The sequence below is a fragment of the Momordica charantia genome (genome assembly GCF_013281855.1).
Source record: "Momordica charantia cultivar OHB3-1 chromosome 9 unlocalized genomic scaffold, Mcharantia_2.0 BLBB01000009.1, whole genome shotgun sequence".
Taxonomy (NCBI): domain Eukaryota; kingdom Viridiplantae; phylum Streptophyta; class Magnoliopsida; order Cucurbitales; family Cucurbitaceae; genus Momordica; species Momordica charantia.
The window spans coordinates 25286644-25424724 of NW_028275167.1; the positions used below are offsets into that span (position 1 = coordinate 25286644).

General features: G+C 32.5%; 17 protein-coding genes, 1 non-coding gene and 1 pseudogene across 28 annotated transcripts; 10 read left to right on the plus strand and 9 right to left on the minus strand.

Annotated features, from left to right (window-relative positions):
• The first annotated feature begins 6259 nt into the window (after positions 1-6259).
• On the plus strand, positions 6260-7660 carry LOC111023750 (aquaporin PIP1-2). Its single transcript, XM_022301230.2, has 3 exons — positions 6260-6975; positions 7083-7223; positions 7311-7660. Exons 1-3 carry the CDS (start codon positions 6328-6330, stop codon positions 7401-7403), a joined length of 882 nt encoding a protein of 293 aa, XP_022156922.1. The 5' UTR covers positions 6260-6327; the 3' UTR covers positions 7404-7660.
• A 3547-nt stretch (positions 7661-11207) lies between these two features.
• Positions 11208-12514, plus strand: LOC148209252 (putative aquaporin PIP1-4). The gene is made up of 3 exons (XM_088117027.1): positions 11208-11957; positions 12040-12180; positions 12263-12514. The coding sequence occupies exons 1-3, from the start codon at positions 11313-11315 to the stop codon at positions 12353-12355; spliced, it is 879 nt and encodes a 292-aa protein (XP_087973153.1). The 5' UTR covers positions 11208-11312; the 3' UTR covers positions 12356-12514.
• A 4177-nt stretch (positions 12515-16691) lies between these two features.
• Positions 16692-22827, plus strand: PXN (Mitochondrial substrate carrier family protein). Its single transcript, XM_022301216.2, has 11 exons — positions 16692-17043; positions 17133-17210; positions 17298-17372; positions 18655-18785; positions 19254-19308; positions 19903-20013; positions 20868-20936; positions 21007-21111; positions 21257-21325; positions 21537-21591; positions 22319-22827. Exons 1-11 carry the CDS (start codon positions 16963-16965, stop codon positions 22510-22512), a joined length of 1023 nt encoding a protein of 340 aa, XP_022156908.1. The 5' UTR covers positions 16692-16962; the 3' UTR covers positions 22513-22827.
• Positions 22828-24532: 1705 nt separating this feature from the next.
• LOC111023759 (Microsomal signal peptidase 25 kDa subunit (SPC25)) lies at positions 24533-27177 on the plus strand. The gene is made up of 5 exons (XM_022301242.2): positions 24533-24724; positions 24826-24977; positions 25224-25305; positions 26605-26747; positions 26837-27177. The coding sequence occupies exons 1-5, from the start codon at positions 24644-24646 to the stop codon at positions 26931-26933; spliced, it is 555 nt and encodes a 184-aa protein (XP_022156934.1). The 5' UTR covers positions 24533-24643; the 3' UTR covers positions 26934-27177.
• A 24294-nt stretch (positions 27178-51471) lies between these two features.
• On the plus strand, positions 51472-55588 carry COI1 (RNI-like superfamily protein). Its single transcript, XM_022301226.2, has 3 exons — positions 51472-52540; positions 53322-53793; positions 54508-55588. The coding sequence occupies exons 1-3, from the start codon at positions 52059-52061 to the stop codon at positions 55324-55326; spliced, it is 1773 nt and encodes a 590-aa protein (XP_022156918.1). The 5' UTR covers positions 51472-52058; the 3' UTR covers positions 55327-55588.
• A 7523-nt stretch (positions 55589-63111) lies between these two features.
• Positions 63112-64966, minus strand: LOC111023720 (transcription factor DIVARICATA). Its single transcript, XM_022301192.2, has 2 exons — positions 63974-64966; positions 63112-63797 (listed from the first exon to the last, which is right to left on the minus strand). Exons 1-2 carry the CDS (start codon positions 64366-64368, stop codon positions 63323-63325), a joined length of 870 nt encoding a protein of 289 aa, XP_022156884.1. The 5' UTR covers positions 64369-64966; the 3' UTR covers positions 63112-63322.
• Positions 64967-67558: 2592 nt separating this feature from the next.
• On the plus strand, positions 67559-67631 carry TRNAR-CCU (transfer RNA arginine (anticodon CCU)). Its single transcript has one exon. It is a non-coding gene; the product is annotated as a tRNA-Arg (tRNA).
• A 1055-nt stretch (positions 67632-68686) lies between these two features.
• LOC111023758 (lachrymatory-factor synthase) lies at positions 68687-69723 on the minus strand. 2 transcript variants are annotated; one of them, XM_022301241.2, is made up of 2 exons: positions 69407-69723; positions 68687-69277 (listed from the first exon to the last, which is right to left on the minus strand). In XM_022301241.2, exons 1-2 carry the CDS (start codon positions 69458-69460, stop codon positions 68774-68776), a joined length of 558 nt encoding a protein of 185 aa, XP_022156933.1. In that variant the 5' UTR covers positions 69461-69723; the 3' UTR covers positions 68687-68773. The 2 variants fall into 2 exon arrangements, with proteins under 2 accessions (XP_022156933.1, XP_022156932.1); XM_022301240.2 differs by having other exon boundaries at positions 68687-69289.
• A 154-nt stretch (positions 69724-69877) lies between these two features.
• SBPASE (sedoheptulose-bisphosphatase) lies at positions 69878-72202 on the minus strand. Its single transcript, XM_022301239.2, has 8 exons — positions 71954-72202; positions 71732-71854; positions 71471-71656; positions 71117-71198; positions 70816-71037; positions 70605-70705; positions 70415-70486; positions 69878-70298 (listed from the first exon to the last, which is right to left on the minus strand). Exons 1-8 carry the CDS (start codon positions 72050-72052, stop codon positions 70017-70019), a joined length of 1167 nt encoding a protein of 388 aa, XP_022156931.1. The 5' UTR covers positions 72053-72202; the 3' UTR covers positions 69878-70016.
• A 1285-nt stretch (positions 72203-73487) lies between these two features.
• Positions 73488-77968, plus strand: LOC111023738 (uncharacterized). 2 transcript variants are annotated; one of them, XM_022301214.2, is made up of 10 exons: positions 73488-73829; positions 73956-74090; positions 74280-74495; positions 74607-74789; positions 74959-75180; positions 75355-75471; positions 75549-75692; positions 76103-76204; positions 77203-77271; positions 77484-77968. In XM_022301214.2, the coding sequence occupies exons 1-10, from the start codon at positions 73653-73655 to the stop codon at positions 77715-77717; spliced, it is 1599 nt and encodes a 532-aa protein (XP_022156906.1). In that variant the 5' UTR covers positions 73488-73652; the 3' UTR covers positions 77718-77968. The 2 variants fall into 2 exon arrangements, with proteins under 2 accessions (XP_022156906.1, XP_022156905.1); XM_022301213.2 differs by having other exon boundaries at positions 73489-73829; positions 73953-74090.
• A 1311-nt stretch (positions 77969-79279) lies between these two features.
• Positions 79280-82509, plus strand: LOC111023752 (HAD superfamily, subfamily IIIB acid phosphatase). Of its 2 annotated transcripts, none has more exons than XM_088118103.1 (4): positions 79280-79683; positions 80517-80964; positions 81212-81388; positions 81719-82509. In XM_088118103.1, exons 1-4 carry the CDS (start codon positions 79605-79607, stop codon positions 81927-81929), a joined length of 915 nt encoding a protein of 304 aa, XP_087974229.1. In that variant the 5' UTR covers positions 79280-79604; the 3' UTR covers positions 81930-82509. The 2 variants fall into 2 exon arrangements, with proteins under 2 accessions (XP_087974229.1, XP_087974230.1); XM_088118104.1 differs by having other exon boundaries at positions 81706-81859.
• Positions 82510-82745: 236 nt separating this feature from the next.
• On the minus strand, positions 82746-84218 carry LOC111023749 (Glycosyl hydrolase superfamily protein). The gene has a single exon (XM_022301228.2). It carries the CDS (start codon positions 84216-84218, stop codon positions 83067-83069), a length of 1152 nt encoding a protein of 383 aa, XP_022156920.1. The 3' UTR covers positions 82746-83066.
• Positions 84219-85690: 1472 nt separating this feature from the next.
• On the minus strand, positions 85691-90640 carry LOC111023733 (ARM repeat superfamily protein). Of its 2 annotated transcripts, XM_022301208.2 has the most exons (8): positions 90244-90639; positions 89636-90167; positions 89456-89542; positions 89122-89312; positions 88115-88310; positions 86949-87013; positions 86103-86204; positions 85691-86011 (listed from the first exon to the last, which is right to left on the minus strand). In XM_022301208.2, exons 1-8 carry the CDS (start codon positions 90282-90284, stop codon positions 85906-85908), a joined length of 1320 nt encoding a protein of 439 aa, XP_022156900.1. In that variant the 5' UTR covers positions 90285-90639; the 3' UTR covers positions 85691-85905. The 2 variants fall into 2 exon arrangements, 1 of the variants encoding a protein (XP_022156900.1); XR_002603189.2 differs by lacking the exon at positions 85691-86011 and having other exon boundaries at positions 86815-87013; positions 90244-90640.
• Positions 90641-91439: 799 nt separating this feature from the next.
• LOC111023731 (LIM domain-containing protein WLIM2b) lies at positions 91440-94610 on the plus strand. 3 transcript variants are annotated; one of them, XM_022301205.2, is made up of 7 exons: positions 91440-91612; positions 91800-91843; positions 92047-92283; positions 92859-92958; positions 93055-93089; positions 93175-93264; positions 94100-94610. In XM_022301205.2, exons 3-7 carry the CDS (start codon positions 92149-92151, stop codon positions 94325-94327), a joined length of 588 nt encoding a protein of 195 aa, XP_022156897.1. In that variant the 5' UTR covers positions 91440-91612; positions 91800-91843; positions 92047-92148; the 3' UTR covers positions 94328-94610. The 3 variants fall into 3 exon arrangements, with proteins under 3 accessions (XP_022156897.1, XP_022156896.1, XP_022156898.1); XM_022301204.2 differs by having other exon boundaries at positions 91440-91843; XM_022301206.2 differs by lacking the exon at positions 91800-91843.
• A 143-nt stretch (positions 94611-94753) lies between these two features.
• Positions 94754-97035, plus strand: LOC111023729 (DNA sliding clamp PCNA). Its single transcript, XM_022301202.2, has 4 exons — positions 94754-95615; positions 95760-95912; positions 96008-96105; positions 96261-97035. The coding sequence occupies exons 1-4, from the start codon at positions 95297-95299 to the stop codon at positions 96756-96758; spliced, it is 1068 nt and encodes a 355-aa protein (XP_022156894.1). The 5' UTR covers positions 94754-95296; the 3' UTR covers positions 96759-97035.
• Positions 97036-97114: 79 nt separating this feature from the next.
• Positions 97115-100119, minus strand: LOC111023730 (putative sugar phosphate/phosphate translocator At3g11320). The gene is made up of 4 exons (XM_022301203.2): positions 99544-100119; positions 98517-98620; positions 98186-98414; positions 97115-97602 (listed from the first exon to the last, which is right to left on the minus strand). The coding sequence occupies exons 1-4, from the start codon at positions 99982-99984 to the stop codon at positions 97456-97458; spliced, it is 921 nt and encodes a 306-aa protein (XP_022156895.1). The 5' UTR covers positions 99985-100119; the 3' UTR covers positions 97115-97455.
• A 4409-nt stretch (positions 100120-104528) lies between these two features.
• Positions 104529-106800, minus strand: LOC111023732 (large ribosomal subunit protein eL33w). 2 transcript variants are annotated; one of them, XM_088117872.1, is made up of 5 exons: positions 106647-106798; positions 106515-106550; positions 106125-106353; positions 106000-106042; positions 104529-104736 (listed from the first exon to the last, which is right to left on the minus strand). In XM_088117872.1, exons 1-4 carry the CDS (start codon positions 106676-106678, stop codon positions 106001-106003), a joined length of 339 nt encoding a protein of 112 aa, XP_087973998.1. In that variant the 5' UTR covers positions 106679-106798; the 3' UTR covers positions 104529-104736; position 106000. The 2 variants fall into 2 exon arrangements, with proteins under 2 accessions (XP_087973998.1, XP_087973999.1); XM_088117873.1 differs by lacking the exon at positions 104529-104736 and adding an exon at positions 104772-105592 and having other exon boundaries at positions 106647-106800.
• A 1511-nt stretch (positions 106801-108311) lies between these two features.
• Positions 108312-112792, minus strand: LOC111010193 (proline transporter 1-like). 3 transcript variants are annotated; one of them, XM_088117941.1, is made up of 8 exons: positions 112499-112792; positions 112167-112372; positions 111565-111789; positions 111388-111482; positions 110334-110523; positions 109635-109759; positions 109124-109339; positions 108312-109036 (listed from the first exon to the last, which is right to left on the minus strand). In XM_088117941.1, the coding sequence occupies exons 2-8, from the start codon at positions 112234-112236 to the stop codon at positions 108659-108661; spliced, it is 1299 nt and encodes a 432-aa protein (XP_087974067.1). In that variant the 5' UTR covers positions 112237-112372; positions 112499-112792; the 3' UTR covers positions 108312-108658. The 3 variants fall into 3 exon arrangements, with proteins under 3 accessions (XP_087974067.1, XP_087974065.1, XP_087974066.1); XM_088117939.1 differs by having other exon boundaries at positions 112167-112379; XM_088117940.1 differs by lacking the exon at positions 112499-112792 and having other exon boundaries at positions 112167-112482.
• A 17281-nt stretch (positions 112793-130073) lies between these two features.
• LOC111010028 (7-deoxyloganetic acid glucosyltransferase-like) lies at positions 130074-133418 on the minus strand (annotated as a pseudogene). The gene is made up of 3 exons (XR_015786995.1): positions 132804-133418; positions 132497-132535; positions 130074-131364 (listed from the first exon to the last, which is right to left on the minus strand). The product of XR_015786995.1 is annotated as a 7-deoxyloganetic acid glucosyltransferase-like (transcript).
• Between the last annotated feature and the right edge of the window lie 4663 nt (positions 133419-138081).

The window sequence follows — 138081 nt, forward strand, 5'->3', positions numbered from 1 at the left end:
TCTTCTCTATTCATTCTCTATCCATTGAAGAAAAAATTAAAGTATAAACCACAATTAGAAAGATATTGGTGTACAACTTTAACTAGAGCATCAGCTGTCATATTCAAAGATCTTCTGACATGTCAAGTATGAAATCGTATAAAAAAAAATTTGAAATTTCATGAATATTAAGAATTTAGTTGCTTTCGTGGATAAAGAAAATTCTCGCTTCTCCATCAAAAACTTCACTTAGAAAATCCTAATTCAAGAATCAAATTCAATTGATTAATCTATTAAATATTTTTAATTTATGTGTGGTTGAAATTTAAACCTATGACAATAAATACTTACCTTATAATATGTTCTAAGTTTTTACTCTCTCCATATATATATGATTCGATAATATTAGCATTGTGAAAATATATCTAAGGAACTATTTTTTTCTAGTATGTTAAGATTCAAATTTACCTTATACTAAAAATAATTCGTTGTTCGTTAAGATATCTCTAGCTCTTCTAAAAGGAAAGAGCATAAGCTCGAATCATCACCTTTATATCCTCATGTAATATTTTTAAAAGAATAATAATCTATAATTTTCTTTTAGTACAACATGTAGGGGTTGGGGATTGAACTCACAACTTCTTGATTGGAAATATATGTCAATTACCGCTAAATTATGTTCGCTTGGGTAGAATAATAATCTATAATTATAAATTAGTTGACTCAATACATTTATAAAAAGGGTGACATAATAAGAGTTTGAATATCCTTACAAAAATATGCTAAAAAAACCCGAACATCAATCCATGATTAATTTGGTTATTTAATCAAACTATTCACCAATCAATGAAAAATTGAAAAACTAAAAAAAATTGAGTTAATTTAAAAAAAATACATTTATAACAAAAATGGTGTTTTTTTACTACGTGTTAAATTCTATGTTAGTTTCAAAATTTTTATGTTTGATCATCTAACTTTCAAACATCATAGTTTATTGTAGTCTCAAAATTTTTAATTGAAAAATAATTTTAGTCTTTGTTGTTAACCTTTTTGTAAATTGTTTGACAAACATCTAATATAGTCATGCGTATGTGTTTGATTTTGAAAGAAATTCAAGTTTTTATTGAATGATTAATGAAAAATTAAGGACGTTGGTTAAAATGTTTTTCTTTTAGTGAAAAGTAAAAAAAAAAAAGACTAAAACAAAAAAAAATGAAAATTTAAGCAAAATATTTAACCATGAATGGTTGATTGATCTAAATGGATTACTCCAACACCAAATATTGTAGGATTAGACAGTTATCTAAATTAACTCGGACGCTGAGGAACGAAAATTATATTTGTAATAATTATTATTTAGACGATCTACATTAACAATTACTTCTTTTAAAAGAAAAACTATATTTATAAATGTTTTATTTAAAAAGAAGCCCCCAATCAAATTTCCCTTTGTTGTATTCGTTGTAATGTATACAAAAATTAGTAATTAAATTCATAGGTAGACAAATAAGTAAAACAATTAGAAACCAAAATAATTATTATTTTGGCATCTTCTCGAGCCACCCAAAATATTATAATAAAGATTTTTTAGAGAAAGGCCAAACAAAAAAGTAACAAAGTTGGCACAAATAGCAGTTGGGACTCAATTTAAAAGGCTAAAAGTGTTAGGTGCAACTTGCAATCTATAAATATTCTAGTGTTTTCTATATAGTATGGAAGATTATTCATTTTTCCCTAGTCATTTTCATTAATTTCATTTTGTGGAATTCTAAACTTAAGTTAATGAAGCAAAGTACTTAAAACCATATTATAAAATTGCTAAACTCAACTATAAAACAATATGATTGTATCCGTAAATCAGGTGAAATTGTTCACATTCAAGCAACAAAATGCTTCATCTCAATAAAAAGCACCGTATAAAACTACAAGAATCAATACTCTAAATAATAATTTCATCTACTTGCAATAATACCCGTATCTCGCACGTACAGACTTTATTTTAACTTTAAATTTTGGATTTACATCGAGTATAAAGGTACCAACTTGAAGTTACTCCAAGTATTAGTTTTTTTATATAGAAATAATTTAATTCCAAATGTGTGGTTAAATTACACCGTTTATGAATTTTCATGAAAATATTGATTTAGTCTCTAAATTTAGCTACGTAACAATTTAGTCGGGATGATTACAAATTCATGTGAAAAAATTTAGTTTTTATGATTTAAATTTTGGTGAATTACTAAGATTATTATTTTTTATTTTTTTGAAAAAATGTAAATTACTAAGATAAAATGTGTTTTTCAACCCACGAATTTGTATGAAAGATAACAATTTGAAAGAAAATATTTTAAAAGACCTTTGAATGCAATAAATAATTTATTTACAGAAAATTGTGGGGAAAAAAAAAAAGATGAGTGGGGCCCAGTGGTCCCACCATCATGTGAATGCCAGGTCAGGTTTTAATCAAATACATGGCCTGAAACCAAGAGGCGGTTGCAACGTAAAAAAGTATAATTGTCGCATAGCTGAATTTCGAATCTTTTATCTTCAGAAGTATTATTTTAATTTTCCTTACTTGATAATGATTTTGCAACGGGATTCACTAATTGTTTAGTTATACATTAATTAAACTTATCCAATCATTCACAAATGGATAAGAATGACTTCTTTTTTAAAATACATGATTAGAATTCACGGGTTGGTTTAATTTCGTAACGTTTCTATTTTTTTTGTTATTGTTTTTTAATTTATTAACACTTCTAATCAATTAATAATGTTTGTGTTTCTTGCTTCTTATTTTTTAAAGAAGTATTTTTAAAATTGTACAGAAATTTTGGAAACAAAGAAAATAAGTTTTTTATTTTGTTTCTATTTCCAATTTGTTCCAAAACATAAATAATAACATTGTTTTGTCATTTTTCAACTGGGGCATTCTATTTTTATTTATTAAAAATGATATACATAAACAAGAAACACAAACGCTACTAAATAGGTCCTTACCAATCCTTATATTTTTTGTTTCTTGTTTCTCGTTTTTCTCTTTTAATCTATAAAAAATAATATGTATGCATTAGATATCTATTTCTTGTTATTTATTTTTATTGAAAAGAAAAGAAACATATTTAATAACTATTTCTTGTTTTTTCGTTCTCATAAATAAATTTTGAATTTAAAAAAATGAAAAAATTTATGTTATATTTATCTTTTAATATTTATTATATATTTTATAAGCGAGGAATAATAAAATAATATTTTATTTATATTTAAGAAAAAGAATTAGAGACAAGGAAGGAATAAGTTTGATTTTGTTGTTTCTACGTCATTTTAAAACATTCATTAAAAGTAAGAAAGAAAGACAATTAAGAAACTATTTCTTTAAAATTGGAAATGAAAAGTAATAAACCAACATTTCCAAATGGGTCTTACATTCTCCGAACCAACAAAAAATATTATCATTTATTTCATAAAATAAACAATTAATTTTAAGTATATATCGATATATATTTCTTTTCTAAGAAAAATTATAAAAGTTTTTTAGTGAGTCCATTATTGATAAACGTTGATGTGGAAAATTGAGGGGCACAGTTGTCTGTAATAATTTAAAAATAATTCGAATGGTGCATAAGACATGCGTATATTCCGACAGGTGGATGTACCGCTGCCAGCTCATCACACTAAATTTAATTACCAAATTAGGGATTTTTTTTCCTTCCCAAAGTTGATTGCAATCATAAGCTCTGGCATTTAATAACTTTTTAAAGTTTTAAGCTTGTTTTATTTCCGTAGTTTTAAATATATCAGTTAAATTAAAACTTTAGATCTAGAACGAATTTTCAATTGCGTATGAATTATTATTCTGAAAAAAAAAATTGCCTAGGAATTATTAAACAATTTTCAATAGTTTATTTGGTCTACTGAACTTGCTTGGATTTGTCACATTAATGCTGGGAAGTTTGCTCATCGTCGTGTGTGGCGATTGGCATGAACTTCGACTATTTCTTTTATTTGGAGGGAGCATAATGCTAGAGTTCTGTCCTCTTGCGTGCTTTGAAAGTCGAGGTTTATTATCGTTACTACATGGCCGGGAAGTTGATGTTTGAGTTCTGATCTATGTTTATCTCAGCCTGAGATTTGTTTTCATGATTTACTATCTGTCCTCTTGTCTTCTGTTTGTCCTTGGGGTGTTTGTGCCTTGATTTCAGGCTATGAGATCCTCTGTTTTTTTGTTTAATATATTTGCCTTTGCAAAAAAAATTATTAAAACTCACAAGACATAAATAGAATAAAATAATATTTTATTAGACACAAAATTAAAAGGTCACAAATACCGACATTTTATATATTTTTAAAAAATAACAAAATTAAACCAAAATAAAAAATTTAAAGATTTATTGCCTACATTAAAATTTAAGATATCATATAAATTTAGAGATTAAATAGGTAATTTAAACTAGTTTTTTCACCTAAATTTAACTATAATTATATTTCGAGGTTTAATTTGATTTTTAAGAGTAAAAGTTGGAAAAATACTATCAAGTAATTTCTATAAATAACCTCTACACGCGACTAAGTCTTTTCTTACGAGGGTGGAAATTCGAATTTTGACGATTTTTTATTTTTTATTTTTTGTCGAAGATAAGTGTCTTAATCTGTTCGGGTTTGACTACTCGATCGAATAATATATTAATTCAATAATATTTTTTGGTAATAGAAACTTTTGAGGTAAAAGCTGACGGTGGTTGTTAGTAGACATGAAAATCACACGTGGGATTTGTTTTGCCTCCCCACCAGTAACGGTTGGTCGCCGGAAGCCGCATTATTTGGACTAAAGAGACTGCAGTTTTACTCCGTAAAATCTTTGTGGTCACACTCCTGCCACGTGGATCCAATCACACACCCCCGCCCAAACCGACCTGGCCCACCATTTAACCCATACATTTATAAAATGCCAAAACAAATTGGTCGGCTCTAGAATACAAAATAACAATCGTAATAACTAATTAATTATTTATTTTGTTTTAGTACAACTAGATAGGATTTGAACCCGTCATCTTTTGGTTACACCGTTATAAATTATATTTTTATGCTTTTAACTTTCAAGAATATTGAATTTTAATATTTGAATTTTTAAAATATTTATTTCAGTTTCTTTTAACTTGAAAAACAAAAATCATTTTGATATTTATTATATTATTATTATTTTTTATCTTATACCAACTTACTCTTTCAATACTTACCTTCATTGTATGTGATATACATATATGCTCATATTCACAAAAATATGTTTATAAACATACATGAAGCTACATTATTATTCATTACAAAAGTTGTTATTTTCCCTAAACATTTTTTTGAAAGTTTAAGTATTAAATTTAGAATAATAATCATCTAAAGATAGGTAATTAGCATGAGCCATCGTGCCGACCACCACTAAAAATTTGAAAATTATTTATTAATATTTATTCTCTCTCCTCCTTCCGAGGTTCTTCTCTCTTATTTGTTGTAAAAAACACAGTAATAGTAAGTATGCAAATTTACATATCACAAGACTAGCTCACGAGAGTATGAAAAAATTTTCATACTACCTCGGTTTATTGTTTGTCAAGTCAACAACACTTTTAAGAAGAGTGTGGGTAGATGAAAATTGTTTATACAATATTTTGGCATTTGACTTTTGACTTGGATTCATTTTGATCTATTTACTTCCCAAACATTCATTTTGATTTGTCTATCAAACTTTTATTTTATTTTAGGTCGCATACTATCAAAACGTCCATTCTATCATTGTACTTTTAGAACGCTAGTTCCCAATTTGCAAAATTCTAACAAACACAAATTTTATACCCAACAAAAACTCTTTAATAAAAATACATAGACAACATTTCAAGAAGTTTTATTATTAGTGAAATGTAATGGTAAAATTACGATGAGAAAAAATGAGATAAAATTGAAAACAAACAGACCAAAATAGATGTTTTTTTTTCATACAACAAATGAAGATAAAGATATATTCGAACTCATTAACTCTTGAGATAAGTACTAATTACAGTGTTGATCAGCTTGCTTAGGTTGGCAAGAAAGAGTCCTTTTGAAACTGCAATAACCAAATTTCAAGGTATTAAAATAAAATAATTGCTAAATCTAAAAGTGATTTAAAAGAAATATATATATATAAGAAAGAGCTGGCGTGGGCCCACCATCATCCTTCCAATTTCCATTCTCGTAATATTTTTCACTACCTTCCTCAAAAGCTCTCATTACTAAGCGCTATATATAACCCTTAAAACGACGCTGTGCACCACCAGTCCACCATTAATCTCCGAAGAAGAAGAAGAAATCAATAACATAATGGAGGGAAAGGAAGAAGACGTAAGACTCGGGGCCAACAAGTTCACGGAGCGGCAGCCCATCGGCACGGCGGCCCAGAGCCAAGACGACGGCGCCAAGGACTACAAGGAGCCACCGCCGGCGCCACTCTTCGAGGCCGGGGAGCTCACCTCCTGGTCCTTCTACCGGGCCGGCATCGCCGAGTTCATCGCCACCTTCCTCTTCCTCTACGTCACCGTTTTGACCGTCATGGGCGTCGTCCGCTCCAAAGAGGCCAAGGGCAACACCTGCTCCACCGTCGGCATCCAGGGCATCGCCTGGGCCTTCGGCGGCATGATCTTCGCCCTAGTCTACTGCACCGCCGGCATCTCCGGCGGCCACATCAACCCCGCCGTCACCTTCGGCCTCTTCCTCGCCAGGAAGCTCTCCCTGACCAGGGCCGTCTTTTACATGGTCATGCAGTGCCTCGGCGCCATCGCCGGCGCCGGCGTCGTCAAGGGCTTCCAACCCAAGCCCTACGAGAGGCTCAACGGCGGAGCTAACTTCGTCGCCCCCGGCTACACTAAAGGCGACGGCCTCGGCGCCGAGATCGTCGGCACCTTCATCCTCGTTTACACCGTCTTCTCCGCTACCGATGCCAAACGAAGCGCCAGAGACTCCCACGTTCCGGTCAGTAAAAAAAGATTTGAGTAGTAATTTATTTATATTTTTAGCCTTAGACACTGAGTGGTAATTCATGGGTTAAAAAGGCTAAAAAAACTCACTAAATTTGGCAGATTTTGGCTCCCCTGCCAATTGGGTTCGCCGTGTTCTTGGTTCACTTGGCGACGATTCCGATCACCGGCACCGGCATCAACCCGGCCCGGAGCTTGGGCGCCGCCATCGTCTTCAACAAGGACTTCGCCTGGGATGACCACGTCAGTTTCTCCTTTCTTAAATCTTAATTAATTAATTTATTTATTTCGGAGAGCCCAATTTAATTATTAAATTAAATAAAATTGCAGTGGATTTTCTGGGTTGGACCATTTATCGGAGCAGCACTGGCAGCTCTGTACCACCAAGTGGTGATCAGAGCCATTCCCTTCAAGTCCAAGTGATCATCAACATCTCTTTCTTCTACACAATTTAAAAAAAAAAAAAAAAAGGCTTTTGGTGATGTTTTATTTTGTTCAAATCAAATTTCCAACACCTTTTAATTGTTGCTCTACGCTTTTGCATCTTTGTATGAATTGTGAAATGAACCCGTAAATTAAATCCATCAAGAAAGGCTTTTGTTCATGATTTATGTATTCGTAATAAGATGGTTTGGTGTTGTGTAAATTCTTCCCTTAATAAGATGTTTTTCTTTTTATTATTCCACATGTGTTCCGTTTGGTAACAATTTTATTTGTTTGTGATCTTCTAATGTTTTAAAATTAAGTGGGTAAATAATATATTTCTTTGTTTTATTATTTACATTTTAAAGCTAAATTTAAAAAGATTCAATTTTTTTTAGTTTGGCTAATACTCCAAAGTAAAAATAAAACATAATTTTCAAAATATAAAACTCAGAAAGCGGAAGGCAACCAAAAAATTAAGAAAATGGAAAATGGCAGGAGATAGGTCTCTTAGTCGTTGTATCCTCTTAATTATTATTATTCTAGAGCACACCTATCCAGAAGAATTTTATAATTGTCAAACTTAGAAGTAGTTCAACTGACTGTGGTATATATATCCGATAAAAAAGTCGTTATTGCACCTCAGATTAGATGTTAAAAAAATAAGAAGACCAATGGTTTAATTGTTTAAGTACTCTTGTTCACTAAATATGTACTCCAAATTATATACGGTTTTGTTAAGAATACAATTATATACGGTTACAAAGTTCAAATTTGTATATTTTATGTTTTAATCATAATAAATAAATGAATATTTATTGTAGGGAATTTGATTAAACATGATTTTTATAATTGAGTTTACCCAGCCTGTAAGTAAATTCGCAGAAATTCATTGTTTTCTTAATTATTGATTATTCTCAAAACTCTGTTAAAAAAAATGTATTCTCAAAACTACCCTAATTATTCTGTTTAGAAAAACCCTAATAGGCCAAAAAAATTCCGTTTTTAAACGAAGGCTGCCCAATCAGATGATGCCATGTCATGTGATTGTCCTGTCAGCTTTACAAATCCATGGCCAAGAATCAGCTGGCGGCTACAACCTAACCAATGGTTGCCATTTTATAAATTCCAAATACATAATAAATGTTTTGTGATTATTTTAAATAACTTATTAGCCGAAAAAAAAAAAAAAAGAGACAACCTCATCATCTTGATTATTATATTAAATGCGTTGCGTTTGGCTGATAATGATAACATAAGTTATTATCAGCTCACCCCTATCTTATTTATATATAATAGTAAAAGAAAATATAAGATAGTCCTAATCTTTGAGGTAATTTTAAATTATTAATCTTTTAAAATTATCAATTTATTTTTTATTTATTAAAATTTCTTAATTAAGTCATTGCATGAAAAGACGAGATTTATTAACAACAAACTAATAATGCATATTAAATTATTGTTTTAAATTTTTAATTGCAAATTTTTAGACATGTAGAGATCTTATTTGGACATCCCACTTGAAAATTTTTAATACATTTAAAAATAAAATTTTGGAATTTTTAAAAAATTAAAGACTTGGGAATTACTTCAAATATTAGAAACTTATATTATATTTAACTCACATTTTAAATTTTAGCCTAATATCCCATTTACTCCCACTAATATGAAATTTAGTATTTTTCATTGCTAAATGATTAAAGCTGAGGTAGTTTAGTTATTATAATTTTCTAAAACGATGAAAAGTGTATTTAATTGTAAAATCAACTTAAATATAGTTTAAGATAAAGACGTAATTAACAACCATTTTTAAAATTTCAATATTTGTCTCAATTGGAATACTGAAGAAGGTCTTGATTGTAATTTAATGGAGGTCATTTCACTAATTTAAAAATATTTATTGTATTGAATTATGAATTTATTTTCAGTGGATCAAAAATATTGATAGGACTCGTAATTGTATACCTATCAATGTATTAATGGTAACCTAAATAAATCAATAGGAATGCAGTCAATACTCATATAGAAAAGTCATTTCTCCAAAAAACAGAAATGAAAAAAAAAAAACACATGGAAAAATCAATAAGGGCTCGTTAGCTTTTATTTTTCTCTCTAAAATAAGACATTTGAATTTGTTGTAAAAACATACGTTATAAACTCCGATTAAAAAATCTTGAATTCGAAATTCCACGAAATCTATTGATAATTTGAATTGACACCATTATACTTATTTAATTGGACCTTAGTTTGAGTGCAACCCGTTAACCTTGATTTAACATTTTTTAGTTTCAAGAAGACTTGAACAAAAATACTCTTAAAAATTTGAACCAAAGTTCATGTATTTTTTGCTTTCCTCATCTAGTATAGTTTTTAAGATTATAATTGAAGTTTTGACTTTTTTTTAATGGTAATAATGACTTAAATTATGCAACAACCTTTTACCTTTTAAGTTTTACAAATCAACATTAACTATATTAAACAATACAAGATTATTATTAGAAAAAGTTGCCACCATAATATTCAAAAAGTGTTTTTTCTTTAATTTAACACACTCGGGATGAAATATACGACTTAACCCGTTGAACTTTGATTCATATTCAAATCTGTCCATTACTTTTTTATCAATCCATTTGTTTATTTAAATTAATGGCAAGTTATGCTTTAATTTTATTTATTATTTAATAATGATATTATATCAAAGTATAATGAACTAAAATAGATATACATTATAAAGTGATAATTTTTAGTATGGTAATTTTAGAGCTTGAAGAGTAATTTTGGTTTCCTACCTTTAACGAAACAATTTTAAATTGGTTTTCGACTAAGAAACAATTTTAATTTACATATAAGATTTATTGATATATCAAAAATTGAATGAAACAAAAATAACTCTACTGTTAATTTAGATGATAAATAAATAAATGAAAACTCGTCTCCCTATAATACACAATCATCACGTATATCTAATTTCCAAAAGTCCTCTAAGAAAATGGGCAAAGAAACAAACTATATAGTACACATGAAATCAAAATTCCGCTCATTTTTCCTTCCATGTGCATGACCAAACACGAGCTAAACATGATGATTTTTTACGTAACCACCGCTGCATATCAATTTCCACAATTACCCTTAGAAAACACCCAAATTACGATCGAAACCTTATCATAATCTTCGAGACATCACATCATCGATCTGGTCCAAATGGACGGTGGGCGGCGGAGGCCGCACTATACCCCATTGTCCACTCTACTTCAGCCCTTGTGGCTCATCTTTCGCCACGTGGATCAATCATTATCCGCCAAACCGACCGGGGCTACTCTGTCATTATGCTCATCCCTCCAGAAAACCCCAGAAAAATGATTGGTCGGTTGTGAAAATAAACAATTAAATTTTAAAAATAAATTATACTCCTCGCCTGTTAGAATCAATTTTGTCCAACACGGTGAAAAAAAAACAGCTCATTATTTTTAAAATTTTTATTATTTTTTAGTTTTAATTGTTAAACATGTAACAAGGGTTAGAATCAAATTGATCTTGATTGACGAGGAAGTAAGTATTTCTTTGTAAATTTTTAAAAAATATTTAGGTACTGGCCAGTGATAATGTATTTTCTTCAATTTTAATTGAATATTTGATAGTTAATAGAGATAAATGTGAAAGTAATTTTATTTTTTAAATAAAATTTTCAACAGTAAGAAAATGGAGATAGTGACTTTATTAATTTTTTTAAAATAATTAAATTCACTGGGTTGTGGGTCCCATTATATTCTCACTAAATTCACTATATAACACAACTCTTCTCGTCACTCTTCTCAGCCAAAAAAAAGGAAAAAAAAAAGAGAAGAGAAACCACCACCATTCTCCGCCGTCTGTCGTTCGCCGCCGTGAGAAACAGAGGAGTTTACCGAAATGGAAGGGAAGGAGGAGGATGTGAGACTAGGAGCGAACAAGTTCAACGAGAGGCAGCCGATTGGGACGGCGGCGCAGAGCCAAGACGATGCGAAGGACTACAAGGAGCCACCGCCGGCGCCGCTGTTCGAGGCGGAGGAGCTGACTTCGTGGTCGTTTTACAGAGCTGGAATCGCCGAGTTCATCGCCACTTTCCTCTTCCTTTACATCACCGTTTTGACCGTCATGGGCGTCGCCCGCACCAACGAGGCCAAAGGCAACAGCTGCGGCACCGTCGGAATCCAGGGCATCGCCTGGGCCTTCGGCGGCATGATCTTCGCCCTCGTCTACTGCACCGCCGGCATCTCCGGCGGCCACATTAACCCCGCCGTCACCTTCGGCCTCTTCCTCGCCAGGAAGCTGTCCTTGACAAGGGCCATCTTTTACATCGTGATGCAGTGTCTCGGCGCCATCTGCGGCGCCGGCGTCGTCAAGGGCTTCCAACCCAAGCCCTATGAGAGGCTCAACGGCGGAGCTAACATGGTCGCCGCCGGCTACACTAAAGGCGACGGCCTCGGCGCCGAGATTGTCGGCACCTTCATCCTCGTTTACACCGTCTTCTCCGCCACCGACGCCAAACGTAGCGCCAGAGACTCCCACGTTCCGGTTAGTAAAAAAGCCTAAAAAGATTTGAATAGTAATTTATTTATATTTTTTAAAGCCTAAAATGATTCACTAAATTTGGCAGATTTTGGCTCCCCTACCAATTGGGTTCGCCGTGTTCTTGGTTCACCTGGCCACAATTCCGATCACCGGCACCGGCATCAACCCGGCCCGGAGCTTGGGCGCCGCCATCATCTTCAACAAGGACAAAGGCTGGGACGACCACGTCAGTTTCTTAACCTTAACCCCATTTTTCAATCTCAGCCGTTGGATTTCTCTGACAAACTTTATCTCTTTGATTATTGCAGTGGATTTTCTGGGTCGGACCCTTCATCGGCGCCGCGCTGGCCGCTCTGTACCACCAAGTCGTGATCAGAGCCATCCCCTTCAAGTCCAAGTGAGCGAATAAATCTCAGCCGTCCGATGCTGGATATCAAAAATTCCCAATCTTCAAATCCGGCCGTTTATGCTTTTTCACTGTTGTAATTTTAATCAAACTGTATCATTATTATTACCATCTCTCTCTTTTTGATTTTAATTTTAATTTCTAGTTTTGTTTTTGTCTTTGTGCGTGAAGCGATGTTGTTATCTGTAATTATATGTGTGGCTGTGAAGCTATGTGTGGTCAAATTTAAAAAAAGAAAAAAAGAAAAAGGGAAAAAGGAAAAAATAATAATAATGAAACCCACTGGCCACTCTTCTCCCACCTGCTCTGTGCGACTTGTCGTTTTTTAATGTCGTTGAATTATTGTAGGGTTTTGAAATTTTTTGAAATATTAGGTGTCTGTGTCTGTGTCTGTGTCTGTCTGTGTGTCCCCACATTTCAATTTCTGCAATGTTCTGTTCTTATCCCATCTGTTCATGGATATTAATTTATAGGACTCTTCTAGTTGCGTTTTGATCGGATAATTCTATAATATGCATACAATTTGTTAATACGGGAAGTGTATTCAAGATGAGATTGGTGGAAAAATAGAATTTATTTGGGTGTAAACAAAAGTGGGTGGAACTAATTAATTAGATAGTGATGGATGAGAATATATATATATATATAATATTCGTTTACCAAGAAATTAATATAATATATTAATTACAAAATTATTAGATTTAAATTACAAAAACTCTTTCAACTTAGTCTAATTCAACGGGTTATATTAAGATTTTTATACCTAAAGAATGGTCATAATTAAGGGATAATTTAAGGCTTAACATAATTAATTGTAAGTATTAATTTTACTATTTGTCCAAGTTAAGGGTTCGGTTCGTGGACGTTAACTCGCTTGGAGTTGAAGAATAAAAAGTGAATACATATTCTTTTCTTTTTTTTTTTTTGAAAAAAGTAAATATATATCCTTAAAATTGAAATATTAGAATATTTCACCCCACAAAGAAAAAAGTAGGTCCCTATCGTGATCATGAATATGCAAAAAAATTAAACGTTACTATACATGTTTTTTTTTTTCCCTGAGAATATTCGTTACGTAAAAGTCAATTTTAGAGCCTAATTGTCAATCCCACTACTCTCCATCTCTATCTGTGGAGTGGTGGGAGGATATTGTTGAATAATAGTGACAGAAGTTATAAATATAAGATAAAAGCCCTAAAATAATTAGTTAAAACTTTGGTCTTTATTACCAATAACTCATTACCAACCTCATTATATTATTTATTTAGCCTAATTACACTTCAATAATTCACCCTCCATTTTCCCCACTTCATTAAAGGTTCATTTTATTTTTTTATACAATTTAAATTAACATATGATGATATATTTGAATTCAAATGGCGCAAAAGGAGTTACAAAAGATAAGTTTTATAGATCAAAACTAACACGTGAAAATTAACTTGTGATTTCTATACTTCCTGCCTCTATTAACTTGAAACTATAAAAGAAGAAACACAAAAGAAATAACTAAGAGAAATGCAAAAGACTTTCATCTAAAAATTGGCATTTGGAGGTAAATTGGGGTAGTAGTATCTTGACTCCAAAATCTGCCTAGGTCCTGCTGAATGACCTGTTGGTCAGGGTAAGTTGGTCTGGAGTGAGCCTCTTCGTGATACCTGCAAAAACAGGCAGGACATTTCAACACTCAAGTTAGTTAAGAATCCGAATTTAGATAGAACAACTTCAGACAGATTCTCATACCTGATTTGATGGAGTGAGAGTGTATTTATAATAGTCAAGGGGGTAGCTACCTACTGGCTGTTATATCAAGATATTGGTTTGTTCGGTCGAGTGACCTCCCCGTGTCCATCGATCCATAGCAACTTTCGGGCTATCATTATCTTTGGATATGATGCCTGAGGGATATTTGGCCGCCTCCAAGTATTTGGAGCCGACCTGCCAGGTCGGCCTAGTGATTTCTTAAGAACAGGTCGATCTCCGACAGTTAGCCCCCAAAATAGTATATAGAAATACAGTCTACGAGTTATATATGAGAGTATTTGTTTGGCTAAAACCCTTAATATTTGATTACGTTTTTAGTTCAGTTCCTATTGTTTTAAAAAAATTAATTTAGAATGCTATTGTTTCAACATTTTTTCAAATATACCATTTACTTGGATGAATGTTAAAATTTGATAATAATAGATTTATGACATGATATTTAAATTTAGGAGATGAATAGAGCCTTGTAAGAGATGCAAGTTTTTTATTCCTCTAATATTCTCCAACGAAAATGGTGTAATTAAAAATTTAAATATAAAAGACAAAATTAAAGTTTTTTAAATAACAGAGTAAATTGAAAAAAAAATACTGAAATCGTTTGATCCTACAATCTTGCCATTCAATAATTATGGACTAAGCCCTCTACTAAGTTCACGATGTTGATGGACTGGGCTTAGGTGCAGGAGGCTGGCCCAATGTATTTTCATGGGCCGTACCCGATATCTTTCTGCCCACGACATTAACTCTAAAATAATTTATTCCAATTTTAGTTACATTTAAAAATTAAACAAATTTGGACAGTATGTTTCAATTATGATTAAAATTAAGTGTGTTAGTTACTACCAATATGGTAAATCTTGATACGTCAATTACAGTTGAGCTAGCTAAGTTTGCTTTTGACGAAATGAAACTATTTAAATTCATTTACGTACCTTCTCTCATAAGATAATTTTATAAATGGTAGTTTTAGAATACAAAGGTTGTACTCCAAATATGTATAGTTTCTTTCTTTCTTTTTCTTTTTTCTTTTGGTTTCTTGACAATTGACTAGCCCTTCCTATTTTAAAGGTATTTTTGTTTTTCATTTCTGAGGAAAAATTACAAAGGAAAAAAAGAAAAAGAATTTTTGTCATCTAAAAAATGAATTTATAATGGAAATATAAATTTTCGATTAAAAAATCATGTCGAATCTCCACTCCCACATATTATTCTACCAAAAAGTAGTAGACAAAATTAAACTAAATTTATGAGTTAATTGTCATTAATATTTAAATTTATTTATTTTTTCAAGTAAAATAAATTTGAAGAGGAGAGTTTTGAATCTTCAACTTGATTTCATCCATACTCAAGTTGGCTTAAATTCATTTATCAATCTTGAGTTAATTTCATAAATGTTTTTTTTATACAATAAATGGTGGTGTTAAGTACAATGTTCTCCTTCCAAATCCGTATAGTATTTTGAATGTATTTTTGTTTTGCATTTATAAGAAAATCTTAAATTAGAAGGGAAAAAAATCATTGATAGGGTATATAATTAATCATCATCCATTTTTTAACAATATTTTATTCTCAATTTTAAAGAAAAAATTGATGATAAGACGTGCATTTGATCATCCATTAAGTTAAAAGGAACATAATGTAAAAGAGAAACATAATCTTAAAAATATTTAGCAATAAAAATTATATTGAAAAAAAAATACAGAAGATTTGCAAAAATATGGAAGAAACTATTGGCTGCCATCGTAAGTAATTGCATTATAGAGATTTAAACCTACAAACTTTAGATTAAAAATTGACTATTTACCCACTCTACCCAACTAATTATGGTAGGTTTTTTTAAGTAACTAATTATGTTAGTTAAAGATGTGTATACAGTGTGTTAAAGAGATGATCAGGTTAGGTGGTGTGGTCATGCAATATCAGTCAGTCGTCTCTATAAGAGGTGATAGAAACGATCATGTTAGACGACGACCATACAAAGTAGGTCGTCTCTAATTCTGATTTTTTAAAAAAATTTATTTTAATCCGCCGTGACGCTATCAAAGCACCACATTTGGAAGTCATCTTCGAGATGACTTGGTGATAGAATTTCTTTTTCATTTTAACATTATTCCACGAACAAATTTGGTGATTGTATTATTTTGAAAATAATTTTCAAAATTACCAATATTAAAAGGAAAAAAAATCCCATCTATAAGCGCCAAGAACTGGCACACGTCCCAAGAAGTTAAGCATGTGGAGACATATACTCGATCACTCGATCGGTTTCGACGCTGACTTCATATTTACTGATATACCCTCAAGACTAAAGGGTAAAATGGTCAAATTTTCACCAATTCGCAATTCCTTCCTTCCACGTCTTGCTTAATATCTATTTTATTTTACTTTTTGAAAAAAAATCAAATTATCTAAATTAATATACGATAGTCAAATGGATAATTATTCGAACCTTTTTTTTTTCCTTTTTCCTTTTATTTGAATGTTCGAAAATAGACACACAATTAAATTAAGAGCCCAAAGGTTTTAATCTTTAATTAAGACCCATTAACATTCAACCATTACCATTTCTTAAAAAATTTTCGCTTTAATTTCTCTGGAAAATGATACGTAATTTCCCATCTTCAGGTTCAAGAATTAGCAAAACGCCATCGAAATGTCAATTTCATTTGGCTAGAACCGAAGTCGTAGACGCTATTTCTCTGCTCTCCGCGAATGAATTAGATCTCTTGTTTCGCTTCGATTTCCCCAGAAATTAACACCCATTTCGCTCCAATTTCTTTCTTCCGAATCACGATATACCCTTTTTCCCCCCTTTCTGTTACTGGGTTTTAGCGGGAAAGTATGTCGGACGCCTTGATCAATGGATTGTCCGGAGCTGGAGGAGGGATCATTGCTCAGCTCATCACATACCCTCTTCAAACTGTAAATCTTTCGACTTTCCACTTTATGGCGCTGTAATTTGTTTTCTTCTTCCCTTGTTCATGCCAGAGGCCTTTGGTTTGTTCTTGCAGGTGAATACCCGTCAGCAAACCGAGCGCGATGTGAAGAAGGAGAAGAGGAAACTTGGAACATTTCAACAGATGTGCCAGGTGCTCTCAATTTCCTTCAATGTTTGTATGGTTAACGAGGGATACTGTTCTTGTTGGTAACCAGCTCTTTGGTTGATTCGTGAACAGGTTGTAAAACATGAAGGATGGGAGCGGCTCTACGGTGGCTTGGCGCCGTCTCTGGTGGGTACGGCTGCTTCTCAGGTGAGACCTCATTTCAGCCCATCTGACTCTTTCGAATTTCAGTGTCAAATTTGTCTTGGTTACAAAGTTACTGCGAGAGTGGGGCTTTTTGGTTTCTGATTTTTGTTAGAATTGGAAAATGCGATTCACTTTCTGTTGTGTGTGAAGCGGATCAGCAGAACATTTAGAATTTGATTGTTGATGCAGTTGAGGAGAATTTGCGTTTTCCTTAGTTACATGGAAGCATAGTGAAAAATTGTCTTGTCACTTTATAGAGGATTCCAACAATTACTAGTCTGTGTTCTCTTCCTTATGCACTCTTTTAGTTGGACAAATGCAGGAAGGTATTATGACATAGACTCGTGAGAGTCTCATGAAAGAGGAAATTCTTCCAATTCTATTGCCAAACTTTCGAATATGGCCCTAACATGTTATTACTTGATATCCTTAATTAGGTAGCATCAATTATTAATGTTGTGGAGGTTGCTCAAGTTATTGAGTTCTATTAATACGTTGTTGAAAACAAAAGGTTAATATTTTCACCAAAGTGAACTAAATATTTTGATTAGATTTTTTCCAGCAGCACGTCAGTGAATCATAAGCGTCCATACTGCATACTGTCATGTTGAATTCCCTGTTTTCAGTTCTATACTATATAATTTCTTTCAAAATAAAGTTAACTTTGAACTTATTGTTGGAATATTGGCAGTAACTTATCCTGTCTTTTACCAGTGTTATGATTTATGAAAATGATTTATATATGAAGATTTGATATTTACTACTTTCTTATTCTCTGTGCTTTAGTTGCTCTATACCTGTACTCAAAAAAAAAAAAAAAAACCTCTATCACTAGATATGTGTAGAAAAATGGAGCTGTTTGGTGCTAGACAGGGATTTATTAAATGTAAAAAAATGTTTTTGAGCTCATGGATTAGAATTAGAGAAAGGGCACGTACATTATATATATAAAAGGCAACAACTGGTGTTCTACACATCTAATTCGTTCATTTTCAGTGATGATTACATTGAAATGGAAGAATGTCAACTTTTTTCTTGAGCTGCTTACTGATTTTAGCAAGGATAAAGTACATTTATATAAGTGTAGCTGTTTTAATGCCTCCACTTTTTATTTTTTATTTTAAAGAAAAAAAAACCATTTCCCTTTGAAAGTATATAGTTACAAATACCCATTTGGCTACAAGAAAGAGATTTCTATTTGAACATTTGCACAAGTTTGTTTTCTTTATTTAGATTTGTCATCTGTGGTATCTTACATTTGCACAAACTTTTGTTGTCGGTGTAGGGTGTCTACTATTATTTCTACCAAATATTCAGGACCAAGGCTGAAGCTGCTTCTCTTGCACGAATGAAGGCAGGGGTTGGGGATGGATCAGTTGGGATGCTTTCCTCTCTTCTGGTGGCTGCCATATCTGGGTTTGTTTATAAAGTCGTTAAGATTTGAGTTTTTTTTTATTATTTTCATTTTGATAAAAAAAAACCTTCATTTTCGAACAAAAGAGAAGGGATACAAGAAAGGGAATGAAAAAGAAACACTCAGCTAGAAATAAGGGAGCTAACAGAAAATTACTCTAACTGGTAGAAAAAAGCAAGTTATAATTACAAAAAAGGGGGGGAAAGGGCACAACATAGAGGCCCAACAGTTTATTGCCGAAACTGGTGTCTTCCCAAGAGTTGCTTGATTAAAAAAAATCATATGGCTCCTTTCCAACCAAAGTTTCTACAGGTTTGCCTTCCTTGGCACTGACAAATAACTTATCTTCTTTTCATCTAAGGGTTTGCCATTAAATTAAGTCACTTATTACAACTACTACCTAACCATCTGTACTATGCAATTCTTTGTTCTTCCCCTATAATTTGTCTAAAAAAATTTTCATTCTTTAGGTGTGTTAATGTGCTGTTGACAAATCCTATATGGGTTGTAGTTACACGAATGCAGGTAATAATATATTATGACACGTATATTGTTTTATTTGCACTTCCATTTTGAGAGAACTCATTGAATTCTAATTGTATCCGAGTACAAGGAAATCAATTTGGGATGTCACCCTCAAGGGTTCAGCATAGTATCAAACCCCTTTTCCATTATATTGTTTTATTAATGAGATAGCCTTGCCTTTTTTTTTATTACCAAATTTTGGTTTTTGCTTCTTCTACTTGATGTAATTCCCACTTTTGGCTTGGATTTTTTGACCTTTGATTCATCTTAAAGAAAGTCTGTTTTGGGGGGTTCGAGAGGATTTCAACCATTAAAAGAATTGTGTTAATCTTCATATAAAAAAAAAAGAATCGTGTTAATCTCTCTCTCTCTCTCTTCTGAAACTTTTATCGGTTTACATCCAAAATTCTAAATACAGTTGCCAAACACCTTAGATATTGGCTCCATTTTCTCTCTGTCATTGCACTTATTGATGTTAACTTCCCTAAGGAGCATTATGAAGTAAACTCCAATAAGAAGCAGTTTCGGAATTGTAAAAGATGGCACGGGATTTGAAAATTTTTAAATGACATGATTTGTGATATCATTTTTCAGACGCATAAAAAAATCTCAAAGCCGTCTCTGCCTGCTGGAGCACCATTGACTCCTGTAGATGGAATAATTCAAACAGCAGTTGATCCTCCATCCTACAGAACCACTCATGCTGTAAGTAACAAATATCCATGTACTAGTTTCCATGGCAGCTGTAAACTCTTTATTGCATGATCTGCTGCCTATAAATTGTGAGCTAGGGTGAGAACGAAGGCAGACGTGTTTTTTCTGGACTTAACTGCTTGAGCAATATTCTGCTACCACGAGTTCCTTAGTTATAACGATATCTCTGTAATTAGTTTATCTTTTCTCCGGTTCTGTCTGCCAGAATCAAATTTGGATCTGTAGATCGCCAATCCATCATCTGACTCTATGATTCATTTGGGATAATCAGCATTTTTCTTTTTCTTGGGGTTAATTTCTTATCCATTTGTTGAAAATAGGACATTTGAGGATTTCAAGTTCATGAGAAGCCCCCCTCCCCCTCTTTTGTTATGAAATCTTTGTTTAATATTTCATTTGATTTTCCTTGAATTGAATATTTTCTAGATTTAATGAATTTTTTTTGCTGACATATGAATGGTTCCCTTTTCTTTGAGTAGCTGAAAATTATGACTGCTAACAGTTGTCCCCCCTGAAGTTAACCGATATCTCAATATATTGACAAGACATACAGATGCTCTTAAGAGTGCAAACCCAAAAGCAGTACTCATTTTTTCTTTATTTGGTCTGAGTTGGGAAAGAATGTGACATAAATGTACCGATATTGAGAGATTTAGTCAGCAAGTGATATCACATAAACATTTTTTCTCTTCACTTTTTATATCTTCCAGCTCTATCTTGTTTGTTAAAGTAAGTTTTTTCTCCCATTTAAGTTGTCTCTTCTCCTTCTTGTCGTGGCAAACAGACTCCACTAAAGACATTTGACTGAGTTTATTCGATTTTGAAAAACGTGATTCAATCTTCAGATTCAAGAACTTTACGATGAAGCTGGAATCAGGGGTTTCTGGAAAGGAGTAATCCCAACATTGATCATGGTACTTGGGAAATAAACTTTGTGTTTATACATGAGGAAAACACTACTAAATGATCCTTTCTTGATCACAGGTTAGCAATCCTTCTATACAGTACATGCTGTATGAAACAATGTTGAGTAAATTGAAGAAACGACGTGCCTTACGCAAGGATGGCAATGGAGTTACTGCATTAGAGGTAACCTTTACCCTGACCTCTATAACTCTTGACATTACCACATTTTGATCATGTCCGGGATTGATTTGTCCACTCATAAGTTATAATTTGTTTTTCCAGTGTTTCATGGCAAGCTAACACTTTTGAGATTTGACTACTTGTGTAGATATTTTTTCTCGGTGCCTTTGCAAAACTTGGAGCTACTGTAGTAACCTATCCTCTTTTAGTTGTGAAGGTGAATTCTCTAAGCTTGTGAAGAAAATAGGATTTCATTTCTATTCCTTAAAAAAGCTTCAGTTTTAAGACATTTGCTCCATTCTTACAACTGTTTCAGTTAATTTTTTCTCATATTTCATACCGGTTGGCGCTATATGCTGAAGCTCGTGTTTACTCGTCTAGCATGCATCAGAGTAATTTTTTTTTTAATCCAACTGTTTTCTTTGCAGGCTAGGCTTCAAGCGAAACAGATTGTAGCTGGAGACAAAAGACATCAATATAAAGGTTTGGACTCGTGCGATAATCTCCCCAGTTATTCTGAACATAGTATCTTCCACCAGTAAAAAGTGGTGGGAGGGTTAAAAGTAGTTATGTTCTCCCAGTCTTGCCTGCTGCTTGTTCTTTTACTGTCTTGGTTTGCCTTTAGGTTAGCTTAAATTCTCATAGGTCAACAATGTCTCCTTTCCAATTGGATGCCCAAAAGCTGAAAAACATGATTCTTTGAAAATGCAGCTATGGTCATTGTGTCTGTGATATTCAATAGGGGAGAGAGATTATTGAAAAAGGAGAGCTAAGGAAGCAAAGTGGGAAAATTTGGTGGGAAAAGGGATGGAAATCATAAGGAGATTTCGAGTTATCTGCGTGGTAGTAGACCTCTCGACTTTCATATGGTTATATTTGCGAGCATGGCAGGTTTCCAAAGACGAACCTGTTGGTCTAGTTTGGATTCATCGGTTACAAGTTCTTAAATTACTTGTAAACTATCATGGGTTTGCCTAGTGGTCAATAAAGGTAAAAGACTCAAAGAGAATGGGTTCAAATTATAATGGTCCTTGGATTTTAATATCCTACGAGTTACCTTAATAGTGTCAGGCATTTGTCCCATGAAAATAGTCGAATAGTCGAGATGTAGAAAGAAAGAGTTCTTATAGTATTTTTATCCTTAGCATTCTTCTATGCTGCAAGTCAACAATTTTTCCGCCCCTGCAAACTAATCCCACTTCTTATCCAGGCACATTGGATGCCATCATCAAAATGATCCGATACGAAGGACTGTATGGATTTTACAAAGGGATGGGCACGAAAATCGTCCAGAGTGTTCTGGCTGCAGCTGTCTTGTTCATGGTCAAGGAAGAACTCGTCCGGGGCGTCCGGTTCCTTCTTGCGAAGGATGCAGCTGGTAGAATAAAATCAAAGCCTCAATGATCCGGTGATTCCTATATGACTCATTACAGGTCTTTAAGAAAGTTATCCAAGCTTGCAATTTATCTCTTACTATCTTTCTTATACAGCTTAGTGCAGCATTCTTTACCAAACGTTTATAAAATTGTTAGGAAATTTAATTATGTCCTAGAAAAGATAGGTATAAGATTTGGCCTGGAAATTGCCAATTGAAATATATCAATATGTTATAGCAGGAATATCTGATTCATGTGGAATCTTATTGTACTTAGAGATTATTATATTGTTACTCTCAGATTAATAAATTTATGAGGATGACCATTACCCTCCCATTATGTAGCTTATATCTTCCCAATTTTTCTTTTAAGTTTGAAGTTTATTCTTGTTTTTAATTTGATCTTTGAAATTAAAAGTCATAGTAGTTCCTATGCCCCCAACGGGCAGATCGGTTGGCAATAACTTAGGATATGATCAGCTGCCCATAACTTAGGATTTCTTGATCATACTGGCTTAGAGGTTTCAAGCTTGACTCTTTCGACGAGCTCAATATAAAAAATTCTTGATATCTTCCGAAGGTCTTTGGACGGGTGCGGTTGGGTGCCCTTTACGTAGGGGGGCAAAAATATGACTCCCACCCAGTTATAAAAATAAAAAGTAAAAAAGTGATACTAATCAAATAAATACAAGTATGTAATAATAAAAACTAAAAGATCATTTGTAAAAAACAAGAATAAATAAGATAAATAAAATACTGATGGATTTTTTAGATTTAATCTATGAATATTTAAGTTAATAATCTATTATGCGATGGTATAAAATAAGAGCATGCTCATGCTAGTAATCCATATGAACTGTAATTATTCTTTAGAATTGTTATTTGTAATTATTTAAAAGGCTAAATTACTAGGATGTCTTAAACTTTTAGGAGCACGTCAGGTAGTATAATAAGCTTTCAAATATTTTGATGAACTTTTGATTTTTTTGTCTAATAAGCTTTTGCCATGAACTCATAAACTAGTTTTATTAATTATTTAAGTATTACACGTGGACAAATTTTCTTAAGCATAGACGCTTGTTGGTGTAAACATTATATTGACACCTACTTCTTCCATTATAGGAGGTTCGAACTTCCATACCTTCGATTGTTGTATAAAAAAAAGGTAGCAGAATTAAAATCTTTTTTTTATTAACACACAAAAATTAAGAAATTAATAGAATCTTTCGTTGTACATAAGCTATCCTAAAAATTCAATAGCCTGTTAAAACTCTTTAAATACATCCATTGAATATATGTATAGAAGTTAAGAAATTAATCTTATTTCTATATATATTTAGAAAATTCTAAAAAATAAATCCAACCGTTCAGGCTTCAAATTTTCTTAAATATTTACTAGGCAGAATTTAAAATTTCAACTTTTAATGTATTATACTTTAAACAAAGATTAGTGCGAGAATTACGAATTTTACCTTTTTTTTTTCTTTTAATACATCAACATGTGACACTGAATATTAGAACTTACAATGCCTTAATTGGTTTAGCTAAGCTCATATTATCAATCATTATCTTAAACTTTAAAAAGTGTTGTCACAGTTCAAAAATAGGTACGATCAAGAAGATTGTGAGATTAAATTCTTATTCTTATATTTTGTAATTAAAAGAAAAACTTTAAAAAATGCTACAATCTTTGCCTTCAAATTTGAAAAGTTGAACAATAATTACTTGTGATTAGATTTTCGTTTGACAAATTGTTAAAATAAAGTATTATAATGTATGGTAAAACATATGTTTGTACAAAATTTTATAGAAAAATTACATTGATTTTTTATTTTTTCAATTGGAATTTGTGAGTTCGTATCAGTGTCAATCAAATTTAATTTTGTTCCAAGCTTAATTTTTATTGAAATTCGTGAGTTTTAAATTATTTTTACCCATTAAAATTATGGGTGAATTAGCCAAAAATTAAATATAAAAAGTAAAAAGAGGTGAAAAACTATATACCTACTTAGAAATTGAATTTTTTTCCTCCAAAATTTAATTATGAAAAACAAAAGACTTTCGGTCTCCTCTCTCTCTCTTTTTTCTTTCTGAAAACCTATTTCCAGTCCGCGGACTGCGAAGAGAACTGAAAGGCAAAGAAAAAAAAAAGTATCAAAAATGGCGACCAAAAACGCCAAGAAGGCCAATCTCTTAGATCACCACTCCATCAAACACATACTCGACGAATCCGTCTCTGAGGTAATTCAATTTCATCCGCCCTCTCTTCAGATCCTCTTCTCATCAATTTTTTCTCTAGGTTTCTTTCTGAAATCTTCCGTTTTTTGAGCGTTTGGTTGCAGATTGTGACCAGTCGCGGGTATGTGGAAGATGTGAGGTTGAGTAATGTCAAATTGGTCATGGGCACTGTTATTATAATCATAGCTTTGGTGGCTCAGTTTTACAAAAAGAAGTTCCCTGAGAATCGCGATTTCTTGATCGGCTGCATAATATTATATCCTTTTTTTTTCGTGTGGTTGTATAAATTTGTCTGAATTACCGTTTTTTTTTCCCTCTACATTTAGATCTTCCGCTGGGAGATTGAATTTCATTTTTTGATTGGCGTTATCTTATGGGAATGGACATTGGATCGAATGGTGGATTTTTTATCCGCTTTCCCTCAATTTCCTGTTGTCATGTTCGAATGCTGAAGCGTATTGTACTCTTTCTGGTGCTATCATGTGATCTTTAACTCTGGCAAGTATGTAGTCTTCAATGGGATTTTGCAGTTGATTGTTTACACCAAGGAGAAGAACGCAATTTTGTTCACCTATCCTCCTGCAGTAAGTTTCTATAGCGTTCAGAATTACTCTGCTTTCTAGCCCACTTATATGTTTATGACCACTAAAGAAAGCATTAACATCATGAATAGTCATGCATGATTTTGGGATTTCTTTGAGCTAGGTAATGACTAACTGGCTACATTTAGGGCTTTGAATTTTTTTAGCTCAAAGAACCACAGAGATTCTTTGAGTTTTACCAATGTGATGAGTTTTTTACTTTTCTAATCATAACTTCTGAACTTGCATTTATACTTCAGAGAAGCTTAACAAAACTTTTGTCTTCTAAGCTAGTTTCTGTATTCTGGAAGGTTTAAACGGTTTCGAATTACTGTGGAGCTCAGTTGTTTGGGTCATTGATTTCAAAAAATTGCTTTCCCTTTCTCTTTTAGTCTATTTTCATAGATGGCACGTTTCTAGAATAACTGAAGTTCTTACTTTCTTCAAATTTCATTGGCTTGTGAATAATGATCGTAATTTTGACCTTTTCTAGCTGCCTAAAAGCTATTTTTAAAGACCGTTTGAAACAAAAACAGGAAACTACTTTTTAGAATAGTTCTTGATTTCTGCAATTTCATGTTACATTTCAAACTGTTTAACAGCCCCTTGTCAAATGGCGCTCAAGTTAACTCACTGGGTTGGTTTTCTCTATTTATTTACAATTTCTCGAGTACCCTGCCACATTTCAGAAGTAACAACTTCTTTGCTTCTCATGACTGGAAGAAATTTGGAAGGCTTTCTTTTACCCCTGTTTTAAGATCTTGTATTAGTGAGTTATACTTCCATTTTCGAAGGAGTTTGTTATTAGGATACTTCTGGGAGTTGGGAAGATAGGAGGCTTACATATGACAATTGAGTGCCACCATGTACACATACTTTCTAGGAATCTATGGGCAATTTGGACTCCATCTTCTCATAATGTAAGGATAGCCAATTTTGTTCTGTGCACGAGAATGACCCTGTTGTCTGAAACTTCATACATGTTGAACTTGTTACGAACATTGGTCATTGTTAAATCACCAATAAACTGAAAAACTTAAGCAGATGGATTAGACTAAACTCAATCACTTATAGATATCTTAACACTCCCCTTCACTCGTGGGTTTGAAAATTTGCATAAGGCCTAGCGAGTGGAAATCAAGATTAAATGGGGAGGAAATGACAATACAGGGGTTTATCTCTTAGCCTTGATACTATGTTAAATTACCAATATACCAAAATGCTTAAGCTAATAGGTTATGATAAATTTGATTCATTTGTAGATTCTTAACAATCATCGCGTTGCAATTTTTCTCTGCACAGGGATCCTTCACCAGCACAGGATTGGTAGTCTCTTCAAAGTTGCCCAGATTCTCTGATCTGTACACGCTGATCATATCTAGTTCAGATCCCAATTCAATCTCCGCTAACAAACCAGTGGAATTTACCAAGAGTGTCACTCAATGGTCTCTTCTTTCTCTACACTACATTCTGGAATCTAGTCTCTCAAATATTTTCCTGTACATTTACCAACCAAACATACACTATCTTGCAGGTTCACTAAGGATGGAGTTTTAGTTGAGGGGCTCTTCTGGAAAGATGTCGAAGCACTGATCGATGATTATGCCAGAGAACCAAAGAAGAACAAGTGATTTCTTACACAAACCTCATACAATAGGGATCTATTTTTCGAGGAAAGTATCTGCTTTCAATTTTTAAGTGCCCCTTTTAGATTTCCAGCAGACATTAATTATCTTTTCCATGATTAATAGGCTTTAGAAGCAAAACAGCAGGAACCTACATTTTCAATCACTTTAATGCTAATAGAAATACTGTTCTTAAAAGTCTCTTAGTTCATCTGAAGGCCACAAGCGACTTGGCCTTTTTTCCTTGAAACCTTGGCTGAATTTTCTTTCCCATTACATAATATTTGAATCAACACTTGAAATGCTGTCACCTGTAAGGCGGAGATCTGAAGGATGGATTTTGAAGTTTATGCCTACTAGGTCCACGAACTTCGATGGAATGTTATATCTACTAGTTTCTTGAACTTTGAAGAGTATGTCTTACTTCCAAAAAAATATTTTTCTATTTCGTGTCATGTTAGTCCTCAATTTTAAAAGATAACTGTTCACCTTAAACATGACAAGATGTATCAATTTTTTATTTTATCAAATTGCATACTAAAATTTAATAAGTATTGCAATTGTTACCTTAAATTTTAAAGAATATTGCAAAATTTGCCATCTATTGTTAGAAGAATTGGTGCATTTAATAATATAGAACATACATTTTAGTTTGAAATCGATAGGATTAAAAAAATATGATATCAGGGGTTTTTTTTTTTTTGTTAAAATTGGTAAGTTTTGGTCAATTTATATAACGGTCAATTTTGTTCATTAATCAAACTCGATTTTATGAGAAAAAAAAAGTTAATTTTCATTCATTAGTAAGTTTTGGGTTCAATTTGAAAAAATTGAAAACTCAACTTGATATATCTTGTCAAGTTTCGAGATAAAAATTGGTATTAAAAAAAAAAGAAAAAAAAAAGAAAAGAAAAGGACATGAAGTATTGCAGAAAAAAGTGGGGATAAAACAGTACAAGGAAAGTTTGTGTCCCAAAAGATGTGGGAAAAAGGTGTGCAGTGCCAGGGAATAAACTGTAGGGGATAAGATTTATGATATTTTTAGCCTTTTTTGTGCTTCTAAAATTAGGATGAAAAATTTGAAGGTTAAATAAAATCCCCAAATTTTTAGTTTAGCTAATCTTGATACATATACCTTTTAAATTTTGTAATTGAACTGTCATGTTAAAATTGTGATAGAAAAAAAAACAAGAGATAAAAATTAAAATATGAAAGGATTACAAAATTTCTTGAAATGTAGTCATAGAATTAAAGTAAAATGCTATACTAAAAAATATATATATTTTTAAAGTATATAAATTTATATAACTAGTTTGTTTGATCATAGGGCTGTTACAACCAACAAGAGGGCATGTGAAATTGTGTTCATCCACAAAATCACTCGCATGAATGAAACTATGATGATAGTGATGCTTCTTTCCAAAATTTCAGCCAAATTAAGTGTATTTTTACTTTTTCTTACCACATTAATTTGACTAAATAAAAGTTAGTTAATCTCAAAGTAGTTTAACTGAAATAAAGGAGTCAATCGCTAGTTCACACATGTTAAAACAAAATAGTTGAAAATCATTTCGTTTTTGTTTCCATTTTTGTCTCTTTAAACTATATATATAAATATTAGTTAAATTAAAATAAATGAATAGACAAAATTCACATCTTATTTTGAGATTATTACATTGATAGACCTTTTAGAGACGGTAATTACACAAATTGATAGACATCGCACGCTCCCCAGTCCCTCAGCGGTGGAAGCCTCCTGCAGTTAACTCTGTTAAACTCAACACTGATGCTGCTTGTCGATCAACAGCAACAAGCGTCGGGCTGGTGATTCGAGACCCATCTGGTTTGCTCGTTGCGGCAAAAACGGTTCGAACCCCTTCCCCGATGCCGCTCCTGTTAGCAGAAATTAAGAGGCATCCTGGAGGGCTTAAAATTCGCTGTTGCTATTAACTGCTCCCATTTAGAGGTTGAATCGGACTCCATGTTGGCCATTCGTCTGATCAGAGAAGAGCTTCACACCATGGGGGATGAATTGAACTGGTTGATGGAGGTGAAATCCCTAACTCTTTCTTTCGATATCATCTCTTTCAATTATGTGCCTGGAAGCTGCAATTTTCCGGCCCATCATCTAGCTAAGTGGGGTGTTGCTTCTCCTCCAGCCACGTGTGTTTGACACTTTTATTTTCCAAGTTGGCTTCTGGAAATTGTTCAAAGAGACTCCCCTTCATTTAATTTAATACAACTACTTTCTTAAAAATATATATATATATATATAGTTTTCAAAACTGTTTTGATTTTAAAATACAATTGAAACTTCAAACTATATTTCCAAAAATTCAGAGATATATAAAGAAACGATATTAAACAAACGTATACATTGAACACGAAGTTATCATAAGACGAATCTCAAAACTATGGAAACACAATCAATAAACCAGTTCAGCTCATTTGAACCATTTAAATTATATGAATTTTTTCCTTTTTTTTGTTGATAAAAATCAAACTTTAACCCCTGCTAAGTTGTATCAATTTTTACAATAAATTTTTAATTTATCTATTTAGAGGTGATAAGTATTGTAATTTTAATCATCTATTCAATTTCCACTAATTCACCCTCTAATTTTAACAAAAAGAAAATAATTAATAAACTTATCAAAATTCAACTTTACCCAAAATTAAGGTTGATTAAGGCATAAAATTGGCCATGGAATTACTCTACTAAAATTCACAATTTTCAACTAAAAAAATCAGCTTTAATACTGTTTTTTAAACTATTATCAATTTCATTCCAGACATGTTTTATAATTTATTAAATACACCTAAGAATACTTTGTTCTCACGATTCTTTGAAAGAAACTTGTATAGAAGTAATATTAAGGATGTCATATCAAAAACCTAAGAGACTGACAAAAGTTTGTAATATATATGAGCTACTTCCATAATTGATAACTAATTTTGAGATAGAGCCCAATAAACTCAAACGAATATTTGGTCCAAAAAAAGAATCTAACAAAGATTAATGAGTCCAAAAAAGGCGATCACAATCTTGTGAGGGCATATTAGGGATCCTACCTAAAAAAGACCATCTTTTTTCTTTGATTTATAAGTGTCGTCATCGTGCTGCTCCTACCAACAGTTTCATTATCTATGAGAAAAAAAAGGTTCTAAAAAGAAAATAATCGCCATTTCAATAAGTGAGGCTTTCTCGATCAAAATATTTGCATGCGAAAGAGATCCCAACTCCGTATATCTAGTTAAGTGAGTCTTACCGCCTCCACTCCTATTGCATATATTAGGTTAAGCAATCTTTACCGCATCCATCCAGACCAAAGAAGGTGTGCATTGGGAGCAAGGACTTAACCAGTGGCCACGTTAAGAGTCCTACGTTTAAAGTTCAAAATACCAAATAAATGTTTATAATATAATGAGTTATTCTTCTTATCACAAATTAATTTTGAGATGTAACTCCGTAAATATTGACAGATAAAACATTACAACATTTGGGTAAAACTGAATTTGTTTTTTTAGATATATGATTTTAGTGGAAATGAATTATTTGAAATGAGATGAAAATGAAATGGCCACTCTCCATCATGGAGGAACTTATTCCAATAATAAAAGCTGTAGCAAACTGCAAAAGTTGATTTTGTGGGCATGTGAGAGAGAGATATTTTTCTGAATAATTTTGGCATAATAAGTGGTTTCAATGATAAAAATGGGTTCTGCCACATTTTTTTCCCTTCCTTTTGCAAAGGAAAAAAAAGGTATTATTTTGTTGGGCCATCTTTTCTTGGCTGTTTGTATACTGTTTGTGCTTGGAGGGCAACAATATTATTCAAAAACCACTATTTTCCTTCTAAAAATCTCATTTTTAATAATAATAATAAGAAGAAGAAATTAATAGTCTTCTTATTATCTAATAACAAAGTTAGAAAATTAGTAGAAAAATAAACTGACAAAGTCACTAGATACATAGCAAAGAAAACATTTTTTTTATTAAATTCATGCAAATATCCAAATTGAGTCACAAAATACCCAAATGTAACTACTAAATCAAGTAACAATAAAGTTTGGGTAAAAATTATTTTTGGTCCCTAGGTCTGAGGTCGGTGTTTATTTGGTTACTGAAGTTTCAAAATGAACACTTTTAGTCTATGAGATTTGAGGTAGTGTCTACTTGGTCCCTAAAGTTTCAAAATGAACATGTTTTGTCCTTAAAATTTAAAGTAGGTGTTAACTTGGTCATTGGAGTTTTAAAATGAGCACTTTTGGTTCTTAAAATTAAAAAAATAGTTCTAAATGGTCCATTTATTTTACTGTTAATTAACTAATATCAAAATGATGTGGCAAATTGCAATTAAATTGTTTATAGTAGTTTGTGATGTGACAAATTATATTAATTAAATAATATATGTGTAGGTCATTGTACTTTCTCTCTCCTCTCTCTTCCTCCTACCCTTTTCTGACGACTACCACGTCTTTACCGACGTTCGACATTCATATCGGAGATATATCATTTAATTAATATAATTTGCCACATCAGCAACTACAATAAATAATTTAATTGTAATTTGCGAGATCATTTTAATATTAGTTAATTAAAAGAAAAAAATCAGAGACCATTTAGAACTATTTCTAGACCAAAAGTGTTCATTTTAAAATTTTAGGGACTAATTAAACACCTACCCAAAATCTCAGGGACCAAGTAGACACCTACTCAAACTTGGACCAAAAATATATTGCGAAATTTTTTTTTTCAAATTTGTTATTAATTTAATGTGTATTATTTATTAATTTTAAATAACTTGTATGAATTTTAATTGAATTGCATGAGAGAACCATCTAACCCCACAAAACTTGACATCATAAAATTTATAAAATATAGTTTCTTAGAAAACTCATTTGATAAAATTCACATTTCTCTGTTTTTTTTCTTTTTCTTTTTTTTTTTTTTGTGTTGTTGTTGTTAATTTCTTGTTTTTTGTGTTTGTTATTGCTTCTTTTAAATAATAAAAGGAAAAAAGATTTTGAAAAGAGGTCCATTCAATGTTGAACTCAAATTTTGGAAATGGAACACATTTTTATTCTTTTTTAATCGTATAAAAACAAAGAACAATGAATAACTATGGACATGTTTCTTCCACCTCATAAAGAAAGAAAATTTAAGAAATTTAAGAAAAAAAGAATCAACAAACAAACAAAAAGAAATAAAATATATTTTCAAACAAGTATTTCTTTTTTTAGTACTTGATCTTTTTAGTACAAAATTAATTTTTTTTAGTACTAGAATCTCTTTTTATCAAACAAGTCATTTATAACATAAGAAATTAAAAAGTGCCCGTCATAATTTAAATTTAATCTCATTTAAATTTAACTTAATCTTTTATATCTGAGATTAAATTGTAAATTTAGTTCATGAACCTTTAAAATTGTATCTTATAGATTCATAAACTTCACACTTTTTAAAAGTTTATAAACTAAATTTATAACTTAACTGGTATCTTAATATCTATAGCATAAAGACGTTAATATGAATATAATTTAATTGGTGAAAATATTATTAATCTCGGTAAAATTTAGAGGTTCACCTTCGATTGAACTGGGAAATAAAACCTCACGGCAATTATGTTAATATATTTTAGATAAAATAGAATTACCCACTTCTATTAATACATAATTTTATAATATTTCTTAAAATATATCATGTTACAAAATTGTTTTAATTCATATATATATATAAAATATGCGCCAAAAATTTTCTAAATTTTATAGCATGTGAGCTTAGTCATCATGAGCGAACCCACGTGGGGGAAGAGCCGTCACATCTCTCTCTAAAGTCTACTGTATTATTATAACACAATAAAAGAATTTAATTATATAATCTTACTTGGTTTGATTTTTTTAATACGATAATTAATTGTGTTTATAAAATATTACTTAAATTATCAATTTGGTTCATTTAGACTCATTTCAATTGGGTGCTTTTTGTTTTAAAACTTCAAATTTCATCTCTATAGCTTAGATTTAACTTTGATTTGATTCTTATTGTCTTAAAATTTTCAACTTTTTTAATAAAAATTTCAATTTGATTTCTACGATATAATTAAATTTCACAAATCGCCTCGATCTAAGTTGTTATAATATTGATTATGTGACATATTTTCTAGAAATAGACTAATGTTTACTATTTTACTAATTGGACTCATTGGTTAGTTGTCTTAAAGTTTAAGGATGAGTATAAAAATAGAGGAAAATAAGTGTTATTTTTTGAGTGAAAAAATCATTTTTAAATCAAACGAGGTAGCAATTAAGTAAAAATTTTCTTTCAAAAAAAATTGTAGGGACTAAATTGAAACTTTTAAACTAGTAATTAAATTGCAAAAGTAACACTTTTTAGATTTAAAATAAATACTAATTAATTTGAGTAAGTTTAACTTGTTAGCCTGTTATATTCCATTGAAAAGTTACACTTATAATTATTAAAATATATTATATAATAAGATTTAAATAATTATAAAGTCAATCAAAATATGCTAGCAGTAGAAGTATAGTCTTTTTTAGTCCATCATTTAATCTTCACATTCGCATATTTGTTGTACTAAAAAAAGACGGTAGCCACCGTATTTGATCCGGCTTATTTTTAATTTTAATTTTAATTTATAATTTTTTTACTTTATTGTGTTTTATTTTAATTAAAGAATAATATAGGTTTACTTTATTATTGTTTTAATATAAAATTTAAATTAACTAAAATTAAAATGTTAGATTTATTTAAATGTTTAATTTTATTAATAAGAAAATAAGAAATGGTTTGTTTAGATTTTGTTTTATTATTAAAATAAAAAATAGATAAATAAAAATGATTTGTTTTAATTAAATAAAGATTCTATTTTAACGAAACCTTTGATTTTTAACGGTTTTTTTTTTCATCTTCGATTTTTTCCCCACCTCCCTTCCCTTCCCTTCTTCACCCCCCTCTTTTTCTCTCGTGTCTTGTCTCTTTTTCTTTTTTACCGTTATCGGTGAAGACAGGCAGAAAAGCATACAAGGCAGAGAGTTAGGAATTCACACGCTCACATTTTCTTCTTCTCTCCCTCTATAACACTCCTAACCACCACTCTATCTCTTCTCCTTGATATCCACGACCTCCGACGACACAAGTGAATGACAGGCCTCCAATCACGAACTCTAACGACCTCCGGTGACGCATGCACTCCGATCACTTCCCTCCCGTTAAACCTTTTTTTTAACATAAAAGAAATTTTAAATAAGTTTTGAAAAGAAAATAAAGATTTTGATATTTTAAAAATAAAAAGGTTTTTCTTTCTCTAATTTTGTTTAAATAAGAGAGTTTATTTTAAAATTTTAGTTAAAATAAGTTGGAAAAAAAGGAGTTTTTTTTTATGAAATAAATCTTGTTTAAAAAAATAAATTGGATTCTTTTAATTCAAAATTTAAAATTTAGTTTTTATTTAAAAGGAAAACCTTTTAATAAGGTTTTTTTTTGTCAGATTTGTTTTATTTATTTTTTTATTTTAAAAAATAAGAGTCTTCTCCTACAGTATTTTTTTAAAAAAAATTTTCTCTTAAAATTTTGTTTTTTAAAGTGTCTTTTAATTTTTTTTAAGTGAGTTTTGTTTTTTTTTCCGTTTTTCTTTATGGAAGATTTTTTTTTGTTAGATCTCCAGTTTTTTTTTTAAATTGATTTTTAAAAAATAGTATTTAAAGAACATTTTGGAAGGTTGTTTTAGAATATATTTTTTTTCCTCCTAAACCGTTATTCTTTGGAAGAGAATCTTAACAAAAAAATTAGTTTTTAGCAAATAAATTTTGTTTAAGGTAAATTTGACTTTGTTTTTAAATAAAAAAATTTTTCTTTTAAATAATCTCGTTAATTTCGAAATAAATAAAAAATTTATTTCTTTTTTGTTTTAATTTAACAAAATTCGTTTGTTTTTTTTAGTTTAAGAAAATAAATTAAGACTTTTCTTTTTGTAAAAGAATACAATATTTACATTTAAGGTGTTGGCATAGTGGTAAGACATTTGAATTTTAATATAGATGATCCAAATTCGAATCCGTTTGTATGACGGAAATTGGAACCTTTACCTATGACGTTGCGACAAATACCATGCTCAAAAGTTGTTATTTGGATAATTTAATAATATAATTATTACAATTTATGATTTTTCTCTCATAAAACTCTTTTTTTTTTTTTTGAAGAGTCATAAACTCATTTCAACCTTATTTATTGGAAGGAAAATATGATATATAAGTTATTTCATTTCAATAATTTTAATAACAATATAATTATAAGAAGTCAACCATATTACATGTTTATAGGTTTAAGGTGTGAATAGTCACTCTCGTTTATAATGTTATATTCTTAAAATAATTAAATAAAACAATGTAGGGATGTTTTGATGTTTCGATGTTTGGATACGTTGGAATGTGAATTACAGTCTTATTTTGTGGAGTAATTACCATTTCAATTTTGTGAAAATATATTTGGAAATGACGTTTTGTTATTATTATTATTTTTTAATTTATCAGAAGTATTTGGGTAAGGAAAATGTAATAATTATCTCGAACAAGGGGGTGTGAGTTTGATACCCACTCCCACATGTCGTACTAAAAAAAATTATTAATTGATACTTTTTCAATAATGTCTTTATTATTGCAACCGAATGTAGTAGAATTAGGCGGTGTCGAAGTGTGCTGACCTAGACACTTACAGATATAAAATAAATAAATAAATGTTATCATTATTATTATTATTTAGTATAACAAGTTGGGGATGTAGAAGTTTGAATCTCGATATACTATGCTCGTATTAGATCTATCTTTATTATTAACTAATTTTATATGCTAATGAATAGCAACCTTTATTTTTTAAAGAACCATGAAAATCAACCTAATATTTCTTCTCATGAATCAACTCTTTCAGATTATTTTAACAATATAATCAATTTATATTATTATTTTTTTTATCAGATATGAATATAAAATTTAAGTTTACATACCATAAAATGTAATAGTTTTTTTGTCCTATATAATTTAATTAGGATAAAGTTATTTATCTTTTAATATTGTGGATGCCTTTGGATTAAAACAGAAACATTGCTTTGCTCATTTCCACGTCATCAGAAAAAGATATTTGGATAGAAGTGAAATTGAATATTGTTGAAGGAGAAATTGGAAAATAATAGAGAGAATGTAAGATCAAAAGTTTCAAGGAAAATATAAAAAATAATTAGATATGTTTATTTGAAGTTTGAACATATAGTTTATTAGACAACTTTAATACTCCAAAACATAATGAGATACAATATATATATATATTTTACGCATAGATATAAATGAATTTTATAATTTGATTATCCATTCCTTAATCAATCATATTGCATCAAAATAAATAGTGGCATAGAACCAAATCACATACAAATTTTAGTTAATTATTGGATAAATTATATTTTTACTCCTTAAATTTCCACCTTTGTATTCAATTCAAATTTTGCGAAGAAGTCCATGTAGCCCCTGCCATCAAACTTCCATTAGCTACGAAGAGTGAAAAAGCTTATTAGAGATATTGATGCAGAATTTAGATTTGTGTCCGAAGTCAAAAGTTACGACGAAACTCAACACACTTTGATGCTTAAGTCCACAAAAGAGTTCAGTTAAGAGTAACAAAAGTAAGGTTAGAGGAAGGTATCTCACACTACAGATCTCTTCTCTTACTTATAGAGAGAGCCTCATTGAGTTGGTTTAAGTGGACTGACTTGATTAGGTATGATCGGTTCGAGTTGGATGGTCCAACCCGAACGGTTTGATTCAAGAAGCTTGATCTATGTTACTTGTTAATCTCTGTGAATTATTCACTGCTATTAGACATTATTCTTAATTTTATAAATATTAATGATGTTGATATGGTATTAAAAAAATATTTTTTAAAAAGAAAAACAACTTGATTTACTAAATTGAACGTCAAATCAATTTTATATAGGAAAAAACAAAATTTTAATTTAAAAACAATAAAAGATTACTTACGAAAAGTGGCTGTGCATGTCCAACCCATCTCCTTGTCCCAAATGTGGAAATTAGAGATTATTGTAAAGAAATATATGCTTATCAATTATCACTTTATAATTAAAGGTTGAAATATTATTTTACTACTTACTACTTTTCATTTTATTTTGATGATTATGTTTTCAATTTTTGTTTACTTTAATTTTCATTATTTTGGTCTGCATATACTTAAAAAAAAAGATCTTTATCAATTATCATTTTATAATTTTTGTTTATCGTTAAAAGCAAATAGAAACTAATTTGATTATTTTTTAAAAATAGTGAGCAAAACGAATAAATACAATGAGACTAAAATGAACGCAAATTAAAAATACATGTCAAAATAAACTTTTTAAAACTACAGGACTCAAAATGAATCAAATTAACTGAGAAACTAAAATAATATTCGAACCAAAATTAAATTAAAAATTGAAGACAAATACCAAATTTCACCAACAGATCTTCAATATTTTTTAAATCAAATTCCAACTGCCGTTTTCTTCTTCCAAAGTTTTGTTACCCAATAGTATTCGTGGTGCCCCCAAAGCAAAACCATAAAGATTAGCCTTTCCATTAATTTATTCCTCCTGGGATCCCACCTCCATGAAAATGGCTTAAAAATAGACCAATATTGAAGGTGATAAACAGAATTGATTCCCTTGGGCAATCAATTAATTTTCACCTCTCGGTTCGTGGTTCGGATTAAAATAACGGACTTCTCTGTATCTCGACAATAGTATAATATTATTTCATTTCAAGTTTAAAGCTTTTTTTTACGAGTGTTCGAACTCCCTTTCTTATAGAAAAAATGGATTTTAACCGGTTGAGCTAAATTGTTACTTTTAATTAGTTCATATCGTTTTATTTTCAGTTTCTACTTGCCTAAAAACCTTATCTCTGTTGTGAGAATTTCCGCTTATTTTAGGTCAATCACTTTTAAATGCACCTTTAAAAAAAATATTTTTTAATTATCTCAAATAAAGAATAACTGAGCTGGGCTCTTCTCAAGACAATTTAGTTGCTTAACTTTTTGAAGACCATTAAAAAACAGACCTATCATATTGTATTTTAAGGTACATATAAATAGTATGAGTTAGTATTAAAGATGTTACGTTGAAAAGAAAAGAGACCTTACAATGGTTTATAATAGATATGGACTACTCTTCTCATTATCAATTGGTTTTAAGATGGAACCCATGAATATTGATATAGTCTCAGAGTCCAAAAATGGGATCCGACCGCTTCTTCTATAATCTAACAATTGATGTAAATAAACTCGTTGTTATGAATGGAAGAATTTACAATACTAGGTAAATTTATCAACATCGTAGAAAATATAAATTATACTATATTATGAGGTACATAAAATTAAAATAACATGTGTTTCAAAATAGTAATAGTAACATGATGCCCCCTAAGAGAGAATGATGAATTCGTTATCTAAGACCTCAACAAATTCTCGAGCCAGTCGAAGCTATGCCATGCCAATGGCAGAACTTACCTACTCCTAGTATAAATAGTGAGCAAGTATCACATATGCAAGTATGTACATTATTGGTAGCTCGTCTTGAGATAACTTCAGATAAATTACTATGACTTGAGTGCATTAGAGTATACTTTTTCGTTTTTGCAGGTTCTTGAAAGACCTCAAAATATCGTTTTTGGCTTATCTTGAGATCAGGTTAATTTCACGCCAAAACAATCTCTCTTATGATTGTATCTATTTAGTCTCTACATTTTAAAAAGTTTCTAGTGTGTCCGTGGATTTTCAAGATTGTGTCTATTTAGTCTATGTACTTCAAAAGCTTTTAATAGATCTCAAAACTTTCTATTTTGTATGTAATAAGTGTTTGTTGCTACCAACATGAACATAGCTCAACGATAATTGACATGTATTACTTATCTCGAGGTCAGGGATTTTGATCCTCATATCCCCAAATTGTTGTATTAGAAAAAAGTCTCTCTAATATAGACACACCTATTAGATTCAAATTTAAACATTCAAAAACCTACACTAAATAAACACAACATTTTAGGGCCCATTTTTTTGCAACTAAATATGTATCTTGTTTCTCATTTTTTTGAAAAAATTCTCAAAATTGTATATGGAAACAATCAAAACAAGTTTCTTGATTTTTGTTTCCGTTTTCAATTTGTTACAATACATAAATATAAATATTATTTGATCATCATTGAATTCATGGACGTTGGACTATACAATTCTATTATTCTTTATTAAAAATGAAAGAAACAGAAATAAGAAATCAAAACACTGCCAAACCAGCCTTAAAATTCAAACATCTATAAACATTTTTAATATTACAAAGATTAAACTGATATTAACTCCAAAAATTGAGGATCAAACTCGAGATTTAACCCATTGAAAAGCAAGGCCATGACCATAGCAAGAAAATTTTCAATCATTGTTTTGTCGTTTTGGTGTGACATTGACTTGGAAACCTCAAAGGCTTAAATTATTGCAAAAGGGGTTCCCATCTCCTTCATAGAAAACAATGACGTCAGACTTGCCCTACATTTTTCTTTTCTTTTCTTTTTCCCATCAATTTTCTCAGAGAAAATCTGAGATTTTCCCACAGGAGAGAGAAATTAAAGTCCCAATTGTGTGATTCCCAATGGGTTTGAATAAATATTGTTTGTTTGTACAAGCAATTAATAATTAGAGTGCCCCAAAAAGATCAGATGAAAGTTTGTGATTGAAATTCAACAAAGCAACAACTTTAGGGTTATGGGTTTGTTTGTAGCCTACATTACAAATTAAAAAGGGCAAAGAAAAAAAAATAAAGTGATTAGTTCTATGGTACACTTTGCAATTGGGTTGGGGACCATTTTTGTACCATCCCTTTCATCTCCCCTCCATTAAACTACTAGAATTAGTGTATACTTAAAAAAAAAAGTAATATTTATGTTTTTTGTTTTTTTAATCTTTTCTTCAATAACAAAAAAAAATTGCATTGGGTAACTATTTCTCGCTCCTTGTTTTCTAAAATTTTAAACTAGGAAAAATAAAAATTTATGTGAAAATTAAATATTCAAAATTTTTACTTTAAAAATATTTATTATGTATTTTATAAGTAAAAATGATAAAATAATATTTTTATCTAAAATTTGAAAAAAAAAAACTGGAGCAAGAAAACAAGGAGCTTGATGTTGTTGTGGCACAACATTCCTTAAAAATGAGAAGGGAGAAACATAAATAGTAATCAAAGGCTTATGTTTCTAAAAAAATTTAAAATGAAAAATGAGAAATAGAAATGTTATCCAAGGGACCTAAATTTAGGATAGTATGTGTTGCCTCTAGTTTTTTCTCTCTAAACATACAAGAGATCTTGAGTTCGAAACTTCGAATCCATGTAGTATACTTTCTTCGTCAATTCAAATAATGATATAGGTTGTTCGTCTAATTAAATTTTGGGTCTAATAGTAATTTAATGCGATATCCGAGCATAAGGGTCGGTCGAAAGTTCAAACCATTGTATTGTTATTACATCTCTATTTCATACCATAGTACATATGCTAGTATATTTCAATATATGAGAGAGTATTTATGAACTCTGCCATAAAAAAAAAAAAATAATGTTTTTGAGTTCAAATCTTGCCAACTTATAAATACATCATATAGTCTCATAATAAGTTTTGATTATACAAGTGCCTTTTGATATCCATATTCCAACCAAAAAAAAAGATTATGACAAATATACAAGCATGTCTTATAAACCATATTCTAAAATGTCTTTGGTTCTAACCCTTCAACACATACTATCAAAATCTTATGGGCTTTTTTTTGGGGGGTAAAGTTTAAAGTTTATGGGGCTTAATTAATTAAACTATGGACTATAAAGCATATAGCATATCTACCCATAATTTAATAATTAGTTGGTTGCTTCCTAAGAAAAAGCTGCTCAAAACAATTCTATATTCAACTACCAATAGGCTTTATTACCCTCAATCCATTGAACTTTTGCCATTGGTCCTTGATTTATAGACATAATAATTAAATAGATTAAAGGATTAAACTTTTAGTTTTGAATTTCATTTGTTGGAGACAGATCTTAATCATTCTCAAAATGAATTTTATATCTATAGGTCTTATAAACCATATTCTTATTCAACAATTTCTAGATTTATGCTCTATATTGGATCATAATATACTCTAAAATTTTCTCCACAAGAGGTTCCCAAAAGTGGCTTTCATGGAGGGATGTGGGCCATGCTGTATAAATTTGCTCTCTCTGGAGTTTGATTTGATTGCAAGAAAACAATACCTTTTAAGGAGGATGTTGAGGGAAAACTACCAACGAATTACTAGATACACACTTCAAATCTATATGTTATTAGTTCTCTGGTTGAGTCGTTTTGTCTTTTATAACAACTGCGCAATAAACGTTCAATGTCTGTCAGAAATAGTTAATGAAGATTAGGTCTCTTGTCACTGACAATTGAACATAGCGCTACATGCAATGAAGATCTTATTGGTAAAGATCTTAGTAGGTCTCGCCCATTGTTGAAGTATGGAGTAAAGTTTCATTTATGATGTTCTGTCTTAATGAGTGGGAGAGGTAGCCGAATTAAGATGTCTGTTTTTATCTAGCAAAATGACTTTTCATCTCTCTAATTCTAATATATTTATGCCAAATCCAACTTTTTAAAGTGTCATACAAATTGCTGTATGAATGACAAATTATCTGCTATTTACTTTTTTTTTTGTTTTAAATACTATTTTGGTCACTGTATTTTAGCTCATTTTTGTCTTTATACTTTCAAAATGTTCGTTTTGGTTTACTTTTATAAAATGTTTATTTTGGTCTTTTAACACAAATGACATACACAATGGAATCCCTTTAAATAAAAATTTATGGCTACATTTTAAAAAATTTAATAAGAAACAATGTCGTACTAAAATTGTGAGGAAAAAAAATAAGATAACTACCGCTGATACTAGGGGTTGCATTAATCAAAGGTGATTTTTCAAAAATAAAAAGAAAAAGATAAAAAATATGATGAACAAAATTTAGAAATACATTGACCAAAATAGATCAAAATCAAAAGTAAAAAGGACAAAAATAATATTTAAACCTATAAATTCATGGATTTTCCAAATCCGTCGTCATAATAGCTACAAATGAAAAATAAAATAAAATAAAATTTAATGTGTAATGAAGTCCTATGACTTGGGGGTGGTTAATGGAATAAAAAGTGTTAGGTTTTGTTTGGTGGGCCATAACAACAAATGAGAGACACCAGCTGAAATTATAGTTTAAATTAATTTAAATCAATGAATGGTTATAGTTTTTTTTAAACAATTTCTAGAATGCTCAAAGTGGAGTGCACCAATTTTCAAAAGTTTTAAAGTGACTCATTAAGATGCCTAATGGACTTTTAGCAATATTATTATTCCCTAATTGGTATTATATATATTTTTTTAGTACAGTTGAAAGCAAAAAAGCACCCTGCCATTAGCCAATTTTCTTTGTTTTTGGTCAAAATCATGAAGCTTTCCTTTAATTAGAAAGCATCTAATTCATTTCTCATCTTCATTTGCGGTTGAGTTACTTTTAATTGGAATTAAAGATTTGTTTCGCACACGATCCCGATTCTATTTCTAATTTTTAAATCTAAAAATATCATTTTTATTTTTCTGAGTACAACGAATAGGGATGGATGATTCAAACTCATGACCTCTCGATCAAAACAAGTTTCAATTACCGCTGAACTATGTTCATGTTGGTCTGAATTTGAAACTTTAAAATACAAAACTACATTAACAAAGAAATAAAAAACTTTGATAAATATATTATATCATGTGGTAAACTCATTTCATTTTTGTTAAAACTAAAAATTATAAAATATAATATATTATAAAAAATAATTACCACTACCAGTGGTTTACTAATATACTATTAAACTCTTTGAATAATTTTCTAAATTGAGATTTAATTTTCAAATCTACCACCAAAATTATCAAACAACTATGATTTTTTTTATATCACCAACCAAAGTAACTCTATTACAGGTAATAAATTATAAATTTATAAAACTTTTCAATTACATCCTTAAAAAATCTCATGGTTAACACTAATAAATAGAAGATTAATGTGACACTCTATTGGATAAAATTTGGATGAGGTTAGTTTATTGAGTTAAAATTAGAGCCTAAGTGTAATTGTTGGTTGTCCAATTATACTTCTTTATCAAAATCAATATTCCATACAACTAGGTATAGATATGCTTCCTCATCCAAATACTTTTATTAATGTATTGATACATGTTAACAACATGAACTAAAAATAAGTAAATTTTAAACTTTAGGAATCTCGAGTTAATTAAATTATAATGTTTGTACATTTTTTTAAACAAATATATGCTTACTACTTTATAAAAGTATCACATTATAAATAGTTTGGAGAGAGCTCGAAGTTGCAACAATTTGATTTTATGTATGAGTAATGAGAGAATTCAAAGCCTATTTTAATCATGTTTTTTTTTCTTGTTTTTATTACTAATTAAAAAAAATCTTTCTCATCTCTACTTTCTCGAGGGAAAACAAATACCTAGAAATACCTAAAATCTGTCTGATAATGTTCATGTTTATTGTTTATTCTTTTACAATAAATAAAATCATAATTGGATTCAGTAATTCTTTCTTATTTCTCGTTCTTTCTTTTTTATTGGAAAAATACATAAATACAGGTTTGGTATCCGTTTTTTGTTTCTCGTTCTCTAAAATTTTAAAATAAAAATGTAAATTTGTTGTATAAAAATTAAATATTCAAAATTTTTATGTTATATTCAATTTTTAATACCTAAGATGCATTTTGTATGTAAAGAATGACACAATAATGCTTTTATTTATGTTCCAGAAAAAAAATTAGAAATGGTAAAAAATGAAATTTTGGAAATTTTTTTTAAAAAGCAAAAAATAAGAAACATGAACAGTTTATCAAACACTTATATTTCTAAAAAAGTAAAAATAAAAAACAATAAATAACCGTCCGTGTTCATATTAATCATTTTTGTTCCCACAATTTGATCACTATTCATAATTTTTGTATTTTAGAAGTAAGAACAACTCCAATATTCTAAAAAAAGAAAAATCATCAACAATAATATATATCAAAATTTTAAAACATAATAATTGCCTAAATTTTATTTACGTTTCAAAAATAGCTTGAGGAGGGGACACATTGTTCCCGTAGAAGAAGGGCTCTCCAAATTACCAAATAAAGAAAGAAAAAAAATTACATCTGACAGTTAGGGGTGCAATAAATTTAAATATCATTATAAAGGACATTATAAATTATTTTCCTTAAAAAATATCATAAAATAATTTAAAGAAAAAAAAAACAAACAAACATGTACTTATAATTAAATTGTCATGATGGTAAAGATTAAAATAAATTTTAATGCAATGTTTAGAGGTTAAAATGAGAATGAGGTGAAGCAGAAAAGAAAAATTTTGCATTCAAAATTCAATTTTTTGTTTGTAATTAGAGATTATTCTTCCCTCCAATGAGTGGGTAAGGAAAAAGAAAATGGCAATTCTATGTAATATAGCCAAAGTTGAGGGGCATATATTAATTAATTATATATATATATATATATATATATATATATATATTTTATAAGTTGAAGGACAATTAATAATGGAGCTATTTACGAGTCGGTTCATAATAGTCAAACAAATAATGCAAATTGTTTTACAATAAAACCATTCTCATCATTGGAGCTTCATTCAATCAACTTGTCCAATAACAATAACCCCTTTTTGTATTGTTAATTTAATTTTGTACTTTTTTTTCCATTTTCTTTTAAGCAGGTAGAGCATATAATTCAGCAAATTTGTATTTTATATTTTGGTTTTGGTAAACTAAATAATAAATATTTTAAAACTTTTTTATATTACAATAAATAATTAAATAGTTCTCAATATGGAAGGTCCTAAAATAAATACCTCAATTCTGAAGTTTACCTTTTATATTTTATTTTTGATAAACTAAATAATAAATATTTCAAAATTTTTTTATATTACAATAAATGAAGTTAAACAGTTACAGGAGAAAGAAGGTCACTTTCAACTCTTTATAACCAATGGTATTAAATATTTGTCGACATGTCGACATTTTTATGTATTCATGGATTCGACATCGACATAATAGATAAATTGATATTTCCATAATATTATAAAAAATCAAATAAAATATAAAAAATATTAACAAAGTCCCAATAATATAGACATGATATTAGTATTAATTATTTTTAACTTATTTAGAAATTATGAAATTCTTATTTGTTAATTTAAATATATTTCACGAATTTTTTTTTATCTTTATAACCTTTTCAGAAATATCCACATTGACATGTTATGGATATTTCCATCAATATTTTCATGAAATTGAGACCTCGCCATTTTGATCGACATCAAACCTTGTTATAACCTAAAACTCATAATTAAAAAAATATAACTATTTTACTTTATGATGTAATCCAATTTGCATTTATTTATTTCATTTTTATTTTATTTTTACAAAGGTTCATGGTCTATGGAATTGTATTTGAAATTTTTGTAAAAACTAAAACCACATTTTATCGTAGTATCTTAAATTTATTTTATATTAAAATTTATAAAAGGCTTCAAATATTTATTTAATAAAAATATATTAGTCAATTAACTTAATGTATGAACTTATTAAAAGTCTTGACATGATCATAATGTAACTCTCCAAACTTTTATTGTCTGAATCACTTAAATTCTATTTAGTATGGAATATGATAATTCTACATATATTTATACTCCACCCACTATATACTAGTTTGGACCTTGGTGATATCAAAGTCACATCATCCCACATGTGAGAACCAACCGTGCGCTCGGCCAAAGACTCGCCTTTATTATCGGAGACTTTAAACACAAATGTATACAATGAACAAGGACTTATACTATCTTAATTTGTTTAGACCACATGATTGGTCATAGTCGGCTTCGATGATCAAGAATTACTGTTTATATGTATACATGATCACTATTCTTTTAAATGAATAATATATCTTTCAATCCCAAAACTTTAATTTTTGAATCACTTAAATTCTATTTAGAATGGAGAATATATAATCAGAACTATAAATTTGTGTTCATACCACACTAACTTTAGACACAAAATAAACGTATTTTAGACATATCTTCTACTCTACACTACCTGTATATCTTGCCCAATACATTACCACTTGAACCTGAGTCATATTCAGCTGGCAAGATGCACATATATATGCGGACCAATACCACATACTAAAGCTCGCATCTAATCTCATGCAATTGGGTCGAGATACTTCTATTGACTACTAGGAATTAAGTACATGTGCAACGACCAAGACCAGGTTGCATAACTAGCTATCCCAACTTATCTAGATCTCATTTGGTCTTGATCGACTTTCCCCAATCAAACAATTAAGCAATAACCTACTTATTTCCAAAACCAGCATGTACTTCAAGGGGTCAAATGAAACAAATATAATCTGTTTTCTGCTTCGAGGGGTCAAATGAAACAAATATAATCCGTTTTCGTTTGTAATCTTGATCGTTTTTTTTTTTTTTTTCAAAGTAGAGTTGGAAAGAGAAAGTGATGTTGGCTCAAGTTCCTACATTTATCATTTTAATTAAGCTCTTCACTGTCTTATCTTGCACATGTGAAGTTTTTCCTAAACTTTGTACTTTGCTAACATTTATGAATCTAACCCTAATTCTGGAACCTACGGAAAGAGTTCAAATAGTACTTGTCCCTTTAGTATCACCTATATTTGAAGCCACTACTTTTTTATGTACCAACAATAATTAATTAAAAGTAAAGCTCATCTTCCTCTCCTTTACTTGTGGCTTTGTTATTAATAAAATGCATTTAATTTTAGTTGTTTCATCGTAATTGTTTCTTATTTCTTGTAATGTGTATTTTGTTTGTTTTGTTAATATGTTTAAGACACGTAACTACATGACAATACAACAATCACACGATTCTTAATTCTCGTATTAATAAATGTTTCTACTATATCCGTCAAGGCAACTTAAGGCAATCAGAGGGTCTTAGACGGATTTTTTTTAGGCAATCTTAAATTTAAAACTTTTTTCTTTTTTTAATGCTATTTAAATTTCATTCATACTTATCATCTTTACATTTTTTTCATATTTGTTTTGGGTTCATTATCAAACTTAAAGTCATTTTATTATTTCCTTCTCATAACATAATAAAATTTTGAGACTTTTAAATCCACATATTAAAACAAATAAAAGAAAATCATAGTAGAGAAGAGTATGGATTCAAAGATTTATTTGAATATATTTTATGATTAAAATCTTTCTAATCGAATTTAGAACGTAAATGCATTTTTCTTTTTTTTTTTCCTATCTAAATGTTCATCAAAATAATAATAAATTAGATTTGCTGCTTCAATAATACTAAGGGTAAAATTTATAAAATATAATTAGTATTGAGAGCATAAACTCTTCCGTCCCTATCCAATGAGTTCTCCAAACTCCATGGCCATTGTTGCTTTCTTTTTCTTTTTTTAATTTTTTAAATTATTTTTTCTTCCATTTCTGCCCCCAAATGAACACTTTTTTGGCCATTGTTCGAAAACTGATTTTTTTTACTCTCATTCGTAGGCTAGCGAAATTGAATTAGAAAACTGTTTAGTAATTTATGAATTAGAAAATTCCTAAATATTAATTTAACCATGAAAATACCTTTAAATATAGTCAAAGAAATCCAACTACTAAAATTATACTAAAATTATATTTGATTTGTGATCTGAAAATAGAAATCTAAAGATTCAGTGAAAATAGAATAATTTTTAGTATTTTTAGATATGTGTTTGGTAACATATTTGAAAATTCAATCTCAATATAACAATATTTAAGGTGTACTTTAGTAGTATATTTGTAAACGAGTGGTAGTTACCAACTAAATATTTAATTAAATCTAAAATAATATTAATTAATCTAACCATTAATATATTGTATTTTACCTTTTTTAGTTTTAAAAAAATGAAATGAATTTATAACCTGATATAATATATTTATCAAAGAAAAATTCTTTCTTTTATGTAATTTATTTTAAAATTTCAAATTCTCAAGCCTATCAAATACATATTCTATATAAAAACAAGAAATAAAATCTGAATTTGCATATCAAATAAAAAGTGTGAAAACTCAACGTCAAAATTATAGATGTAGATAAAAAAGCTATTTTAAAATCGAAAACTGGAGTAATGGATAGTACTTTTTTCACCATTTATTAAGTTCACACTTCAATCTCAATAAATTAAAATTTAGAGAAAAAAAATAAATATATATATAGTATTTCTTTAACCTATTTTTAAGAGCTATCATTCAACCATTAACTTGTTATTGTAAATAAATAAAAAAATTCATTTTCAAAATCATGTCAATTTTTTTGCTAAATTATTTAGGGACAAATAACGATAATAATTAAAACCGACTTTTTATGCAAAGCTTATGGATTATAATAAAATATTTAAATATTAGAAACCAATTTTTTTTTTTGACATAAGACCAAAATATAATCTAAACCTAAGATATAGGATACTAATTAAATTTTGTGTTATTTTCATTTCAAACGTGACAAAAAATAATTAAGTTAAAGTAAAAGAGGATTTCTTTTATGTATAATAAAACAAACTTTATTTGTTTAAAATTAAAAAAAGTAAACACAACTCGGTTTGTAATAAGCTAGGACAAGACATACTTTCTTATGCTCTTTGTCCTTTTTATCTTTTGGAAACTTATACTATATTTGGTTTTTCATTCTAATTTGAAAAATTGATAATGAATATATTTTTTTTTTGAAATTTTTATCTAATTTAAAAAGGAAAAAATAGATTATTGTAAATAGATTTCTGCTATGATCGTGAAAATACCCTTGAAAAATAGAGTAAAATATTTATAAAAAATGTGGGGGAAAATCTTAACTTTTAAGAATAGATAATAAAAAATAAAATAATGACCTAAATAATGGAAAGATCACCGATAAAGACCGTCGAATTTTTAATCTTATAGAAATGTTTACGAAAATATTAATATTGATAGATATTTTTAAAATTAGATTATTTCAAATAATACATAACTATAGTTTACAATTTTTAAATAAGTTATAAATCATATTTTTAGTATTCATATTTATCGGTGATATTTTTTTTTTTGACATATATCAAATATATACTTTTAAGATAAATTTATAATAATACGTCCTAACCCGGAAAAACTATACATTAGTCTTTTTATATTAGTGTTGGACTAAAAATATTAACATATCATTATGTGTATATTTTCTTTTCGTTATCATACACCCTTCGAATAAGGAAAAAATTTCGCTCCTCCAACGTGTCCCGTGGCCCAATAACAATAAACAAGTGTTGTCTTTTTTCATTTTTTAACTAATTTATTAAAGCTCGATATCTCATTAATATCTCCTATTTTTTCTCTTCCTACCGTCTCACTTATCCAAGTTGAAATAATCACAAATACCTCCCACAAATATCTCTCCACAATTTAAAGGTACAACCAAATTTGTTGCTTTTTTTATTTTTTCTTATCATTTTTTCTCATCTTCTAAACAAAATACTACCATCTATTTTGAACAGTTTAATTGAATTGGGAGTTCGAGAGCAATAATATGAGAACGATATCTCATACTCGAGAATAAACAATGACTAGTTTAATTATTTTCACCCTTTCAGTTTAGTTCAACTATTGAAAGTGGATAATGTAATTTAATTTAATTTAAAAGATGAGAAAAAAATAAATGAAAAGACAAAAAAAAATTAAAGGAAAAAAAGTTCAACTTTCTATTGTACATTGAGATTGTGAAAAAAAAATATATGAGTTTTGTTTGCCGAGGAAAATAGCATAACAAAAACATTATTGTAACAAAGGAAAAAAATATTCTTTTTGAAAAATAAATACATGGTACTATTAAAAAGATACAATAAAAAAAACTTCAATAAATTTGAAAAAAAAAGATATAGTAAATTTGAAAAAAAAAACAGTAAATTTGGATAAAAAGATACAATAAATTAAAAAATAAATAAACTAATAACAAAAGAGGTATTCCTGATTTTAGGAAATAGAAATTTAAAAACCGAAAAAAGAGAGACAAAAATGGGAGGTGAGACCTTACAAAAGAGAGAAAAATGAAGAAGTGAGCCGGAAGAGAAAAAATGAGAGTTAAGAAATAGAGAGATAATTGAAGAGATATTAAGCTTTATAAAATAACAAAAAAATAAAAGTAAAAAGTCAACACATATGTACGTAGCATTGTTAAACCGATATAGTTTGATAATTGATATATATCTTAGATCCTGGTGAGCACAATGCTTAGTTAAGAGCCAAAATTTTTCCTATGAATAATAGTTAAGATTTTATTGTTTTTAATTTTAATTAGGTTTGAATCACAATCGTCCACTCATTTTAATAATAAAAAAAATCAGACATAAAAATCTAATTTAACCAATTAGATTTTGATAATCTAATTTTAATTGTCTTCTCTAAATCTCATCATTTCCCACCACATTTTTAACCATTCTTTCAAATGAAAGTTATAAAATTTGCAACACTTATTTGAAGTTTACTTTACATTTCAATGAAATTCATTCATATTTTTTAGAAAATAGGTTACAAAAATATTTATGGTTCACATACTTCTCTAAAATAACGATTTAGACAGTGGATTTTAGTTTGTAATGATTTAATCCCCTATTTTCAAATGGATAATAATTTAGACCTTGAACTTTAACATATATAATAATTTAGTACCTTGTTTAAAGTTGTAACAATTTAGTCTGAGTCCACACCATGAAAAATATAATCAAATTTAAGTATAATTTTTTTTATTACATAACATTTTATTCTTTATAACTTACACATATAAAAAATCCTATTGCCATCAATTTAAACATACAAAACTTAACTGTTACAAATCTAAAGTTTAATGATTAGTTAAATAAAAATACATGTACCCAAATTATTTTTAAACCTAAAAAATATACTAAATGAAAGCAAAGCAATGGCATTAAATATGAGAGAATGAAGGAAAATAAATAAATAAATAAATACGGAAAAAGGAAAATTTCTAAATTCGTCTTTTAACTTAACGGCAGAACTACCAAGAGCAATAATTGGGTACAGGGAGTACACAGGAAGCTAAACAATAGGATTCTGCCACGTCAAATCCAGCTAGCCACTAATCAGCGTCTAACACATCTCAGCTTTTGGAGCGCTGAAATCCTATTGGTCTTTTATATTCTTGTCGTTTCTTCTTTTATCTATTACCAAAAACCCCTGCCCTTAAAACTCTAAAAATAATAACAATAATAAAAAACTATTATTATTTTTTTTTTAAAATCCCTGCTTTCTGTTTTTTTCCCCTTTTTCTTTCCTTTTTTATTTTTTTCACTTCTTCTTCTTCCTCCTTTTTTTTTTTTTTTGAGGCGCATATTATTAGTTAAGTCTTCGAGTTTTAGCTTCTAGGTCTGATCCAAAACCGCTTCACAAAATTCCCAGATTCTCGACGTCGTCTGATGCTTCTCCCCGCCGATCTCCGCCGTTGTTTTCCCTTCCTAGCTTCCCCGCCGCCGTCGCTCTGTATCTCACTTCGCCCCCGCCGCCTCCATGATCCGTCGATTCCCGATTGATTCCTCCTCGATCCGATTGCCTCCTCCTTCCTGCCGGAGCTTTTCTCTGATTTCTCCAATTATTCGCCCTGGATCCTATTTATTACATCTCGGAGCTGGATTCTGGATTGGTCTATTTCCCAACGGATTTTCAACTGATTTTTTTTTTTTAACCGTCGACGATTTGGAGTCTAGTTTCTTTTTTGGGAAGATTTTGTTGTCTGTTTATTTGAAGAGCTTTTCTGACTGAATTTGTAAGAATTTGAGCTGAAACTTGCAAGTTTTTGTTATTCTGATTTTAACTTCGAGTTCGAGTTGAACCAAGTGGTGGAGAGTGTTTTTGAGACTGTTTGTTCAGCTTTAATCCGAGTTATGGATGAAGGAAGAGGTAATAGAATGATTATCGGGATGTCAGATGTGGTTCTTGGCTGTGTAATGCCCTATATTCACGACCCGAGAGATCGTGACGCAGTCTCGCAGGTTTGCCGCAGATGGTACGAGCTCGATGCGCTCACTCGGAAGCATGTCACCATCGCTCTTTGCTACACCACGACGCCGGAGCGGCTACGGCGGCGTTTCATACATCTGGAATCTCTGGAATTGAAAGGGAAGCCCAGGGCGGCGATGTTTAATCTAATACCGGAGGATTGGGGAGGCTACGTTACCCCGTGGGTGAGGGAAATTGCGGACTCTTTTAATTGCTTGAAGTCTCTCCACTTCCGGCGAATGATTGTCGTAGATTCGGATCTGGAGCTTCTTGCTCGTGCTCGGGGCCGTGTTCTTCAGTCGCTTAAACTCGATAAATGCTCTGGGTTCTCCACCGATGGCCTATTCCATATTGGACGCTCCTGCAGGTATCTGATTTGATTTCGAAACTAGGTTTTAAATCAAGATTTCATTTCGTTTAAGGCTCTCGGTATATCAAAATCACTCTACTAAACAGAATCTAGAAATCTTTTCTGCCTTCTGGAATTGGTCTTTCGGGATTTTTCGTTGCTGTTTTGTTAAAGCTGAAATTTCTGGCCATTCAAAATTTTTGAGATGCAGAGAACGCATTAATTTTTGTATGCAACGACAATAAAAGCTGAAATCTCCTGATCTTTTCTATTAATGTTTTACTTCTATTTTTGGTTTTTCATTTTCTAGTTTTTTTTTTTTCGTGGGGTTTTTATTTTGTATTTTGTTTTCTCTTTTCTGGGTTATTGATACGATTTTATGATGTCTTATGCTTTTCTGTTCTAACTGTTAAACGAAAGAGATAAGAAGCTGAAACAAAGCGAAAGAATCTGCCAACTTACAAGTTACAACATTTATAAAGAAGGTTCAACATTTTGGGAGTTGGAGGATGAAGAACGCAACTGATTTAAGTGATCCTAAATGACCTCATAATTTTGATTGATCATGCAATTATAGCAATTATGTCATATTGCATTTGATTACGTCTATGAACTTAATAGCTTGTTTTCCGTGTAGAAATTAATAATAAAGCGACTTTTGAATGCGCTACTCATGATTTTTCTTGCTTCATATAATTCATCATCTTATATGTTAGTTCATTTTCCCATATATATTCTGGGATCTAGAATTCCTCCAAGATTTCCATATCACTCTTAGTTTTTTCTTACGATATTCCAGGAGTTTAAAAACGTTGTTTTTGGAGGAGAGCACAATTACCGAGAAAGATGGGGAATGGCTACATGAACTTGCCACGAACAACACAGTCCTTGAGACGTTAAATTTTTACATGACAGATCTTATCAAAGTCAAATTCGAAGATCTTGAGCTTATAGCCAGAAACTGCCGTTCCTTAATTTCTGTGAAAATTAATGATTGTGAAATCCTGCATCTCGTGGGCTTCTTTCGCGCTGCTGGTTCTCTGGAAGAGTTCTGCGGTGGTTCCTTCAATGATCAACCAGAGAAGTACGCCGCTGTATCCTTGCCCCAGAATCTCCGCCATTTGGGTCTTACATACATGGGAAGGAATGAAATGCCAATAGTCTACCCTTTTGCAAACCTACTCAAGAAGTTGGATCTCTTGTATGCATTGCTTCATACCGAGGATCATTGTATTTTAATTCAAAGATGCCCCAACTTAGAAGTCCTTGAGGTATTCAAATCAAGTTCATTTTCTAAGTTCTCTCATTTTTTCTTCATAGAATTCTAGTTGGCATGGAGTATAAGTATATCATTTGGATGTTGTTTTCAGATTGCCCCTGTCCTAGCTTCGCCATCGCTGTAGTTAGAACGCTTCATTCAACTCTGGGTTTAATTCTGAATATCTCATGGGGAGATGTCTTAAGTCTCACCCTTTCTTTAGTATAATTTGTTTCTTTTATACGAGTTCTCACACATATCAAAACCATTTTGGGTTTATTTCTGATGGCCACGTGGACTTGGGGGGAAATTTTTTTAGTCCATTCCTCTTTCCTTTACTTCCATTTTGTGAACTTCCTTTTATTTTTTAGTTCAAGTATCTTTTACTCTGGTTGACGTTGGATGTAAATATGGTATATATATATACACACATCATTTATGCGTTTTCGAAGAGCCCTGCTATCCCTTTTTCCATACTTTCGTTGTCTTTTGGGGGATTTCCACTTCATTCAATTCTGAGTTTAATTTTGTTTGCCCATTCTACTTAATGGGGGATCTGTTTTTACTTGTTTCGCGTCTCTTTTTGGGGTATAATTATATACTGCAAAAATTCGTATCAATTCAGTCAACAGAAGCTTTGGTATTAATAGAATTACATCAACCTAGTGCAACGATTTGTGGGCAATCTTTAGTATTGTCTAATAGATATTTTTTCTCCTCTGAACAGACCAGAAACGTCATCGGAGATAGAGGATTAGAAGTACTTGCTCAGCACTGCAAGAAACTGAAAAGGCTTAGAATTGAGCGAGGTGCTGACGACCAAGGACCGGAGGATGAAGAGGGTCTTGTTTCACAAAGAGGATTGATTGCTTTGGCTCAGGGGTGTCTGGAACTGGAATACTTAGCTGTGTATGTATCGGATATCACAAACTACTCTCTCGAATGCATCGGCACTTACTCGAAGAATCTCTGCGATTTTCGCCTTGTCCTGCTGGACCGAGAACTGACGATACCAGATTTGCCACTTGACAATGGAGTTCAAGCGCTATTGAGGGGGTGTTCTGCAAAGCTGAGAAGGTTTGCTCTGTATCTTCGGCCTGGTGGGTTGACGGACGTTGGTCTTGGTTACATAGGGAGGTACAGCCCAAATGTAAGATGGATGCTTCTTGGTTATGTTGGGGAGTCTGATGCTGGGCTGATGGAATTCTCTCTCGGCTGCCCCAGCCTTCAGAAACTTGAGATGAGGGGCTGCTGCTTCAGTGAGAAAGCTTTGGCAGCCTCCGTTTTGCAACTGACTTCTCTTAGGTACCTCTGGGTTCAAGGCTACAGAGGATCCTCAACAGGCCGTGATCTTCTTGAAATGGCGCGTCCCTTCTGGAACATCGAGCTGATCCCATCGAGACGAGTCACCGTGATCGATCAAGTCGGGGAGAGGGTGGTAGCTGAGCACCCTGCACATATACTCGCATACTACTCCCTAGCAGGACCAAGAACCGACTTTCCAGACACCGTCGTACCGTTGGATCCGCCCTTGATTGCTGCGTAGAGCATGGCTGTACATAGAACAACAACATCAACAACAAACAACGGTATCTCCTCCTCCTTGTCCTCCCCATTTTGCCACGTTCTTGTTAATAGAATTCAACATCACATTGCGGTTAGGGAATGTGTTTCCAATGTCATTAGACAAGACAGACAAACAGACAGATGGTTTTAGTGTTGTAATAATGTTGTGTTTTCTTGTTGTGGAACCATGATGGAAGGCAGTTTGATTGTTTACTTTTATGCAAAACTTTATTTTTGTTCTATTTGTTTCTTTTTCCCATTTTGAAGAAGAAGCCTTTTGTATTTGTAATACTTTGTTTTTGCTGAGTCGTTGCTTCTGGTGGGGGTTGGAGGATGGTTTGTATCGGTTGTGAATAAATTAAAGAGGTTTTACACTGCTGTTGAAATATTTGGTTTGGGAGTTAGGAATTGGAAGCCTGTGTCTAAATTTTATTCAGTGACTTCCCTCTTCTTTGGTTGAGTCAACGTTGCAGCAATTCATAACTGTCTTTAAAATTTTGGTGAGTAGAAAAGAGTAATGCAACATAAGATATATTTCTTCCCGTTTATAAAAATTAAAGAGTTATTAAATTTTTATTTGTGGTCTGCAGGAAGACGAGTTCATTTTTAAAAGTATTTTTCTCGAAGATGACTTTTAAGTTGTAACTAGATGACACATTTTGAAACCATGCATTTTTCGGGCTTCTCTCCAACTTCAATTTAGAATTTTGATTTTAAAAGAATTAAATCCGTTAATATACTTACTTTAAAATTGAATTTTTTTTTTTTTTTTTTTTGTTGGGAAAGTTCAAATTTGGAGTTTTAGGAATCAACCTTCGGACTCTGGATAACCTCGAACAGCGGTCAAGTCTGAGCTAAGGTATTCACGGATAAACTGTTGTCAATTGCTTCTCCACTATAACGAATTCTACACCTGGACTCATGGCGTAATGTCTGATAAACTACCAAGTGGATCTCATTTATCGACTATATAAATATAGAAAGAACCTTCGCATATAGGTATGCGAAATTTATTGCTCGTCTTGAGAACACTCCGAATTTTTTGCTAATTTCAGCCTCGAAGGCCGTTTCTTTTTTTGTGCAGGTCGTATGCACACTTTAGAATCCAATCCCTCTGGTTCTCCTGGCATTCCATTTTTGCACACAAAAAGTAAATTAAATGACAGAAACTGTAATTAACAAATGCGTGATTACAAAAATGGTAAAATGAGTTTAATTATTATCAACAAATTAACTAGAAATTAATAAGTTTTTTCTAAACTTTCAATTTTTTCCAAAATTTAAAAGTTCCTTTAACTTTCAATTTTGTGTGTAATACGCCTTCAAAGTATTCAACGTTTTTAAAAGTTTTATAGATTTATTATACACAAGGTTGAATTTTGTGTTTAATAAGTTTATAAATTTTAAAAAATGTCTAATGAGTTAGTTAGGGACCTACTAAACATTTTTAAAGTCAAAGGATATGTCACATATAAAATTGAAAGTTTCACCCATTAGACATTTTTCAAAGTTTAAGAACCTAATCATACAAACTTAAAAATTCAAAAAGTTAAAATTGTAATTTAATTAGAAAAGTTCTAGTGAATGGGACTACCCAAAACATGCTGTAAAAAATTCAAAAAGACTTAAAAACTTAATCCAAAACTTTATGATTTGAATTTGATTATAAATTTATATATGGGTCAATATCGATTCAAATAAATTGAATTTTTATGGATTGCGTTGGTCCATGAGACTTGTTTGGCCACGTCGGCTAGTTCAAACCGACCTATTAAAGAAGCATACGTAAGATTGGCTAATATTGAATATCATGTTCGTATTTTTCAAATTTCACACACACACACACACACACACACACACACACACACATATATATATATATATATATATATATATATTTTAAGGTATTATTTTCTTCTTCTTGATGTAAAGTAGTGATAGGCCCAAATAATTATAAGAATTTTGGTGAATTGAATTAATCAAATTCTTTTGGAGGGTAGATGCAATGCAAAAGAGACATTATTTCTCAAAAGCCAACTTTTTATTACAAAAAGAATATATATTATTTTCTTAATACAAGAAATCAATAATAATTAAAAAAAAAAAACACTCAAGCAGCAAAACAATTAAATTCAAAATTCCATGTTGATTTCGAATTTTGAATATTATTGTATTTTGATTATTAAATTTTCAAAATGTCTATTTGTAAATTAAAACTTTTCTAAAATTTTAAAATAACATAGAGAAATTAACTCTTTACTAAAAGGAGGGACATAAGAAAGGTAAATGAACCAAAAGAAATTTTATGACATAATAAAGTTTAATAAAAGTACATAAAGTTTTTTTTTTCCAAAATAACATAAAGTCCTTTTCATATGCTGTTGTATTTGCTTTAATATAAATCTCATCATATATTGCACATTTAATTTCATATTGATCTTTTTTTATAAATTTTCTTTTTCTTTTTCTTTTTTTGATTTGACATTTGTATAGTAATAATATTTTATGGGTTAATTGAATTTTTGTCCATCCTTTTTCTATTACTTAATCAAGTATATTTTATCATCTCTTTGTCAACATTTTTTTTGTTTTTGTTTTTTCTTTTCTAACTCTTAACCAATAAACTTAATTTGTTTTCAACTTATTTTTAATTTGGTTAGATTTGAAAGGTAGTTACAAGAAGTAGAACCAAATGAAAATCAATTATTGCTAAAATAATCGCACTTTCTTTTAATTTTCAAAATATGGCTCGATTAGAAATGTTATTAAAAAGTAGAACATAAAAGAATAGTGAGTGAACAATATGCTCTAAAGAAAACTAAAAACAAAAAAGCCTAAAATTTTCCATAGAAAAAAATTCAATATATTTAAATTTCAAAAATATTTTTAAAGAAAAGTCAACATAAACATAGTTTAAATGTCAAAATATTAATAACTTCAAAAAACAAAATTGTTAAAAAATAATAAGAATTTTAAATAAATTGTCAATAAATTAAAACTTAACTTTTAAATATAAGAAAAGAAAAACAAAACCATTATATAAATTTTTTTTTTCTACACTCTGTTCTATCCATTTCTTTTTCTATATTTATCCATCTTCTCTTAGAGTCTATTTAAAAAATAAATAATATGGAAGAAGCTAGAAATTAGTGGATGATAAAATGATAATAAAGTAGAATTTATCAAAATTTCCCCTTTTTTAGTGCTACAACCATGACATCTATCAGCTTCATGCATAGGACATATATATCCTTTATCAGCTTTATCTCTTAATTTTAATTTTTTTTTTTTTTCCATTCATATTGAGCCAATCTAATTAAAAGGAGAGGAAAATAATAGGGAAAATTAAAAGAGTGGATTAGAATGGTTAAAATATAGAGTAACAACTAAATTAATTAATGGAAGATGGAAAGAATTCATGATAGGTATTTAATTTTCAAAGTTCATCCGTTGATATTTCCATCGACATATCTATGATTTCATAGGTTCGACGTCGATATGAGAGGTAAATCGACACTTCCATTATAGTACAAGAAAATCGACAAAATATGAAAAATATCAACAAAATGTCACTAATATATATATAATATTAATATTAATTATTTTTAACTAATTTAAAAACATAAAAATGTTTATTTGTTAATTTAAATATTTTTACTATTTTTAAATTTTTCTAATTTTTACAAAAATATCCCTCAAACATCGGCATTTTATCGATATTTCCATCGATATTTTCGTGTAATTGAGACCTCGACATTTTCATTGACATTGACATTTAAAACCTTACATAATACACCTGTAATAAATTATAATGTATTGTTTAAGATATGATATTTAATTAGAAATATAATATCTAATACTCTTTATGAAATAATAATGATAATAATCGTGAGTCAAATCTGGTTTTCTGTTTTTGCTTAATGTCGTAATTGTTATACTTCATCCAAATATTTTTGTTACAAAATTTCTACTATATATTTATAAGGTTTGAATAATTTGTAGTTGTCAAGACAAGCATAACTCAGCGGTAATTGGTTCGATCCTCCATCCCTACATATTATACTAAAAAAAATAGTCTGGAAATTATTTCCCGCCTCAATACGATGGACACCTAGTCTCTATTTCATGAACATCCAAAATATTTGTCATCTATAATCCTTCAACATCCAAAATATATAAATATATAAATATTTTACCTTCTTCAAAATGAAAAGAAAAAAAAAAACATAAGAGTCCAAAATACTCATCCAATAGAACAAATGTGCTTTCCTATGCAGGAGACCCTCCAAAAAAAAAAAAAAAGGCAAAAAGGGGTATTAGATGTTGACAAAAATAATGAGAAGGAAAAGGAATTTAAAAGTTGATAATTATGTCATTTACCACTCAAAAGTATATAAGAATATTCATGCTGCTCATTCAACTTTGGAGGAAAATAAAATGCTTTATATGTGGTTGAAAAGAAAAAATAAATAAAAATGTGCAAAGGGGGCCAAAGTTTTTTTTTTCTTCTTTTTTGCCACAAGGGTTGCATCAAATTAAAAAGTGAACAGCATATATTATAATTATACTATATGATTTCTTTATTTCATTTGACATTTTGTGGATTTGCTCTAATTTTTTAATTTATAGTGTTTCATCTTTATCCCTCTTGCTGGCTCTCACTATTCCCTCAGAGAGAGAGAGAAAGAGATATATTTGGATAACTCAGCCTAATCACTCTAGAAGCATCTAAATGTTACAATTATCTTAAATATAATTAAAAACAAAAACAAAAAAAATTAATGCAATTGTAATTTTGATGATATTACACTAAGGTCATGCTTGTAATATGGACGTTTTTTTTAGAAGGCGAGGAGATTCAATCCTTCATCTTGTACTTACCAAATAATGATAGATAAATTATGTCAAGTTTGAGAGTGGAAATGGAAAAAAAATGAAACTCACTTAAAATCATATTATAATAGTAACATCGAAGTATTTGAAAAAAAGAAATTAAAGATATCTATAGAGTACTTTTGGACCAAAAGTTTCTAATAGGAGTATTTCAAAAGCACCGATATAGAATGGCCAATTTGAACATAACTCGTATTAAAAATGAAATATAGTTCAACTTGTTAAGTCATATATCTACAATCAAAATATTAGAGGTTTAAATTCCTATAAAAAAACGCGTTCTACACGGTCAAAAGTTTTTCTTTTTTACTTATTTCCAAAGTATTCCCGGACATACTTTAAGAAATTTTAAGTTTCAAATATTTGTAATGATATTTAAGGACGAAATGAGTCGTAAAATAGATGGATCCTGAAAACTAGTTCCCAATTTGGATAAGAGACGAGATTGAGAAATTCTAGTCGTCAGCCGCCTTGGAAATGATGGTAGAATTGGTGATTTTGAAAGAAGAGATTTAAGTAGAATTTAGTTTTCAAAGTCACGCTCCAAGTGATACCTTAAGAATCAATTTTCTAATTTGCCAAATATGATTCACGAAAGGATAACGATTTTGACAATGACAAAAGTGATTTTAACCATGTCCAAACACAACTTAATTTTAATCAACTTAATAGGTAAATTCCCTTTTTTTTTAATTAATCGTTATCAGACAAACCTTTAACTTTTATTTTTGATAGCGATTTAACCCTGACTCGATCGACTCAACTCAACCCCACTCGCCCTTTTTTTGAGAGGGGAGGTATATGTCAATGAGACAAATAAATGTGGAGGAAATCAGAACGCAGCTTTGGGCTTTTTAAAGATGTCTCAAAATAAATTAAAAAAAAAAAAAGATTCACAACAATTAAAAGATGCTTCATAAATAGGTAAAGTGAGCTGCCCTTGCCGATGCTACTTTACTGTGCCACAGTTGCCACTTTGGGTTGCTGAATCAAAAATAAATAAATAAAAAGCCTATTTCCGTCCTAATCTTTAATAATTGCTCCATTTTCATCCATAAAATTTCATATTTTTTTTATTTTAATCCTTCAGCCTTCTTCTAGCTTAACTCAACTTTCCAATATTGTAGTTTAAATCTTTAAGATAAGTATGATTTAGAATTTTAAAACAGAAATCTGAAAATAATATAAACTCCATATTTTTAATATTTTTGGATATGTAGTTTTAATTTGAAAATTTATTCAAAATGTTGAATAATATATTTGTAAATTATTGATGGTTAACCACTAATATTCAATTTAAAATATTATTAATTTATTTATAGATTTTTAAAACAATTATTTTACAATATTATATAATATATATTTTACCTATTTTAATTTTAACGAAATGAGTTTTTTTCAAAAAAAAGGAAAAAAAATGTTTATAATATGAAATAGTACATTTATAAAAAAAATTATTCTTTTTAATATAATTATACATTTTAAAATTTCAAATTCAAAATCTAAAAATAAAAACATAAAAAATATTGTTTTCAGTTTGATTCCAAAAAAAAAAATTTAAAAACATAAATCTTCATACGTTTGATTCAATGAATTTGAAAACATGAAATTACCTACAAAATAGGCCCTAAATTTTGCATACAAAACTAGGTTAAATTACACATAACTCTTAAATTGTGTTTTTTGTAATTAGAAAAAAAAAATCTAATAGGTAGGTTGTGTATATTTGATTCATATACTTAAGTTTATATTTAATAGATTTCTAAATTTTCAATCTTTGTCTTATAAATCTTTAATAGATTTTTAAATTTTCAATCTTTGTCTGAAAAATCTCTATCATGAACTCTATTAGTTTAATCATAATTTTAAATACATGTTGAATAATTTCAAATGAATTCAAGTATACACAAGCATAATCATTAAGCTAATATTTCAATACATGAACTTGATATCACTTAAAAGTTGATATGTCTAAGAGCGTTCTTACAGTCTAATCGTAACACTGCATCCATTGTACATGACTTCAAATACTTATTCATCTATCGCAACATTTACTAACCAAATGAATGAACAAAAGATTTGTTATCGTTAAATTTCAGCTTATAAAAAATCATTAAAAAATTACTTTTTTTTTTTTTGAAAAAATGCAAATTTGTATTGGATGTACAAATTAAACAAATTAATGGTGGCTAAAAAATGCATGCAATAGCATGTAGCTCATAATGCTAATCAAGTGGGATTCAAACTCAGCTCCAACTAAGTGATTTTATCAGACTAGGTCAACTTGCCCATATTGCCTTCACAAACATACATACATACATATATAAATTATGAATATAAATATACACATACATCTATAAATAAAATATAATATATACTATATTATATAATATTTGGAATTTGAAAGTGCTTCATGAGTCAGCAAGTTTGGCCACATCACTTCCTGACATGGCCTCTAGTATGCAACTATCATATCACCATCTATTTAACAAAACCAAAACCACCACCAAAAAGTAAAGTGCAATTAAATCAAATCACCCTTCAAAAAAATATCTCCTAAAACATTCTTCAAACCCATCATCAGTCTCTTTCTCTAGATTTTTCACCCAAAAAAAAAATCACAACCATTAGTTTTCTGCTGGCTGCTGCCCTCAAACCAGCAGTTTTTTATGCAGTCTGCATCATCAAATGAGCAACATCCTAGACTAGACTAGACATGGTAATGTTTGAGGCTTAGCTATCTGTGTCGTGTTCGGGACAGATTTCGCGGTTCGCAATGTTGTTTTAGTGTGTAATAGATCTAAACTTATGGTTGGAAAAAGTGGGTTTAAGTTTCAAACAGGGGAAGTGTTTCAGCACACAACAGGAAATCTAAGGACAAAATTCAAGTCTTTCCATTTCACAATGGCACACATGTTGTTGATGATCAAGGACAGATTTATGCACTCTTTGATCTTCATAAACACAACATCACAGATTGAAGAGGAGAAAAAAGTATTGACATTTAAGAGTCTAAATGAAAACCTTATTGGACTTGGCGTTTTCTTTTATCGACCGAACGTTAACACGAACATCCATCCGCCTCATCCATAAATTTGATGTCTAGAGGATTCAAATTGAAACATGGACTTGTGAGGTTTGGAGTAAGCTCCATAATACACGTCATTCAGCTCTCGATCTTGCTCGGTTTTTGTTCCATTTGCAGCAATCCCAGATGGGAACGACACAAGACGATCGCCATAGTTCGGTCCTAAACCGAGCAGCCCCCCATCACTCGATCGGTTCCAATCAAGCAACAGCTTTTGATAGCAGTGGGACTTCTGCAGTGAAGGGAGTTGCTTGGAAGGCTGATCTAAAACTATGGCGGACTCAGTAAGATTCACAGTTGTGATGTCATGGATGCTTGGCCTTCTCTTATCCTTCCCTCCTGAGAGCTGCCTCATGAAGTACTTTTGGGCATGGCTTGCCACTTGAGTAGGAGTTTTGGAGTTTACAAAGTTTCTTGAGATGTTTCTCCAATCCCCTTTTCCATATTTCATAAGTCCCCTCAGAAATTGCCTATAAATTTAAACAAAACCACAACAGAACAGATTCACAAACCGAGACAAGGACCAGCAAAATCCAAGTATAATGTTCATGCTCAAGGCAAACAAACCCATCAAAAAACTGAATCCAAGCCATCAAGAATCATTGCAGAAAAACAAAACAAGAAAGTCCCCAAATGGAAAACTTACTTGTGTTCTTCCTCAGTCCATGGAACCCCTTTCTTCCTTTCTTGATCAGAGCCCCTACCAACAGAGGACTTCCTTCTACACGAATCGAAGTTCCGATCATCAACGAACTCAAATGAGAAAGAAGAGGCGAAATCATAACCTGCGATTGGGAATCTCCCAGCTTCTATTTCGGAGACATCTTCTTCCAGCTCCCTGTATTGCTTAATCACATCTCCCACAGATTTTCCAGGAATCATGGCGGCCACTTTGAGCCATCGGTCAGGGGTTTCCTTATCATATATAGCGAGGGCGCTCTCGAACCTCTTGTTCTCTTCCTTAGTCCATTTCGTGGATGGATTATCGAGCACGAACCAGGCAGAGCTCGACAGATGAGAGGATGGGTACAGAGTTTCCATTGCTGTAAGAAGCTAATTAGTGAAGGGTGTGGATCGGGAGCTCATTTATAAGTCCATTTCGAAAAGGGGGTTTCGATTTTGAAGTCAAAAGAAAGGAGACGGAGGCCAAAGGGCGAGACGAGAGACAATGGGGCTTTTTGGGTGGGTTTTCTTTTGTTTTGTTCAAAAGGGGGCGTTTAAATCGGAATCGTTACGAGGGAATCAAGAATCTCCTTTCTTTCACAAATGGGTTGAGAATCTTAACAAAAGGAGAAAGAGAGAGACCGACCCACTTTTCAGAATCGAAAAGAATCCCCTCGCAGAGCACAGAGATGGAAACCCACCAAGGAAATAGTGAAATGAAAGAGGGAATATATGAGAAATGCAGCAGCCGAAAGAGGGCAAGAGGGTGAATCTGAAAAGGGGATGTTGAAATAATTGGTTTGGGGGTTCTTGTGAGGCCAAGTTGGAGCCGAAAGGCGAGGGCGGGAAGTGGAAGAAGAAGAAAATTACTGTGTCTGTCTGTGGTGTTCAATGGAAACGAAGAAGACGGGTTCTTCTCTGTGCTGTGGGTGAAGGCCGACTTCTTGGGAATCGATGCGACTCCCAATTTTGTGTGTAGTAATAATAATATGTTTTAATGGTTATCTATCTTTGTCATTCCATTTCTCGCTACTGCCCAAACGATGGAAGTTTCAATTTTATAGAAATATGGATAAAATGTTGACATCCATAAATATTTACGTAAAAGTTAGAAAAATTAAAAAATCTTAAAAGAATATTTAAATTAACAACTAAATATTTTCTTATTTTTAAATTAATTAAAAATAATTAATATTAATATTATATATAAGTGATTTTGTTGATATTTTTCATATTTTGTCGATTTTCTTGTACTATGATGGAAATATCGATTCACTCATTGTCGATATCGAATCCATGAAAATATGGATACATTGATGGAAATGTCCACGTGTCGATGGATATTTAGAACCATGTGTTTAGTTGACAATTTTGAAAACAAATTTATTTACAAAAACGGTTTTTGAATTCTGTGATTCAAGTGTAAGAATTCTAAAACAATGTTTTTATGTTTTCAATATCTTCACATTTGAATTTGAAATTATAAAAGGTAGAATTACATCAAAGGAAAAAGATAAAAATTTTGGTAAATATATTATTTCATGTTATAAACTTTTTTTTAAATTAAAATATATATAATATATTATACATTATATAATATTGTAAAATAATAATTCTACAAAAATTTATAGGAAAATTGCAGTGGATAGCAAAAATCTTTTATGTATTTCAAAATATGTCACATGTTTTCTAAAATTTTGAAATATAGCACAAAATTTCACTTATATTAGTAATACATCAAATACTCATATCATTAGTATATTAGTAGTATATCAGTTATATATCACGTACCTATTATACTGATACTCATATCAGTAGTATATTAGATGTATAACACATACATATTACAAATATATCAAACATTCATATCAATAGTATATCAAATGTATATCATATACATATATTAGCAGTTATATATATTACAAATGTATTACAGATGTATATATCATTTGGATAAAGTTGTTATTTTAAAATTCGACCTCCGTTTTTTTTAAGTTGTTATATTTGAAAAAAAAAACCTTAATGTAGTTGCTATTTTACTAATTTTAATAAATATTTTTTTACCATATCTACAATTGCCCAAAATTTATAACATGTATGTTAAAAATTTAATTAATATTATTTTAGCTTTAACTAAATGTAACAACCACACATATATATATATTTAAATTATTATTTTTATTGAGTTGATTTAAAAAATAAAAAGAAAGAGTTTTATTAAATGTTTATCTTTTTATATCCTTTTTAAATAAGGATCAGTATTCAAAATGTCGAGGTTCCGATTTTACTGACATGTCGATGTCGATGGATATTTCGGGAAAAATAATGGAAATTGTGGAAATTGATGGAAAATTTTTGAATTAGCAACTAAAACTTTGAATTGTAGCTTAATTAGCTTATAATTGATCACCTATAACCATTAAATGTAAGAATATGACCATTTTACTTATGAAAATGTCGATGGAAATATCGAAAAAAGATTTTTTCCTTTAATGAAGATTGATGAAAATTATTTAAATATGTAAAGTAAACTTTAATTGTAAACTTTTGACTACTCCTTTTCATAATAAGATTCATTTGGAAATGAGATAATTACCGACTTTGTTTCCAAACACATTTTTAAATTCTAATTAACTCGTATATGTTTACTTTTTACCTACTTCTCTTTTCAAATTTGAATTTACACATTTTCTAAACACATCTTCAAATCAATCATCAATTCAACTTTCCAATCAAATTTACACAATTTCTAAACACCTCAACCTCGTGATTGTGACATCCAAATTATTTACCAATGTGATCACAACCTCTTGGTTGGAGATATATGTCAATTACCGCTGAGCTACGCTCGCTTTGACTTGTATGTGTAGATTGATAAAATAATTATGAGAGATCAAACGTATTTATAAACTACAAAGTCTAAATTGTTGCATAATAGAAAAGTGATACTTAATTTTGATGAGATTTGTGACAATAGGAACCAAATTGCTATAAATTTTAAATAACAAAATTAAATTGTTACTCACTAAAGTTCATGAACTAGTTATTTGTTACACAAATTAGGTCTTTGAACCATTTGAGAAAAGTGTCTCAAGGCCCTTCTAATCTTGTAATAAAAACTCTTATTTTTTTTAAAATAGTAAATATGAATGTAGAGGTTTGAACCTCCAACCCAATGAGCAACATGCCTTTATGATGTATTGGCAGTCAAATTATATTTAAAATTCAATTTTTTCTGAATATATATACATATTTGAAATTAAATTGTCCCTTTTGTGAACTAATTAAAGGCACATTAACAAGAACTAAAATACTTTGCTCTTGGTATTTAAATATTAAAATACATTTTGAGAGTTTAATACGAGATTTTTTTTTTTTGACGGAAGTTTAATACGAAAATTAAATCAAATATAATCTCTCGTATTTCCAGATATATTTAAATATATAGAGAATGGTTTAAACTTTAAACATTACTTTTACCGTACCCAATAAATAAATAAAGAAAAAAATTTACAGTTTGCCATAGTTATATTACATATTTTAATATTGATGAAGAATTAAACAACAAGCGCCTGTAGCTCAGTGGATAGAGCGTCTGTTTCCTAAGCAGAAAGTTGTAGGTTCGACCCCTACCTGGCGCGTATTCGTGAATTAATTTCGTTTTTTCTTTTTACCATATTTAGTGGTGATTTATATTATTAATGTTCCTTTTTCCGTACATTTTCATTATGGTGTTCAAATTAATTCAATTTATGATTAATTTAAAATATATCTCATTTATTTAATGATAAATTTATGTTAACTATATTTCATTTAATATATATTTTTTCTGGTTTTTCAATATTCTACCAATTTCAGAAAATAATTTATCAAGTTATAATATTACAAATTTTCAGGATATACAAATTAATATTGAGTTGCTAATTTAATTCAATATTTGAGATTGAAAAAGATCCTGACCTTAAATAACTAACATTTTCACTGTGTTTTAGAAAATTTTTTAGGGATTAACCTCAACTAGTTTATCCTAATATATTTCATGATTATTGAATCGAGTTGAGGTGAATAAATTATCTAGATGGGGTTATTTTGAGTCGGATAAATTTACCACCCAAATAATTGATAATTATCTAGATCTCCAAAATCAACGATTTCCAACCTACAAATAGGGCCAATCATAAACGAGATTGATAATTTTTATTTTAGGGATCGGAACATTGGTCTCTCCATAACCTCTGAAATTAAAAGAATAATAATTAGCTATTCACGGGTAAGTAGAAATTCTTCTAAAAAATATATTAAAAAAAAGGAAAAAAAAATAAAACTAGTAAGGAGGAATATTCCTCTCAAGAATTACTAAAAATCCAATTTTTTTAATACAACAGGATGGAGATTCGAACTTTAAACATCACGAGTGTGGATACATGTACCTTACCTCCCTGAAAAGTCCTATTATAATGGTTGGATCATTCCCCCAACAATTATTAAAAAGTTCATGTAACTGCATGAAAATTATGAAAATATATATTTTCTATATTTTAAAAATCACAAAAATGTATCATTTCACGTTTTAACCAAAACTTTCTACAGCCTAATAAAAAAATCTATATTTTATTGGAGGAAATTCCTCGTGGCCAATAATTAACATCAACCATGGCTAAATACCAACGCAACCATTGTTTTTGAAGTCCATTCATAACAAATCAAAGTTGATTTATATTTTCCAGAGAAACAAACAGAAAATACAGCCTCTCTCAAAGAACAAACAGAAAAGAGCTGTTTCCTACTCAAACCCTGTTAGATGCTGCTCTGCTGCAAATTCAATTGCAGCTTCAATTCTGTTGATGCAAGATTTGTAAAGAAATCCCAGATAGTCAATAATGCTCTCTTCACAAACACCTTCCAAAGGATATATCTCAAACTTCCATTCAATCAATGTTGAATCATCTCCATAATCCACAAGCTTTAAACTGTTGATTGACCCATCTAATCCCACATTGCTTGCTTCCATTTTGTAACTGTAACAATGAGCTGATGAGTCCATGGAGAGCAGCCTCTCTTTGATCCATGACCTTTCTCCATCTTTCTGTGGGAACATGAAGCCCGACACGACCCGAACGTAGCCTGGGAGGCCTTCGTTTCCAGCTATGTCGGTGCACCTCTCGACCATTGGCATCCACTCCGGTAGCCTTTTGGATTGAGTGACCAATGGCCATACTTTGACCATGGGAGCATCAACTAAACCTCCTACTGATCCTTGCCACTTCCCATTCTTTCCATGAGATGCCTGCAACAAATACTTGCAAAATACATCAAATTTCACTCCCTTTTTGTGGAATATAAGGGAAAACTAAAACGAATAATCATGCATGGAAGTTTCGGGGAGATAATAAACAGAATGAAGTTTTCAGCTCACCATGCTCATGCCAATGCCTGTACTCCAAATTATCTCAGATAATAAACCAATCATAAAGAAACATGTTAGAGATAGTAAAATTTCTTGTATGAATCTTAGGAAGAATAAAGCTAAAGTTTGACATGTTACATAATGAGAAAGGCTGGAGCTTTGTAGGAGATAACTCCAAGGTTACCTTCTTTGAGATTCACAATACTGTTGTACTTGCAGAAAGAGCCAAAAAAAGAAAGTGTTATTCTATCAAGTTTACATTCCCTGAGGGATATGGCAGCAAAAATATCACCATGCTCCATTATTTCTGGCTGTGATGATCATTTATCTTATTCTAGATGTGATGGGTATTTACAACTTAGGGAGATAACCATTAACCACAAGTTATGGTAGGCTTTTGATCAGGAAACCGTGCTCGGGACGCAAGTTCATTTGGCTTTTCAAGTTTTACTTTTGTAAGAGAAGTTTTTGCCTTGTAAATTGTGGTGCCAAACCTCAAAATAGCTTGAATATTTTCATTTCTATCATACAAGTCATACAAGCTTCTACTGACAGATTAAATTTCTGTCTTCAACAAGCAAAGGTGGGAAAAAAATTGGGGAAAATGTTCTGTCACTGCTTAAGCTGAAGCCCCGACCGGCACCCCTGCCTTAAACCTGGATGATCCGTAAAGAGTTTCTTCGAATCGACTGATCTCGTCTTTAGATCCGTAAGCAACTTGGGTTCTGTCATCGAGATTCTCGATCACCTTGTCAAGCACAGATTGACGTCCATCGCTGCTGTAACCTCCTGCTTTCTCCACTAAGAATCCTAAAGGAGCTACCTCAAATAACAGCCTCAGCTTGGCTTTGGTTGAGGGAGATGTCACATTTGTGAAAATACCCTTCTCTTTCACAATAATCTGTGGATTTAAACAAAATCATATTTTCAGAATGCTCGCACAAAAAACAGTATCTCTACTTTTCAAACATTCCATCAAAAGAATTATGAGGAAGATAGATAAAAAGGGTCTAAAACCTGGTTGACATCGGGAACCATTCCGCCGGTGTATCTCAATGTGTATTTTTCCTTCACATAGTAGTTGATCAGCTGTTGAAATGGAACACATAAAGGTAGTAAGAGATGGTTGTACTTTGGTGAGATCTCTAAAAAGAATACTAATGTTCTTCTCAAATCTCAAGCCTTTTAGAAAAAGATAAAATGAAACCTTGTCATAATCAGGGTTATCAAATGTGGCTCTCAAATTTCCAGGAGAGAACAGTTTTCCTTCCCCAATCTCTGTGGTCTCTTTAACATGTTGCCATTTTCCTATCCAAACCACCAGTAAAGCAAAGAAGTCAGGGTCTGGATCAGGAACATTCCTTCCAATCTCTCAATTAAGAAAAAGCTTTGAATTTGGTTTAGTGGTCGAGAGTAACCTTCATCAAGAAGAAGAAACTCATGAGTGCCGGGGTAGTCTTTCAGAGCAAGAACATATGTCGTGCGAGGACCGTAAACTCCCATGGCCGCAGCAACTTGATCACTTCCCTTTATACCAGTCAACTTATCACCCGGCCACACTCCAAAGATGGTGCCTACACTGAAGTTTGTGTCGACAATACTTGATCCATCGAGCGGATCAAATGCAACACTGAACCCTCCTGCTTATGTTTTAATAAAATGTGTTAGTAATCAATGGATCACCATTGAATTGTTTTCTTATAACTTGAGAAGTGTGACCTTCAACAGGGCCTCCCATGTCCTGGAGCTCTGGCACTTCTTCGGAGCAAGCATATTTGCAGAAGTGTGAGTATGTCAAGGCCTATTCATCAAACACCAAAATAGACATAGCATCTTAAGTGCAAATCTTGAGAAGTGGATTCACATAAACTACAGCTGTTAAAATGATCTTGAAACCGAAATCAGAATCAAGAACTCTAATATGGAAATCTATGTTGATTGAACATTAATCTGCAACACTTCTTCCATAGTTAAAAAAAAGGTACCGTCCATGGATGCCAAGAAAGAAAAAGAAGTTTGAAAATAATAATTTTACTTTAAAAAATCGCCATTCGAGACTAATGGAAGGCTGACCTCAAACAGAAGCTTGTCGGCAAGCATATCGACAGCAAGCTGTTCATCTCCAAAGGAGTTGACACACGCAGTTCCTCCACAAGAAGCCGTTCTAACTTTGAAGGAAATGGTCCTTAAAGCTTCTCCCATACACATCATCAATCTGATCAATCCCTTATCTGAGGTTGCTTTGGTGAGAAACACTTCCTACAATCACAAACTCCTCAAATATTCAAACACAATATCACAAACAACTTGCAGGCATTACACAAACGCACTCACCAGACTATCACCAATTTCACATCTGGTTTTAAGGGGAGAACTCTTTGGCCTCGATACCACCTTTATTGATGACTTGGGAACTTGCCTTAATGACTCCCCAAATAGCGAGCTCGCTTTCAGACTCTATAATGCAATTTGATCACACACCCATCGTCAAACTCTAGCCATACATCTCCAAAATCTAAAGAGACAGAGAGAGAGATGGGTTTCGTTTGTACATACCCTGGTGGCGAAGGAAGGAGACATGAGGGCAGTAGAATGCTGAGAAGAAAGATTGGGGAGGAAAGCCCCGCGAGCGCAGCAAGCAATTCCAGTCTCCATAGCCGATGAAGTAAAGAAGAAGAGACCGAGATTCTCTCAAGCTGCTACTGTAAATTGGGCATGGAAAGGAAGAAATGGAGATGCAGAGTTGCAGAGAGGGGAGTGGATAAGCAGGTGATGGAGTTTTTGCCGCGTGGGTTGCGGTTACTTGAAAGGATGATGAAGTGGGTGAGGCTAATTTGGATCACTCGTTCGTATGTGGCTCTGCTGGTGTCCTGAAAACAGATATGGCCGCCACTAATCGGCTCAATTCGCTTTGAATTTTGCTCGTAGAGTTCAAATCTTTGGGTGTAAATTGTTACCGTTTGGGTTGCGATTAACTCGGGTGGCAGTGGCAGTGGCAGTGGCACTCCCATCTCTCACAGTCACAGTCACAGTCACGGCCGCGCCAAAATGTAGATTATTTACGGCTTTCGAGTGGTGAGATGAGGGCACAAATTTCTAAGACGCATGATCATGATTCATGGTATGTAACGGCATACACAAATTTGTAAGACAACCTTAAATTAAATGGCTACGTAATAATGTTGGATAAAATTTCTCAACATATTATTACATCTCAAGGAGTGAAATTTGAACTTCCACCGCCCATTGGGAATATTACTAATTTCTTCACTAATTAAATTATGATAACGTTGATCGTAAAAAATAGAATTTTTAATTAAAAGTAATATTGTAATGGAATACAACTATGAACCTATTTAATTGCTTTAGAATTAGCGAGTTAATATTGTGGGATAATATTCTAATTAAAATTGTAATACCAACTTAGCATAGGCCAAAAGATTCTCGTTCAAATTAATATCTTTAGGGCAACAAAAACTCTAATATACCAGATTATTTCACTGGAAAATAAGTTTTATTCGGTCATCTTTTATGCTTCTCAATCTAAATAATGCAACTAAACCAATGTTTTAATTATCGATGTTGATAGAAATATTGAGGTTTCAATTTCATGGAAATATGGATATCGATAAATATTTATGTAAAATATAGAGAATTAAAAAATCATAAAAATATTTAAATTAACAAATAAACATTTTTCTATTTATTAATTAGATAAAAATGATTAGTATTAATAATATGTCTATATTAGTTACATTTTGTTGATATTTTTTTTTCTGTAATACGATGGGAAATGTCGATTTAATCCAATGTCGAATCCATGTATATATAAGAATATCGACGGGGATGTAGAAACGATATTTAATATCAGGATCAAAACTTAACCAAATTCATGTTTTTCAAATCAAACCAATGTAACTTGCAACACCTCAAGTTATGAAGCGCGAACCAAACGAACCGGAAAACTGAATTGACCAAATCGATTGGTTTGGTTCGATCATTTGGATTCTCCGGTTCAGAAAATGGAAAACAGAACTCTCAGCCTTCACGCGCCGCGCCTCTCTCAATCCCGCGTCTTTCTTCTTCCTTCCAAATCGAAGGGAACCGAACCGGTACAAAGGAATCGCCGTCGCCGAGACCATTGGTTCAGGCTCAGTCGTCAATTTAGGCACGCGTGTAATTCAACCTGATGAAGAATTAGGCGAAAAAGAGGGCGTGGAGACTGGAGAGAAGGGTTTTAGCTCACTACGCATCCATGGAGATCGGAGCGAGTTGTAGGGTTTTGAAGCAGCCCCAATTTTTATGCGCGGCAAAGGGTTTTCAAAATCCTAGACAACTCCCAACTGCTCTCCGAAATGGTTCCCTCTACAAGCCGCCCAGAAGCTTCCTTTGCAAAGCCATTCTCAAAGACTTCCAAGTACCCATGGAAAAGGTTTTTCTTTTATGCTTGTTTGAATGCCGTTTCTTCAGAAATTTGGATTTCATCTCCAAACGAGAAGATGCTTGATTAACCATTACATTATTTTCTGTTTGGTTTGTGATTATTGTAACCCAGAAGAAGATCAACGTTGTACACGAGCTTTCGAGTTTGGTGGCTTTGTCTCCCTTGGATGGTCGTTATTGGGGTAAGGTCAGGGACTTGGCCCCCTATCTGAGCGAATATGGGTTGATCTTCTACAGGGTTCTGGTTGAGGTACTTCTTCAATTTAGTTGATTGGTTTCGTAAAATATGGCTTTTATTAATTTGGTGCTCTCCTTGCAGCGAGTAAGTTTTATTTCGATTATATTTGCTACTGTAACTGAACTACACATTGTGGGAGGAAGGTCTTTTTTCTATAACATGATCGATTGAAGGGCTTTTGTTTTTCCTACTGTCCATTAGATCAAATGGCTGTTGAAGCTTTCGCAAATTCCTGAAATCTTAGAGGTCCCAAGTTTCAGTGAAGATGCTTCTTCTTTCTTACAAGGACTAATTGACAATTTCTCTGAGGATGATGCCTTGGAGATTAAAAACATTGAGAAAGTGACGAATCACGATGTAAAAGCAGTTGAATATTTCTTGAAACAGAGGTGTCAACCGCATCCTGAGATTTCTAAGGTGGGATTTTCCTTACTATTTCTCGTTTGTTAGAAAGTTTATGTGTGTGTGTGTGTGTTTATGTTAGTGGAAAAATATAGGATATTCTAACCATTCTTGTTTGCTATTCAGGTGCTTGAATTTTTTCATTTCTCTTGCACATCCGAGGACATTAACAATCTTGCCCATGCACTCATGCTAAAGGAATCATTGGAAAATGTTATTCTTCCTTTCATGGACAAGCTGACAAATGCAATATGCAACATGGCCAAAGATAACGCTCACATTCCCATTCTTTGTCGCACCCATGGACAGGTATTATGCTGGCAAGATTTATGATGTATTCAGCTTCTTGACTGATTTAGACTCTAAACTGTTTCATGGTTTGGTGCTTGTGTCATTCTTGGTCTTGATTTTGATTGATTTATTATATGTTTTACTCTCATGAACGAAAATGCCTTATGCGACTTTTTTCATCTTGTAGCCAGCATCGCCTTCAACCTTGGGCAAGGAAATGGCAATTTTTGCAGTCAGACTAAGTAGAGAAAGGTTGGAAGTTGCCAAGGTCAAGATAATGGGGAAGTTTGCTGGTGCTGTTGGAAATTATAATGCACATCTTGTTGCATATCCAAATGTTAACTGGCCTAAAGTGGCTGAAGAGTTTGTAAACTCTTTGGGTTTGAGTTTCAATCCTTACGTAACTCAGGTCTGTCTTTGTATTAAGATTTGGTTTTCCTTCTGATGTGAAATTTTGGTTGGGCTCATTACGCCAGAGTTTGGGTATATATTCAACTATTTATTAGTTTTTCCTTTGATATTTCATTATTTACTTGTTTGAGTGGCCTAAGTTCCTAACTGTATAAATAAATTCCTTTTTCAGATTGAAACTCATGACTACATGGCGAAACTCTTCTTTACCATTGTGAGATACAACAATATCTTGATTGACTTTGACAGAGATATTTGGGGTTATATATCTTTGGGCTATTTTAAACAGGTGAATATTTTGATTTATCTCCTCATTATTATTTATAAAGAAAAGATAAATTATATGATTTTTATTATTTTGGGCAGATAACAAAGGCAGGTGAAATTGGTTCTTCGACAATGCCTCACAAAGTAAATCCTATTGATTTTGAAAATAGTGAAGGTAATCTGGGCGTGGCTAATGGATCATTGGCTCAATTAAGTGAGAAATTACCCATATCTCGGTGGCAGGTATGCCTTCATTTCGATATTTGATATTTCCTTGTATTCTTTGAGTTGGTAGGTGGAAATTGAAATGTGAGATGTGAAAATGTGAATTGTTACTGTAAGCTTTACGACCTTACTTGAATAGGATCTGTTCTATAGGTTGTACAACTGTTTCCTTGAGTTCTAACTTCTAAGGAAGGTAGGCGGTAGCCTTTACATAATCATACTTTCCAAAGTTTTGGGCTATGTGTTTCTAATACGACTATACTAAATAACACAAAACTGTATTTAATAATGCAAAAAGTGTATCCATTAATCTCTAAGGAACATCTTTCACTAACTCATCAAAATTTCATTTCATGTAGGTACTTCTATTATTGTATTTAACTTTGGTAGAGTTTAATGAGAGAACCTTTGTCTTGTCCCTTTTGCAGCGTGACTTGACTGATTCTACAGTTTTAAGGAACATGGGTGTTGGACTTGGTCATTCTCTTCTTGCCTACAAAAGCACACTTCAGGGGATTGGAAAGCTTCAGGTACTCAAATAATCACCATAATCATTATTAGTTTCTGAAAGATCAGAGTTTTGATAACATGCAGTCAGTGTCTTCCCCTTTCTTGGGTTATAATTCATGCCAGGTTTGTTGAAGCATAATGAGGAAAGAAAATTAGAGATAGAAACAGTGAGGAAGTGTGCAACATAACTAAGAGAGATTTAGTTGGACGTACAATGGAACTGTTCATTGGTTTAAGATAACCTATTATTTTCAACGATTGATTACACATCACGAATTAATCTTGAAGACTAAAATTAACTAATCATTAGATGATCTTGATCACATTTTGTGGGTTGTCAGTTTTCCAGTCTATTTGGAGTCATTTCTTTGAGTCGTTGGAATTATCCTTGGCTTGTAATAGGTATTGTTTGGCGATGATGGATGAGGTGTTGTTATTCCCTCCCTTTCAGAATAAGGGAAGATTTTGTGGCAGATGTGTTTTTGGGTATGAGAGAAACAGTTGAATCTTTAGGGATTGAGAGGTCCAACAGGATATTTGAGAGCTTATTCGATTTAATACCTCTAAGGTCTTTAAAAAAAAAGAAAAAAAACCTCTATGTGGGGTTTTTCAGTGAGATGTTATTCTTTTGGATTGAAGCTCCTTTCTACACGTGGGCTTCTTTTTGTTGGACTAGTTTTTTTGTATGCCATTGTTTACTATTTATTCTCGAAAGGTCCAGTTTGTTATAAATAAAAACAAAAAAGAATAATCCAAATGAAAGAATTTATTTGAAGATGTGCTTGAGAGGACCATATAAATATTGGCTACAAGAAAGCATAAATAATCTTTGACACCTTTATTCTGGATGATTTAGGAGCACATCTAACAAACTGATGCAATGTTACTGTTATCTTCTCTGCTTTTTAACTTTCATTTATTTTAAGGTTTTAAAACATAAAGTTTCTCCCCCTTGGTTCCTCTTGTCCCCATCTTCTATGTGGGGAATTCCTTGAATTTAGTTATTTTTGCATTGTAGGTTAACGAAACTTGTATCAATGACGATTTGGACCATTCATGGGAGGTCCTTGCCGAACCAATACAGACAGTATGTATCTTATTACGCGTTTCTCCTTAATTGCTCCATCTACCCTGTTAGTGTTATATAACTTCTCCTTGATTGCTGGTCATTTGCTTGGAGCCAGTTCTGGTCCCATTTAGTACCATTTTGTTTTGTTCATAAGCACCATAATATTGAGATCAGATACAATACTTTCCTGTCTTTATAATTCTAACTCGTCTGCTATCCATTTCTCGAAGGTCATGCGACGATACGGCGTCCCAGAGCCTTATGAGAAGCTAAAGGAACTAACCAGAGGAAAAACAGTGACTAAGGAAAACATAAGAAGATTCATTGAAGGCTTGGAAATACCTAAGGAAGCGAAGACAAATCTGTTGAATCTAACCCCTCATAGCTATGTTGGAGCAGCGGTTGAATTGGCCAGGGATGTGGACATGGCCGTGAATCTTGTGAACAGAGGAGAGCTCTTCTAAATTATTATAAGGGGGCACTGGTTCACAAGGTCACAGTTTTGCGATATTTTTCCAAATTTCATAATGTTACAAATGTTGAACATTTGAGTATACAACTCCATTCAAGCCCCACATCCCTATTTCAAACCTATATGCAAGACTATAGGTTATGTATGTGTAACTTAATAAATGCTTGAAGTTTGTGAGAGAAACTGTTTTGTGTATTTTGGAAAGGAAAATATTTGGTTCTGGGAGGATCAAATTATTTTGTGGATCGTACTCACCACCATTAAAAAATTGTCTCCGTGTTTACCTTTCTTTTTCTTAGTTGTCAAATATTTAAGAATGGTAACGACAAGATTGATCCTTATTTATTGAGAGTCAAATATTTTTTGAAAATGAAAAAAGATAGTGAGAGAAGATGCTGTAGAGAGAGATTAGTTAGAAAACGTATGCAATAGACCATTTGTGAAAGTATACTAGAGCCTAAAGTTTGGACAAACTAAGAAAATAATAAATCTTTTGTAGATAGCTTCAACTTCGCTATCTACTTGAATTGTATATATTATGCTCAACCTCTAAAACCAGTCAGATTAAATCAAAATTTTTTATTAGAAATAAAATATCATAGTCTGGTCAATCTTTTAAAACCTAAAAACTTTAATTCCTCTGCATTTTGACAAATTTTAAATTTGACTAGATGATTTAATGCAACATATAACCCTTCTCTGTTAGGACGTGTGTATTTGAGCCTAAGTTCGAACACTTTTAATGCAAATAGGTGCTGATATTCAATAAAAGAATGTTTCTCTTACGAAATGATAGGTACGATCCCATAATGACAAAGCTATGGTTTTCCTCGTATAAAAGGTGGAGTCATAAATTTTAAAAGGTACTCAATCTCTTGCATTCAAATTAAATTCGTCCAAACCTAATCTAACAAACATCTAGAATATTATTTTATAATCTATCTAATACTATTAAAAAGAAAAGAATCTTCAAAAGTTGTTTTTCTTTATAACATATTAGGAGGGAGATTTTAACTTGCCTTTTTTTTTTCGTCGAGTGAGTTGAATTTAAAACTGCTTTTTTAACATCAAAATAGAGTAAGTGGAAGGATGAATGTGAAATCTTAAATAGAACAAGAATGATTATCGCTGACACCAAATCTTGTGCCCCTCCTTGAACTTTTTTTAATCAATTCACATTAACAGAGATGAAAATGGCTATTCGTCTTGACCTGACTAATGAAAAGTTTGTAATTGATTACCAGCAGCATTAATGGGCTTTTTAAACCAAATAGCATCTAGAAAAACAATCTCTGTTTCGGAATTTATCATCTTTTTTTCAATTTCTCGTCCTGATTTTTCTCGATCTTCTTCGAATCTCCCAATGGCACCATCCCATCCCGCCCAAACAGTAGATAATTTCCCTTTCGCTTTCTTTTGGGCATCTCCGAGACAAAACCCAGAAAAAGAAAATCTCATCTCTTAGCCATCGATAGCTACCGAAGGACCCACCATAAAATTTTGTGTTCCAAATTGGTCACTGTGTATGCTTATGGAGCGAAATTATTGGTATGATGTTCGTATCCAATCAACTTTTGGTCTTACAATAGATGGGTTTTTATTGGGTTTCATTTTACAGATTGATCGAAGAGCTTTCTGCCATGGAGTAGGTATACAATCTAAAGCCTCGCCTCTACAATTTATTACTTCTGTGAAGAAACCCGAATTTCAGGGCTCTGCAAACTTTCTCTTTTTTCTAAGAAATCGCTCCTAAATCCCCCGATTCCTATTTGTTCTTTTGAAACTGATTTCTGACCAATGACTGGTAACCTGGATTTGAAGATATATCCTGGGGATTCTTTTTCTGAGATAGTGGTAGTTTTTGGAGTTTCTTTGAGCAATGTCTGCTTATGGGAGTGAAATGGAGCGCCGGTTCTCTATTCAGAGTCATTCTAGTGGAGGAAGCTCAGGAAGTTCAGGTGTGGAATTTGATACATCCTTTTCTTTCCCTTATGATCTCTTTTCATGAAGACGAGTCAATTTACTGAAAGAGATGTATGTTTGGTTTGTTTCACAGAAGCAACGAGAGAATGTTTGATTTCAGAAGTATTTTGTTGCCTTTACCAATTTGTTCAATCATCAATGTAGTTCTTTCCTTTAGTAAGCTTTTACAGACTGTTTTCTTCTTTTAATTCATAAGATAGATACAAGATACTACAATTGTCTGATGTAGACGACTCCTTTTCGGCTTAATAGTGTCCGAAAACAATTTTCCATAGACAAAAAAGGAGCAGAAAGCAATTATAAAGAACATAGAAAAGAATATGAATTGATTTGAAGACATGTAGAGAGAGGAGGATAACTTATCCTCCAAAAGAAGGGTCAAGGGAGATTACATAAAGCTTTAGAATTGGCATTAATGGAAAATAATTGATAATCACAAAGTATCTGGTAACTAATATTTTACTTTGTTTACTGAATACTACAGTATCTATTCAACAAAAAAGAGAATGAGAACACTTAATAAAAACATCTTTCCAAACAGCTTTTGAAGTAGAAAACAACTCCGAATATAATTTTTGAATAGTCATCAAAGTAGTCTTTACCTCTTATTATTAGTAGGCCTTAGTCCGAAAATGATTGGGACTAAATCTGATAGTAAATGCACCATACCCGTTGTCTTTGTGATTCTTGTGGTAGTCGTGATGGTTACTAGACTATTGACATTCTGCAATGTGATAGAAGAACTTTTACTGGTATTTAAGCTTCATTTGAAGCCAGAGTAGTTATTGTTATCCTTTTAATGAGGCAGATATGGGAAGCCGCTATATCGTAGAGTCGGGATTCTACATGACACCTTTAACAGCAACAATTTTCATTGGTGCTCTAGTTACTGTTGGAGTGTTACTTATCACTTTACTGGTCTCATTGACTGTAATGTTGCAATATTGTCAAAACAAAAGTGAAGGAGTTGTTGAGATTCAGAAACCAGGTGTTGGTTATGATTATTGCAAAGCCCTATCTGTGCATTTGGAGCTAAACAGCTTGGAAACAGATGGGATACCTTCATTTTGCAAGAATTTTGCCATTCAATACATTAAAACTGGTCAATATGAAAGAGATTTGGATTCTACACTGCAGGTGGTTGACAATTATTTCTGTGGTGCTGTGCAAGTAAACAATGGTCGAGATATCGTGTTGATGGACATAGATGACGTTCTTTTCGAAAACCCTGGTTACGACAACCTGCTAATACCCTGGTACTTTCCTGTTTACTCTCAAGCATTCTTTTTCTGTGTCCTATGTCATTATTCTTCATGATAACATCAGGTTATTTCATTTTTTTGTTAGCTCTATTTTCCTAACTTCATATATTCACGCACTTTCTGAAAACCCAATATCTTAGAACTCTGCCTATAACTATTATCAATGCATTATATTAGAACTTGATGCTGGTGAAGAGATTCTCTCGATCAATTTAATTGATTATGGCCATGGGTGAAGCAGTTGTGTCGATGAGGCCAAGATATTGAAGCAAAAATTCCTTCTACAATTATACAAGAAACTTAGATCTTGCGGGTGGCCTCTAATCTTAATATCGAGAAAGTCGGAAGTTCATAGGAATGCAACTATTGAGCGACTTACTTCTGCTGGGTGTAAGGGTTGGCTACTGTTGATTATGAGGTATCTTCAATATTTATATTTTATCAGCAGGCTTTACGCAGATAAAAGTTTACCCTTCTGTTAGGAATAGGATGTTTCGCTTTCCATTATTGATGTGCAATGACTTAAAAGATGTTCCTCACCTTTTCTCTGGCATTCCCATTGGAAAAGAAGAGAGATATTATGCAATATGTTCTATCATAGCATGCTGTTTCTCTGTGTGATAAAATGGGAGCCTAGCTTTTTTCTGCTTATGTGGATGTAAAATCTATGTTTCTTACGAAATTTGTCTATTCTCATCCTATTACAAATAAACATATTTAAGAACATCTTGTTAGAAAAATCTTGCAGAATGGATGATGAAGTGCAGATCGATCATCATGAATACTTCACTAAGCAGCAAGCAGCATTGTTGTATGAGGGATTCCGCATCGTAGGTGTGATGAGTAGCCACATGGATGCCTTATCAGGACCACCCATCGGAACCCGTATTTATAAGCTTCCAAACCCCATACACTTCAATATCAATTATCAAAATATGAGGAAGCAAACACAAATTTAGGGTAGTGATTTAAGTTGGTAAAGTTGTCATGTCAGCCATTTCAAGGTATTGCACAGTACAGTTGATATAGGATTCTCTATAGCTTGGTTGAGTTTCACCCGAGTCTTCTCTTATGTAAAGTCGAGCACCTACGGTCCTGCAGTTGATATGGAATATGGATTACCATGTCCATGCCAACCTATCGAGGGGATCACCAAATTTAGTACTTTTTCTGTTCATTTACCAGATTATCTTCAGCATTTAGATTGTCATATAAGACGAGGGGCATTGCAAATAAGGTTACATGTCTCCCCTACCTACGCCAACAGCCAGCAACAAACAGCATCTTCTTCAGAACCCTACAGCCAGCAGCAACTACACACAGGATTTGTTATATTTTCTCCTTTCCCTCTTTGGATATCCTCTTGTTCAGGATACCTTTATGTAAGAAATTTCCAACAAATTTTCTTTGATTTTGGCACTTTTCTTGTCACACAAATTATGCGACTATGGAGGGCACTTGTTCTTTAAAATTATTGTTTTGTTCATCAAAGAGAAACTCAATATATCAATGATGATGATCTTGACTTTCAAAGCTTCACTTATGAACTTCTTGTTCCCTTGTTTTTCAGTAGCGTAATGACCTGTTAATCCTTTAATCCCCATCTAGTGTTCCATTGTGTTAATTCATAAACCTATATTTAGGATCATAAATCTTGAAATGCATTTTGTGTGTTATCTGGGGGAGTTTAGGTAGGAAAATAATAATATGCATGACTCATAATCGAAATCAAATACTTAATAACTATATTAATCTCACCCAACTCACTAAAAACACCATATCGTAATTTCATATCCGAATGATTCTTCACTAACAAAAAATAAAGTGGGTCACAATCAATCTCTGGAAAATAAGAACCAAATTTCATTGCATATGCTACGTAAGATTCTGATTCATCTGAACACAAATTCAGAATACAAAATTTGCAGCCATTAACATCTAAGCAAACGAATGAACTGTCTCTGCTATCAATGGAAATTGCCATACCGAGAACCAGCCAAAGAAAGCTCAAAAATCAAGGACGATGCTTCACAAAATGCAGGTTAAACTCATGAGAACCTAAATGAGAAAATTACGAAAAGGCAATGTTTAAGATGTTACCATAACTTCGTTAGAACGAGAACCCCAAAATACCAGGCTGCAATCGCCAGAAAAGTTCTCTGCTCTCCGATTCCGGCGGACTTGGAGAATACCACATCATACTTCTTGGTCATATTGGGATACAGAAGCCCCCATTTTCGAACAGGTCGAGCTCCCTGTTCTTCTTCCCCATCAAACAACTGATATATGTAAGTTTCCATCACCCCTTCCCTCCTCAGCGGCGTTCCGAACCCCGATTTCAGGTGGGCAATCAGCCCCTTGAGGTACATTTCGGCGTAATCTTGATTTGCTTCGACTTCACCCGAGTCAGTCCCAAAACTCGGCCACCCAGTCTCCGTCACGATCACCGGAACGTCCTCGTGTCCGGCCACAGCCATCGCGCTAATCACCGCATCCACCATGGAATCGAAAAGATTCCGGTACCGGACGCCGGTTATTACGTCGTCTCTGAAATTGAAAGGGTGCTTCTGAAACAGGGCATACCCAATCGGAATTTCGGAGTTCAATCGGTACAAATTGTAAGGGTAGATGTTGATCAAGAACGACGAATTTGTGTCTCGAAGAAACTGAAGCAGAGGCCTCATTACAGTTTGGGAGACCGGTTCTTGAAACCTAGCCGCCGAGGGAGGGAAGGGAGTCGTCATAATGCTCACGAAAGAAAACGTAGTGGAAACAGAGATTTGGCGAATCCCTAAATTGCGAAGCGCTATGTAGACATTTCTGATTGCGGGCAAAAGAATGGCCGCGAATTCAGGGGAAGCTTCTAGAAAGTCGTTGCCGACGGAGATGGTGGTGATGATCGTCCGAGGGTAGAAGGGGACGACGTGGGCGTAGAGCCACCGGAGAGCGGCGGAGCGATTTGCGGCGATGGGGGCGACCAAGAAATTAGGGATTGTGAGGAGGAGGGTAACGTTGGTGTAGGCGAAGGCGCGGACTACGTTGGGGTCTGAATCTTCGAGTCTGACGGCGGCGAGTTGGAGGGAGTTTATGGCTTTCGCGACCGAGTCCGGTGGCTGTAGGTGGTGGCTGGTGTTGGCGGTGGCGGCGGAGAAGGTGGCGCCAATGGTGGTAAGGGAGTTGCTCCGGTGGGGGAGTGAGAGAAAGTAGAGAGAGAGGGAAATGGTGAGGAAGATTGACCGGAGAGGCATGGCTGAAGGTGGCCGGAGAGAGCTGGTTCGCCGGCGGTTGAGAAAGCAGTTATGGCTTTGGAATCTATATGGGGACTGTAACTGTGCAGTGCTTAAACTGTACTGCGCGCCACTTCGATTTGGCGGCAATTTCCGTTGCAACTTATGGGGCCCATGGTAATTTTCATGTGTGTGAATATGTACAAGATTAGAGACTTGAGTATTTTTCCTTTTTTTAGTAACAAATAATTTAAGGATACGGGAGATCGAACCTTTAACATCGAGGAAATGAATGTATGTAAATTACTGTTGAACCATGTTTACATTGACAATTGACAATTAGAGACTTGAGTATTGATTTAGGTTGAAATTTATTAAAATAGTTTTTTTTTAGTATTCATTTCATTTTGTTGAGATATTGTTTTGATTTTAATTCCTAAAAGTATATTTTTGTTTTTAGTTTGATCCCAAACCTGTGCGCTTGAGTATCACTTCTCGAGAGCCTTTCTTTTCCTGCCAGGTATGCTTTTCCGCTTATCGTGCAACTAGCCAAAGTGAAAAGACAGGATGTGTTCCGACGAAATGCTATTGATTTTAGGAGGACGACAGACGTTATAGAAGTGCATCATAAGTTTCTATAAAATGAAAGGTACATGGGTATGGGCGTACTTTAAGGGTGATTTTTACTTTGAAAACCATGAGCCCCATTTACAAAAGCCTAAGCTTAAAAAAATGTATATCTCTTAGTCCTTTAAAGTTTAGTAAAATTCTAAATTTAGTCATTTTCATTCAAATTTGAGTTGATAATTAAGAACCCGTAATGCTCCCGTTTCTTGTTTCTCATTTCTAATTTTATTAAGAAATTTGAGTAGAAATATTTCAAAATTGTATAGAAATTTTGGAAACAACGAATATTTCTTATTTCCATTTTCAATTTATTCCAACGTAAATAAAGATCTTGTTTTATCATTCTTGAATACATATGGATGTTCGAGCCATGAAATTCTATTTTTCTTTATTAAAAGAAAAGAAACAGAAACAAAAAATGAGAACGTTACCGTACGGACTTTAATATGACAACAATATGATCGATTTTATTGTTAATGAACTACTTGTAAATTTGAACATCTACTACATTACTTGTATATAATTTTAAAGATAAAGTTCAACTTAGACTTATTCAATAATTTTTTTTATTACCTAGGAGTTGGTGGCCTTTTGACCTTTATGCCTCTATACCTGGAAGGTATGCGTATTGTCCCCATATCCGTACATATCCAAGGAATCATCGTTTGGTAGAAGTTGCATCCAATGTGGTTTAAACCCAAGACCTCAATGTTATTTCTTGAGACCCTAAGCCACCCAAGTTATACCTTGGAGACAAACTTATTGAATAAACATCAACAGAACGAGAAAGGAGTATTGAGGGAAGAGACTGATGTTTCCTGAGAAGATGGGAGAAGAAATGAACTTTGTTGAGGAAAATGAACATATTTAAGGTAAAATCGATAATTTTAAAAGATAAAATTCAAAATTTCCTAAAACGTCAGGGTCTGTCTCTGTACATGAGTTGATATACAGACAAATTGGTAACAATGAAACATCAAACCCACAAGTGTTAGAGCAAAAACTTTTCCTCCCAAAGTATGCAATCTGTCATTAGATAATTCAGTTCCCAGTTGCATTTCTAGCTATAAGAAGCTAAGATTTAACCATCAGTGATGTTCAATCCACTTAAAGATGAAGCAACAGAAATCAAGTTTTGGTCATCCTTGTGCTTGTTCCAGGCTGCTTCAAACTGCAGGCCTTTGCTCCTGAAAACAACTCAAAATCAGAAAGTCAAGATTCAATCAAGACCAAGCAAACATAATATGAAAAAAGGGTGAAAAGTATCCCCATCCTCACTTCTGGAGCAAGACGAGCACGTCGACAACATTCTTTCTGATTGCATCACAAGAACTTCTCGATTCGGCTTTTTCATGTAACAGTGCAAGCTCATCCACCAATCTGGTATCAATAAACAACTATTAGAGTTCACTTAAGAAAAGGTTCAAAAGCAATAGATAGATGCAGCAGCGTCTAGTCCTCTCTCCTGTTATTGTTGCTGGCCTATATCCGCTTGTTTCAAGAGCCCACAATGAACACCTAGATGTCATGGTATAATAATAATGTACAATAACTGAATCCTGATCCTGACCGAACTCCGTTGTTGAACTTCATCAAACACAAGTAGAAAATTTAGGGAGGTTCTGAGTACTCCAATACCCTAACTGATGGATTTCCTATTTCAGAATTCAGATAGGGGGGTCCTGTACAATCTGAGTCTCTTCATTCTCTCCCATATTCTCATCTCTTTCTTGTGCTAACAAGTTTTCCTACTGAATTTCGGTCTCATGTGGCTGGGCAGGCTAGCCTAACCAACATATGCTCTATTCTCCTATCACGCACCTTATCCTTTTCTTTTCTTTTTTAATAATTACGAGTATGTCACTACTCCTATGGAACAAATGCTTAATCTTATAACATTTGGCATCGTAGGATCAATGATTTGAACTGGGATAGCTTAGATAAGCACTTGTAAAACGGGTGAAAGTATTGGAGGAAACCACAACAGAACCTTAGCGGAATTCAACTGTTGTCATATTTGTCCAAAGCAACCAACATAAAACTGCGTAGGAAAGAAATTAATTGTACAAGAAAATTTTAGATATCACCGAACTTGAGAAACGTGAAACATAAAACTTAAATAACCTTCCAACATATGGTGTATCCCTTATCCATGTTAGCCTTACAACTGTGTGTGTTCTCTGTAGAACCTGCGCAATGATAACAAGATAAGTATAACCAATAAATTCAGTTTATATACGCAAAATGGACTGAACTTATGCAAGTGTTAGGCAGAAAAAGACAATTTTTTTTTTAGATAAGAAACATTTTATAGACAGAAGGCACAGAGCCACAAAAAAAACAGCCTAAGGGCAGGGGGAAGAGGGCTCCCCCTCCCACGAACTAATGAAGAAAAGCTCTCCAATCTTGCAAAATCGATGAGAGGCTGTAATTACAAAAGAGTTTTCTATGCCTATAACACCACCAAGAAGTGTGTAACTTAGATAAGTCTCCAGGTGCGGGCACTGCGAAACTCTAGCCAACGTATGAAACCCCGATGGTCATCAGCCCAACTCCCAAGGGACTTAATCACATATATAAATTATGTTTACAAGTGGATGCCAACAAACATGCATTACATCTCAAAGCTCTCCCACTTTCAAGAAACGTCACTTAGGCAAGTTGTTATAATCACAGAATACCAAGTAAGAATATTACAAAAAAACTTTTCTTATAGGAATCAAACACAGATCCATGTCAAAACTCCAAACCTGTTTGATCAGAAAATTAGTTTTTCAATCAAGGTTTAATACTGTTTAGAGGCCATGAAGTGAACGCTTTCTCAAAAGAGAAAAAGTGAGTTCTCAACATTCATGATAAACATGGACGTTTCTTTGAATATTTACCATTTAAGGTAACGTTGACATGGATCCCAACAAACAACCTGTAAAAATAAAGAAAATAAAGAAAATAAAAGATAGAAGTAGAAATTGGACTTCTCTTTCCTACTCAAAGGAAAACATTTGCAAGAAATTTAAGGTCCCTGCCGTCACATTTCATGATCGCTTTTTACTTCTTAATTTTGGAACAACATGAAGTCATATAGGTTATAGAAAAGCTATCCTTTGATGATCGGACTGAAAAACTGCAAATCAGGAAGTCAACACATGAAAGTTAACTTTAAAATCCTCTGATATATTCTAAACAGGAACATTTTAATCCTAGTAGCAGTAGAAGAGTCTTAACATCTTAAGAATTTAGAGGGTAGATATAATACGTCTATTTTAAATGACGAATCATATATCTCTTACCAATATAATGGTCTCATCATCTTCAGCATTTATCCACTGGAAGAAAAGCGGAAATATGCTCCTTGTATGAGCCAACAGCACCAGACCCATACAGTTGAAAAGAGGTTCAATATGTTGAAGCCATGCAATACGGCGTTCCTTGTTTCTTGGCTGGCGCTCCAAGTGACCCAACATCTCATTTACCATCCTTTCAATCCTATACAAGAAGTATATAAATGAAAAAAATATTTGACAAGAAATGAGCAGTAGTTAAAATGACTAGGTCAGATGAGCATGAATTCTAGCAGTGTTGCATCTTATTACCAAATGTTGAAAAAGATTGAAAACATTACAACAAAATTGAAATTGGGCATAAATACATTATTTTTTTATATCAATCTAGAGAATACAATTCTTTAGTCAAATGCATTTAAAAGCACATGATCGGGCATGAAATGTTAGTACTCAAGGAAATTAATTTACCGCTCTCTATTATTCTAAAGAGAGTTAACAAGAAGAAGGTACTTTTGTCCATGCAGAAAATTAGTGAAGATTGGACGCAAAAGGTGACAAGAGAAAATCAAAAAGTGACCAAAAACACCCCTAGACCAGCAGCTTTTCCGAGGCACTCCAAGCATAGGTGGTTGTCCCCGCATCTTCGTCACTCACTAGTTGATAATAATAGAGGCAGAATTCACAGGTTTTTACACAAACAGAAAGCCTTAATGCACTGTCTTCCTATGTCCCTAAGTTAACAAAAAGTCAACTAGAAGTAGTAACCATGCCAAATAGAAATGTCAATTCTAATCCCTAGGGAAAGACATCACCTCCAACACCACCTTCAAGCCTCCGATGAAATACTTGCACCTCTACACAATTTTGCTTTGTACCACAGCAGCACATCGTAGGTAAAAATTTTATGAAAATACCACTGTACACAGAGCATGTAAATGGACCTTGTCTGTATTTGGTACACTGACATTCAAAATCTTAAACAACGATGATGGAACTAGTAAAAAAAAGTTTACCATGAGCTACGAGGATTCATTCTGTGGATGCTAGTTGCAAGAAGAACTGACATTTCAACAACATAAGGCCATATCTCATCACTTGAAGGAACATTTGAGCAGCACGCATCAAGAATCACGTCTTCGTACAAACCAAGGTCTGCAGTATTAACGTTTTTTGCAAGATGTATAAAGCTAATCATGCCCTGCCCCTGAAAGCAGGCAAAGAAATGGAAGCTTCACTTGTGAGAAACAACAGCAAACTACTAAATTAAGAGATAAGCTTCTTTTTCACGCAGCATAAATCTGAATTGGCAAGTATCAGAGATGGCAAAAGTGAAATCAGAATGCATACTTTCACTTCAGGTGACCAGTGGTCAAGAGCAGTCAGTGCACAAGGAATCACCAAATTACACAACTTCCCCAAATGAGGATAATCAATCTGCAAGAATTTCTCAGAACATCCCAAATCAACCCAAAACGCCAACAACACACACTGAACTGCAGTGATCCGAACAAGAACAGAGCCTCAAACCTGAATAATGAACCATCGAAGTTGATGAGCAGCAACAATAGCAAACCCCACAGGCACCCTCGCTGATGCAGCGGAGACCTCGTCAACCTCGTTAGATTTATCTATCGAGCTCTCCTTAATTCTTTCCTTCAACAAGGGCAGCACCTTAGGAATGATTTCCACCACCAATCTTTTCTCCTCAGGTATCAAACTAAAATCTAAACCTAGCTCCTCAATGTTCTTCGAAAACCCATCGCAGGAAGCAGAGGCATACGCCTTAGAGAGCGTTCGAAGCGCAGACTCGGCTGTAAGTGAGAGGTCTTCCGAAATCCATGAAAGAAGGTCGTATGTTGAGGAACGGGAAGACGATATTAAAGCACAAGCTAGTGCGAAATCTTTGATGGAGGAGTAAATATCGTCATCAGTAAGACTAGTTGGGAGTGCCACTTTTTGAGGTAGAAGAGATTCGATAATGGCTTTAACAGAGACATTGGATCCCTCTGACGGTTTATCGCAGATTTTCGAAAGAGATTCGATAATGGGTTCCGATAACCTAAAGTCACCGAAGATAAATTATATACAAGAAGTTCGACTGCAATGGAGAGAGCGGGTGCACAAGAGGGACTTACTGAATGCAGAGTTCACGAAGAACTTGGAGCGAGTTCGACATGCTTCCGACCCAATTGAAATCTGCTTCTCCTTTGATAATTGGTTTCAGTTAGCTTTCACAGCGAGCTAGCTCCACAGAAAGTCCTCGCCACCACGGGAGGTGATCGGAAAAAATGGTTGCGACCCCAATTTGTGAAGATGATCACAGAATTCAAGATGTGGAGACTTCAATGGGCGCCATATATAAGTTCCCTGACTTTCTTCTGGTTCCAGAGCGCATTTCCATTTCCAGAGGGGTGGTGTTCTGAACTGTGTTTTCATGCTTCAGCAGTTAGAGAAAAATGAAAAATTGATACTGAAATTGAAATTTTCGAAGCATCAAATTGATTGAACCAAGCTCAATTCATCAAAATTTGAAGAAATAAAATAAAAAAACCTAGGTTAAATATACGGTACCTAAACTTGTAACTTTTAATTTTGTCCTTAAATCTTTTTTAAATTCTTAACTTTACCTTTTAGTGTAAATATATTATAAAAGAATTTAACGACCATCAATTTTTCATTAGTAATCATATGCTGAGATGAGTTCAATTTTTGCCCTAAATTTCTCATTTTATCAAACTATACCTTAGACTTGGATTAAAAAAATAATAACGATGGAATTTGTTGCTTTTCCATTTTTTTTAATTGTTACATCACAAACTAAAATGAGAAAGGTGCAAATGTCTAAGTAATCGATTAATTTTTTTAGTACAATCTATTGGATCTGGATTTCAAATTCAACCATGATCAGAAATAGGTGTCAATTACCATTCAATTATTTTTACTTTGACAATTAATTAAGTTATTTAGAGTGAAAAGGTAGTTTGTTTTTCAAAGGGACATCATAGTACCATGGTTTAAAAAATATTTTTTTTACTAAAATTATGAATTGATTTTCATACGAAGCGAAAGTTCATATTTAAGTCCATCTTATAATAGAAACTACATGCCAACCTATAATTCACTAATCTAGGTATCTTGATTTTTTTTTTTCGAAATCGAAGGTTGAATCTCTCCTTCCGCATTTCTGGTAGTAAAACAATTTTTAGGAACAAGCTATTTCAACTGCATAATTATAATTATCGTTAAATAATTATGAAAAAATTGAGAGTTTAGTTGCAAAAAAGCATAATTTAGGCATTATAATGAACAAGACACACTGGTCCACCTCCACGCCAAGACAGGAGAAGACTGAAGGCTGAATCAGAAAACAAAGACAAGAGACAAAACGACACGTCGTTACTCTGCGGGATGGCGATGGTGGAGCTCCAGTACTGAAAAAGGTGGAGAAGAAAGAAAGTCGCACCGGGACCGGGACCGCGACGGAGTAAAGTTGAAGCAAGCAATGTGTGTCTTTCCGGCAAAGATATTTTTCTCGGATCCCTTTTTCACTTTATCTTTTCTTTTTCTTTCCCTTTTTTCTATAAAGAAAATCGACGCTGTGATGTGAATAATAATAGATCATAAATTATTTGTTTCTGCCTTTCGCTATCTTTCCTTTCATTATCTTCTTCTTCTCTGCTCCACTTGCCAGAACGAAGAACAATCGCTGCTTTTGGTTATTGCCTCGATTTTTAGGTACCCATCTTCAGTTTCGATTGCATGTGAACTCTGACCAAGATCTTGTTTCTTCAGCATTTTTGGTGTTTTGAAGTGTTTTGAGCTCACCGATTTGCTTTTCCCTGAGTTTCAGATCATTGACTGCAGCTTCTTTTTTCTTTTATTGCTTCTGAATTTGATTCTGGGTTTTTGTGTTTTTCTTGTGTTTGATGAAATGACAGTAGGAAAAGGGTGTTTGTTTGACCAAAGTAGCTTGGTGGGTTTGAATTGGAGGTGATTTTGGGTTGGTTGAGAATAGTCAGATCTACTCTTAAGGCTTAGCTATGTCGTTTATTGGCACCCAACAGAAGTGCAAAGCTTGTGAGAAGACTGTGTACCCTGTAGATCAGTTATCTGCTGATGGAGTTGCTTTCCACAAGTCATGTTTTAAATGTAGCCATTGCAAAGGGACTCTGAAGGTACATCCGTAGCTTCTCTTTTCGGTGATCCTTGAGAGTGGTCTTTGATTTTCTTGCCTCACTTGCACTTGATAGGAATAGAGAAAAGTGATGGATCTATATTCTAGGTAGTGTCTGAAAGAATGTTTCAAAACAATAATAATTAAGTCAATGTTTGGGTAACTGTTTGTTTGTTTTTTTTGTTTTTTTGTTTTTTTAAGTTTATTCCTATAGATGGTATGTTTTTCTGAACAACTAAAGTTGTTCTTTCTCCTCGTGAAATCTTAACTTTACGAGCCTTGAAAACAAAAACAGAAAACAACCTCCCAAACAAGTCCTTAGTTTCATTTATTATATCTCCCCTCTCGTAGCATATTTTAGAGAACTGTTTTCTGTCTCTCTGTCTCTCTTTTCTTTTGAGGATTTTCATGAACAGTTAGAGTAAGTACTGTGTGTGTGTCAATGTGTGGTGTTTAAAAGGTAAACAAATAAAAAAATAAACTCCAGTTTATATATACATGATTACCCAGCATTGTTTTGGGTCAGTGTCAAAACTACTACTCCAAAATGACTTATCAAATGTCAAATGTCTACAGCTCAGTAATTATTCTTCAATGGAAGGTGTTCTGTACTGCAAGCCTCACTTTGAGCAGCTCTTCAAGGAAACTGGCAACTTCAGCAAGAACTTTCTATCTCGTATGTACCAAACTTTACCGAATAAAGAAGACACTCTACATTTGATCTTGTAGCTATTGCTTTTTAGTGACCTTTATTTTTAATTTTATCTCACAGCTGCAAAATCGACAGATAAACCAACTCCAGAGCTGGTAAGTTTAACACCAATTCTACTGCAACTAGTTGTGATTAAATTTATAATCAGTTGCTCATTCCATTGCCTCTTGTTGGTTCCAGACTAGGTCACCAAGTAAAGCTGCTAGCATGTTCTCTGGGACTCAGGAAAAATGTGCTACATGTGGAAAAACTGCATATCCACTGGAGAAGGTTAGTTTGGAAGATGTTAATGTTAGAAATATATTCAAGCTTAAACATAAGCTTGGTCTCCCAACTTTTAGGATTGTGTCTAAAGGTCCTTAAACTTCAAAAAAAAAAAAAAAAGAAAAGAAAATCTAATAGATCTATAAACTTTTAATGTTGTATTTAATAAGTCTCTAAACTTTAAAATTGTCAATTGTCTGACAGGTCTCTAAATTTTTAATTTTATATATAATAGGTCTCTAATTTTATGTTTAATAAGTTTCTTAACTTTCAATTTTGGGTCTAATAGGTCCTTAACTCATGAGACATTTTTTAAGTTCAAGGAACTACTGAATACAAAATTGAAAGTTTGTGGATTTGCCAGATATTTTTTAAAGTTTAGGGGCCTATTAATGCAACATTGAAAATTTAGGGACCTATTAGACACGTTTTAAAATTCAAGTACTTATTGGACACAACCCTCTAAGTTCAAGGGTAACTTATAATTTAACCTATATTTGAACATTTAAAACCTCCTTTGCATCAACCATTAGCTGCCTTCTTTTTGTTAGGGTTTTGAAGTTATTTTGTATATTATCGTTTTCAATCTTTACATATGAATCTCTAAAAGAAAAGGTACATTCCTCAAAGCTACTCCATTGAAATGAGTTGGTATTCTGAACAGTTTGAATGTAGGCTTTGAGGAACTGTGGAAGTTACATATCCTCAATAGCTTAATCTAGTCTTTACTGCTCAGGTAGAAATCATCTCAATTTTCAAGCAGGTCTGCTGGTGTTGGTTTTATAATGCATCTGTGCAGATATTTTATCGGTAATGGATCTCGGGAATTTCTTGTATGCAGGTGACAGTCGAGAGTCAGGCCTATCACAAGTCGTGTTTTAAATGCTCGCACGGCGGCTGTTCTTTATCTCCATCAAACTATGCTGCACTTGATGGAATTTTGTACTGCAAACACCACTTTTCGCAACTTTTCAAGGAAAAAGGAAGCTACAACCACTTGATCAAGTCTGCATCCATGAAGCGTCAAGCAGCAACCTCAGTTCCCGATGCTGAAAATGTCGAGTTATGAACTTTTAATTTGAGGTTTGATTCCATTGTTCCACTGCCTTTTGCCCCTCCTTCCCCAGTGTGTTCTACTTTGATCCTCGCAGTCTCATGATGGGAACGAAAGAGAGCTTGGACGAGCTTCCTGCATCATGCTGAGCAAATTGTTTGTTTCTTTGTTGGTTCATAGAACTTCAAACAGACCATTTGAAAATGGGCAATTTGTTTGCCTAAAGTTTAAGAAAACATTTTGAAACTTTTGGTTTTGGCTTATCACAAAGATATGGAGTCATTCTGTTTTCTGTTAAGTTCTCAGCTTCTATGTCCACAAGTGGTTTAGAAAAAGGGCATCATTGGAAATGACATGGATCATAGGGTCATAGCTATCTTAGATGTTTTTTGGGCGTGAAAATATTGGAAGAGAACAATGGTAAAAGGCAATTTTTTATTTTCTATAAGGAAATTTCATCACGAAAATTCAAATCTACAACCACTTAAAAAAGGTGGAGATATTCTAATCACTAATCTATACTAAAGTTGGTACGAGGGTAATAAAATTTATTATGCCATCAAATCACTTATATACATAGTGATAAAGACGTGATAAGTTTTCTAGTTTAGGGTTTGAGCCTCTAAGTAAAATGATTAGGACTTGGTATATTTTTTAACTTTTATCTTTTTTCGAAAAACTATTTTTGTCCACAATTTCAATATTGAAGATCTAAACAAAGAAAAGATACAAAGGGATATCATAATTCTTGCAAATTGGTATTGGGATTAGTAGTCTTTAAAGATTTATTTATCTCTATAATTTGTCCCAAGAAGGGAAAAGGGCCAAACGACGTCGTAGCTGATCTGGCGGGAATTCCAGGCCCACTCCCGCCCAAGGGGGGTCTCTCCGTTTTGCGTTATATTCTCAGAACTCAGGATCCCCATTCCGTTCAGAGAAACCCCAAAACCGCCATTTTCGTCCATACGCACAACTGCAAGAAAAATGCTAGAGCTTCGTCTAGTTCAAGGTAGCCTCCTGAAGAAGGTTCTTGAAGCCATGAAGGACCTCGTCAACGACGCCAACTTCGATTGCTCCGCTACTGGTTTCTCCCTCCAGGCTATGGATTCCAGTCACGTCGCCTTGGTCTCTCTCCTCCTCCGCTCCGACGGTTTCGAGCATTATCGCTGCGATCGCAATATCTCCATTGGGATGAACCTTGGCAACATGGCGAAGATGCTCAGGTGCGCTGGCAACGACGACATTGTTACGCTTAAGGCCGATGACGGTAGCGATTGCATCACGTTCATGTTCGAAAACCCTTGTGAGTGAACTCTCTCTGTTTTCTTGAAGCTTCGATGGTTTCGGATTCTTGAAGTTAGTTTTGAGTGAACTCAATAGAAGTTAGTAGTTTCAGATATTCAAAAATGAAAGCTCTAACTGATTCTTGTTCCTTTTGGACGTGTAGCTCAAGATAAGATAGCTGATTTTGAGATGAAGCTGATGGACATTGATAGCGAGCATCTCGGAATCCCCGACGCCGACTACCAGTCCATTGTTAGAATGCCGGCAGCTGAGTTTGCGAGGATTTGCAAGGATCTTAGTTCCATTGGCGATACTGGTAATCTTTCTGAATCAACTCGTTTGTGATCCTTTCATTTCTTTTTAGAAGAATTCTAATTGCAGAGTTAATGACTAGCAACCTATTCGCTTCAGTTCTGATTTCTGTGTCCAAGGAAGGCGTTCAGTTCTCAACTAGAGGCGATATAGGCATCGCTAATATCGTTTGCAGGCGAAATACCACGGTTGATAAGGTTATTTCCTCAAGCATACTAACATAATCAATTCATAACGATGGATTCTGGCAATGTTATGGACTCTGTCTCTGTTATAATAAGAATATAGGACAATGGTTAATCAATGTCGAACAATTGTTTTGATGGCTTCTTTCTGAATTCAAATTTTACAGCCTGAAGAAGCCGTCGTAATAGAAATGGAAGAACCAGTTAGCTTAACCTTTGCCCTGAGGTACCTCAACTCCTTTACAAAGGCAACCCCTCTAGCAAGCCAGGTGACTATTAGCCTGTCTTCAGATCTGCCCGTAGTGATTGAATACAGAATTGAAGATATGGGTTATATAAGATACTACTTGGCTCCTAAGATCGAAGAAGAGGATGAAGCTGCAGCTGCAGCTGCAGCAATTAGCAGACCTGAGGCTGGGCCCAAGCATACAGCAGAGGCAGCAAAACGTAAAGCAGAATCGAAGCCAAAATTCGAGCCTCAATCTGAATCAGAGATGAAGAATGAGGAGGACAAGGGGTCTGTAATTGAAATCAAGGATGAAGAAAACAAGTCTGTAGTTGTAATAAAGGATGAAGAAGACAAGAACTCTTCAGTCCTGAGCAAGGCCGAAGAGGAAACCAATACTCCCAAGGAACCGAAGATTGAAACAATGGAACTTGAGTGAAGTCTGAAATGAGAAATCTATCAGTCAGTAAGTAGGAAATGTTAGCCACTTTTTTTGTAACTCCTGTTGGTTAGGTTAGCAGAGATGACAAGGAGTGATTTTTGTGACATACATGCAAGAATTCATGGCTGTATGTTTCTTTAGGATGAATTCTGTGTAATTGGATTCTGTTGTAAGAATCTGTACTCAACTGACATTTTTGGAAGTCCGGATTTGATTGCATTCCATCCAAATCCTGACCTTGGAAGGAGAAATGACAAGTAAATGTGTTTCTGTATTCTCTTCCAAACAAGCAAAATTACTCTCCAACAAAGCTCTGAGTAACTTGAAATTAACAAAATAATGTATCGAAATGGTAAAAGATAACGTTGTTTTCCCCCTTCATTGATCGAGGAGTGACAATAACAGGCAACTGTTATGTAATAAACAATTCTATTAATCCTTTCTAAGGAAGTAAAACTTTACCCCATAATTCTTCCTTATTAAAATTTCTATTTTGTGACAGATCTTGTAAGGATGATACAAATATAAACCAATGCCTAAGCTAACAATCTTTTAGGGGGGAAAAAGAATTTGGAGGCCATTGTCAAAATAGCAGTTATAACAGGCCGATCCACACCCGCTGCCTCCGGTATTGACGACTACTGCCACCGTGCAAAGAACAAAAGTAGGAAAATGCACTTCAGTTGCATTGTTCTCATTTGCTTCTTTTCTTGGATTCACTATAGAGGATAACTCCGATAACTGTAAGCGCGTAACCAAGCATTCCAGTAACTGATACCGGATTTCTGAAGATTAAAATCGAAATCACCACAGCAACAGCACCCTTTGCATTTCCAAGAACCTGAAAGAAATGATTGCTCGTGAGTTATCCAACAATCTCAAATTCAAGTTTTGAGAGAGAACAGTGCTTGGTTCCAAGCCACAGATACAAAAAAGAAAAGTCCCTTTATTAAACACAACCAGATGCAGGATTTCTTTTTCTTTTTCCATGTGTCGGGCCAGCTTGCGCGCATGGTTGACAAGAAAACTCGTAGGATATTAAATTCTAGATAGGTGGCCACCATGGTTTGAACCCAGCTATTTATATTTACATTAGCCCTCATTGACCACTTAGGCCATCCCAGGAGAAGTGCAATAAGGTCATCAAAACTCAAAACTTTAGTACAACATCAAAGTCCAACAAATCCTTAAATAGTAATACCCAATGGTTCGTGCTAATTGTCCCAACCGTTCGAAAATAGAAATTCATCAGGGAGCTTCTAAATAAAAGAGAACTAAGTATAGAAAGTAAACATGGATCATAACTCTCTCAGGGTGTGATCGTTGAAATGGAAGCTGGGGACTTAAAGAAAACAGAAAACATTACTTGGAAGAAGAAGAATGTATGAGATGAACATAAGCATCAATAAAGAAAGTAGGCATACCTGGAGTGTCAATGCACTGGTGTGTTTGGTAACCAAAAAATTGGTCAGGTTTACAAAATATGCGAGTGAAGAGTTGAATAGCAGATACCAGATGATCTTTTTATCATCTCGAGCAAGAGCCAGAGTGATGCCAACCACGTTTTCTTCCATGAAAAGTGCTGCAGGAAGCAGAAAGACGACAGCTATAGGAGCCATGTATAGAAGGAGATTCATGGAATTCAGCTTCTCTCTGTGAAAGATAAATGTCTGAGCACTCGTATAGTTTTTAAACCAGTTCAAAAGAAATTACTCATTATCCTCCCAATGATGAAGAAAACGACAAGCTCCTTACCCTTCAGATGAAAGCAAAATTCCTTGCAGTACTGATTTGAGAGCCCTTGCAGCAGTAGCAGCAACACATATTATAAATCCAAACAGATGGAAACTCGGTTCACCCTGAAGTTTATCGCCACAACAAAGAATCAGTAACACAAAGATGGAAAGTAGCGCCACAACAGGTGTTAGTTAAGAAATGGACCAATGCTCTTTCCAAAGGAAACAATCATTCAAGCAGGAATAGAACCAGAACCAACTTTATCTACTTTTATTTTCGTCACCCTCCCCATCCCCTCAACACCGAAAAAGAAAGAAAGAAATCAAGAAATATAAGCGAAAGGTCTTAGCAATTGTAAACTAGAGTGTGATAATTTCTTCCCAAGTTTTCATGGAATGTTTGAGAGCCGTCCAGTCAACCAATAGCGATGGGTTTGCCTTCCTCAGTCATATACAAGTTTAAAAATATCTACAAATTACACATTTTGGTATTCTAAAAGACAGTTTTCTACATTTGCTTTCAAATCTGCTTTCAGAAAATACGAACAGCTTTCAGGTAACTTGGAATTGTGAAAGTTAATGTATTCTTAAGATCACTATTCACAAGTTGCTGAGTTTAAGAAGAAAATTGACTTCATATATTCTCAAACAAAGCATTAGTGAAAATAAGCAAAAAGAAAATGCTTGTTGCAGGATTTTCATTCCAAAGAGCATCAAGTTACTATTCATTCTGAATACTCCCAAACAACCCCTAAAAGAATCTACAATGCCCCAAACCATATTGGCCATCTACACGGAAATAGCTTGAATTTTCCGACCCTAGATCAGCCACTTACATAAGCTAGTTATGTTCAATCGTGTAAAAAAGAAAACTAAAACTAAAAATGAAAAAATTCACAGAAAATCTTGTTCAAACAATTAGCAAATAATTATAGGTGCATTTTCCTCTGAATAAGCGAGCAATTACAAAAGCTAAAATTCAGGCAAATCGCTCTCAAAGATCACAGAAATTCGAATAGAAAAAAGTTGAAGGTTCTTCTTCTTACCCCACTAGCAATAATGACCCCGGTAACAACAGGAACGAGAGTAACATAAGTGAGCCAAGCTTCCCTCTTCATCGTCATAAGGTAAGCAAAAACCGCCGTAAAGAATGGCGTCGTGGCGCCGACCGCCTGGTTGAAGGAGACCGGCAAATACCTAAGAGAAATGTTGCCAAAGACAACGGAAATACAGAACACAAAGCTGAGCGCCGAAATCTTCAGAAATTGGATCCGAGATCGAATCGTCTGCATCGGAACCATCTTCAACCAAGCAATTGCAACGTAGCTAAACAAAGAACAAGCAGTCATGTGACACATGGTCAAGAAGATCGGGTACTTGAACCCGTAGTTGCTCAGCAGATACTTGTTCAGCAACAGGACGCCAATGTTGGACGAGTACCAGGAAGCCACAAGCCCGATCGTGAAAAAACGACTCGAACCCTTCATTTCCACTGTCGGTCTCGTCTCGATCGAGGGCGGCGATTCTCTTAACGCGTCGGTTCAGCTGCGATTAGGGATACACTAGAACATGGATCTGCAAGTCTCCGGAGAAGGAGAGATCTCAAAATCTACAAAACTGGAGCAAGAAATAGACACATTACAGAGGAAGAAAGGTCCAGTTTCCATGGATCTGCGAACAGAACTCCATGGGGCAAGTGGGAGGCGAAATCCAAAGCAGTGGAGAGAGTTGAAACTTGAAACAGAGACGAAAACGTGAAATTGGAGAAATGGGTCTCTGTCAAATGGGAAGAGAATCGAGTTTTGAGGATGATCGACGACAAATTGGTTCTGCAAATTATAAAAGCTGAAGAGAGAGAGAGAGATGAAGAAGAGAGATTTGAAGCAGAGGAGGAGGTAAACGCATACGGAGGAGCGATTCGTTCCACTTTCATATATGTTAATTATTTTATCTTCCCAAATATTTATTTATTTATTTTTCTTTATTAAATCTTAATTTACGAAAAGGAAAATACTTTGTTATTTTTGTTATTTCGATTTATTTTATTTTCCACTTGTTGACGTGACGTGACGATGAAATTTCAATTGTCGGCGCGGCGGCGATTACAATGAGCAGCGGAGACTTCCTCCTACCGGCGCCGGCGTCCATTGCTTTTCAAATTTATTTAATAATGAAAAGGGAAAACTTCCATTTTAATTTAAAAATATAGATGACAAAACGAGCATATTAATTTTGAATTTTTTTAAATATAAAGAAATATGTATGGCCGTAAAAGAAAATTTTCCTCTTATATTAATTTTGATTTTGGTCTAGTGGGTTAATTTTTGTTTTTTTATTTATTTTTAGGTAGAGTTTTCCATGTAAAAATAAGAAAAGAGATTTGGAATAATAATAATATAATAAATAAATAATTACACACTTAGCGCCTAAATAAGTGCCCATGTACTATGATTTTGAAACAATGATTTCAAAAATACGTGTTTTGGTGCATAGGAGCTAAAGTTGATGCGTAGGTGGTGCATCGACGTCTGAGCTTATATCTTCAAAGGCTACGAGTAAAGGTCTTCTTAAGAGAGAATCTTTTTTTAATAATTTGTAGATTCTAACTTAGTTTTATGTTAATTTTTTTAGTTGTTGAGTTAACATTTTAAACCAAATACTTGTAGTTGAATCAGACTCCCCGTTAGTCATATGTCACATCGGTGAGATAGAAAAGAAAAATATTTAATTTTTTTTGTATGGAATTCATTCATCTCATGCTTAATGCTTTTTGATAGGTTTAAAATGTTATAGAGATGTATGAATTTTCCTAACAAACTATTTCCTAACATTTAAGAAAAATTAGTAATAAAATTGCAGAGAATTAGCTATTAACATGGGAAACAAACCAAGTTAATTAAAGTAAATAAATTCAAAGAGGGATTAGTCCCTAGACTTTTCTTCATTTGTTTTAATATAATTCCTTCGAGTTATTAGAAATCCTTGTGGAGACGATATTTTATCGCGTCTATGTGGTATCATAAACAACATTAATTTTATATTTATTAATAGTGTTACTGTTTTGATGGTTTTTACTTTATTTTATAAATGTTAAATATATTTTTAGAAAATTTAGTGAAAAAATAAAAATGAAAAGAATTTTAAAAAGTTATTAAATTATGTGTTAAGAAGTAGGTTTTTTTCCCTCGTAGTACCGTTAAAAAGTAGATTAGTGTTAGCAAGCATCAAAATAGGACATTGGTATTTCGAGGATAGTGAGAAACAGGACGGAGGAGCTTAGAGATGCTTGCGAAGTTCACATTCCACCACCCCGTTTACCGATCCGTGATGTTAGGGATACGGGCAATCCCTAACATTAGTGTAGCATTTTTTACAATTTTGATGATTTTTTTTTATAATTTTCTATTTTGTTAGAATGGTTTCATTTCTAAATCCTTACTATAATGACGTCTATTATTTATTCGATTTCATAATTTTAAGAAACACAATATTACAACTTTCATTTGATTCTACAAGTTTTTTGTTTTAAGTCAATGCGAACATACCCCTATGTATTCTTTATTTTGGGTTGGAGATTCAATTTTTTACTGTATTACATTAAAAAATTGTAATCTCTTTTAATCTTTTCTATTCTTATTTTTCATGAAGTAAATAGGAGTTAAAAAAAGAAAATATTAAAAAATATTTAATCATTTAATAATAAATATATAAAGTAAACGTGTAAAAGTGGGAGGTGAGCCACCGGAGGAGAAATTCAACGCGGCAGGAAACTGAGGAGTCCAAACCAAACGCGCCTAATTTTATTTTCTTTTTAATACTATTAATAATTATAAAAAAAAAATCTCCAAATGAGAAAAAAGTTGAAATGGAATTATCGGGAGGAGTGGGGCCCACGTCCTACGCGGACACGTCAGCTTGGTGTCGGTTGCCGGCTGATTCCACCGGAATTGGAATTCAAGGTCAAGGCTTTGTTTGGTAATTCACTTTAATTTCTGTTGTGGAGTTATGGGTGAGCTTTTGTAGACGAGCATAAGTCTCATATCACAAAACAAATTCAATTAATTGTTAATAGGAAAATAAAAGGATAATTTTAGGGGGTGGCTATTGAAATATCTGATAAGTCCGCTCAGGACAAAAAGGTTCATGAGCCACAAAATTGTTCAAAAAGAATTGGAACCTAAAGATAGGCTTTTAGAAACAAGCAAACATGTAGATCACAATTCGAACAATGAAAGTGAAGACAACGAAAACCGTGAAAGGGCGTCGACTGTGAAGAGATACAAGTGCCAAGATGCTCGACTATCCAATCTCTCAAGTCCAGTCGTTCAAAATAAGAAGATATCATAGGGAGAGAAGGATTTCCTCTATAAATAGGGGAAAATGCTTCGCAAGATGTAATTTGATGGTGAGCTTTTGGACCGGGAAAAAAGGGACCATTCCTTTAAGATGGTAACCTCCCAACTCAATCAACAAATTTCATTTACTTATATAAATGTCAACATATTGAAACATCCCCGGTATGTTCTAATTCAATACTAAGTTTAGATTGTCAACCCCAAATCATAAAGGACAAACTTGAATGAGAAGAAATAATCGCCCATTACCATGATTCAAAAAGAAGTCCAAGTAGCAAGAAATTGGTGATGCTGAGATTAAGGAACCAGTTATTTGAAATTGAAGGTCTCCCATCCATAGAGATGCCTTATTTTGCATATAAATTAAGATGAAAGGAAACAAGTATGATGCGGTTCACGTATTGTTTTTATTAAATTTGAATTCAGCCTAACTATAATCACTCACATTGGTTTCAATTTGAATATCTTTTTTCAAAATTATTTGGTCAAATTCCTCTTTTTTTTTTCTCTTCCTCATCTTATTCACAATTTTGCGTATTAGACTAATTCAAAGGAGGACATGTGATCCACTCTTTATAGGCCCAACTTTGATCGTTGCATTAATTTCTTTTCTTTAATCGATGAGTGAGAGATGCATTCCTCTTTTTAAGTTGTCTATTATGTTTTTATGCTCGAGATATCCTGATTAGATGACCACTAATAGAACGAGAGTCGAGGACTTTTTCTACAAAGAGGAGGGTGATTGTAACTCCTAGACCAAAATAATAAAAATAAAGGCTAATTGAGAATACATTCAAATCACTAATTCATTAAACTCCAACGAATTTATTAGAATTAATTTTACTTTGTTTTCAAAATAACTCTAAATCAAAAAGCATTATCTTAGACCCTTTACTTTGAGAAGGATTCATTGAATTACTTAGATCTAAAAGAATGTCACTCTTTAAAGCGATCTCCCCGAACTAAACCGCACCTACATATAATAGTAAAAAAAATGTCTTTAAGGATCTTTCTCCACTTGCTCCATCCCCCTGTTCTCATGTGGATGCTCCAGTTTTTTATCCTTGAACCGAGGAGGAAAAAGATTGTGATTGAGTTTAGAAAAAATGGCAGAACCCAACCAACCCTTTCCTGCTTGCCTTCAGACCCAACCATTCCAACTAAAAAATATAAAGGATTGGAAACCTCATTCGGATTCAACCCAAGGAATGGTTCAAAGCTTGCCCTCACCCAATAACCTGAAGACCCAACTAAAAAACATACGGGCTGCATCAGGTTGGACACTTCAATGGAAAACCGATCAACCCAAATTTTCGAATTGGTTCAAAAAATTTCCAAAAAACGACCCAACCATATAATCATTTGTGCTCCTCATGTTAGCCTCTAATTTGCCAGGTAAATGCACAAAATCTCCATGTTGGTCAACAAACATGAAGCTTTATACTTCATAGTATTGAAATCAAAAGCAATAACGAGTTTGTAACATAGAGAACAAATTTGGAGGCTTGATAGTTCAAGAATGCTCAGTATGTGAGGAGACTTATGGAAGCCACAAGTTACAAATCATGAGTCAGCAACCAACCCAAATAATCTTTGAGACACCCGCTGTAAACTAATCAACCAATATAGAAAACCTAGATGACGCAAGTACGTAGGATTTAATACGAGAAAACCACTTGATAAAGAACTGCAACTGCATCGCTTAACACATGAAAATGCTCAAGACAAATGGTTGTAAAATGCTGTTCAACTACTTGAGAGTGAAACATCCACTAAACGCCAAAAATTACTCAGTTCGAAAAATAGTAACTGCTTCTATCTTAGCTCACAAAATATAATAAAAATAAAAATCCCTTCCAGTAGTTTCATCTAGGTTCTCCATCGCTGCAAAAACACATTAAGCACGTATTAGGAAATAACAAATAAACAGATGCTCAGCACCATTAAACAAGAAATTGGAAAATATAAAACTAGCTTTTCCCGGTATGGTTTACAGGTGAGATACAGTGAACGCTAAACTTCAACACCATTCAATTCACTTTACGCATATGTACATATGAAAAAAAACAAATATAATTCAGAAAAGAGCCATGAAAACAGGCAGAAAATGCTTCAGAAGAGAAAATGATAGAATGAAAATTCAAACCTCATGCATGATGCTCATATCAATTAATTACCGATCAGGATAACACAAGGCAGGCATTATTTCCACTATTTTCAATTCGCCCACATAATCTTGAAGCAAAAGCAGACAATTAATTAAATCTAACATTATCATTATACAACAAAAAAAACAAGGAATCGGAGGTGTATTTAGCCCCTAATTTAAGCCAGGTCTAATAAATAAGTAGATCTTTCGACAAACAGGGGCAACTACAACAAAAATAATTAAATAAAGTGATGAGCACATTTACATTAATATACCATGTACAAAATCAAATAGGTAAAACTTATCATCCCAAAATTCAATCATTGCCCATGCCAATACAAAAACAAATAATTACAGATAACAACCTAGCGACCGTGGAAACAAAATATTTTAGGATTGATTGACAAAAAATAACCATTTATCACTATACGGATACCATGCCCCAAACTAGCTGTCAATTCATATAAATCCTGTCAAAATTCCAAACACCATTCAACAAAATGAATACAACTCCAAAAAACTGTCTTACCGTTTCTTAAATACCCAATCGTCTGTCCTTCAACCTTTATATACCGAGTTACAAATACACCTCTCCAAACAACATTTTGTAGTTAGAAAAAAGATACACCATAAAGATGACAGCAAAAAGTTATGAACCGATTAATACTTGGATAATCGGAGGGTCTACTTCATTGAAAATCCTATTATTATAATCCAAACATGTCTTCCAAAAAAGCACAGAAAGGGAAGCTTGTAATTGAGATTTTAGCTATATCATAGCAACATCGCAGAACATATACCGATGCAAGAATTTTGGAAAAGCCACAGCCATTCCCACATTAGTGAACAAATAAAGTTGTAGAGGAACATTTCAACAATAAACTAAGTAAGAAACCTAAACTGCGGCTAAGTTCAAACACGTGACTTCAACACCAAAGACAAACTATAATCAGAAGCATCAAAACATACAAAGGGTAAAAAGATAAAGAGAAAGTTACCTCAAATGTTGCTGGGGTACATGAATACTCTGACCCTGTCACCCTGCATAGAGGTTTAAAAAAATTGTTAATAAACAATATAGGGAGGTCTCCAACACATTAGACAGCTTTATTTTTCACCATACCATGGACTTTGGTGGCAGATTAGACTTAAACTTCGCTCTAACAATGCCACTGTTACCATGAGGCCTGGCGACCTTGCCCCAAATGCAACGATAATGTGTCCCATTCTTCTTCACTTTAGCCTTGTAGATATAAGCCAATCGCTTTCCTTGGTACCAGGAAACCTCATCCTTGGAATTAACACCCTCGATCTGGAGTAATGAAGTGTTCGGATACTGGTTGGATTTAGACCTAGCCACCACATCAATCATCTTTAGATTCCGGACAAATGACAACAACCAAGAAAACAATATAACGCAGTCCAGAAACATAAAAAATCAAATGTTACTTCGTCGGTTTTACATGGGGCAAGAAAATGTGAAGGAGGGAGTTGATAGACAGTGATTAATTACCTCTTGTAGCCGAGAATTGTTCCTCGGATGTAGAGTCTAATTCCAACATGTAAGAGAAGTGAAAGAACAACAAAAACAAATTAGATGAAGAACTTGAAAATTTGATCTTCCAAAGGCGCTTATATTACAGACCTGACTCTCTCTCCTTCCCTTCCTTTCACCATCTTCAGCGGCGTCTGCTCCTCCTTCTGCTACAGAATTTCAACGGCCGTGAAACTTCGTATAACTCTCCTCACAAACCTAATTCTCAGCGTTTATAGACCCGCCCACAAACGGGCCGGATTTATATGTTCTTGGGCTGTATTTTTCTGCCTCGGCCCCATCCCAATGTTCATCTTGGAGATCTCTAATTACCGGACAAAAATTTTCAAATCGAAAAGTTCAATAATACAATATTATATTATTTAGTTAATTATAACTTTTTATCTAAAATTTTTTAGGGTTATCCATTTAGAATGTATTTGAGAGTGATTTTGGCATGACAAAATCTCATTTTATCAAAATCACTTTCATTTATATTGATCAGTAAATTAAAAAATTGATTTTAAAATTATATAAATCACTTAAAATTTACTTGTTACTTGTAAGGTATCATTTTGATTGTGATTTTGGAAAATCAATTATTCTTAAATATTTTTTTGTCAAATCACCCTGACCACCATAGTCTTCAAACTTTAAAATTTAAATTTTTAATTAATTTGTTTAGTTAGTTTATTGTTTAAAGTTTTTTTAATAAAGAAAAATTATCTAAATTTAAATGAAAATTTAATTTTTTTAACTATATATCCAAATTTTTTATGTTATATTTATTATGTATTTTAAAGTCAATAATGATAAAATAAGATTTTTATTTATGTTTTTGAAAACTATAAATAGAAACAATAAATAAGAAATTTGGGTATTGATAAATAACAATTTTGTTTTTTGTTTTCTATTTTCAAAAGTCAAGGTTATAAATACTACATTCACATATATACTCATTTGTTTTGCTATCTACTTTTTTTTTTAGAAACTTTTTTTTTTAAATCTAAACCAAAATAAAAAAATAAAAAAAATAGTTTTCAAAAACTTGTTTTTATTTCTGAATTTTGACTTAGAATTCAAATGTGTTATTAACAGACGTAAAAACATGCCAAACAAATTGTGAGTAAACATGCATAATTTTATAAAATAAAAAACTAAAAAGGAAATCGTTTTTTGCTTTAATTTTCTTGTTTCTAAAATTTCTACACAATTTTGGAAATGTTACAAACAATAAATAAAAATAGTTAACAAATGCTTATATTTTTAAAAATTGGAAACAAGAAATAATAAATAGGAAACGTTATCAAATGAGCCTTCCGATTCTACATTCTAGTCTCTAAAACCTTGAAAAAAAATATTATAGTTCTTAAATTAAAAGAATGAATATATTAATACTTAAAATTTCAAAATATTTATTTTAGTCTCTAAACCATTAAAAAATTAACCATTTTATAAAATTGGTCACCTAACATTCCTATCTTCACTATAGATGGATGAAACTATTTAGAATATTTTTTTAAAACATGTTCTACAAAATCTTTTCAGAATTCAAAAACAAATTGACAATTAACGAATTTGAAAAATCAATATCAAAATTTGTTTAAAGCAAATGGACTAAAATAGGATTTAAACCTAATTCATAGTTAAATCTAAGAACTTGCACTGTTTTTAAGGTTTTTAAGATTTTTAAATACTAATGAAAAAAGTATTATTTTTGTATTACTTTAAAATTTTATGCTTAATCCAAACTATATTTTATTATCACAAAAATAATAATAATAATAATAAAGGACGTGATATTACATAACTCAAGCATGTTTAACTACAAAGTCTTAACTATATCTAACGTCTAATATCACCGCAACCGGACATTGGTGGTGTCAACAATCCCATCAAAATCAAAATGAGCCAACAAATGAAGCTGAACTTTTCTTTTCAATGCTCCACCCTTTTATCATTACAAAGTTAAAAAAGAGGGGAGCAAAGTGTAATGTAAGCTAGGCCATACTATACTATTATTACCTGGTAAAAAAGCTCTCAAGACTAAGAAGAGAGAGCAGCATATCCATGAAGAAAACTGAGAGATTTCAGAAGCTGAAAAAGAATAAAATGGAACTTGATCAAAGATCAGCAAATAAATTGTAGGTTTTGGAGTCTACTGCTATGAGCCTCAAAGCTGAAACTGCTGCTGCCAAAGACATGCAGCCAAAGAAACAAACATTAGCCCAATGCCATAGCTGCTGTGAAGAACTGAGTTTGCTCCTCTTTGCCACAAGGTACATATGGTTTGCTAGGATAAATGTTAGAGGGAATGTGCTGACTGCTCCTGTAAGGCTCATGAAGTCCCCAAGGAAAGGCAGCATAGCCGAGACCAGTGTGGTTATTGCCAGGTACCCTCCCCTCACACCTATTCTGAAAGACAGGTTTTTTATGTTCAGCGCGCTTCCTTTGATCCCGTACCTCGTGTCCAAATACTCGTACATTGGGCTTGCGAATATCTGAATGCGAATTGATGAAGACAGTTTAGTTAAATGGAACAAGGTGATAAGAGTGAAGAGTGAAGAGTGAAGATCGAAGACAATTACGTGCAGGGCGATGACTGTTTGAAGGAATGCGGATATGTTTGCCATTGTCTTCACCCAAACTGGTCCGTTTACGCTGTTGAGTAAATAAGTTGAGGTGGAAGATCCGTATGCCCAGTATCCGGCGAAAGTAACGGCATACATGGGCAAAACTCCAGCGGTGAACTGGAAGTACAGAGCCTTTAGCATGTTCTTGACGACGGGCTGCCTCACGGTCGCCTGTAACAACAGATTTTTTGAGCAATGGAGGTCTCAGAGAGATAAATTTTGAAAGCATATAAGTGTGTAAGTATAAACATAGATGGAATTTAAGTTACGAGACAGATATGAAAGAAAGCAATTTGGGAGCTTACCTATATTCGTTCTACTAAGCCTATTTTATTTATTTTAAGCTCGTAAGATGGCGTTGAACTGATGAATGCATCAAGTTTACAGGCTCAAAATCTGGTTACAATCATATTCACTGAGCAACAGAAGGGTAATCTAGAAAACAAGGGATGTAAGTAGGTCATACCTGAATCTCAGGAAGCATTCCAGTATTGAAGGCAAAAACCAGATTAGCAGATGCTCCTATTGTCGTAAATATTTTGCTAGTCGCCGTTCCTGGAATACTATAATCCCTGACAGGTGCTTTGACCCCTAAAAGAGCAGAAATCATCCCCCATGAGAATTTTAAACCAAGGAATCTTTACTTCCACTACTGGAAAGTTTTACCAGAAGATACACATTATCATTGTATAAGTTCAAAATCAATTTCATTGTAAATACTTCAATTGAATAAAACTCGAAATAAAAAAGAATTTCATGAGTTTCATTATTGTTTAGAAGCTTTTATTCAAATATTTTAGCAAGAAACTTTTAGATTTTGCCCTCAATAGCTTAAACCTCTCATAGAGGGATTTTTTCCTTGCCTAGGAGAAAAGGTCCTCTAAGAGAGAGAGAAAATGTGAGGAAAAGCACAAAGAACAATGATGAAGTGAGGAGAAGATATGGATGGGAGAAATAAGAAAGTAATTTAACTAGAGGTGGGGAAATTTTTTTACAGAAGTAAACTGAAAATGTTCTCATGGAAACCGAATTTCTTAATCCAGATAATATTACTCATTGAGAAATGAAGTTTTAACTTCAGTTTCTTAGGTTTGAAATGGATACATGGAACTTTGCAACAATCCAATTGCCAAGATTGGCACAATATCAGAAAATGGAAACTTACCATCTCGAATCGACAGAACAAATGCAACAACAATGTATACCAAGCTGAAGATAGTTGAGAATCCTAGCCAAAATCTTAGAGCTGATAAATGCGGTATTGATATTGCAAACAAGGCACAGGCAAAACCAGCGATGGCAATAAAATAGGGAAGCTTCATCACATGGTCATCCTTGAAAAGGACATAAACAGCCTGCAGCATGGACAAGGAATCTCATGGGTTACAATAGAATAAGAGTTCGACATTTACCAAACTATTAGTTCCACTTTCATCGCTTATCCAATAAGACACAATATACAAACAAAAGATTGTTGTGATCTTCAAGCAAACTTGGTTTTGACAAAAGTGACCCATTTTGGTTGTTAATCAGAACAACTGACTTTTTGTTTTCGTGCTTTACTTTCTTTCTTTAATTGTCAGCAAAATGGTTTTTAAATGGAGTTATAACAGTTCCATAAAAATTAAACGCTCCTACTCTTACCAAACTTTTCTCTAGGTATTGTCCTTCTTTTCCTTTTCTCTTCAATTTTAGGTACTATAGTGGACATCTAGGTACATTTCAACATGTGACTGAGACAAGATGAACCATCTTTGAACCCGTGTTAAACAAAGAAAAAAAAGGGGAAGGTAAATCTATCTCGATAAACCAAAATAGGCCCTGATTTTCTTAATCCCTTTTCCTCTAAAATTATGGTTCATCACAGCAACAAGATTATTGACATTTCCTTATATATATTGGCACTGTTATTACTTATTAGACTAGAATTCAATTGGTCAAAAGTCTGGGTCTAACTTAATACATGTCGGCACCAAGACTTCTTCATAGGAAACAAACAAATATTTTAAGTTAGAATATTGAGGAGGAGATAATTGTGTTCTGATAGTAAAAGGAAAGACGTTAAACATGGAACAAAGGAAGGATCATGGTCAAAGCAGGTTACTGACCCCAATACTTTGTTCATACTATTCGAGCTATTTGACTAGTTCACTAGATTACAATGAACGATCAATTTCATTAGTTTAAGAGCATGATTAGTGTGCTTCTTTAGATCTCACCTTCAAGGCCTGGCCAGCTAAGATGATGTATCCCACATTAATCATGAAAAGATTGACATACTGTAATCCCCATGTAAGAGAATAAGCTTTTCTACCTGCAAGAAGAAAGCCATCAGGAAGAAATAAAGAAAATTCAGCCAAAATATTCACCCCCTTAGTTTGGATCTCTTCTCATACCGTATACAAAGCCTGCAAGATCTCTGTATCTGATATGTCTCTTCCCACCCAATTCATGGAGCTTGGCAATAAGAGTGTTTGCATATAATGAAATGGCCGTGGCTGCAATTAATCCGACGACACCAGATATCCAACCAAGAGGAACCATTATAGTTCCCGAGTATCCCAGTACATAAGCACTGTTGATACCGGTGGTGAGGACAAACCCCACTTGAAACCATGAATCTAAGTATTGCAAAAACAAAAACAAAAAAATCGAGTTAGCTTAAAGAAGAAAGATGGGGTTCTTTTATTTTATTAATTGATTGAGAGGGCGGCAACCCACAATCAAAAGCAAACGAATAAAAAATTGAACAGTATCCTCTTGGAAATGAACATGAACTTCATTTGTTTACTTGATTCGAGGAGGAAAGAAGAGAATCACATCCCAACATTTGGTGATTAATCATTGCCATGCTCTAATTTCACAAAAGTAAAAGGAGAAAAAAGGTGTCCTAAAGCAAACTATTCAGAAATACACAACAAAAAGCAGCCAATCGAATCAGGTTTCAGAAAAAAGAGAGAGACCCACATCAGAAAAGTAAAAAGGAAGAACAACGGACCACTGCTAATCTGATGGGCAGTTTCGGGGACCTCCAATTTCTCCACATCGGCGTCATTGATCGATGCCATAGGTGGGTTTCGTTTCTCCGCCGTGGGCCGTTCAGTCAAGAGCGAGTCCCGCTCTTCAAATACGCAAATCAGAGCCAGGAGATCACCCTTCTGGTTCGCCTCTGCTGCACTTTCTTGTTCGACCAAAGGACAAAATCTGCACACTACCAGTACCAGTATTTATGATTCTTCCATTTCCAGCAATCTAAATTGAACACATCTTCGCTGGAAAAACGAACAAAAAGAGAGAATACAGAGAGAAAGAAAGAGAGAAAGAGCTTACAAATAACTCAGTTCCTCTCAGCTTGCTTCGCCTCTGTTTTTTCTCCACCTCACAATTCAATTCGAACAGCAACTTGGCGCTGGCGGGTTTGATATGTGAAGACGCAACAAATTCGTTGCGTAACACAAGAACGAAGAATCTCTCTCTCTTTCTCTGACCATATAATTTCTCCGTGTGGAAATTGAAATTGAAACTGAAATTGAAGGGGCAGGGGCACACCTTTCAAATCTTCAACCTTCCTTTTAATGAGAGCCATTTCCCATTTTCATTGAAAAGATATTCTATATTTTTCTTTTGCTCTCTGTTTCTCTACACCTTACAATTATTTAATATGTTTTGTTTGACATTTTATGCATAAATTACATATTCTTCTTAAAATATTGGTGATATTTAAGCAAATGGTGGGTCAAAGGCATATAAAATATTTGAAAAAATTATGATGATAATGATAATAATAATAATAAAGTTTTTTTTTTTGGTATTGATTGATTTTTTTATTTTGAATATTTTTTTTGGATGACTTTCAAATAAATTTTAAAGGATATTCCAAAGTGCGAAATATAAATGTCGATGGAAGTATTGAAGTTCCAATTTTACGAATACAGATATTTTAAAAAAAATCACGAAAATTATAGATATTGATACAAAGTCTTTTTAATTGTCGTTAGTTAGCCCTAAATGTATAAATAATATAATTATGGAAACGTCGTTCAATATAATCTTGTTTAATTGTTTATGTTGCTTTTATTATATATTAATAAAAAAAATCAAGAAAATGTTGGTTTCGTGGGCCCCAATGGAGAATTCTGTGGCCTCTCTCAATTTTTTAAATTTTAAATTTTAAATTTTAGTTTTTAAATATTAATTTATTCTACTTTATTTGAACTGGATTACGGTATTGATTCGTATCTTTCAAACTCTGGCTGATTCGGTCATGTGTCCTATCGAACGGCTAAGAAGATCCCACTAGTGTTTCAGTTTCTTCGTTAAATATATAATTTTTTGTCTTTTAAGTTTTAACCACTATATTATTTTTTTAATTTTAATTTTGTTATTTTAGCAATTTAATTTTTTTCAATTAAATTCCTGCTGTTTTATTAATGGTTAAATTTCATAGAAGTGTGAAGACATGTCAATTAAATATAGTTTCTTAATTAAATTATAAATAATTAAATATGTCATTGAGAGGTGCGAAGATAAAGTAAGAGTTGGGTGATAACATAATTCAACTGATAAATACTATCTCTTGAGAGGTTGAAGATTTCAAATCCTCCCTCAAAAAGAAAAATCATTTGTAAAAATTAAGGAGCTTTGTAATTATTCTTTTTCTATTCGTTTATCATTTTTAAGAAATATTTTCAAAATTGTATAAAAATTTTGCAAGCAACCAAACAAATATTTTGTTTTGTTCGTGTTTCACGTTCTTTCTAAAATATAAATAAATAATATTATTTTATCAATATTGATTTCTAAAATATATATAAGACAACAAATTTGAATATTAATTCCAAATGATACATTTGTAATATATCTAACTATTGATATATTTATTTGATATGCATCTCATCTCATATGTTACTGATATGAGTGTCTGATATACTTGCAATATATATATCATATACTACTGATATGAGTATTTGTTCAACATGTATGTGATATATATTTAATATACCATTAATATGAGTGTCTGATGCATTATTAATTAACATAATTATTTTTTTTCTAGATTTGAAATTTTAAAAAGCCAGTGCATATTTGTTAAACAAATAAAAGATTTTCGCTATACGTGCAATTTTTCCCATTTTTATGCCATCTTCTACTCGTAGTGAAAAAATGGTTGAAATTTTTTAACACATTGAAGAAAAATTGAAAATCTGAAAATAAAAAATAAAAAATAAAAAACGAAACTAAAAAACGACACGTACATGAACAACAATATTATATTCCTTCTGCAAAAAAAAAAAAAAATATATATATATATATATAATAATATAAATATAAATTATATTATAAATTCTAATCTATCCAATAATATATATTCTTTTTAATTATTTGGTCATGGGACTGGGAGGTTGATAAGGCGTTCCTTTCGGGATGGTCAGATGCCAAAAATGTCATAGTCAGAAGTGATGGGTCCCACTTGGTAATTGGGAAATCTGATCTCCGAACTATATTTGGATAACTGTCGTTTAAACTATATTTTGGTTACTTTTAAAACATCCACATCAATTCTTAAATATTGAAAAATAACTATTTAATTTTATACTTTTAAAATATAACTATTTATTTTTATTAGGAAAAACGAAATCTATTTTTACTTGTATCAAATTTCATTCTAAACTCTAAATTAAATAAAATTTAACTTTATAATTCGGTAAATATTGTGATTTTTACTATTTATTCAATTTACCACCTAAATTAATCCACTAATTTTACCAATAATTAATTTAAATGAAATCAAATTTGGTAAAAAATTAACTTGGATCAATACAAGAAATCAATCATTGAATAATTATACTAAGAGAGCTCTAATTATGCCCACATATGTTTTATAATTCATTAAATGCACTTGATAATACATTTTCTAACAATTCTTCAAACAAAAATTTATTAGTCAATTTGAGAACAATTCTAGTTCCAAAATACTATAGTTCAATTTCCTCGTTGAACGAACAAAAATTCGAAAACATAAAAGTTATTTTTTGAGGTAAAAGCATATTTGAAGTGATTATTAATTTGTTTAACAAATTTACTATTCAAATTAAAAGAAAATGTTGACTTTTGTTTTCTTCTCTGAACCAACCAATTATGAAGTTTCAAGACTTTTCTTAACTAATAAAAGTATCCTTTTCCCCAAAATCAGTGAGAACACAAAATTCTATAAATGTAACCCAAGACGATTTTTCCCTTGTACAAAAGTCAACGTTCAAATTCAAATTCAAGTTGGACAAATACAACTTTTTCTAATTAAAAAAAAAAACAAAATCATCAAAAATTATAATGGTATGAATAAATTGTAATTTATAATAATTTTATTCTTTTTATTGTTCCTATTTTATCCTTTACTTAATGTATTCTTTACCTTTTTTTAAATGGCTTAACTTGGATGAATATTTTAATTTTTTTAATAAGTCGTTAATAATTATGATAACCTTATTTTTTTAATTATTTTATTTTAGGAGATTAAATGACTATATATTTCTTTTATTTTTTAGGAGAGAAAAGTTTGGTTTGACTATATTTAATATGAAAGAGTGGGGTAAGATTATGGAAGATCTTCACTTTAGTAAATTTCAACTTTAAATTTTTTTATCAATGATGAAAAGATAAGGCATGCGTATCACTTTGATGAGTACAAAACACTTTTTCGTGGATATTGGATTATTACTAAGTTTGAAGAATCTATCGAAACAAGATAGTGTTGAAGAGGACGAAGATGTTATAATTTCTATATTTACCAATAATATATAATATTGGAAAAATCATGTAAATTAGATAAGTATTTGCAAGAATCATGCCAAAGTTGGGTTGATGATGGTTTTGAGGATTTTGACACATGTTAGAGTTGTGGAAACGAGTGATGGCTAATGATGTTTGGTTTGTAAGGTGATTGCAAACAAAGTCCCACGTTCATCAGGGAAGGAAATGATCATGGGTATATAAGATATGACAATTATCTCTATTGGTAGGAGGTCTTTTGGGTGAAACCAAAAGCGAAGCGTAAGAGCTATGTCCAAAGTGGACAATATATCATACCAATGTAGAGATATACTCGGGGTACTTGGGGTATCGTTGTCCTTAACAAGTGGTATTAGAGCCATGGTCTAAACCTAGCTATGTCGGTGAATTATCCTCAGGTGCCGAACAAAGAAGTGGTGAGCCGCAGAAGATGTAGTTATGGTGTAATCTACGGATGTGCTCTATGAGGTATGACGGAAGCCTTGGATAAGAGCAAAACTCTCGTTCTGACCCTCAAATGTAGACGGATGAATGACTACTTTAGAGGAAGTCGGTTGTACTTTGTTCGAGAGAATGATTGTTGAATAACCAACTTCAAAGAGAGAGAAGTAGATGAATTATGTTTTAATAGTTAACTCAAAGTCTGATTTGAGGTATTAATATAACACGAGTAGAGTATTGGATTAATGTCATAAACATTTTATGTTATTAAATAATTAAAATTAGGTTTGAATACTATTTTGCGTTTCTACTTTCTGACTTTTGTTCATTTTGGTAATTGCAGTTTCAAAATGTTGGTCAATGTACTTTTAATTTTTGTTCATTTTAGTACATGTACTTTCAAAACGTTCTTTTTGATCTCTACACTTTGAAAAAGTTACTATTTTGGTTCATTCATTTTCATTTTCGCCTCATTTCTTTCAATCATAATTTAGCATGACACTTCACTCACTAAATCTATTTATTGAAATGTGACCATAAATTCGTATTAATGATTCTTATTGTGTATAAAATTTGTGTTAAAATTTTGCAAATTGGGATCAAATTAGTCATTTTTTAAAAGTATGGGGACGACCAAAACTAACGACTTTAAATTACAATAATTAAAATAAACTAAAGTTGAGAGTACATTGAACAAAATAAATATCTTTAAATTACAAAGATTAAAATGAACCAAAACCAAAAGTACAGAGACCAAAATATTATTTAAGATTTGAAATTAATTCCCATTTCTTTGCAAAAGTATATCCCCTTATCATCTAATTGCACGCGGTTTAGAAATTTTGGAAGATAATATTTTTGAGGTGAAGCGTTACATTTTGAATATATATATATATATATAAACTAAGAATTCTTAAAAAAAATTGATAAAAGTAATTACATAATCATTAGGCTATCATTACATAGTAAATAAATAAAAGTTAGGAAATCCTTTTTAATACGGTTATTTTAGATTAAGTAATTATTTAATATAATTATTGATTTTCTTCATAATTGAAAGGCATGGTTTTTTTCTAGCACAAAAATGTATACAGGTTAAAATTTATAAATAATTAAAAGTGAAACATACGTATACAACTCAAAAATATATTGATATTATATAATAAAGTTTTTTCTTCATCCGTGAAAAAGTAGTTTTTCACTATTAAATCATGTGAATCATAGAGTAGTTATGGAGTAGTTATTGAACAATTGAATGAGGTAATTCTATTTTTTTATTCAATAGATTTCTTGGATTCTCTGTTTAAAAATATATAAAATCTCTAGTTTTTTTTTTATTTTCTTTTTATGAATTTGTTCTTATTTTTATAAAACATATGAAGTTATATTTTAAAATTTTAACGTATATTCACTTATAGTATTTTATCAATAAAGTATGATACGAAACAAATTTTTTCTCTCTATTCTAAAAACGAAATTTTAAAATTCTGTCAATTTTTTAGTTTATGAAAAAAAAAACTGCCTCTTTTTTTTATTTTCTATGAATTTGCTTCTTGTTATCGTTCCCTACAATACTTCAAAAGTTTTAACAATATATTATTCATAATATATTCAATACAGGAAAATAAGACATTAAAAAAATTTGAAAAAAAAAGTTAATAATACCATAAAATTGTATCATTACAAATTTTAGAAAAAATAAATCATATGTATAGTATACAAAGTTTCTAGTATGACGACATATTGAAAAAAAATCATCATTAGGAACATTGTTTTAAGAAAATATTTGACGTTAATAACATTGTATAGGAAGTTTTGAATGAAAACGTGGTATTGAAAGTTAATCCATTAAAATTTAGAAAGATAATATAAATAGTACAAAAAAATGTTCAATATAAATTAGTAAATAATTAGTATGAAACATTTTGTTTGAATAATAAATGTAAATGGTTTTAGAAAATAAATTAAAACATTCAAATGATTTAGGACTTACCTTTTATATGATTTGATAAGATCCTTGTTGAATTAGTAGGATATTCAATTTTTGTTGATTTTCGTTCAAGAAGACATAGGGTATCGGGTTTTTGGTGATATTCGTCCTTTTTAATAAACGAAAAGATCTTTCGGATATGATCTAAAAACTTATTTCATAATTTTTGAATAGGAAAATAAAAAATTTATCTTGTAGACAAATGCAAACCAAATGAAATTGAACTGAAGCATCCTTAACCATTTAAAATAGGACATTAGAGGCCCAAGTTCATATATATATGATTGATCAACATTAAAAAAAAAACAAACCTCCAATCACAAATATATGATGCCAACGTCGTTTTCATCGTCACTAATGGAAGTCTCCAATTTTCAAACTCTCATTACTTTCATTTTCTTTCATCATTATCAATCACTTGCACCACATGTTTTTGCCTAGCCACACAATTCACAAGGAAGTTTTACAGTGTCTCGAACATTAGTTTTTGGCAAAATAAAAAAATACATGGGTTTCTTTTCTTTTATAGGTGGTTTGCAATCACACCTATATGTGGATGGATGCATCGCACTTTATCAAACAGTCGCATCTCTTTTAGATTAATTTATCTCATCAGACATCTTCGAATAGTTGTGTCCCGTAGGAGTTTCAGGGGTAAAATGGGTATATATTAAAAGGTGGGGGTAAAAATGGAAGACAATGATTCTCCTCCATAGCCCTATTTATTGAAAAAAAAAACCTCCAATCACAGATATATGACGCCAACGTCATCTTCATCGTCGCTGATGGAGGTCTCCAATTTTCACTAACTCTCATTACTTTCATTTTCTTTCATCATTATCAATCACTTGCACCACCTGTTTTTGCCCAGCCACACAATTCACAAGGAAGTCTTATAGTGTCTCAAACATGAGTTTTGGGCAAAATAAAAAAAATACATGAATTTCTTTTCTTTTATAGTTGGTTTGCAATCACTCATATACGTGAATGGATGCATCGTCGCTTTATTGAACAGTCGCATCTCTTTTAGATTAATTTATCTCAACAGACATCTTTCAATAATTGTGTCCGAATTTCAAGGATAAAATAGATATATATTAAAAAGTGGGGTAAAAAGGAAAGAAAATATTCTCCTCCGTAGTCCATTTATATATAGTATAGATTATTAACATCATATATGATTCTGATTTCTGATTTCGGGATGATTTTATTAAGACATTATGACGTAATAGAATTTTCTTTACAATAGAAATAAGGTCCTTTTTAGAAAACTATATAAATAATGTTTTACATTACTTTCCTTTTTTTAATTATAATGGAGGAATTAAATGATAATTGACAAGGAAGAATAATAACAAATAAAAGGAGAAATTAATAAAGGAAAATTTGAGCGGATGACTCAGTCTGTCTCTTGATTTCGTTCACAGTCCATAGAACGTTTGAGGCCCGACGATTTCAGAATTATCTCTCAAGTCCAGCCGTTCAAAATAAGAAGATATCCTAATGAGAGAAAGATTTCCTCTATAAAGTGGGGAAAATGCTTCATAATAAAGGTACACAGAAAAATCCTAATTTTATTAGCAATTTTAACTTAAGCATCGAAACGTGTTGCTAGCTAGTACCACTCTGATGAGTTATTCCTTTTGTTTCACAGGTTATGTTGATTCCCTTTTATGCGAATTTGGTAATTCTTCCCAGCCATATTTACACATCAACAAGAGCAACATTTTAGATATATTAAGATTGCAAAAAAAATATAAATCAATCCAAACTCACACAAAAGACTAAAATCTAAATGTAATTTAATCTAAACAAAATTGTCCAAACAATGATCCTGCTAGTTCGAACCATATATTTTTAAAAGTCATTTTAAACTCACTTTTAAAACAAAGTAGGATGCGGTTCACGTATTGTTTTCTTTAAATTCGAATTCAACCTAACTTTTTGGTCAGAGAGATGTGCCTTAACCACTTGAGCTATGCTTGGTTTGACCAAATTCCTCTTTTGTTTTCTTCCTTATCTTATTCACAATTTTGTGTATTTGACTAATTGAAAGGAGGGCATCTGATCCACTCTTTATAGGCCCAACTTTAGTTGTTGCATTTAGAAATTGAACTCTTTATTTTTTTCTTATTCCTTTGTTTTGAAAACATTACTTTAAACATAATAATTTCTTTAATAAGCAAAACTAATATGCTACTTATAAAACTTTATTTTAATCCATGAGCGAGAGATGCATTCCTCTTTTTAAGTTGTCTATTATATTTCTATGCTTGGGATATCTCGAATAGATGACCAGTAATAGAATGAGAATTTTTTCTACAAAAAGGAGGGTGATTGTAACTCCTAGACCAAAATAATAAAAATAAAGGCTAATTGAGAATACATTAAAATCACTAATTCATTAAACTCCAACGAATTTATTAGAATGAATAACATACACCCGTTTTACTTTGTTTTCAAAATAACTCTAAATCAAAAAGCATTATCTTAGACCCTTTACTTTGAGAAAGATTCATTGAATTGGTTAGATTTAAAAGAATGTCACTCTTTAAAGCGTCTCCCTATAAATCATATAGATATGTTTGTTGACTTTTGTTAGAATCCATATAAATGAATTAAATTTACCCAACCCATAAGCTTAAGCTTTTGGGTTGAGTGGTGGTTTGTTTATTCTTAAGATGGTATCAGAGCGGGAGGTCCTATGTTCGAACCCTGCATTGTCGTTTCCTACGAATCCGTATTATCTTCACCGTACCGATAATACCGGATTAGTTCTTTCAGCTTAAACGGGACCTTGCTACCATTACTCAAGAACAGCAGTCTGTGCTAAGTCCTTCAAGTCCAATATTTCTTCAATGACAAAAGGACGGACTCGTCCTGTTTGTTCTCATTGTGGAATAGTTGGTCATACGGCAGACCGGTGTTATAAACTTCATGGCTACCCACCTGGGTATCGCAATCAGAATCAGCGTTCCTCGTCTGCTTCATCGTCTGCATCCACATTGGTTCCCTCTAAGCCTGTTGATTCTTCAGCTATGGCATCTTTGCATTCTAGTCCTGATGTGGTAAATCTTGCATTCTAGTCCGGTGCTTCTGCACACATTTGTTGTTCACGCCCATTATTTGATACTTTTTCCAAGAAGTGACTTTTCTGTAGATCCTTTTCCGGATCTTGTTCTTCCTTGTGCTGTTGATTTTCAGACTACAACAAGTCCTTCTACTATTATTGAAGCTACTTCTTCGTATGATACATATGTACCACCTGTTGTTCATTCTGATCCTGTTGTTGAGGAACCTCCCATCACTTCATCTACAAGTACTTCCATGCCTCTCACCACTGATTTGGCCCGTGCATCACCTGCAGGTGGTGATTTGAATCTTATTTCTAATACTAATGATAAGACATCTACCATTGTTCTTCGCCGTTCTTCTCGGCCCACTAAAATGCCATCCTATTTGCGAGATTTTCATTGTAATCTCATGGCTTGTACTCCTTTGCCTATTGCCTCTACTAAACATCCACTACAGCAGTACCTTTCTTATTCGCGGCTTTCCTCGGCCTATTATTCGTTTGCTTTAAATGTTTCTGCTTCATATGAGCCACAATTCTATCATCAAGCTGATAGGTTAGGTAAATTTAATTCATTTATATGGATTCTAACAACTTTCTTATATCAAAACTTCTGTCACCCACCTCATTCTGTATCATGTTTACATGTACAATCAATGATGATATTCAAATAATCCAACAACTGAATAGTTAAATCATGAGGGGATTGGATTGGGTTAGAAAATTAATTTGAGTCAGAGTTGATTGTTTTACAAAATTGAAAATATCAATCTGATTCACCTATCCGACGCAATCCCAGACCTTCGAACGGCCGGCATGTTTTGGACAGTAGAATGGGGAGAGGGGGAGTCGTGCCCATTCTCTCTCCGAGAACGAGCAGAAACATCAAAATGAAAGATCGAAGACGTGTATATGACAGCCGCTCATCAAATATCAAATCAATATGTAGATCTCACTTTCTTTCCCCCATACCATATCCAGAAGGGATAGCGTATCTACAGACGGGCCCTTACCCTTAATTTAGTTAATTTAGACACGGATCGAATGCCTTTACGCTATAGGCTGTGTTAAGCATGCTTCAAGTTAGAAAAACTTTTGGTCGATTAAACCCGAACTAAACCGACCCCATCCCCTTTCTATATGGGTGCTCCAGTTACTTATCCTTGAACCAAGGAGGAAAAAGATTGTGATTGATTTTAGAAAAAATGGCAGAACCAACCCTTTCCTTCTCGCTCTCTCGTTCTCACGTCATAGCTTCCTTCACCTAACAATCTGAAGACCCGATAGGAAACTCCAAACTGATCAACCCAAATTTTCAAGTTGGTTCAAAACTTGCCCTCACCCTACAACCTGAAGACCCAACTAAGAAATATAAGGGCTGGAGTGGTTCAAAAAACCAATCAACCCAAATTTTCGAATTAGTTCAAAATTATTTCAAAGCCCGACCCAACCGTATAATCATTTGTGCTCCTAATGTTAGCCTCTAATATACCAAGTAAATGCACAAACACTCAATTCAGTTCCATCTCACTCTTCAATATGAATTCTTAGTCAACAAAGATGAAGCTTTTTACTTCATAGTGTTGAAATCAAAACTAATGACGAGTTTCTTACATAGCGAACCAATTTGGAGGCTTGACGTTCACGAATTCTCAGTATGTGAGATACCAGAAATACACTGAAGGGAGCCACAAATCATAAGTCAACGACCAATCCAAATAACCTTTGAGAGCAATCCGCTGTAAACTAATCAACCAATACAGAACTTAGACGAAGTCTAACAACTATCTATTTTTTTTACCTTCAGATCATCCAGTATTAAGGTAGTGAAAAGGAAAAAGAAAAAGTAATTACCAATAGGAACTAGAATAACACAAGTATGTAGGATTTGTATACAAGAAAACCACTTGATAAGAACTACAACTACATCGCTTAACACATGAAAACGCTCGAGGCAAATGGTTGTAAAATTCTGTTCAACTACTTGAGAGTGAAACATCCACTGAATGCCAAAAATTACTCAGTTCAGAAAACAGTAAATGCTTCTATCTTACCTCACAAAATATAATAAAAATAAAAATCCCTTCATGCAACAGCCAGTAGTTTAATCTAGGATCTCCATGCTGCAAAAACACAATAAGCACGTATTAGGAAATGGCAAAAAGCTGAAGCTCAGCAACATTAAACAAGCAATAGGAAAATATAAAACTAGCTTGTCCCAGTACGGTTCACAAGTGAGATACAGCGAACATTAAATTTCAACACCATTCACTTCTTTTTACGTGTATGTATATATGTAAAAAAACAAATAGAATTAAGAAAAGAGCCATGAAAACAGGCAGAAAATGCTTCAGAAGAGAAAATGATAGGATGAAAATTCAAACCTCATGCATGATGCTCATATCAATTAATTACCCATCAGTACAACACAACACATGCATTATTTTCCACTATTTTCAATTCACCCAGAAAATCTTGGAGCGAATGCAGACAATTAATTAAATCTAACATTATCATTGTAGAGCAAACAAACAAGGAATCAGAAGTGTATTTAAGACAGGTCTAACAAGTATATCTTTCAACAAATAGGGGCAACTACAACAAAAATAATCAAATAAAGTGATGAACACATTTACATTAATATACCATGTACAAAATCAAATAGGTAAAACTTATCATCCCAAAATTCAATCATTGCCCATGGCAATACAAGAACAAATAATTAAGATAACACGGTTTCATTATTGTACAACTTATTTACTACCATTCAATGAGAGAGAAAGATGAGAGGGAAAATAGGTAAATATGGGACTATAATTAATGTTAAAATATTTGGACCCTTGTACTTTTAGCCTTGATTTATTTTGATCCATATATTTCAAAATATTCATTTTGATGTATGTACTTTTAACTTTTGTTCATTTTAGTCTTTATACTTTCAAAATGTTCGTTTTAGTCTCTGTACTTCTAAAAAGTGATTATTTTGGTCATTTAAAATTTATTTTTATTTAATTTTTCGATCACAATTTCAACATGACACTACACTCAATATATTTTTTGAAATATAACGATGACTTTATATTGAAAGATTTCCGTTGAATTTGTGCTAAAATTTTGAAAACAGAAGTCAAAATGGTCCCTTTCTGAATGTACATGGATCAAAACAAACATGTTAAAAGTACAAAAATTAATATAAACTAAAGTTGAAAATACAAGTACCAAAATCAATATTATAAAAATATAGAAAAAAAAATATACGAAAGCTCAAAATATGAAAACTACAATAATATTTTAACCTAGAGTTAACTTAATCTCACATAACCTTCGTATTTAGACCCCTATTGTGGGATTTGACCAACAAAAGTAAAAAAAATCCAGCTTTCTATTGTGGAACCCATCCATGAGTCAAAAAACTCGACCGAGATTTTGACACGACCCGTCCCAGAACACCTACTAGTTCAAGAACGGACCGCGCCGACCATGGACCCCACTAAGTGCAGAGTCTATAGTCGAAAATCTTCTAGACTTTTACACTAACTTTTAACATTACTTCTATTCTTCAATTTCTTCTAGATACACTATTCATGATGTAACTACAAATGATATACAATTTCTTAACGATTCTGGGTAGCAGAAGTTGGTTCATTCTCTCTTTGAAACTCAGATACAACCTGAGGGGAACACAAAAGGTAAAGAGTGAGCTGAAAAGTGGTAAATTAATACAAAAACAAATAATATTGTAAAACTTCTTTCATAAACAACTGAAGTTTCGAAGTTCTGCAAAACAAGCCTTATAAAACCGTTCTAAGAAATATTCTCATTAAATCTCATAAAACTTGAGAAACTAAAACTCATAAAGACTTTCTCATAATAAACGTGTAACAGCACGCATTCTCTAATAACTTTGTAAATCGTTCTCCTGAAACATTAAATAAAACTAAGAAAACACTTTCTAATATCATATAAAACATTTTCTTTCAACCAATAAATAGGTTCAGAAAACTCAACACCATGTATCCACATTTTATTCTGGTCTACTAGCGTAGAGTAATCTCAATACGCACAGCAGAATAATTCTATTTCTGGTCTACTGGCATAGAGTAATCTCAATATACACAGCAGAATAATTCTCTAACACGTGGAGTAAAATGGTCCCAAAGACCTTCTATTTCTGGGTATACTATAGAAACACATTCACATAGCATACAGGTAATCACCTGGATACAATAACATGGTGGTTTGAAAACTTATTTCTGTATAAAATTCTTAATCTCATTGACTGTTCTAAAATTCTTCTTTTCTTCTTTCTTCTTTCTAAGAACTTTTCTTTCTTCCTCAGATCACTTCTAAAATCTTTCTTTCTAAAACATTTCATGGAATTCTAATATCATTTTCTGAAATCTCTTTCTAAATACTTTTCATAAGCTTTAAACACTTCTTTAAACTCATAAAACATTTCTCATTAAACATTTCTAAAATAATTCTTTCTAACACATTTTCTTTCATTCTTAGCGGAAATGCTAAAATGTACATAATATACACTTTCTTGAAATTCTATCATAATATATTTCTAAAAACATTTCTAGAATAAACCACTCACAAATTTCAATAATAATATCTAAAACATTTAATAAAACAACCACTCACAAATCCTTTAAGGGAGTCGTACCTTGTTCCAATTTCCACTTGACCTGAAATATCTATTTAATATCAAATTATTCCACTTAATTCCAACATAAACTAATTCCAAACTTTAATCAGAATAACTTCAAAATAACACAATTACCCAAATTTCCCATTCTCTCTCTCCATTAAAAACTCACTACTTTCTTCTTCTTACAAGTGGGTCCCACCAAACCCATTAAATTTCTCTTTCTCCCACCTCATTTCACGCAAAAACCCAATTTTCCAACATTTTCTTTTTTTTTTCTTTTATTTAATTTAAAACCATTCTCTCTCTCCTCTACTATTCTTCATGTTCTTCCCCTTCTTCTTCTTCTCTCTTCTCCAACCAAACCCACAGATTCTTCTTCTTCCTCCCTAAATTCTCAAATTTCCTTCCTTTCTTTTTATTTTCTGCAATTTCTTCTGGCCCACATGTTTTCCCTTAATTTGTACCCAAAAGATCAAAGATTAACGCTTAATTCCTCTCTATTTCTCTACCCTTCTTCTCTATCTTCAATCTCTCTCATCTTTGTCCATTTTTGTTACCCATTTACAGTCATTAATTTCACACAATAAACCTAAAGAAATCCCACGAAGCAGAATTTTATCCTCTTTAGATGATTAGGAGAGTTGCAAACACACAACTTCAAAGAGAAGAAGACCCACAAAGACACTTCAACGTCTAATTCCTTCCTTGTTTATTTCCCAAAACTTCCTTAATCACAAACTTAGAATACTTACCAAATTTGAAACCCAAGTCTTAGCTCTCAAGCACATGAATCTTCCTCCTCTCCCCAACCTTCAAAACTATGAGAAAGCAAACCATTCTTTTTTTTTTCCCTTCGTTTTGCTTTTCCTTCTTTGGTTCCCTTCCTTCTCTGTTTCTTTTCTTTTTCTTTTTCGTTCTCTCTCTGTACTCCTTTCTTTTCTTCCTTCTTTCTTCTTTTCTTTTCTTTCCTTTCTTTCTTTTTGTTTTAAAACACATGTCACACATCCTAACTCACCAGACACACGTGTCACCTAAATACCAACCCAACTTCCTTTTTTTTTTTGTTAAAAGACCAAAATATCCTAATTTTTTTAAACTCCAAACGGTCCTTACAGATTTCATACCTGCCATCAACCCATTGAGATGATCATGGTCCTTCGTTCCAAATCTTTCGAATGAGTTCAATATCATTTTGGTTTCATCCAAAAAATTTCGGATCAATAGAGAAAATTATACTAATCAAGATTATGGATCATGTTCTTCTATAACCAACATGAGATTTTGTTTGCATTTATCTTAAAAATCCAATAAAATATTCTCCCTCTTAATGCCGTCTTTCTATGCTTCATTTTTCCTCCAAAGTTTCAATTAGGAATGTTCTTATTGTGATTATTGGTGTATTTATTTCTGTACTGACTGAATTTCAAATGAGTGCTGCTCTACCTTTTCAAAACTTCCTGAATTCTGCGAATTTTTCCTATTAGTTTTCTGTTATTTGGGGTTGTTTAGGCTTGGAGCAAATCATTTGAAATTCCCTTCGTGTAATTAGTTTTCTAAGTACTAGACCCTTTTGATTTTTGACACCCATTTTCAGAATTACCAATTTGTTGATTGAAATCTTTCCGTTAGAATTTTGTAAACTTCAAATATTGGAATGTCTTTTACTTAAAAAATATATACTATGCTTGTGATCACAAATTTAATTAACTATTTGGTTACATATTCTTTACACCGGTTTCCAATAGACTTGCAAATTAGCAGAAACCCTAACAAGTGAATATATGAAATTATTCAGACACAAAAGGACTCAAATTGATCGGTAGTTTTGTCATTCAAATTTAAAAAGTATGTTCATGAAGTTCCAATGTTGCATCTAATACGTACCTAAACTTTAAAAATATCCAAGTATATCAATTTTGTGCCTAAACTCCTAATAAACATTTTTAAAAGTTCACGACCTTAATGAACTTTGTGAATTTTAGAAAATGTCCCATAAGTCAAAATTTATTAGACATAAAATCAGACACTTACAAAAGTAGGAGAAAAAGGTTCGCTTTTCTTTGAAACCTAAGATGAATTGATTATCAATTGGGCTATTAAAAGGAGAAATGATGGATTACAGTCGTATAGCAGTCATTCTAAAGTAAAAATAAAGAAAAAATCGAAAGAAAAAGAACTAAATAGAAAAGTTTTGGTAAAAGTTGCTGAGTTTGTAAGGTGAATGTTAACAAAGTCCTACATTGGCTAAGGAAAAGAGAGGGATCCATGATATATATGAGAGAGAACAATTATCTCCATTTGTATGAGATTTTTTGGGTGAAACAAAAAAATTTCACCAAAAAATAGCCACGAGAGCTATAAGAAAATTCAAGGTAAAATACAATGGAGGATAATTTCTCATTTTCTTGAATCATAAAAAATACATCCTATTTACTTATAAAGCAAAAAATGTAAGGAAATTGGCTTTTGAGTGCAAGGCAAGTTACTTCACATCATATTGATGTTGGTACATCACTATTTCATCCGACTATGTCTAAAGCGGACAATATCGTCATACCATTTGTTTTTGCTAACTTTTCGTTGGGAGGAGAGGAGAATTGAGAAGCAAGAAAGTAGTATTGGACTAAAAAATTAAAGGTTTAACTATAACATATCTAAACTATTACTCAAAGTTGGAATTCAAGCCTGAGTTACTAAAAGGTGGAGTTAAATTGGACAAAGATAAGATGGTACTTTCAATTGGAAGTTAGTATCTCTCTCAGAAGAAAAATACCAAATATTTTCATAGCTGCAGCGATGGAAAGATTTTCGTTGCCAGCCAAGTCACTGGAACAGAGTTGCTAAAGAACTCCTGCAACGGAAACGTAAGCGTCACACGCTTGAACAATGAAAGTAGTTTCATCGCATGTGCGACAAAAAGTCGTAAAAAATATAATGATTATGCAACAATAATTGTCGATTTTCTATTTTCTTTATTTTTATTATTATTTTTGCTTATACATTATTTCCCTCCATAGTGTGACATTAGAGGACACCGTCATTTACATTGTCATTATTTCCTTGCTAAATATAAAAAGAAGTTCAATTTTATATTTCCTGTAATTCTAAAAAATATGATAAATGAAAAAAAAGGTAAATTATATTGACCACATTAAACTTTTAAGTCCTTATTTAAGTAAACACATCAAATAATCCAAACTTCAAATTCAAAACATACCCAATGTTAATATAAAATATATGTTCTCTATATATATCGTTTACAACAACAATAGTGACAAGGTTATTGGATCTTCGAGCATAACTCGACACGATCATTAGACATTATTTCACTCATACCGAAATAATTATTGCATGTGATAACATTCTTGGCGAACTAAAAATACAATCCAAATTAAAATTATGATACGTGATACAACGAACATAAGACACATTCATGAAAGATACTTACATAAGCTCCATTCAAGACACATTTCAAGCCGCTCCAACAACAAACTTAATATTCTAAGAACAAACTCCATAACAAAAGTCTGGAGCTCCAACTACAAAACATAAGCCACATTTAATATGAGTAAGTCTAAAATATATATTTTTCTATTTAAAATCAGAAAAATATATATGTATATATATTTTTTGAACTATTTGTTAAATATGGATAAATGAAAAAAATAGTTTTTTTTTAAAAAATTGATAATATGTTATTTGTTATAAGAAATATGAGTTTTTCGGTTATTTGGGTTTGGGGTAGCCAGACTTAGCTTCGATTCGAGCTAAACTTGAGCTTGATAAACAGACTCCTAAAACGTGGGTTGGTTTTAGAGATAAAATTTTCACTCAATCCTTAGTCTCAAATCCTTACGACTTATTTTTTAAATTGTTCTTATTGAGCAATTATATTTGGAAAATTTAATAGGTATATTAAGTGGACTTGATTATGGGTCCATAACTTTTGATTCAGTAATGCGGTAGAAACTAGACGATTAATCTTAGTGGATTATAGAAAACTCTAGAATTAACATATAAATATATGGTTATGGTTTTGAATACACTACGCTACTTGGGCTTTGTTCTACATCAGACAGAAAGAATGGTCCATATTTGATCCGTGTTGCATAGTTGAGGAAGACCACGAATCCCAACTCCTTGTAGGTCATGATCAATCCTATCTAATGGTTATAGGTAATACTAATCTGTTTATAGATTTTGGTTCTCTTCCATGCTTAGATGATCAATTCTCGTTCTTGAATGGTATGACTCTTATTTAGAATAATCATAAATATGGATTTTTAAAAATTTTTCCAACATTTTCAACACTTCATATTTGAAATAAAATTTCCGTCGTTAATCTTTCTCTACTGTTGTCTGTTGACTTAGCAATCTAATATCCTCGACCAAACGCCCAAAATTAGCGTATGATGATCCACCTATGCTCACACTTCGCTTGCTAAATTAGCAATCTCAGCAGAAGATCTCACGAACTCCTCTCTTTTATTCACCATTAAATCATTCACCATCTTCGCCACAGTTGCTCTATCGCACACATCCTTCATATCCAAACCTAGCTTCCACACGTGGCTCACAAATCTACTGTTCACGTGCTGGTCCAACGCATTCGCCCAGCAAATCATGGGCTTCCCACTCACCATACTCTCCAAAGTCGAGTTCCAACCACTGTGCGTCACGAATCCGCCAACCGCTGCGTGGGAAAGCACTTTCTCTTGCGGGGCCCACCCCACGATGCACCCTCTCTTTCTCGTGCCCTCCTCCAACTCCGTTGGAATATCTAATTCACACTCTCCATTTTTAAAGCTGGTCCGAGCGTTGGACCCACAGGAAATTTCTGCCGCTGTTCACCAGCCCGTGCCAGAACTCCATCAGCTCGTGGCCTCCCATGACCGTTATGCTTCCGAAGCTGACGTAGATGACGGATTCCGGCGACTGGGCGTCCAGCCAGGCCAGGCAGCTCCGATCGACTTGTCGGAGATTGTTGAAAGACTCGGATTCTTGGTCGGAGAGGGAGAGCTTTGTTTTGAGGAGGGCGTGGAGAGGTCCGATGGGGTAGATGTTGGGGTATAAAGTTCGAGTCTCTGAGAGAATGGGTGCTTCCAAATCTTCGAATGTGTTCAATATGAGGGCGTCAAATCTTGCGCTCTGGATTGACTGGTTCACGATGAATTGGAGAGTTGGATCGTTTGGGTTCGTGGCTCGACAGAACCCAGGAAGATCTCTGCATCTAAGAATATTTTCCATACCTACAGACCACAAAGAAAAGGATCAGGAAGCAATATAAAAAATTATAGGATATATTTTGACGAAGGAAAATATTTAAGTAAAAATTGATGAAGTATCTATCACCACTAAATGTTTGATATTTAAAAAGGAAAAATGCAAAAATTGAAATTATTTTTCGAATTTAAAAAATTATGTCCAAACTTTATGGATTTGAAACTTTCTATTTTGGAAAATATTCGCTCCTCGAAATCTTGTCCATAATGAGTTGTCAAATATTTAAGGTGGTAAGGACAATGTTCCTCCTGAATTACATGTGAGGAGTTTTCCTTCTGTTTTTTACTTTATTTAGGAAAAAACTTGGCTCCTTAGTATTGTGCTCCTTACCCTCACGTGACCCTATAAAAACAAGATAAGTGTTGGTCGTTGTTTTTTTAGATTGGTTGGACAACTTTTCTCCCTTTTCTCTCTCTTCATGTAACTTCTCACTCCCTTCTTTTTCTCTCATGTTCTTCGTTTCCTTCTCGAAGAAGAGTAGTGTAACCTCATTTTTTTTTCAATTTTCTTCATCTCTATTTTGTTTTTAAACTTTATGCAACTCAAGTTTATCGAATGAGAAATGAATCTCCACGAATATTTATCCACAATTTAAAGGTGTTCAAATTGCATAACATTTCTCTTCTATCATTTCCTTTTGTGCTTTACTATCTTCTAATATTAGATGAAGACTTTCTGCAATTTGTTGTTCATAGTGTATGGAGAGAGAAAAAATAGGAAAAGTGGTCCAACTAATCCAAAAAAAGAATTCAAAGAGATTTGGGGAGATTTTGATGAGATTATGAGATTTGATAAAATGATTAAAAAAAGCAACAACCAACACTTGTCTTATTTTTATACGATCACGTGAGGGTAAGGAGCACAATGCTACTCAACTAGTGAAGTTTTTTTGCCTTTATTTATCTTCTAAATTTTCAGTTTGTAACCTGAAATTTGACTTTCATCAGCCAAGTTTATCAAATATAAGGAACTAAACCTAAACTTTAAAATAATAGTTTCTTCTTCTAATTTACTTTCACACATATACTTTCAAGAAAGAAGAACTCAGACATTATACATATAAAAAATTAAATTAGAAGGCCAGTATTACATAAATACCTGGTACGTTTCTGATGATTCTATCCATATCTTCCTTCCCTACAATATAATTTTCACACCAACATGGGAAACAAATTAAACATTAATAAAGAAACATAGCTATGGATTCCACAATTCAACAATTTTCTTCCTTGCAGCCATAGTTATATTAAAGAACGTACGCGTATGGTCTATTATAAAACTTTTGGTCGAATTATTTTTTTACTGGATAATCAAGCTTTTTAGTATCTGATACCATGTTTAGGGAAGATCTATTATAAATACTGGTTATGTCTTTATCTTTTCGATGGAGAATACTTTAACAAACCAGATTTAATAGGAAGTTGACCGTCACGGAAGAGCTTAGGAACACAGCGAGTAGCCCAAGAAGAACACGCACTGAAAGTATCGAAGCAAAAAATGGGCACTCCAAAATTGTCATCTTCATCAATGAGAAAGCTAAAGTAGCCATCGAGAATGATGCAAGTGAGACGTGGATCGAAGTGGCGCGAAAGCAGCATGCGTCTGAAAAGTGGCTTGGTGACGGCTGTGAAAGAGTTGACCATCTCGTCGAAGTGGTGGGAGAAGGTCCGTGGGTGGTCCGGGGGAAGGCCGTCGGTGATGGTCCGGAAATGGAACCCTGTGAACCGCGAGAAGCGAGCCACGACGTCAGAGTCGTAGGTGAGCTGGTGGTGGGCGTGGTCGGTGGTCAGGAACGTGACTCGGATGCCGGCGACGGCGAGAAGCTCCGCCAGCTTGAGCATGACGTTGATGTGGCCTTGGGCTGGCGCCGGGAGGATTAGAACATGAGGACTCCGCTGCTGCGGCGTTTGTGGCTCCATGGGCGCAACAGTGGCTCGATTCGTTTGGGGAATGGCGGAGGGTTCCTGCTCCACATAAATAAGTAAAATGTTGTCTCAGTATTTTACCATAAATAATGTTGGAAAAGAGTAATACTGATGTGAAAATATTTGGGTGCTGACCTCTTTTGAATTTTGTAAAAGTGCAAAAATAAAAATATTTTTTAAAATAACGAATGGTCAAAAATTGGCCTAAATATAAATGCTCACTAATAAGTGGATAGGAAAAAAATAGGTGCCTTAGTAGGGTGGTACCCTCTTTTTTTTTTGTCGTAACCATTAAATTTTTGAGGAGCAAGAGAGAAGAATGAATAAAAATAAATAAATAAATATATATTTATGTTTTTCAAGAAACTAAAAAATTGTAAAATTTTTATGGGTGGATAATATAAAAATAGGTATTGAAAGAGAAACACCTAAATATTATTCCTAATGAAAAATATTTTACTGCTTACTTGTTAATATCATATTTTGTTTATGACGATAATTTTTTTTTATATTTTAGAAAATATTATTAAAAGGGTATCAAAATTTTATTGGTTAAAATAAGTGCCCAAACCACAACCACAAGCACCTAATAAATTATTCACATGCATAACTTGAAAGGGAGTTTGGCATTTTAGTTTTTTGATTTTTGATGGGGAATTTTTTGGTTGGTTTCCTTGTTAGCTCTTTATTCCCGAGAAAGTACCAACCATACCGATTTTTACACGTAGATGTGCGGGTTTGATATATTAATGATGGAACATGTGCGGGTGGATAATACAACACGCGCTATAGTGCAAATAAAATTTCACCATTGATTAGAAAGGAAAGAAAATTCATGATATGTAGTGATTGGTACAAAGTTTTTGTTTTTTTTTTATGAAATAAAAAAGCAAAGTTTTGGATTATGTCCAAAATTAAGCTTCGGATTATGTCAATCTCTTTCTTTCTTCGCTCCGATAATAAAAGCATAGTATAAAATCTTATGGCATATTGTATTAGTGGTCTCATATTTGTCTATCTTTTAAAAAATCCGGAAGAAAGAGTATATGACAACTTTCACATGCTTCCTTTATTTCGTGGGCCTTCCTTTGTTTGTCTTGCTATGTAGTATTTGATTACTCAAAATCAAATAGAATGTGTTAGAGTGAATGAAATTGATAATTATGTGCTAGCTATTTCTTATTTTAAAAAATCACCGTTAAGAGGGATGAATGCAAAATGAAAGGGAGATAAAATATATTTATTTTATTTTTTAAAAAAATTAAAAGAACTATCAAATTTTTTTCATATTGGTAGGTAGAAAAATACCTACCATCTGATAAGTATCCAAATATATTATTGAGTAGGTCGATAGCTAAAGGGATACAAAAGTGAGACTCTTATATTTTGGTACGCTAAATTGCATTATTTTTAGAACAAATCTGCCTTTCTCACCTCAACAAAAAGGTTCTGAGATCGCCAACTAGAGCATAGCTAGGCACATGTATTCAATCATGTTGAGAGTTCGAATCTCTACCTCTACATGTTGTACGAAACAAAAAAAAAAGCTCTGAGGTCTATTCAATCTATTTTGTTGATTTGCTTATATATTATATTTAACCTAATAAACAAGTAGATTTTATTAATAATTTTAATTTGCTAAAACAAAACTCTATATAAAAAAATTAAGTAGAGCAACCTAGAGACATAAAATTGTTTTTGTTGAGGCTGATGTGATTATTTTTGTTTAATGGTAAAAAAGGTAGACACGTTTCTTGTTTCTCTTTCCTCATTTTTAATTAAAAAACAAAAGAATTGCATCACCTCCGATTCCTAACACCCCATCTTGTTATAGTAATAATAACAATAAAAAATAAATTTGGAAACGAGAATAGGGAACAAGAAAACTTGTTTTTGTTGTTTCAAAATTTTATATTTTGAGAATGTCTCTTAAAAAATATGAGAAACAAGAAACATAAATATCGTCAAATGCTTAGGTTTCTTAATGATGGAAATGAAAAACAAGAACCGAAAACATATTACCGTATGCGCTACTAATATACTCAATCACGTTATCAAGGAGGACGAGGACCCATTATCTGAATTCACCTTTCCTATTCGTCGTTATTAGAACATTCACAATTTTTTGCTCGAAAATACTTGGCTCCTTATGAGTGAGTACCAAATCTTGCTCTCGCCCTATTAAATATTTGACAATTCATTATTATTATTATTATTATTTTTTAAGAAAATATATGTTTCTGCATCTCTCTCTTAATTGTCAAACATTTAATGGTGGTGATGATAATATTAATAATCTTCCCCGTCATTGCAAAACCAGGTATTTTTCCATTTTGCCACAGTTTTTCTATATCGAATATTACATAAGTGCTATTGGTAGCATTCAATCACTGCCATTTTAAATTTTTGACCAATAAGAGAGAAAGCTAAGCACTATGGGTAAATATTTAAGCAAATTAAGGTTAAAACTATTTTGATCCATGTTATTTCGGTTTTGATTCATTTTAATTTGTTCCTATCTTTCAAATTATTCATTTTAGTTTCTATACTTTCAACTTGTTTATTTTAGTCCCTATTTAAAATGTTCGTTTTAGTCCCCATACTTTTAAAACGTGATCATTTTGGTCGCTTAAATTTTATTATTTATTTCATTTTTCGATCACAATTTAAACATGACATTACACTCAATTTTATATTTCTTGAAATATAACCATATCTCTACATTAAAGGGTTTCTGACATGATCTGCCCTAGATTACCCAACCTAGGACATGACATGTCGATAATGGATTCCAACAGAGTTATAGATTTATTGTCAAACTAACATGTTGATTTGATATTTTGAAAATCAAATTGTGGCCAGAAGAATTGACTGAATAAAATCATGAAAATTTTGGCAAAAATTGCTCTAAAAATTGATAAAACACAACCGCAAAAGAATTGTTTACACTTCATAGTATACGACATCATCATACTACAAACACGTGTGTCTCTTCATACACTGTTCAAGACTCAACTCATAAATTAAATTCACATCAATTAGATTCCATCCATCAACAGAACACATATTTTCGCCTCAATGTAATAATCAAACCCACAATAAATGGTTAGTGTATGCAACGACACAGCGGAAGAAAAATGATAAGCCACGCTAATTTCAAAGATAAAGCTATCTAGATGAGGTTACTAAATCTTGATCTCAATAAGCTTGTTGGAGACTCAATTGCTACCCAGAAGAAAAATTAATGATACAAGAGTGAGCTAACAAGCTCAATTTATAAGGAAATAATTTATAAGGAAATAATGTTGAGGAACTATTAACATAATCAATAATAAATTATAATTGGTGAGATTGACATGAATACGTTGAAAAATAAACCACATGAAAAACTTAATGGTAATAGATCTTTTTGAACACAACCTTTTAGAACATAGTCATAGGCTAGGAAAACTCATCATTAAATCCATACTCAAAATTAGTCATACTGGTACGGAGCAATCTCAATATGGATATTTAAGTAGACTGGTCATAATTGTTGGGTTTGTAAAGTGATTGCAAATAAAGTCCCACATTGGCTAGGGAAAGGAATGATCATGGATATATAAGAGAGAACAATTATCTCAATTATTCAGATTTCTCATCTCTTTACTTCTTTCAGAACCAAGTCTACTTCCTCCGGTTAGATTTGAATGATAAAAGACGTAGTTGTCACATCATTTTTATGTTAAATACATTAATTTATTATCGGGGACTATTTAGAACTAATTTGAATATCAAACTCATAACCTCTTACCAATTGACTCACTTTTGCTATTTGAAACCAATTTGAGGACCAAAGTTTCAGTTTTTGAAGAATCAAAATATAAACTCAAATAATAGATAGTTATTGATTAAAAACCGACAAAAAGAGTTATGGTCCCCAAGTCAGAATCATCACGACTATTCTTCTGTTATCGTTTTAGAGGGAGAAAAAGAAAATGTCTTCTTCTTCGTACCATTGAAATCTACCAATCAATAAGGATAATTCGTGATTCTCTAGACTTGGAAGGTCAAACCTACCACTCAACCCTGTTCAATTATGAATCAATGTAAGCTTCCATTTCTTTGGTATTGATTCTCTTGAATTGAAATAAAAATTCGAATTTATAGCTTTTAAGTTTTGGGTTTTAATTTTCCCAACATGCACATCATTTGAAAAGCCTTTTTAAAATAACTTTCAATAAATAATCAAATTGATTTCAAATTATTTTTTAAATTGAGGGGATGAGGGAGCACGGACGGCTGGACGCTGTATGTAATCGTGACGGGAGGCGAACGCCACTGGTACGACAGGCACGCCTTACAACTGCAGGCAACAAGCCATGAGCTGTAGGAGGAGGTGCCACCCTGCAACTGTAGAAAGCATGCTCCACAATGCTCCCCGTACAACGCGACGCGTCCTTGCCACCCCTAACCGTCGTCCTTCTTGGTCGGCCGCCCAAGGTTATAAAAGGAAGGATCCTTTTCTCACCAAGTAAGTGAAAAATCTGTTACTCACACTTTTGGTGTATGTGGGTTTTACTGTGTAGTTGAAACCGTTTGTACCTTGGGTAAAAGCTGGATACCTAACATTTTAAAGTAATGTATAAATAGTCTATGTAAAAGCATTGTACAACCTACCCTTTGTAAAATTTTACCTGAATAGTGAAATTACTCTGCACACTCGAGTGGATGTAGGTCTTTTGCATGAACCACTTAAAAATCTGGTGTTATCTTGTT

Coding starts and splice junctions, on each gene's coding strand:
- LOC111023750 (XM_022301230.2), top strand. CDS start 6,328: ATGGAGGGAAAGGAAGAAGACGTAAGACTCGGGGCCAACAAGTTCACG. Junction 6,976..7,082: donor CCAGAGACTCCCACGTTCCG/GTCAGTAAAAAA, acceptor TAAATTTGGCAG/ATTTTGGCTCCCCTGCCAAT. Junction 7,224..7,310: donor ACTTCGCCTGGGATGACCAC/GTCAGTTTCTCC, acceptor ATAAAATTGCAG/TGGATTTTCTGGGTTGGACC.
- LOC148209252 (XM_088117027.1), top strand. CDS start 11,313: ATGGAAGGGAAGGAGGAGGATGTGAGACTAGGAGCGAACAAGTTCAAC. Junction 11,958..12,039: donor CCAGAGACTCCCACGTTCCG/GTTAGTAAAAAA, acceptor TAAATTTGGCAG/ATTTTGGCTCCCCTACCAAT. Junction 12,181..12,262: donor ACAAAGGCTGGGACGACCAC/GTCAGTTTCTTA, acceptor TGATTATTGCAG/TGGATTTTCTGGGTCGGACC.
- PXN (XM_022301216.2), top strand. CDS start 16,963: ATGTCGGACGCCTTGATCAATGGATTGTCCGGAGCTGGAGGAGGGATC. Junction 21,326..21,536: donor ATCCTCTTTTAGTTGTGAAG/GTGAATTCTCTA, acceptor TTTTCTTTGCAG/GCTAGGCTTCAAGCGAAACA. Junction 21,592..22,318: donor CAAAAGACATCAATATAAAG/GTTTGGACTCGT, acceptor CTTCTTATCCAG/GCACATTGGATGCCATCATC.
- LOC111023759 (XM_022301242.2), top strand. CDS start 24,644: ATGGCGACCAAAAACGCCAAGAAGGCCAATCTCTTAGATCACCACTCC. Junction 24,725..24,825: donor TCGACGAATCCGTCTCTGAG/GTAATTCAATTT, acceptor GTTTGGTTGCAG/ATTGTGACCAGTCGCGGGTA. Junction 25,306..26,604: donor TGTTCACCTATCCTCCTGCA/GTAAGTTTCTAT, acceptor TTCTCTGCACAG/GGATCCTTCACCAGCACAGG.
- COI1 (XM_022301226.2), top strand. CDS start 52,059: ATGGATGAAGGAAGAGGTAATAGAATGATTATCGGGATGTCAGATGTG. Junction 52,541..53,321: donor CATATTGGACGCTCCTGCAG/GTATCTGATTTG, acceptor ACGATATTCCAG/GAGTTTAAAAACGTTGTTTT. Junction 53,794..54,507: donor CCAACTTAGAAGTCCTTGAG/GTATTCAAATCA, acceptor TCCTCTGAACAG/ACCAGAAACGTCATCGGAGA.
- LOC111023720 (XM_022301192.2), bottom strand. CDS start 64,368: ATGGAAACTCTGTACCCATCCTCTCATCTGTCGAGCTCTGCCTGGTTC. Junction 63,798..63,973: donor TGGACTGAGGAAGAACACAA/GTAAGTTTTCCA, acceptor TTAAATTTATAG/GCAATTTCTGAGGGGACTTA.
- LOC111023758 (XM_022301240.2), bottom strand. CDS start 69,460: ATGATTGGTTTATTATCTGAGATAATTTGGAGTACAGGCATTGGCATG. Junction 69,290..69,406: donor CAGGCATTGGCATGAGCATG/GTGAGCTGAAAA, acceptor GTATTTTGCAAG/TATTTGTTGCAGGCATCTCA.
- SBPASE (XM_022301239.2), bottom strand. CDS start 72,052: ATGGAGACTGGAATTGCTTGCTGCGCTCGCGGGGCTTTCCTCCCCAAT. Junction 71,038..71,116: donor CATGGGAGGCCCTGTTGAAG/GTCACACTTCTC, acceptor AAACATAAGCAG/GAGGGTTCAGTGTTGCATTT. Junction 70,299..70,414: donor TGGTTCCCGATGTCAACCAG/GTTTTAGACCCT, acceptor TTAAATCCACAG/ATTATTGTGAAAGAGAAGGG.
- LOC111023738 (XM_022301213.2), top strand. CDS start 73,653: ATGGAGATCGGAGCGAGTTGTAGGGTTTTGAAGCAGCCCCAATTTTTA. Junction 75,181..75,354: donor TCAATCCTTACGTAACTCAG/GTCTGTCTTTGT, acceptor TTCCTTTTTCAG/ATTGAAACTCATGACTACAT. Junction 77,272..77,483: donor TTGCCGAACCAATACAGACA/GTATGTATCTTA, acceptor CATTTCTCGAAG/GTCATGCGACGATACGGCGT.
- LOC111023752 (XM_088118103.1), top strand. CDS start 79,605: ATGTCTGCTTATGGGAGTGAAATGGAGCGCCGGTTCTCTATTCAGAGT. Junction 80,965..81,211: donor GACAACCTGCTAATACCCTG/GTACTTTCCTGT, acceptor TGGGTGAAGCAG/TTGTGTCGATGAGGCCAAGA. Junction 81,389..81,718: donor TGGCTACTGTTGATTATGAG/GTATCTTCAATA, acceptor AAAATCTTGCAG/AATGGATGATGAAGTGCAGA.
- LOC111023749 (XM_022301228.2), bottom strand. CDS start 84,218: ATGCCTCTCCGGTCAATCTTCCTCACCATTTCCCTCTCTCTCTACTTT.
- LOC111023733 (XM_022301208.2), bottom strand. CDS start 90,284: ATGTCGAACTCGCTCCAAGTTCTTCGTGAACTCTGCATTCA. Junction 90,168..90,243: donor CTTCGTGAACTCTGCATTCA/GTAAGTCCCTCT, acceptor CGGTGACTTTAG/GTTATCGGAACCCATTATCG. Junction 86,012..86,102: donor GTGCTCGTCTTGCTCCAGAA/GTGAGGATGGGG, acceptor AGTTGTTTTCAG/GAGCAAAGGCCTGCAGTTTG.
- LOC111023731 (XM_022301204.2), top strand. CDS start 92,149: ATGTCGTTTATTGGCACCCAACAGAAGTGCAAAGCTTGTGAGAAGACT. Junction 92,959..93,054: donor CAGCAAGAACTTTCTATCTC/GTATGTACCAAA, acceptor TTTATCTCACAG/CTGCAAAATCGACAGATAAA. Junction 93,090..93,174: donor ATAAACCAACTCCAGAGCTG/GTAAGTTTAACA, acceptor TGTTGGTTCCAG/ACTAGGTCACCAAGTAAAGC.
- LOC111023729 (XM_022301202.2), top strand. CDS start 95,297: ATGCTAGAGCTTCGTCTAGTTCAAGGTAGCCTCCTGAAGAAGGTTCTT. Junction 95,616..95,759: donor GTTCATGTTCGAAAACCCTT/GTGAGTGAACTC, acceptor TTGGACGTGTAG/CTCAAGATAAGATAGCTGAT. Junction 96,106..96,260: donor GAAATACCACGGTTGATAAG/GTTATTTCCTCA, acceptor CAAATTTTACAG/CCTGAAGAAGCCGTCGTAAT.
- LOC111023730 (XM_022301203.2), bottom strand. CDS start 99,984: ATGAAGGGTTCGAGTCGTTTTTTCACGATCGGGCTTGTGGCTTCCTGG. Junction 98,621..99,543: donor GGGTCATTATTGCTAGTGGG/GTAAGAAGAAGA, acceptor GATAAACTTCAG/GGTGAACCGAGTTTCCATCT. Junction 97,603..98,185: donor CCAGTGCATTGACACTCCAG/GTATGCCTACTT, acceptor CATTTCTTTCAG/GTTCTTGGAAATGCAAAGGG.
- LOC111023732 (XM_088117872.1), bottom strand. CDS start 106,678: ATGGTGAAAGGAAGGGAAGGAGAGAGAGTCAG. Junction 106,551..106,646: donor AGGGAAGGAGAGAGAGTCAG/GTCTGTAATATA, acceptor TGTTGGAATTAG/ACTCTACATCCGAGGAACAA. Junction 106,354..106,514: donor ACAATTCTCGGCTACAAGAG/GTAATTAATCAC, acceptor TGTGGTGGCTAG/GTCTAAATCCAACCAGTATC.
- LOC111010193 (XM_088117941.1), bottom strand. CDS start 112,236: ATGGCATCGATCAATGACGCCGATGTGGAGAAATTGGAGGTCCCCGAA. Junction 109,760..110,333: donor TGTTCTGTCGATTCGAGATG/GTAAGTTTCCAT, acceptor CTGCTCTTTTAG/GGGTCAAAGCACCTGTCAGG. Junction 109,037..109,123: donor AAACAGTCATCGCCCTGCAC/GTAATTGTCTTC, acceptor ATTCGCATTCAG/ATATTCGCAAGCCCAATGTA.